Below are 144179 nucleotides of genomic sequence, written 5' to 3'. Positions count from 1 at the left end.
AGTGAGCGGGGCTAACAGGAATCTAATCCTATGATTGCTTTGATCTTATGTCTGGAACTTCTGAAGAGTTTGAAAAAATGGCGGCTAAGGAGAATATACTTGCACTTTTTCGAGAATTAGTGGTAGATATTTTAGATCTTGCGCAGTCTGCGTAAGCAAGACCTGCTGGCACACAGCATGTAGCAGCTGAACTAACGGAATTTATTGAAGTTGTCAGAGTTATTTCCGCACTTTTAGACCAAGATATCCACCAGTTCTCTTGATAGAAGAGTTCCCAAGACTATTGTAAATCCCGCATAACCAATCAGATGCTAAGATCCGCCCACTGACTTTGACTGTTAAGTTTGACGGATAAAGTAAATTAATTAAGTGCTGACAGTAAATGAATAATTAAACAATTAAAACATGAAATTATTAAACCACAAACTTATTCATTGCATCCATCTATTTTTCTACCGCTTGTACGTATCAGGGTCACAGGGGGTGCTCGAGCCTATCTCAGCTGCATTCTGGCAGAAGGCAGTGTACACCCTGGACAAGTCGCCACCTCATCGCAGGGCCAACACAGATAGACAGCCAAGATTCACACTCACATTCACACAATGTGGCCAATTTTTAGTGTTGCCAATCAACCTATCCCCAGGTGCATGTCTTTGGAGGTTGGAGGAGGCGGGAAAACCCGGAGCGAAACCACGCAGTCACGGGGATAACATGCAAATGGGGCTCTAACCCAGGACCTTTGTATTGCGAGGCACACGCACTAATCCGTGTAGCACCGTGCTGCCAAAGTAATTAATTAAAACATAAAATAACCAAATAAATGATGAATAATTACATTGACAAATAACTGAATTTCTAAATAATTAAATTGTGAGATAATTCAATAGTTAAATATACCTAATGAATTTCACAATAATTAAATTATGGGATCATTCAATAGTTAAATATATCTCATTTTACATAAATTAATTGATGACAAGCGCTAAAAAGTGGATGGATTGCATTTGTTTCAAGTAAAGAACAACAGCCTAACGGTTATTTCATTTAAGAGGAGAAAACTATAATTTATGGGGATATTGATTTTTGAAATAGGTAAAGCGAGAACGGATATAAAATATAAATGTATTTCAGTTTTAGGAGTTAAGGTTTAAGAAAACCTTGAAAGGTGAAATAATTGAAAATTATAAACTATAGTAACAATTACTTTCATCCCATTGATTTTTCTTTTAACGTTGTTGTTCCAGGCAATCTACTTTTCAGTGAAGGTATAGGATAGGAAAATATAAGCTTTGGCTTCAGCCTATTCCTTTTTCGGTCATTCTTTTTCTTTTCTTTTGTGTGTGTATGTGTATGATTGTTTATGTATAACCTGTACTGTAAAACTGATCACACAAAATGGTTGATTGATTATATGACCGAAATAAACTTATTTCATTCATTTATTGAAACATGTATATAATAAATTCCAATTTTCATTAATTAATGAAACATTAAAGATTGGCAATAAAAGTTAGACTTTGTGAGACTTCCTCTGGAGGCTACAATACTTAACATTACTTAAATTTGTTTTCACATAAAACCCTCATTTTTAAAGAGTGGCGGTAATCAGTAACATTAAGGGGAAACCCGACTTAGTGCAATACCATGCATGGGAGAGATATAGTTAAATTTTGGGGTTTAATTTTGCTTTCTTGTGTCATACATATACAGTATAACACAATAGTTTAAAATATGATGTGAAATATAATGCAAAGAAGAGTGTCATCATGATATGTAGAACAAGAGAAGACAAGGATCTCTCTTTTCCTTCATTCTTTTTGTCAGGACAGGTGCTGAGTATGTGTGATAAAACTAAGTATCTGGGGCACGTCATTACTGATCTATTGGGTGATGATGATGACCTATACAGACAGCGGTGTATGCTGTATGCCCAAGCCCACATGCTGAGAAAGAAATGTTATTATTGTACAAATGATGTAAAGATCAACTTATTCAGAGCCTATTGCACTCCTTTGTATACTGCCCCCCTGTGGGTAAATTATAAGCAGAAAAGCTTTCAGAAGCTGTAGGTTACTTATAATGATTGTATGAGGCTTCTCTTGGGAATTCCAAGAAGCGCCAGTGCAAGCCAGATGTTTGTTAAGTGTTGGGGTGCCCACTTTCTCAGCATTGCTACGCAACCTTATGTATAAGTTTATGTGTCGGGCATCTGAGCCTGAAAATGACAATCATTGTGTTAACAGACCCTGGCTGCAGTTCTGTTAGGTACTCATCTGGACTGTGGAACCATTGGCACACATGTTTGTATGTTAGAAACTGACATTTGGGCTTTATATTTTTTTTTATTTTTTAGTGTTTTGTTTTTTAATGTTTTGTATTGTGTTCTTATATGTTTAATGGATCTTAAGGTCTGCAATAAAGATTGATGATGATGACAGTACTTTTACATTTAATTCAAAGTAGTTATTGATGTGGGCTTAGTTATATGTTAGAGATTTAAAGGCCTACTGAAACCTACTACAACCGACCACGCAGTCTGATAGTTTCTATACCAATGATGAAATATTAACATTGCAACACATGCCAATACGGCGTTTTTAATTTACCAAATTGCAATTTAAAATTTTTCGCGAAATGTCGTGTTGAAAACGCCGCGGTATGATGGCGCGTGCGTTTGACGTCTCGGGTTGCAGCGGACATTATTTTCCAGCCCGATCCAAGCTATAAGTAGTCTGCTTTAATCGCATAATTACACAGTATTTTGGACATCTGTGTTGCTCAATCTTTTGCAATTTGTTCAATTAATAATGGAGACGTCAAAGTAGAAAGATGGAGGTGGGAAGCTTTTATCCTTTAGCCACACAAACACAGCCGGTGTTTCCTTGTTTAAAATTCCCGAAGGTGAAGCTTTACTATGGATCAGAGCGGTCAAGCGAACATGGATCCCGACCACATGTCAACCGGCAGTTTTTGATGAGAAAATTGTGGCAATAAGTCGGCTCTTACCGCAAAGATTCCGTCCTGCTGCAGCTGAGTGACTTCCCTCAGAGACACTGGGTCAACACACCCGTGGCCACACCCCTCCGACTTTCAGGTACTATTTAATCTCACTAAAACACTAGCAACACAATAAGCAGATAAGGGATTTTCCAGAATTATCCTAGTAAATGTGTCTAATAACATCTGAATCGCTGCCACTGCAATCGCCTTTTTTTTTTCATTTTTTTTTTTCTCTATTCCTTTACTCTAAATTTCCTCATCCACAAATCTTTCATCCTCGCTCAAAAATAATGGGGAAATTGTCGCTGTCTCGGTCCGAATAGCTCTAGCTGCTGCTGGCTATGGTTGTAAACAATGTGAGGATGTGAGGAGCTCCACAACCCGTGACGTCCCGCGCACATCGTCTGCTACTTCCGATACAGGTAAGGCTTTTTTATTAGCAACCAAAAGTTGCAAACTTTATCATCGATGTTCTCTATTAAATCCTTTCAGCAAAAATATGGCAATATCGCGGAATGATCAAGTATGACACATAGAATGGACCTACTATCCCCGTTTAAATAAGAAAATCTCATTTCAGTAGGCCTTTAAAGGCCTAGTAGAGAACATCCACGATAAAGTTCGCAACTTTCGGTACTAAGAGAAAAGCCCTGCCTCTACTGGAAGTCGCAGACGATGACGTCACATGTTGATGGCTCCTCACGTATTCACATTGATTTTAATGGGAGCCTCCAACAAAAACAGCTATTCGGACCGAGAAAACGACAATTTCCCCATTAATTTGAGCAAGGATGAAAGATTAGTGTTTGAGGATATTGATAGCGACGGACTAGAAAAAAAAAAAAACGAGTTAAAAAAAAACACGATTGCATTGAGACGGATTCATATGTTTTTAGAGACATTTACTAGGATAATTCTGGGAAATCCCCTATCTTTCAATTGTGTTGCTAGTGTTTTAGTGACTTTAACAGTACCTGATAGTCGGAGGTGTATGTCCACGGGTGTGTTGACGCGCAGCGTCTCAGGGAAGTCGACGGCAGCTGTATGGGCGGCACAAGCTCAGCTGATATCCGGTAAGAAGCAACTTTTTACCACAATTTTCTCACCGAAACCTGCTGGTTGACATTCCGTTGGGATCCATGTCCGCTCTGATCCATAGTAAAGTTTCACCTCCGTGAATTTTAAACAAGGAATCACCGTGTGTCTGTGTGGCTAAAGCTTCCCAACTCCATCTTTCTACTTTGACTTCTCCAATATTGATTGAACAAATTGAAAAAGATTCAGCAACACACATCTCCAAAATACTGTGTAATTATGCGATTAAAGCAGACGACTTTTGGCTGGGCTTCACGGTGGCAGAGGGGTTAGTGCGTCTGCCTCACAATACGAAGCTCCTGCAGTCCTGGGTTCAAATCCAGGCTCGGGATCTTTCTGTGTGGAGTTTGCATGTTCTCCCCGTGAATGCGTGGGTTCCCTCCGGGTACTCCGGCTTCCTCCCACTTCCAAAGACATGCACCTGGGGATAGGTTGATTGGCAACACTAAATTGGCCCTAGTGTGTGAATGTGAGCGTGAATGTTGTCTGTCTATCTGTGTTGGCCCTGCGATGAGGTGGCGACTTGTCCAGGGTGTACCCTGCCTTCCGCCTGATTGTAGCTGAGATAGGCGCCAGCGCCCCCCGCGACCCCCAAAGGGAATAAGCGGTAGAAAATGGATGGATGGATGGATGGATATATAAACTATCAGACTGCGTGGTGGGTAGTACTGGGTTTCAGTAGGCCTTTAAGGTCTGCAATAAAGATTGATGATGATGATGACAGTACATTTACATTTAATTCAAAGTAGTTATCGATGTAGGCTTAGTCATATGTTAGAGATTTAATCATGTTTGTGTTTCCTTCTTCTGTAAAGTACATTTCACTGAGCAGCTTCAGCAGTTCCTCATAAAACCCTGACACGTGTTTGTCATGTGATCACTAGCCCGGATGACGTCATGAAACATTCTAAGTTACACCATTTTCTGCTTTTTAAAAAACATGTGCTTGTTGTCGCTCATTTAACATTGACCTACTGTAGCTAGCTCAATCAGCCAGTATGAGGTTAGCCACCTCCGACAAAATAGAAGCAACTACGTCTTTTTTTTTTTTTTTTTTTTTGAAAATATGTTAATAAAAGAAAACATTCCTTAAAACGAGTAACCAACCGGAAAAGGGTTTATATTTGAAGGTGAACATGCTTCATTACCTGCTTCTGAACGTCGGCATCGCTGAGCGCCATGGTTGCTAGCTGGGCCTGTCATGAAAGAAAACATCGACAAAAACGAAAATACAATTGAATTAAAAAAACACAACTATATTAATATACATTAAAGTGGCTTTTGACGGTCGCATTTACCCTTAAATGTGCAGTAAATGATGAATGAGTTAATCCCCGCAGTCGTGAGTCGTAAAGACGTCTACCCGGAGAGGTCAGCTGATGCGGAATGTCACGTGATATTTACTTCCTGCTCTGCTTCCTATCAGATGCGACAATAAAGCGGAAGTCGAGAGTTTTTTTTAAATCCTTTTTTATTTTACCAGCAATGAAATCCAACACATTTTTTCAGTGATGTACCCCCTGTGAACATTTTTTTAATTTAAGTACCTCCTAATCAGAGCAAAGCTTTTTCGGTTGGTAAAAAAGAGATAAAGAAGTAAAATACAGCACTGTGTCGTCAGTTTCTGATTTATTAAATTGTATAACAGTGCAAAATATTGCTAATTTGTAGTGGTCTTTCTTGAACTATTTGGAAAAACAGATAAAATAATAACAAAAAACTTGTTGGAAAATCAATCAATCAATCAATCAATCAATGTTTATTTATATACAGTGGGGCAAAAAAAGTATTTAGTCAGCCACCGATTGTGCAAGTTCTCCCACTTAAAATGATGACAGAGGTCTGTAATTTTCATCATAGGTACACTTCAACTGTGAGAGACAGAATGTGAAAAAAAATCCAGGAATTCACATTGTAGGAATTTTAAATAATTTATTTGTAAATTATGGTGGAAAATAAGTATTCGGGCAACCATTCAAAGCTCTCACTGATGGAAGGAGGTTTTGGCTCAAAATCTCACGATACATGGCCCCATTCATTCTTTCCTTAAAACGAATCAATCGTCCTGTCCCCTTAGCAGAAAAACAGCCCCAAAGCATGATGTTTCCACCCCCTTCTTCACAGTAGGTATGGTGTTCTTGGGATGCAACTTAGTATTCTTCTTCCTCCAAACACGACAAGTTGAGTTTATACCAAAAAGTTCTATTTTGGTTTCATCTGACCACATGACATTCTCCCAATCCTCTGCTGTATCATCCATGTATCCATTTTGGTATAAACTCAACTCGTCGTGTTTGGAGGAAGAAGAATACTGAGTTGCATCCCAAGAACACCATACCTACTGTGAAGCATAGGGGTGGAAACATCATGCTTTGGTGCTGTTTTTCTGCTAAGGGGACAGGACGATTGATCCGTGTTAAGGAAAGAATGAATGGGGCCATGTATCGTGAGATTTTGAGCCAAAACCTCCTTCCATCAGTGAGAGCTTTGAATGGTTGACCAAATACTTATTTTCCACCATAATTTACAAATACATTCTTTAAAATTCCTACAATGTGAATTCCTGGATTTTTTTCTTCACATTCTGTCTCTCACAGTTGAAGTGTACCTATGATGAAAATTACAGACCTTTGTCATCATTTTAAATGGGAGAACTTGCACAATCGCTGGCTGACTAAATACTTTTTTGCCCCACTGTAGCCCTAAATCACAAGTGCCTCAAAGGGCTGCACAAACAACAACAACATCCTCGGTAGGGACCACATAAGGGCAAGGAAAAACTCACCCCAGTGGGACGTCGACAATGATGCCATTGAGCAACCTTGCAGAGGACCACATATGTGGGCAACCCCCGTACCCCCCTAGTGGACCGAAAGCAATGGATGTCGAGCGGATCCAACATGATATTGTGAAAGTCCAATCCATAGTGGATCAAAATTAACCGTGAGAATCAAGTCCAAAGTGGATCCAATGTATTAGCGAGAGTCCCATCCAAAGTGGAGCCAGCAGGAAACCATCCCAAGCGGAGGCGGATCAGCAGCGCAGAGATGTCCCCAACAGATACACAGGCGAGCGGTCCATCCTGGGTCCCAACTCTGGACAGCCAGTACTTCATCCATGGCCACTGGATCGGAACCCCTCCACAAGGGAGGAGGGAACATAGGAGAAAAAGAAAGAAACGGCAGATCAACTGGTCTAAAAAGGGAGTCTATTTAAAGGCTAGAGTATACAAATAAGTTTTAAGATGAGACTTAAATGCTTCTACTGAGGTAGCATCTCGAACTGAAAAATAAACAAGTGATTCAATTATAAAAAAAAGATTTCTACACATAGAAGTAATCATCAACTTAATGTGCCCTCTTTAGGGATTGTAATAGAGATCCATTTGGATTCATGAACTTAATTCTAAACATTTCTTCACAAAAAAAGAAATCTTTAACATCAATATTTATGGAACATGTCCACAAAAAATGTAACTGTCAACACTGAATATTGCATTGTTATATTTTTTTCACAGTTTATGAACTTACATTCATAATTTGTTGAAGTATTATTCAATAAATATATTTATAAAGGATTTTTGAATTGTTGCTATTTTTAGAATATTTTAAAAATAAAAATCTCATGTACCGATTGGCATACCTTCAAGTACCCCCAGGGGTATGCGTACCCCCGTTTGAGAACCACTGCATTAGAGGACACAAAACATAATAACGTTTCAAGCAATCTTACACAACAAATTGCTATTCGGTAAGGAATTATAATATAAAACGAAAAATGTTTCTGATGCATATATTTTAATTTTTTAGTTATGTAAATGTGTATAGTAATTTTCTCAAAATGCTCAATTCAGAGTCAAACAGGAATACATTTGGCATACATGATTTGGGAATATATTTACATTCATATAATGTATATACTGTGTTTTTTTATGTTGATTTAATAATAAAAAAAAAATGTATATATTTTTTTGTTTTTGTTTTGTTTTTTTAAATTTGTTGTGCGGCCCGATACCAATCGGTCCGGTGGCTGCATTAGAGGACACCAAACATAAGAACGTTTCAAGCAATCTTACACAACAAATTGCTCTTCGGTAAGGAATTATAATATAAAACGAAAAATAAAAGTCGTTGAAAAATGTTTCTGAGGCATATATTTAAATTTTTTAGTTATGTAAATGTGTATAGTAATTTACTCCAATTGCTCAATTCAGAGTCAAAAAGGAATACATTTGGCATACATGATTTGGGAATATATATTTTCATACTGTCTACTTACCTTCATTCTTTATGATGGTTGCGATGTACATACAGTAATATTATAATACAGTTTTAATGTTTTGTTTTTTTACATGTTATGCAATTATAGGGTGATATTCAATGATGTTACTAAATTAAATAAACATATAATAACACTAAATTGGCCCTAGTGTGTGAACGTGAGTGTGAATGTTGTCTGTCTATCTGTGTTGGCCCTGCGATGAGGTGGCGACTTGTCCAGGGTGTACACCGCCTTCCGCCCGAATGCAGCTGAGGTATGCTCCAGCACCCCCCGCGACCCCAAAATGGACAAGCGGTAGAAAATGGATGGATGGATGGAGTTATCTAAATGTATATAGTAACTTACTCAAAATGCTCAATTCAGAGTCAAACAGGAATACATTTGGCATACATGATTTGGGAATATATTTACATTCAAGACCATTTTCATACTGTCTACTTGCTGTTTAATTCTTTATGATGGTTGTGATGTATAAACAGTAATATTATAATACAGTTTAATGGTTTTAGCAACACTAAATTGGCCCTGGTGTGTGAATGTGAGTGTGAATGTTGTCTGTCTATCTGTGTTGGCCCTGCGATGAGGTGGCGACTTGTCCAGGGTATACACCGCCTTCCGCCTGAATGCAGCTGAGATAGGCTCCAGCGACCCCCCGCGACCCAAAAAAGGACAAGGGGTAGAAATGGATGGATGGATGTTTTTGTTTGTTTTTACATGTTATGCAATAATAGGGTGACATTCAATGTTGTCACTAAATTAAATACAAATATAATAACACTATATTTGTCCTAATGTGTGAACGTGAGTGTGAATGTTATCTGTCTATCTGTGTTGGCCCCGCGATGAGGCGGGGACTTGTCCAGGGTGTACCCCGCCACCGCCCGAAAGCAGCTGAGATAGGCTCCAGCACCCAGGGTTCTTTTTTTTTTTCCCATAAAGAAATACAATCATGTGTACTTATGGACTGTATCCCTGCAGACTGTATTGATCTATATTGATACACCTGCGATGAGGTGGCGACTTGTCCAGGGTGTACCCCGCCTTCCGCCCGATTGTAGCTGAGATAGGCGCCAGCGCCCCCCGCGACCCCAAAAAGGGAATAAGCGGTAGAAAATGGATGGATGGATGGATGTATACACTGTGTTTTTTATGTTGATTTAATAATAATTAAAAAAAAAGTAGTTTTTTTTGTTTTGTTTTTTTAAATTTGTTGTGCGGCCCGATACCAATCGGTCCGGTGGTTGGGGACCACTGCATTAGAGGACACAAAACATGAGAAAGTTTCAAGCAATCTTACACAACACATTGCTATTCGGTAAGGAATTATAATATAAAACGAAAAATAAAAGTCGTAGAAAAATGTTTCTGATGCAGATATTTTAATTTTTTAGTTATGTAAATGTGTATAGTAATTTTGCTCAAAATGCTCAATTCAGAGTCAAACAGGAATACATTTGGCATACATGATTTGGGAATATATTTACATTCAAGACAATTTTCATACTGTCTACTTGCTGTTTAATTCTTTATGATGGTTGCGATGTATAAACAGTAATATTATAATACAGTTTTAATGTTTGGTTTTTTTACATGTTATGCAATTATAGGGTGATATTCAATGATGTTACTAAATTAAATAAACATATAATAACACTAAATTGGCCCTAGTGTGTGAACGTGAGTGTGAATGTTGTCTGACTATCTGTGTTGGCCCTGCGATGAGGTGGCGACTTGTCCAGGGTATACACCGCCTTCCACCTGAATGCAGCTGAGATAGGCTCCAGCGACCCCCCGCGACCCAAAATGGACAAGCGGTAGGAAATGGATGGATGGATGGAGTTATCTAAATGTATATAGTAACTTACTCAAAATGCTCAATTCAGAGTCAAACAGGAATACATTTGTCATACATGATTTGGGAATATATTTACATTCAAGACCATTTTCATACTGTCTACTCGCTGTTTAATTCTTTATGATGGTTGTGATGTATAAACAGTAATATTATAATACAGTTTTAATGGTGTTAGCAACACTAAACTGGCCCTGGTGTGTGAATGTGAGTGTGAATGTTGTCTGTCTATCTGTGTTGGCCCTGCGATTAGGTGGCGACTTGTCCAGGGTATACACCACCTTCCGCCTGAATGCAGCTGAGATAGGCTCCAGCGACCCCCAGCTACCCAAAAAAGGACAAGGGGTAGAAAATGGATGGATGGATGTTTTTGTTTGTTTTTACAAGTTATGCAATAATAGGGTGACATTCAATGTTGTCACTAAATTAAATACAAATATAATAACACTATATTTGTCAGAATGTGTGAACGTGAGTGTGAATGTTATCTGTCTATCTGTGTTGGCCCCGCGATGAGGCGTGGACTTGTCCAGGGTGTACCCCGCCACCGCCCGAATGCAGCTGAGATAGGCTCCGGCACCCCCCCGCAATCCTAAAAGGGACAAGCGGTAGAAAATAGATGGATGGATGGATATAATAACATACGTTTGAATTAACTAGTGTTTTATTCAATAAACACATGAAGTACCTTCACAGAGTGCAAAATATGATTTTTTTACACAATCATTAACAACAGATTAATGAGTGTAAGGCGAGTAAACCTTAACTGTTTGCGCTGATGAAATCTGACACACTGACTCAGCCTACAGGCACAAAGGTTAAAGTCTGGTTCAGGACTTAACACATTTTTGTGGCTCTTTTTTGAGTCACCACTGACAACTGCCGACTGTTATGTCATGGATTTGGGAGGTGGAGCGACACAGAGAGAGGCGAGAGAAAGCAGGCTTGTACATTGTGTTATTTATTCCCGCACCAGATCCAGCATGCATGTCTGCCTGCCGCTTGCTTGAAGGGACTCAGTGTCTTAAAAAGCTTTTGGTCAAGCAGCTCAGTCTAGTCCGGCGCCGATAGGACCCCAGGTATGAAAAATGTTCTCTTTTCGATTCACTTTTTCTCTAAAGTTTCAGCAAAACCTTTAAAACATATAGAAGTATGCAATATGTTGGGCCTTTTATGAAGAGTGTTATTCAATTGGTAGGCAAAAAGTGCTGTCTGTAAACATGCCAGTGGGAAAAAAAAAGGTCACTATGGGTCATTTCAGTGTAGTGAAGGACAGAAGCTAACCTTGTCCAAAAACAAGCACAAGAAAAAAGTCCTAAATTTGAGGGTAAGAGAAAAGTAGTTTTTTACATGGACTCAATGATTATGTAGTTTATCAACGGTAGGGGTGGGATCAATGGGAATCCAATTTCCCCAAGTAGGCCAGTAAGTTAAGGAGGATCACAAAGATGGAGTGCGTGTTGAGGGATTAGGACGTTTGTGCTCGGGGGGGGGGAGGAGTAACGATGCCTGGACGAAGAGCACGCTCCCCAATAATATGACGGCGGCAAATAATCCGAAATAACTGTGTCCCAAAATTCCAAAACAGGGCTAAAAAAAAGATTAAAATGTTTCAAATGTCTAATTTGTTTGAGACATGTTTAGCCATCCATCCATCCATTTTCTACCGCTTATTCCCTTTTGGGGTCGAGTGCCATCTCCGGGTTGGGGAGGAGACCCTGCCCCAAGTGGAGGAGTTCAAGTACCTAGGAGTCTTGTTCACGAGTGGGGGAAGAGTGGATCGTGAGATCGACAGGCGGATCGGTGCGGCGTCTTCAGTAATGCGGACGTTGTACCGATCCGTTGTGGTGAAGAAGGAGCTGAGCCGGAAGGCAAAGCTCTCAATTTACCGGTCGATCTACGTTCCCATCCTCACCTATGGTCATGAGCTTTGGGTCATGACCAAAAGGATAAGATCACGGGTACAAGCGGCCGAAATGAGTTTCCTCCGCCGTGTGGCGGGGCTCTCCCTTAGAGATAGGGTGAGAAGCTCTGCCATCCGGGAGGAGCTCAAAGTAAAGTCGCTGCTCCTTCACATCGAGGGGAGCAAGATGAGGTGGTTCGGGCATCTGGTCAGGATGCCACCCGAACGCCTCCCTAGGGAGGTGTTTAGGGCACGTCCAGCTGGTAGGAGGCCACGGGGAAGACCCAGGACACGTTGGGAAGACTATGTCTCCCGGCTGGCTTGGGAACGCCTCGGGATCCCCCGGGAAGAGCTAGACGAAGTGGCTGGAGATAGGGAAGTCTGGGCTTCCCTGCTTAGGCTGCTGCCCCCGCGACCCGACCTCGGATAAGCGGAAGATGATGGATGGATGGATGGATGGACATGTTTAGCCATCCATCCATCCATTTTCTACCGCTTATTCCCTTTTGGGGTCGCGGGAAGCGCTGGCGCCTGTCTCAGCTACAATCGGGCGGAAGGCGGGGTACACCCTGGACAAGTCGCCACCTCATCGCAGGGCCAACACAGATAGACGGACAACATTCACACTCACATTCACACACTAGGGCCAATTTAGTGTTGCCAATCAACCTATCCCCAGCCAAGTTCTATTTAATAGCGTCACGTTTACACTCTTCAACACGTCCAAAAATAGGAGTAAATTACTCCTTTTATGTCTCAGTCTGCTCACTTCCTGTTTAACACAATCCATAGTACCGTATTTCTTTGAATTGCCGCCTGGGCGCTAATTCATTTAAAACTTCTTCTCACTCCTGCGCTTACCAAAGGCATGCAGTAAAAGTAAGCATGCGCTAATTATTTCAAAACCTCTTCTCACTCCGACACTTACCAAAGGTATGCAGTAAAAATTTGAGTGTGATGTAAGCTTGGACCTTAAATCCCACTGAATAGCTCTCAATCTTCTTCCCTTTATGCGATTTCAAATGACCTGTATTGAAATCGGCCTCCTCCATTTTGAAAATGATGACAGGGGAAGTGTCACTCGTGACGTCACGAGTTTGACCAGGCGGTAATACCAAGCATGCGCTAATTATTTTGGGAAGCGAGTTTGACCCGGCAGTAATTCAAGGCAGGCGCATACTATATGCCCGGCGACAATTCAAGGAAATACGGTAATTCATTTCTGATTATGTTGGCCCTGCGATGAGGTGGCGACTTGTCCAGGGTGTACCCCGCCTTCCGCCCGATTGTAGCTGAGATAGGCACCAGCGCCCCCCGCCACCCCAAAGGGAATAAGCGGTAGGAAATGGATGGATGGAAAATTAGCTAAATATATATTGTATGGCCGCGACAACTGATCAGAAATATATTTGTCATGATCCACATTTTGGATCATGGCATATTCTGGTTTTGGTTCTGTTTGTTATCACATTCTGTCTAGTATTTGTCTTCCTCAGTTCTTTGTGGCACTTCCTGGTTTTGTTCCGTTGTCATAGTTACCCATTTAGTGTCACCTGTCTCTCCTTTGATCACGCGCACCTGCCCTTGATTAGTTATCTCCCTATTTAATACCGCCTTTGTTTGACATTCTTTCTCGGACTCTTGTTTGCTTCACGCAACAGTTGACGTCGCTCTTTCCAGCATTGTGGTAACTACCTTCATGTACATTAGCTTCCATGCTATTTCAGTTGTTTGTCCCAAGCTCATGCTAGCGCTTTCTTTTTTGTTTGTTAGTGCCTTCGAGCAAGTGTTTTTGGTTCTTAGTCTGTTTTAGTTAGTGTAAATAAATTATTGTTCCTACTTCACGCTGTGTCCATCTTCGCTGCACCCACGAGAGAACAACTCGTCACCACAATGCCACCAAGACGTCACAATTTTGGTCCCAACTTTCCACAAGTGGGAGAGAAAAGAACAGAGAATGTGTATTGATTAGTACTGTCCAACGATTAATTTTCAAACTAAAACAATCTCACTTTTGAGCCATGATTAATCACAGAAAAATACGAAGCTAGACGCCGAAAATATAGCTGCGACAAATGATCAGAAATGTTTGTGTGGCAATATTTCAAAACGGGGCTAAAACACTAAAATATATTAGTTTTAGACACGCTTAGCAAGGCTAAACTTAACAATGTTATGTTTATATTGATCGACAAGTTCGAAAAGGAGCAGAAATAACCAAATGTTAGCTACTCCTTCCCTATGTTCACTTCCTGTTTAAAACATTTGATAGTATATAACAACAGGGAGAGAAAATATCCGAGAATATGTAATGAATTTAGTGCAGTCACACCATTACATTTTCAAATCAGATTAATCACACTTTTGAATTGCGATTAATCACAGCTAGACACCAAAAATATGGCCACGACAAATGATCAGAAATATTTGTGTCCCAACATTCCAAAACATGGCTAAAAATACTGAAACCACATGCAAAACAAAGTTACATTTAATAACTTCACATTTAAATTATTCAACATGTCCAAATAGAGCGGTAGAAGGAACTTGATCTTATTTGCTCCTTCTCTACGCCCCAACCGGTTCACACCCTGTTTAACAAGTTCCATATTACATAAGAACATGGAGAGAGAAGAACAGAATACGTTTAATGACTAATACTGTCGAATGATGACTTTTTTTAAATAGAATTAATACAAATTTTGAATAGCGATTAATCGTGATAAACACATTGAATAATGTGACCGTGAGGGATGATAAGAATAAATATCTTTGTCCCAACTTTACATATTATATATCAAAGAGAGAGAGAAAAGAACAAATAATGTGTAATGATTAGTGCTGTCGAACGCTTAATTTCTAAACTGGATGAAGCACACTTTAAATTGCGATCAATCGTGATTAATCACGGTAAAAACATCACACTTCAACATATCTAACATGTAAATGACGCCCCTTTCCTAGCTCAGCAGTGCAAATGAGAAAATGTTCTCAGATCTCTTTACCCTGGCTGAATTCGGATTAAATAAATATTCAAATGCTTGAAAACGACAAAGTAAATGTTTAAATACCACATTTCCCAGAAGGCTCAGCGCTGTAGACAGGAAAAGGAAGTAGGTCTGAGCTCCGCAGAAAGAGTGCAATTGTACCATTTGATGAATAAATAGTTATTATTTTGTTACACGTTATTGTTCCTGCTTTCTCTGCACAAGAAACACACGTAATGTACAAGTGAACGTAGACTACAGACTAAGTAGGGAACCTATGGCTCGCGAGCCAGATGTGGCTCTTTTGATGACTGCATCTGGCTCTCGGGTAAATCTGAGCTGACATTGCTTAACACGATAAGTAATGAATAATAACATTCTCAGGCATTTTTATGTTCGAGAAATTGCGTTAATGGTAAGAAGTAGTTTATTTTGTTATTGGTTAGTGTGGGTCTTGCCCTCCAGGGGGTTCTTAAGACCACCAAGCACCAACATTAGAGCCTGTTTCAGGGTTACAATATTGTTTTATTATTCAATAAGTCTCTCAGTTGCTTTCCAACAATTGTCTTTTTCTCTTTCGTTCTCGCTCGCGCTCTGGCTCCAGCCCCAACCCCGTCTCTCCTCTTGGCTGCTGCTTATAACATTGCAACAGATGATTAGATAAAAAGGCCCAGGTGGGCCTTTTAAGCACCTGTCGCTGATTTCGAGGCCGGTCCCGGCAACACCCTGCTTCGCTGCAGGCCCACAGGACACGCCCCCTCCACAGTTAGCTTCAGAATAACAATGTTATTAAAAAGAATAAGAGACCTATTATACTCTACAAATGTTGTTCTTACTTAAAAATGCACGCGTTTATTTGTGTTTAGTGTTTAAAAAAATATTACATGGCTCTTACGGAAATACATTTGAAAATATTTGGCTTCTTGGCTCTCTCAGCCAAAAAGGTTCCCGACCCCTGGACTAAGAAATAATGATTCAGATAGATAATAAGAAACAGTGATTTTCAAACTAGTGGTATACGGGCTCCACTTAGTGGTACGGCAAAAAAAAGACAGTACAGCGTTTTATTTTCCTATATTCAAACACAGTGTTACTGTTCAAACTACGTGTAATGTTGCAGTGGCCCAAAAAATAAAATAAACTTGTCAAATAAAACCTTCGCCTCATCTTTAATGAATACTCAGGCCTACTATGCAACTCTGGTTTAATATTGGTCATTTTGGTGGTACTTGGTGCGAGATGGTAAAAAAAAGTTTGAGAGCCACTGCAGTAGAATATTTAACAGTGATGAAATAGGCATGTTTCAAATATTTCCTATGATTAAAAAGGACAAGCTCGGGCCAACACAAAATGTTGTCAACGTGAGGCAAGTGGAGCACGTGTTGAGGTCTATTCTGGGTCGGGCCGGGCGGTGAATAGTTTCCGCGGTCCACGGCAGACGAGGGTCACCTTCGCACGACACGTTTGAGCGCAAATTATGCACAGACAGTGGAAAATGTTTGTTTTGTCTAGCAGGAAATTTGAGGATGTCTTAAAATAAGCCCAAGCAGGGACACATTTGAAACGGAAATTAAAAATAAATCCTCCCTCTGGTTTCTTTTATGTTGGACTCTCAAGCCATGTGAAAAGGCCTTGGTGACAGATTGATTTATGAGGTCTTAACATAGTTGGATATGCATTTGAAGACTTTATTGGTAGCTAATGTTCCTACCAGGGTCTCTTTTTGCGGTGCACGTTGATATTTAAATAGTAGAATTTTATTGAGATGAATAAGATTGGTCTTTTTGGAAGGTCTGGTGAAACCTGCCTGATGAACAAGCATTTACCCCTAAAATTGTTTGAAATTAAATCCAACAGAGGGCAGCAAAGTTCAAATGTACACATTCCACACACAATTATTGTGTCTTGGCATGATGATGTCCAATGGCATTAATTGTGGGCAACTTTTATAACTTTCAGTGTCCTCTGCAGCATTGACATATTTAGTCATTAGGGGACCTGAGAAAAACCTTGTCATTGACAAAAACAACATGCTAAATTATCCTATTTTTAGAATAAAATCATGCACACTAACATTAAAGCTTGGCACACCATGCTATAAGGGCTTCACGGTGGGAGAGGGGTTAGTGCGTCTGCCTCACAATACCAAGTTCCTGCAGTCCTGGGTTCAAATCCAGGCTCGGGATCTTTCTGTGTGGAGTTTGCATGTTCTCCCCGTGAATGCGTGGGTTCCCTCCGGGTACTCCGGCTTCCTCCCACCTCCAAAGACATGCACCTGGGGATAGGTTGATTGGCAACACTAAATTGGCCCTAGTGTGTGAATGTTGTCTGTCTATCTGTGTTGGCCCTGCGATGAGGTGGCGACTTGTCCAGGGTGTACCCTGCCTTCCGCCCGATTGTAGCTGAGATAGGCGCCAGCGCCCCCCGCGACCCCGAAAGGGAATAAGCGGTAGAAAATGGATGGATGGATGGACACCATGCTATATGATTGTCTCTGATCTCAATGTTTTTACTGTAAAAGACAAGAACACTAATCAATATTCATTAAAGTGAAAGACATATCACAAGACTATTTGGACAGTTACAGCGTATCTGGAAAGCATTCACAGTGCTTCACTTTTCCACAGATTATTCCAAAATGGAATAATTTCCTTTTTGTCCTCAAACTTCGACACATAATATTCCCAAAATAAAGGTTTTGATACTTTTTTTTGCAATGTATTAAAAAAAAAAAACCCCACTAAAAAGTACATAAATATTCACAGCCTCTTCTCAATACTTTGTTGATACACTTTTCACAGCAATAACACCCTCAAGTATTTTTTAACAAAGATTCACCCATTCCTCTTTGCATCACTTCTTAAGCTCAATCAGGTTGGATGGAAAGCATCAAGGATGTCTCTATACATTGCTGCATTCATCTTAGTCTAGTCAAGGAGATGACCAAGAACTTGATGGCCACTCTGACAGAGCTACAGCATTCTTCTTGGAGAGAGGAGAACCTTCCAGAAGAACAACCACTTCTGCAGTAATCAACCAATCAGGCCTGTATGGTAGTGTCCATTTTTTTTGTAAAAAGTTTGCCAAAATGCACCTAAAAGACTCTCGGACCATGAAAAAGTAAATTATCTGGTCTGATGAGACAAAGATTGATATCTTTGGCAGAAATGCCAGGCATCATGTTCAGAGGAAAGTAGGCAAATAGCCTCCCTACAGTGCAAGCATGGTGGTGACAGCATCATGCTGTTTGATTGATTGATTGAAACTTTTATCAATAGATTTCAATCAATCAATCAATCAATGTTTATTTATATAGCCCCAAATCACAAATGTCTCAAAGGACTGCACAAATCATTACGACTACAACATCCTCGGAAGAACCCACAAAAGGGCAAGGAAAACTCACACCCAGTGGGCAGGGAGAATTCACATTCAGTGGGACGCCAGTGACAATGCTGACTATGAGAAACCTTGGAGAGGACCTCAGATGTGGGCAACCCCCCCCCTCTAGGGGACCGAAAGCAATGGATGTCGAGCGGGTCTAACATGATACTGTGAAAGTTCAATCCATAGTGGCTCCAAGACAGCAGTGAGAGTCCCGTCCACAGGAAACCATCTCAAGCGGATCAGCAGCGTAGAGATGTCCCCAACCGATACAGGCGAGCGGTCCATCCTGGGTCCCGACGAGCGGTCCATCCTGGGTCTCGACTCTGGACAGTCAGTACTTCCTCCATGGTCATCGGACCGGACCCCCTCCACAAGGGAGGGGGGGACATAGGAGAAAGAAAAGAAGCGGCAGATCAACTGGTCTAATAAGGAGGTCTATTTAAAGGCTAGAGTATACAGATGAGTTTTAAGATGAGACTTAAATGCTTCTACTTAAATGCTTCTACTGAGGTAGCATCTCGAACTGTTACCGGGAGGGCATTCCAGAGTACTGGAGCCCGAACGGAAAACGCTCTATAGCCCGCAGACTTTTTTTGAGCTCTAGGAATCACTAATAAGCCGGAGTCCTTTGAACGCAGATTTCTTGCCGGGACATATGGTACAATACAATCGGCAAGATAGGATGGAGCTAGACCGTGTAGTATTTTATACGTAAGTAGTAAAACCTTAAAGTCACATCTTAAGTCCACAGGAAGCCAGTGCAGGTGAGCCAGTACAGGTATATATGTATGTATATATGTATATAAAGGTATATACAGTACAGGCGTAATATGATCAAACTTTCTTGTTCTTGTCAAAAGTCTAGCAGCCGCATTTTGTACCAACTGTAATCTTTTAATGCTAGACATGGGGAGACCCGAAAATAATACGTTACAGTTATCGAGACGAGACGTAACAAACGCATGGATAATGATCTCAGCGTCTTTAGTGGACAAAATGGACAAATTGTACAGTACATATTCCGTACAATTGACCACTAAATGGTAACACCCGAATAAGTTTTTCAACTTGTTTAAGTCGGGGTCCACGTAAATCAATTCATGGTATGCTGTGGGGATGGTTATCAGGAACTGGCTAGTTAGGATAAAGAGAAAGATGAATGCAGCAATGTACAGAGACATCCTGGATGAAAACACTTCCCTTTCAGCCTGGAGGTGCAGCAAAGAGGAATGGGTGAAAGTGCTCAAAGATAGGTGTGCCAAGCTTGTGGCATTGTATTCAAAAAAGACTTGGAGCTGGAATTGCTGCCAAAGGTGTATCAACAAAGTATTGAGCAAAGGCTGTGAATACTTATGTACGTGTGATTTATTTATGTTTTGATAAATATGCAAATAAGAAAAAATTAAAATTTCTCACATTGTCAGTTTTAATAAATACTGTTTTCTTCTTGTCTTCTCCTCTTCTTCGCTCCATTTGTCTAACTCTGCTTAATTTTTACACAAACTTTTCAAAACCGCACCAACCAGTTGGCCTCGGAACGTCTGCACGTGTGCAGCAACATGAACTAGGCCACTGAATAGGAAGGGAGGTGGAGCTGTCGAAATGATCTAGTTGATTAAACACTTTGATGCAGTTTTAAATGGGGGTGTCGTGATCCATTATTGATATATGTTCAATGTCAGCAAAAAAACCCCAAAACAGTAATGGATATCGGCTTGAATCTAAACGCTGCGCTATAATCTCTGATACAAGCAGTCCTGCAGCTTGTTTATTTGTGCAAAGCTGGACAGCCAGTTAACATTTAAATGGCCTCCAAGCACACACTTCTAGTTTAGTCAAAATGTAAACACGGTAGGCTATAGGTTACTAGGAGCGAGCAGCTACACAACAGCTAAGTACACAATAGCACACAAGCTACATTTCCTTTTGCAGTCTAAAACAACACACTTGTCAATATAAACAAGTATCAGGTAATCATAGTTGCATATTACTTACGCATACTAAGTCTCCAAGGCAGGACCGTATTAGAAAGTATCCAGTAACAAACGTGTCCGCATCATCTTATATCATGGTGTTAAACTGCAAATTAACACACCACTTTGAAAGCATACATGGTTAGCGTTTTTCATATCAACCTATTTTTTCCTGAGTAATGTCACATGACCAAACGTTATGTAACATTCTGTACTACAAAATAATAAAAGCATTTATATAACACACGATGATATCGAATCGGATTTATTTCATGTAGTCATGTTTCGAATGTGAAAAACTTGTATCGGGACATTAAGTGTACAACTTAACACAAAAATAAACAATTACTTGACTTGAATTAAAAACAATCTTGATTATAGTTTTTTAATGAGACTACTAGGGAGGTGGCGACTTGTCCAGGGTGTACCCTGCCTTCCGCCCGATTGTAGCTGAGATAGGCGCCAGCGCCCCCCGCGACCCCGAAAGGGAATAAGCGGTAAAAAATGGATGGATGGATGGATACTAGGGCAAGTGTTTTTATTTACTTAAATACACGCTGTTGTTTGTATTATGTAAATACGGTTTTTGTCCTGCAAGACGACCACTTGCAACAAAATGTTGTTCTTGTTCAAATTTGAAAGACAATTAAGAAAGTTTCTAAGGCTCCTTCTGCACAAAGGTTGTCCAGGGTAAATCCCACCTAACATTATCACTGTCCACACACACAATGGTCGTTTGAGACCCCCACACCCCCTTCGTCCGCCGACGCAACGCAACCTAGTACGCATGCGCGGAAAATCAATCAATCAATCAATGTTTACTTATATAGCTCTAAATCACTAGTGTCTCAAAGGGCTGCACAAACCACCACGACATCCTCGGTAGGCCCACATAAGGGCAAGGAAAACTCACACCCAGTGGGACGTCGGTGACAATGATGACTATGAGAACATGATACTGTGATACTGATGATACTGATGACTATGAGAACATATGAGAACATGATACTGTGAAAGATCAATCCATAATGGATCCAACACAGTCGCGAGAGTCCAGTCCAAAGCGGATCCAACACAGCAGCGAGAGTCCCGTTCACAGCGGAGCCAGCAGGAAACCATCCCAAGCGCACGTCATATTCACCACAGGTGTTGCTTTGTGTGCACGTTCATAAAATACATTTAACTTATCTGAACAATATCCAGTGTTGTGGTATTTCAATTAACTGGAATCCAGTGTGCTGTGGGGCCCTATTGTAGTGGATCACACCTGAGCCATCATCAATGAATCCAATCTTTATTGGAAACGTGAAAGTAAACAATATGATAAAGAACATTTTGCATCAATCAGACTAGGAATCTAGATATCTGATAAGGACACTCCTGTTTTTCCTTCACCTTCATTGTCCAGTCGTTTTTGGTGACCTTATATACTCTGGACCTAGACGTTGAGTCCACGACAAACATGGCGGACAATAACTGGTACAGTCTGCTTTGCCGGTCCAAATGCTTCCGATGTTTTCCGCAGTCTTACCTCGTCGGCGAGGTTATACTAAGCACGCGCTACATTTTTTATTCTCGCTGCGTCTCCTTCGATAAATGGACAAAGTTTTTCGCTAAGTAGAATCACAGCTGATCTGGACATACGAAAGTTCTCTTGCTGTCTGAGACGTGTTGTATCCGGAATAGCTGCAATCGCGCGTTTCTTCTCTTTAGGTATTCCTGTGTGATTTCCACAAGTGTCTTTACATGTAGAAGGAGAAACACGGCACGTCTGTATGACTCGCCTCCATCTTTCCAGCGGTTTGCTTCGGTTGTTATGAAGCTGGCCGTGGCGCGTTTTTTCGTCCGTCACTTTCTGACTTCTCTTCCTCTCCGAACTCCGTTTGTAAACGATCAATGAGTCCATACAAAGCAAAGAGCCGGAGATTAAGGAACTAAGGCACTTACCTGTGAAAAAAATTATCCAAGGAGGGGAATCTTAAACAATGGTTTGGTGTGGCTTACACGGGGCTTAGGCTAAATAATTACTCGTTTAAGGGGTTATCTGGCTTAGTGTAGACATAGCCTAAGTCTAACTGAATTGAGGCCCTTAGCAGAAAATCATTTACCGTATTTCCTTGAATTGTCGCCGGGCATATAGTATGCGCCTGCCTTGAATTACTGCCGGGTCAAACTCGTTTCGCAAAATAATTAGCGCATGCTTAGTATTACCGCCGGGTCAAACTCGTGACGTCACCAGTGACACTTCCCCTGTCATCATTTTCAAAATGGAGGAGGCTGATCTCAATACCGGTAATTTGAAATCGCATAAAGGGAAGAACAATAAGAGCTATTCAGTAGGATTTAAGGTCCAAATTATTAAATACCGGTATGCTAAAAAGAACATCCATCCATCCATTTTCTACCGCTTATTCCCTTTCGGGGTCGCGGGGGGCGCTGGCGCCTATCTCAGCTACAATCGGGCGGAAGGCGGGGTACACCCTGGACAAGTCGCCAGCTCATCACAGGGCCAACACAGATAGACAGACAACATTCACACACTAGGGACCATTTAGTGTTGCCAATCAACCTATCCCCAGGTGCATGTCTTTGGAAGTGGGAGGAAGCCGGAGTACCCGGAGGGAACCCACGCATTCACGGGGAGAACATGCAAACTCCACACAGAAAGATCCCGAGCCTGGATTTGAACCCAGGACTGCAGGAACTTCGTATTGTGAGGCAGACGCACTAACCCCTCTGCCACCGTGAAGCCCGCTAAAAAGAACAGTAAGCAGCTATGTTTTATTAATATACCGTAGCTGCGTGTGCCAAATGAATCATTAAATGACTCCCGCCTCCTGTTGGTAGAGGGCGCTAGAGATCCTACTTGCGACTACTCGGCTACAGAATAAGTGACAATGAGTGACGTGATATGTGCTGGGACGGATATGACACCTTTTGGGTTGTAACACTCCTATGTAAACAACTGGGCTGAAATAAAGCATGTTCCAGTCCTAAATACCCAGTGTATTATTTATATAATAACACTTCATGGTGGCAGCGATGGGATGAAGAGATCACCCACGGAGCAGAACGGGAGGGGGAGTTGTCCAAAGAAATTCTGTCGTCGCCCGCAATACACGTGAGGAGCCGAGCTAACTGATAGCAGCGGTCTGATAGCAGTTTTCTAAACTGGACTTTTAATCGAACCAGGAGGTAATAAAGGAAGACTTTTAAAACTGAAGAAAGATAAGGAAGACTTCTATAAATAAGTTATCAATGTTTTTTGATCAGCAGGAGCTGGCATGGACTTTATTTATAAGTAAAGGTAAGACCATAATAACGTTTTTTTTTATTAAATGTGCTTTTCATGATGGTATCTTTATATCACACTCAATTTTTTACTGTATGCCTTTGGTAAGTGCCGGAGTGAGAAGAGGTTTTAAAATAATTAGCGCATGCTTACCTTTACCGCATGCCTTTGGTAAGCGCAGGAGTGAGAAGAGGTTTTAAATTAATTAGCGGAAATACGGTATATAATTTTAAAATCTAAATTAAATTTTATTTTGTTTTATACTAAAAGAAAAACATTTTTTGAGTGTAAAACAACCAAATATAATATATATTAAATATTTTCCTAAGACCTGTCCTGCCAGTATGTGAACCTTGTACTTGTGCTTGAGAGCGCGTGCACTTCCCCACCAAACCACAGGGAACTTTGTGCACTTCTGTCATTATAATCATATCAATGCTAGAGCATGAAGGGGCTAGGAATCTGTTTGCAGCGCATTTTTATATAAAGTGCCCTGTCTTTTATGTATTGACATGCGCTTATTCACGCAAAATGAGCCCACGATCTCGGGGCCCCGGGAAATTTTGGGGCACTAGGTATTCGCCTTTGATTGCCTGAGGGTAAGTCCACCCCTACTCTGCAGTGGACATTTTTTTGCCAGAGTTACACATTGTTCCACTTTTGCACAAATGTCCACTGCAGAGGACGCTGGCTCTCATGAGAATATAAATAAATAAATGATAAATGGGTTGTACTTGTATAGCGCTTTTCTACCTTCAAGGTACTCAAAGCGCTTTGACACTACTTCCACATTTACCTATTCACACACACATTCACACACTGATGGAGGGAGCTGCCATGCAAGGCGCCAACCAGCACCCATCAGGAGCAAGGGTGAAGTGTCTTGCTCAGGACATAACGGACGTGACGAGGTTGGTACTAGGTGGGGATTGAACCAGGGACCCTCGGGTTGCGCACGGCCACTCTCCCAACGCGCCACGCCGTCCCTATCAACAACACCTAGATACACCGCCGGCTTCACTGGGCCCGAGTTCACCAAAGATGGACTGATGCAAAGTGGAAAAGTGTTCTGTGGTCTGACGAGTCCACATTTCAAATTATATTTGTAAACTGTGGACATGGTGTCCTCCGGAACAAAGAGGAAAAGAACCATACGGATTGTTATAGGCGCAAAGTTCAAAAGCCAGCATATGTGATGGTATGGGGGTGTATTAATGCCCAAGGCATGGGTAACTTACACATCTGTGAAGGCACCATTAATGTTGAATGGTCCATACAGGTTTTGGAGCAACATATGTTGTCATCCAAGCAACGTTATCATGGACGCCCCTGTTTATTTCATCAAGACCACGCCACATTTAATATGTTTACATCCTTCCCAAAAAAGTATGATTATTTCTGAGAAACTCTTGTTTTGTCCCCCGCACAGCAGCCGGCCTTCATTCTGGAGGGCAAGGCCCCAGCCGAGTCCAGTGGGGGGGCCACAGGGGATGGCGAGCCGACCTCCCTCAGCTCTAACCCCGCCGCACATCCTCCACTGATCCACACGGAGAGTCCGGGATCCTGGCAGAGCGAGAGCCTGCTGGCTGAGTCCTGGTCCACCATGGGGGACGTGGACCCAGAGGACATCAAAAGCCTGGACAGCAGCGACGGGGCGGCCCTGGCCGGGGACGAGAATCACTCCTTCAACTCCGACATGGTGCACCTGGAGCGGGAGGAGGCGGAGATGCTGGAGGAGGTCGCCGGAGAAGAGAAGGGAGGGGGGTCAGAGGACGAGGGCGAGGAGCTTCAGACGAGCGTGTTGAGCGTTCTGGGTGGGGCGTCGGACCTCCTGGTGTCAGCTGAAGAACCTCTCATGGAGAAGGGAGCAGCAGCAGAGGTCTTGCATGTGGTCCCTCCCATGGCGCTGCCCCCCCTGCCCGTCTTCCGGCTTGAACCCCCCTCCACCACCTCCACTCCCACCCCGTCGGCAGCAGCTGAGGAGCTTCCTTACCCCGCACCCGGGCTACTTCCTCCTTCTTCCATTCTCCCGCCAGCTGCCGAGGGGCTGGAACTGGCCCAGAAGCACCTCTCGGAGGCAGGGGAAAATTCATGGAATGGGTCCGCCGGTCCAACGAGTGAGCTTTCAGTGCTGCTGTGTGGCGGCGCCGCTCTCGTGGCCGTAGTCGGAGTCGTGGCTTACGGCGCTGTGGCCTACTGCAGGAAGTAGAGGCCTTTCTGTTATAAATATTCCACTTTCTTGTCAGCAATCATGAAATAATGTGACTTTTCCTGGTCATGTAGTCAACAATAATGACCTGGTTGGTCTGATTGTGTTTGCGCTACCTCAGCTCACAGCAGAGCTCCTGGCCTTTTCCACAGATCTGTATGCATAAAATCTTACTGAAGAATTCACATTTTCTCTTCTTTTTTCGTGATGATTATGTGCTGTCATCATTTAAACAGATTGTGAACGTCTTTTTCTCGTGGGTCTCCCTGATGGCGACAGATCCTCACAGTAGCCCGGGAGTCTGGTGTTATCAATGTTTTTACTGTGCGCAGACGCACGCCAGGACCGTACTTCACTCTACAACTTTTCAGTCTCTTGGCTTAGAAGCACCTCACGACAGTCTTTGCTCCGTGACTTTTCAGTCTTCTTTGGTTCACTCTTCCTCTTACTGTGGTCTCGTGCGTGTCCGTGCCTCCGCTCACCAGCAATTCCAACTCCAACAACGTGTCTCGGACCGGCTGCTGCTAATAAAGCCGATAGGTGATTAGATACCCAGTCTCAGCTGGGCAATCTACTCACCTGCCGCTGGCTTCGAGGCCGGTCCTTACACACCCCGCTCCGCGACAGGCCCGCTGACCACACCCCCCTCCACACAGATCTATCAAAATCAGAAATCAATTATAAAAAAGGGCATCAACTTGTGGACGTCTTCATCTGTTGCGGTTCATTTTTTCAAACACAGGGAGGCACTAGTTGGCAGGCAAGGTTTGTGTCGTCTGCAGAGGACATTTGTTTTTGGTCATTTTATTTGAACACATTTTGGGAAAAAAAAACATGTGCTGTTACGCAAAAACACAAATGTCCACTGCAGAGGACGCTGCTCTCAAAATGAGGGAATAAATATGTAGATTTTGCAGTAAAAAACTGGCAGATCAGTCACCGAAATGTTACCATGAAAGATAATAATAATAATTTAATTGGTATCAATAATACATTGGTATATATTGTGGTATTTGCACCAAATAAACGGAAATACAGTAACACTGTTTTTTAACGGTGAAATTCCGGTGACTGAGCTGCCATTTTTATTTTCACGGTAAAATCAATCACAAATGGTACGAATGCTATTTTTGTGGTAACATTTTGACGACTCAGCCGCCAGTTTTTTACAGTAACATTTACAGTCGTTTTACAATGCATTACTGCAAATTGAAAAACCGTTACCACTGTTATTTTTACGGTAAAATTTAGCAGACGGTGCTGTCAGTTTTTGACCGTAAAATCTACTGACTTTTTCCACATTGCAGGAAGATGTTTTTATTCCATCTAACCATCCATCCATTTTTCTACAGTTCGTCCCTTTCGGGGTCACGGGGGATCGGGCGAGGGGGATTGGGTGATGGAGCTTATCTCAGCTGCATTCGAAATCAACCTCATATCGTGCCTTTTCTCCATTTTTGGGTCCTACCGCACAATTGATGGGCGCGGTTTTCGCTCCCTTAGGAACCAGAAAAGAGCCGTGGAAGCGACCTGAAAAATAGAAGATTTTCAGAAAGGTTCATGAAACAGAACTTTTCCTACAGTAGGTGTTGATTTTCGAAAATAGGGGGCACTTTGATGCAAAATCTGTTTGTTTTTCTAACTTCACTTTCACCGCACATCTCTACCATACAAACATTCCTGCTACTCCTGACGTCACAGCAGGACCACAAAAAGACCAGAATACTGCACTTATCTGAGGTGTAATATTTGACAAAATTCCACAAAGACCAGTCACGAAACATCATTTTTTCTTCAGGTAAGTTTGATCACACTTTTCTGGTCCAGTAGGTGGGGTAGTACTCCCACACCCAAAAATGGCATAAAAGCCCACTTCATATAAGGTTAAAGTCCCATCAATAGTCATACACACACACTATACTGGCTAAATTATCCTCTGCATTTGACCCATCACCATGTTCACTCCCTGGGAGGTGAGGGGAGCAGTAATCAATCAATCAATCAATCAATGTTTACTTATATAGCCCTAAATCACTAGTGTCTCAAAGGGCTGCACAGACCACCACGACATCCTCGGTAGGCCCACATAAGGGCAAGGAAAACTCACACCCAGTGGGACGTCGGTGACAATAATGACTATGAGAACCTTAGAGAGGAGGAAAGCAATGGATGTCGAGCGGGTCTAACATGATACTGTGAAAGTTCAATCCACAATGGATCCAACACAGTCGCGAGAGTCCAGTCCAAAGAGGATCCAACACAGCAGCGAGAGTCCCGTTCACAGCGGAGCCAGCAGAAAACCATCCCAAGCGGAGGCGGACCAGCAGCGCAGAGATGTCCCCAGCCGATACACAGGCGAGCAGTACATGGCCACCGGATCGGACAGGACCCCCTCCACAAGGGAGAGTGGGACATAGAAGAAAAAGAAAAGAAACGGCAGATCAACTGGTCTAAAAAGGGAGTCTATTTAAAGGCTAGAGTATACAAATGAGTTTTAAGGTGAGACTTAAATGCTTCTACTGAGGTGGCATCGCGAACTGTTACCGGGAGGGCATTCCAGAGTACTGGAGCAGCGGTGGCCACGCTCAGAAACCATTTGGTGATTTAACCCCCAATTCCAACCCTTGATGCTGAGTGCCAAGCAGGGAGGTAATAGGTCCCATATTTATAGTCTTTGGTATGACTTGGCCAGGGTTTGAACTCACGACCTTCCAGTCTCAGGGCGGACACTCTAACTACTTTTGTTACGCGGCCTCTACAAAATAGAAAACATTTCATTACCATTAATAACTTTCCAGTAAATTTTTTTTTTTTTTTTTTTACAGTGCATGTTCTTCACGGTGGCAGAGAGGCTAGTGCATCTGCCTCACAATACGAAGTTCCTGCAGTCCTGGGTTCAAATTAGGCTTGGGATCTTTCTGTGTGGAGTTTGCATGTTCTCCCCGTGACTGCGTGGGTTCCCTGCGGGTACTCCGGCTTCCTCCCACTTCCAAAGACATGCACCTGGGGATAGGTTGATTGGCAACACTAAATTGGCCCTAGTGTGTGAATGTGAGTGTGAATGTTGTCTGTCTATTTGTGTTGGCCCTGCGATGAGGTGGCGACTTGTCCAGGGTGTACCCTGCCTTCCGCCCGATTGTAGTTGAGATAGGCGCCAGCGCCCCCCGCGACCCCGAAAGGGAATAAGCGGTAGAAAATGGATGGATGGATGTTCTAAGTTCCCCAACTCGCCTGAGAAACTCATCTTTCCTTACCTCCCGCAGCACAAGTGCCGCTAAATCCAAATCCCTCAACACTTGAAAAACATGAGCTCAGGCACACAATAAATCACAATCATACAATAAAGACTGACAATGCAGCTTTTTCAGTGCCAGGCTGTGAGTCACACAGATTGATTTTAGCGGCGCGACACTTCTTGATTTTCACGGTGTGCCAGTAAAATAGAGAAGAACAAAGGGGACAGAAGAGGAAGGAAAGTTCTTCTTTGTTTGGACTATTAAAAAAAAAGAGATGGTATCACGTTAACCACAGTGGAAAACACACACATCTTTCTCCCTCACTCACCAAATCTCCTGACAAAAGAGAGACCTCATGATAATAATGTATGAATGAAAGAAAAAGCAAAATACAAAGTAAAACAATATGAATACTGACACTCATTCAGTTTGTTTTTGAGAGATAAAGTGATAATAGAGTAGTTTGATGCCTCTTGTTTTAGGACACAAGTGATTGAACGGGAACTACAACAACGTCTTCACTCCTATTATGGAAAGTTCCGTATGACTTATATCCAAATTGACGGACCAGCGGAAGTCTTGAAAGGATTTGGTGCGTTTACGCGGTGTTTTGCAATCTTTTTTGAGCCAAGGCACATTTTTTTCTTTGAAAAAATCCTGAAGCACACCACAAGCAGAAATCATTGAAAAACAAAACTCAGTAGTTGGATATGAATTCAAACCATAACCAAAAGGGGCTGCGAATCATTGGGTGTCCCACGATTCGATTCAATATCGATTCTTAGGCTCGCAATTCATTGGTTGATTGGCAACACAAAAATTGGCCCTAGTGTGTGAATGTGAGTGTGAATGTTGTCTGTCTATCTGTGTTGGCCCTGCGATGAGGTGGCGACTTGTCCAGGGTGTACACGGCATTCCGCCCGATTGTAGCTGAGATAGGCAACACCCCCACCCCCCCACCCCCCACGACCCCAAAGGGAATAAGTGGTAGAAAATGGATGGATGGATGGTCGGGATTCGATTATAAATCGATTTTTTCGATTCAACGCGATTCTCGATTCAAAAATGATATTTTTCCGATTGAAAACGATTCTGTATTCATTCCACCCCACCCCAGTCTGCTGACATGCTAGCAGAGTAGTAGATATAAAAAAAAAAAAAAGCTTAAGCATTTAAGTCTCACCTTAAAACTCATTTGTATACTCTAGCCTTTAAATAGACTCCCTTTTTAGACCAGTTGATCTGCCGTTTCTTTTCTTTTTCTTCTATGTCCCACTCTCCCTTGTGGAGGGGGTCCGGTCCGATCCGGTGGCCATGTACTGCTTGCCTGTGTATCGGCTGGGGACATCTCTGCGCTGCTGATCCGCCTCCGCTTGGGATGGTTTCCTGCTGGCTCCGCTGTGAACGGGACTCTCGCTGCTGTGTTGGATCCGCTTTGGACTGGACTCTCGCGACTGTGTTGGATCCATTGTGGATTGAACTTTCACAGTATCATGTTAGACCCGCTCGACATCCATTGCTTTCCTCCTCTCTAAGGTTCTCATAGTCATTATTGTCACCGACGTCCCACTGGGTCATTATTGTCACCGATGTCCCACTGGGTGTGAGTTTTCCTTGCCCTTATGTGGGCCTACCGAGGATGTCGTGGTGGTTTGTGCAGCCCTTTGAGACACTAGTGATTTAGGGCTATATAAGTAAACATTGATTGATTGATTGATTATTGTAAAGGACAATGTTTTATCAACTGATTGCAATATTGTAAATTTGTTTAACTATTAAACGAACCAAAAATATGACTTATTTTATCTTTGAGAAAGCCACTGTGACACTATTGTACTTTTTATTTTTATTTTTACAAAAGTCTAATGATAATTTTTAATCACTGCTATGCTGAAATTATAACTAATATTGATACTGTTTATGATAATATTCATTTTTGTTTCACTACTTTTGGTTTGTTCTGTGTCGTGTATGTGTCTCCTCTCAATTGCTCTGTTTATTGCAGTTCTGAGTGTTGCTGGGTCAGGTTTGGTTTTGGGATTGGATTGCATTGTTATGGTATTGCTGTGTATTGTTTTGTTGGATTGATAAACATTTTTTTTTTTTTTAATCGATTTAAAAAAAAAAGAGAATCGATTCTGAATCGCACAACGTGAGAATCGCGATTCAAATTCCAATCGATTTTTTCCCACACCCCTAATAACCAAGCATGCATCACTGTAGCTCATGTCTCAAAGTAGGTGTACTGTCACAACCTGTCACATCACGCTGTGACTTATTTGGAGTTTTTTGGTGTTTTCCTGTGTGCAGTGTTTTAGTCCTTGTCATCTGCTCCAATTTTGGTGTTGCAGTTTCATCTCTTCCTTGAGCGCTATTCTCCACACCTGATTTGTTTTCGCTATCCAGACTATTTAAGTTGTGCGAACACTTTCCTTCTTTGTGTGAACATTGTTGATTGTCATGTCATGTACGGATGTACTTAGTGGACGCTGTATGTGCTCCACACACTGTAAGTCTTTGCTGTCGTCCAGCATTTTGTGTTTTGTTTACTTTGCAGCCAGTTCAGTTTTAGTTTTGTTTTGCATAGCCATGCCAAAGCTTCAATGCCTTTTCTTAGTGGCACTCGCCTTTTGTTTATTTTTGGTTTTAAGCATAAGATACCTTAGTACCTTCACGCTGCTTCCCGCTGTCGTCTGCATATTGTGATCACGACAAGACGTGTTTCCAACATCTACAAAGCAATTAGCTACCTGCTGCCACCTACTGATATGGAAGATATGTACTGATATGTACTGGCTCACCTGCACTGGCTTCCTGTGCACTTAAGATGTGACTTTAAGGTTTTACTACTTACGTATAAAATACTACACGGTCTAGCTCCATCCTATCTTGCCGATTGTATTGTACCATATGTCCCGGCAAGAAATCTGCGTTCAAAGGACTCCGGCTTATTAGTGATCCCCAAAGCCCAAAAAAAGTCTGCGGGCTGTAGAGCTTTTTCATTTCGGGCTCCAGTACTCTGGAATGCCCTCCCGGTAACAGTTCGAGATGCCACCTCAGTAGAAGCATTTAAGTCTCACTTTAAAACTCATTTGTATACTCTAGCCTTTAAATAGACTCCCTTTTTAGACCAGTTGATCTGCCGTTTCTCTTCTTTTTCTTCTATGTCCCACTCTCCTTTGTGGAGGGAGTCCGGTCCGATCCGGTGGCCATGTACTGCTCGCCTTTGTATCGGCTGGGGACATCTCTGCGCTGCTGATCAGCCTCCGCTTGGGATGGTTTCCTACTGGCTCCGCTGTGAACGTGACTCTCGCTGCTGTGTTGGATCCGCTTTGGACTGGACTCTCGCGACTGTGTTGGATCCATTATGGATTGATCTTTCACAGTATCATGTTCTCATAGTCATCAGTATCATCAGTATCACAGTATCATGTTCTCATAGTCATCATTGTCACCGACATCCCACTGGGTCATTATTGTCACCGACGTCCCACTGGGTCATTATTGTCACCGATGTCCCACTGGGTGTGAGTTTTCCTTGCCCTTATGTGGGCCTACCGAGGATGTCGTAGTGGTTTGTGCAGCCCTTTGAGACACTAGTGATTTAGGGCTATATAAGTAAACATTGATTGAAGAGTATAACATGGTTACTCTGCTGAGCTCTCGACAGTAGACACTCAACAACGGCACATTATTTACGGTTTATAATTACTTGTGGGCAAAAAATACTTTTAACCATATTAGGTGAAATTACAAAATCTCCCACGGCACACCAGACTGTATTTCACAACTAGTGTGCCGCGGCACAGTGGTTGAAAAAACGTACCTTGAGGCGGCCAAAGCCTATTTTAAGTTGATGCTATCAAAATTTGGGTTATATTTTGCTGGCTTGTCTCCACATCATCTTTATTGGAGAGTTTATTTCGGATGCTCTCAAGCATATTCATGGAGTTTGTCTCTTCACGCACGCACGAACCGGACTAAAGTACCGTGTTTTCCGGATCATAGGGCGCACCGGACAATAAGGCTCACTGCCGATGAATGCTCTATTTTGTATCTTTTTTCCTATATAAGGCGCACTGGATTATAGGTCGCATTAGGGGCGGTATAGCTCGGTTGGTAGAGTGGCCGTGCCAGCAACTTGAGGGTTCCAGGTTTGAACCCTGCTTCCGCCATCCTAATCACTGCCTTTGTGTCCTTGGGCAAGACACTTTACCCACCTGCTTCCAGTGCCACCCACACTGGTTTAAATGTAACTTAGATATTGGGTTTCACTATGTAAAAAGAGCTTTGAGTCACTAGAGAAAAGCACTATAAAAATACAATTCACATTAAAGGAGTCATGTAAATATTTTTTTCTAAATTGAAAACACTTCCTTGTGGTCTACATAACTTGGTCAAAATGTTGCATGAACTATGTTTTACAGATCATCTTCAAGCCGCTTCCTGACAGTCGCTTTGTTTTACATGGCTCACCTTCGGCAGCGTCTTCTCCCCCGTCCTCTTTGTTGTAGCTGTGTAGCGTGCAAGGACGGGAGGGGAAGAAGTGTCAAAAAGATGGAGTTAACGGTTTAAATGACATTCGGACTTTATTTAAATCAATAACGGAGCAGCATCTCCTCATCCGCCGGAAATGTGTTCGGTGAAAAACCGTCCGACCGGAACTCTCTAATAACTAAAGTTCCTTGGGTGAATAATGTAAACTCACTACAACGGTATGTTTTTGCCATTTCATGGCAGATATAAGTAAGAACTTTACACTACTTTTTGTTAGAAATGACAACAGCGGAGGATGAATGTCCCATAACAAGAAGATAGAGAAAAAGAAGAAGCTTATCGACTATGGCATGGACAACAAAGGCGTGCAATTTTTCAGAATTTATGCAGATCCCAAATACAGATCAGCAGGAACTACAAGGTAAGAAAAGTTGCTTTTGCATAATAAACGCCAGATAATATGTCTTACCTTATACACACACCATAATAGTACTCTTATGTTGAAGCAAAGTACAATCCATCAAGCGGTGCGGCTTCATAGTTTACCAAAATCATACTAAAACATTTTGATGGACTTTTGAGCGCCCTGTGTAATGTTCTATATTATCAATGGAAAAAAATTTAATGTTGATGTTGTATACTTGTGTCATATTGCAGTCTACACGTATCTATTGTGTGGGACTGTCCTTATATAGCAGTTTAGATGTATCTTTTATGTTTGACTGCCATCTACTGGTCACACTTATCATTGCACCATGTACCAAATAAAATAGCTTCAAGGTCGGTAGGCAAAACCAGAATTATTTCGTATATTAGGCGCACCAACTTACAAGGCGCACTGTCGAGTTTTGAGGGGAAAAAAGGATTTTAAGTGCGCCTTACAGTCCGGTAAATACGGTATCAATATTTCCATACCAAGTCGATACCAACACGAACAAAAATACTTGCTTTTTTCAGTATCGTCAGTACTGAATACTAGTGGTATCAAAGAAAATCCATTTTCAAATGAAACGCAATTCTAATTTGTAACGATTCTTAATTGTTAAAAAACAAAAATCAGACAGACGCGCCCGGCAGAGGACAGGGCACGAGAGAAGCAGCGGACAGCCAGACCCCAAGCCAGCGAGAGACCACCCCCCACACGGGCAGAAAGGCGCGCCCCCCCCTCCCGGAGTGGCCCAGAGACTCCCCGCAATTGGACGGGATGACTGCCCGCGCCCCACCAGCAACCGGGCCCCCACGAGCCCACCCCCCACCCCCGAAGAGCACGGCACGGCCCACACCAGGCCACCCCACCCAAGTGGGCCGCCACGGGAACCACCCACCCCAACCATAGGGAACCCAACGATGGGGATGGAACAACCGCCCTGTCGATTTTTCGGACTATAAGTCGCAGTTTTTTTCATTTTCATAGTTTGGCCAGGGGTGCGACTTATACTCAGGAGCGACTTTTGTCTGAAATCATTAACAGATTACCGTAAAATATCAAATAATATTATTTAGCTCATTCATGTAAGACACTAGACCAGGGTGGCCAACTAGTCAGAGACTAAGAGCCACTTTTTTTTCTGTGTTACTGCTAAGAGCCACATCATACACATGGGTACACATGAAAATCATCTTTTAATCATGTATGCAAGCATACACAGACCTCTGCTCAGCCAGATCTAATGAAAATAACCACACCAACATGATATCAGTAATTTTCAACAGTTAACATTGTGTGCACGGTCTCACACACACAAACTCTCAGTTCAAGCAAGTCCACAAACAATAATAGAATCATTTTCAATAACATCTTTCTCTTACTATGCTGCTTAGTGAGACTTCTGGCATTCCTTATCTTGAACAATCCTCTTCAAATCTGGCTTGTATTCTGTTGTTGCCACTCTAAGTAATTCTTTCAAATGAGTGTCAGTCAGAACAGATCGATGCTTTGATTTCACATGTTTCAGGGTAGAAAACACAGACTCGCAGACGTACGCTGACCCAAACATGGACAGTATCTTAAGCGCAGCTCGTTTGATGTTGGGGTATTTTTCAATTAGCACACTTTTCCAGAACTCAACGGTCCCTTCCCTTAAAACAGCTTTCAGTTGCTCCTCCTCACAAAGGTCGATCATCTCCAACTCAGCCGCAGCCTCATCTGTGACGAGCAGGGCTTTCAAACAGTCTGTCTCCGCATTAAATGGGTCGACGAGGAATGTAATCTGTGGTCTTTTCAGTTGTAGATCACAGAACCGGGTCACAAACCTTTTGTGCATGTTTGCAACCAGTGTTGTATATCTGTCTCTTTTCTCGTTTGACGTCACTCAAACAGGCTTAATGGTCAGTGTGCCATCTAGCTGTAGGGGGAGTGAATGACAGCGCCAGCCAAGCATTTTTGACGCATGTCATGTGACAGCTCCTGAAGAGCCGCATGAAACTAGTTAAAGAGCCGCATGAGGCTCGCGAGCCGCGGGTTGGCCAGCATATAAGATTTTATGGGATTTAGCGATTGGGAGTGACAGATTGTTTGGTAAACGTATAGCATGTTCTATATGTTATAGTTATTTGAATGACTCTTACCATAGTAAGTTTACGTTAACATACCAGGCACGTTCTCAGTTGGTTATTTATGCCTCATATAACGTACACTTATTCAGCCTGTTGTTCACTATTCTTTATTTATTTTAAATTGCCTTTCAAATGTCTATTCTTGGTGTTGGGTTTTATCAAATAAATTTCCCCCAAAAATGCGACAGTGTGACTTATATATGTTTTTTTCCTTCTTTATTATGCATTTTCGGCAAGTGCGACTTATTCTCCAGAGCGACTTATACTGCGAAAAATACACTAATTAATAATAATAATCATCAGCTTGAATCGTCCTTCTGTCTCCAACTCCCTTGTTGTCATGTGACACCATACGAACACCAACCAATCATCATGGATTTTTTTCTGTATGTACTGTATGAATGTTCTCATTTATCCAGGTCAGTGTATTTTCTCCATATTCTTAACAGTCCATTTCCTTTTTTTGTAGCTTGTAGTTTTGATGTAAGCTACCTCGCTACATGGGTTTACAAGTAGCTAAGCTACAGGAAAAGTTACTAGATAAAAAATTAGCTATGCTATCACTAGGCTACTGGAAAAAGTAGTTAAGCTGCGTAGCTTAGCTACATGTAGCTTGTTACTGCCCATCACTGCATATCTTTACATTAATTTTTTAGTTATTTGCATTCAACATGCCCTACATCGCGCTTTAAACATTTTTTTAAAGCATCTTCTATAAAAAATGTTCCCTAAATTAAGCATTGTCAAGCATAAAATGGCGAAATAAACTAAAAATATCAAATAGTACACGAGTCTTGAGCACTAGAGAACACTCAACCAATCAGAGTGTACTTTTTAGTATCGTGGCCACTGATTGGCTTAGGCTCACGAAAGAGCCGCATTGGCCCACAAATACAAAAAAATAATCTGTCTGGAGCCGCAAACATTTAAAAGACTTATATCAGTGTTATAATGATGGCAACAAATGATGTAAGTAGCTAATTAGCTATTCTAGCCTACTATCAAAACGACTATGTGTCGCAGGCTGACGCAAATCTTCGTTGACAGAACTGTTGAAATATAATATTTATTCTACACGTTTTTACTACATTGGAAAACATTAGTAAAACTTCTGGGGTTGAGATAACTCCTGGAAATGACTGTCTTAGAATGACCAAAGGTATAGATGTGTGTCCAAGTTAAAGGAAAGAGCTGGCTTTCTTCTTCTACTGGATTTATTACAATCTTTGCAAGCTGGGTACCGTTTGCTGTGGTCTGGAACAAGATGGCGAGGCATAATGATGCAGTATGTACATACAGCTAGCCTAAATAGCATTGATTGATCGCCTGTGTATCGGCTGGGGACATCTCTGCGCTGCTGATCAGCCTCCTCTTGGGATGGTTTCCTGCTGGCTCCGCTGTGAACGGGACTCGCTGCTGTGTTGGATCCGCTTTGGACTGGACTCTCGCGACTGTGTTGGATCCATTATGGATTGATCTTTCACAGTATCATGTTCTCATAGTCATCATTGTCACCGACGTCCCACTGGGTCATTATTGTCACCGATGTCCCACTGGGTGTGAGTTTTCCTTGCCCTTATGTGGGCCTACCGAGGATGTCGTAGTGGTTTGTGCAGCCCTTTGAGACACTAGTGATTTAGGGCTATATAAGTAAACATTGATTGATTGATTGATTGATTAGCTTGCAGTCATGCAGTGACCAAATATGCTTGATTAGCACTCCAACAAGTCAATACCATCAACAAAGCTCACTTTTGTGCATTCACACACAGTATAAAATGTTTGGTGGACAAAATGAGACAAAAAAGGAGTGGCATAAAACACGTCTTTCTGTGGCAGCGTCTGAGAAAGATATGCATCTAAACAAACTGTTGAGTCTCAGTCCACACAACCGTGAGTTCAAGGGACACTAAAATTAGTAGGGCAAAATGGCACTCTCATCAGTGAAGCATCAACACAAACATATTAAACAGTGGGCTTTCTATCAACATGTGGTTCTAGAGCCGCGGGGGGCTGACCCCCGGTATATTGGATTAAACGAGTGTTAAAGGGCTCTCATGATGTTGAACATTTTATTAAAGGCCTACTGAAACCCACTACTACCGACCACGCAGTCTGATAGTTTATATATCAATGATGAAATATTAACACTGCAACACATGCCAATATGGCCTTTTTTAGTTTACTAAATTGCAATTTAAAATGACGCGTGCGCGTGACGTCACGGACTGTCAGGAAATAGCGCAGAACTATTTGCGGCTAAAAGTCGTCTCTTTTCATCGTGCAATTAAACAGTATTCTGGACATCTGTGTTGCTGAATCTTTTGCAATTTGTTCAATTAATAATGGAGAAGTCAAAGTAGAAAGATGGAGTTTGGAAGCTTTAGCCTTTAGCCACACAAACACACGGTGATTCCTTGTTTAAAATTCCCGGAGGTGAAGCTTTACTATGGATCAGAGCGGTCAAGCGAACCTGGATCACGACTACATGTCAACCAGCAGGTTTCGGTGAGAAAATCGTGTTAAAAAGTCGCCTCTTGCCGGAGATCTGTGGAGTTTGCGCCGTCCTTGTATCTGCCCTCGACTTCCCTCAGACACTGGCCTGAAGACACCCGTGGACACACCCCTCCGACTATCAGGTACTATTTAATCTCACTATAAAACTAGCAACACAATAGAAAGATAAGGTATTTCCCAGAATTATCCTGGTAAATGTCACTCAATCAATCAATCAATGTTTACTTATATAGCCCTAAATCACTAGTGTCTCAAAGGGCTGCACAAACCACTACGACATCCTCGGGCAAGGAAAACTCACACCCAGTGGGACATCGGTGACAATAATGACCCAGTGGGACGTCGGTGACAATGATGACTATGAGAACATGATACTGTGATACTGATGATACTGATGACTATGAGAACATATGAGAACATGATACTGTGAAAGATCAATCCATAATGGATCCAACACAGTCACGAGAGTCCCGTTCACAGCGGAGCCAGCAGGAAACCATCCCAAGCGGAGGCTGATCAGCAGCGCAGAGATGTCCCCAGCCGATACACAGGCGAGCAGTACATGGCCACCGGATCGGACCGGACTCCCTCCACAAAGGAGAGTGGGACATAGAAGAAAAAGAAAAGAAACGGCAGATCAACTGGTCTAAAAAGGGAGTCTATTTAAAGGCTAGAGTATACAAATGAGTTTTAAGGTGAGACTTAAATGCTTCTACTGAGGTAGCATCTCGAACTGTTACCGTGAGGGCATTCCAGACTACTGGAGCCCGAAATGAAAAAGCTCTATAGCCCGCAGACTTTTTTTGGGCTTTGGGAATCACTAATAAGCCAAAGTCCTTTGAACGCAGATTTCTTGCCGGGACATATGGTACAATACAATCGGCAAGATAGGATGGAGCTAGACCGTGTAGTATTTTATACGTAAGTAGTAAAACCTTAAAGTCACATCTTAAGTGCACAGGAAGCCAGTGCAGGTGAGCCAGTACAGGCGTAATGTGATCAAACTTTCTTGTTCTTGTCAAAAGTCTAGCAGCCGCATTTTGTACCAACTGTAATCTTTTAATGCTAGACATGGGGAGACCCGAAAATAATACGTTACAGTAGTCGAGGCGAGACGTAACAAACGCATGGATAATGATCTCAGCGTCTTTAGTGGACAGAATGGAGCGAATTTTAGCGATATTGCGGAGATGAAAGAAGGCCGTTTTAGTAACGCTTTTAATGTGTGACTCAAAGGAGAGAGTTGGGTCGAAGATAATACCCAGATTCTTTACCGTGTCGCCTTGTTTAATTGTTTGGTTGTCAAATGTTAGAGTTGTATTATTAAATAGAGTTCGGTGTCTAGCAGGACCGATAATCAGCATTTCCGTTTTTTTGGCGTTGAGTTGCAAAAAGTTAGCGGACATCCATTGTTTAATTTCATTAAGACACGCCTCCAGCTGACTACAATCCGGCATGTTGGTCAGCTTTAGGGGCATGTAGAGTTGGGTGTCATCAGCATAACAGTGAAAGCTAACACCGTATTTGCGTATGATGTCACCTAGCGGCAGCATGTAGATGCTGAAGAGTGCAGGGCCAAGGACCGAACCCTGGGGAACTCCACACGTTACCTTAACGTAGTCCGAGGTCACATTGTTATGGGAGACACACTGCATCCTATCAGTAAGATAAGAGTTAAACCAAGACAGGGCTAAGTCTGACAAAATGTGTTAAAAACATCTGAATCCGTCCCAATGCAATCGCCTTTTTTTTTTTTAAACTTTATTTTTTTATTTTTCTAGTCCTTCGCTATCAATATCATCATCCACAAATCTTTCATCCTCGCTCAAATTAATGGGGAAATTGTCGTTTTCTCGGTCCGAATAGCTCTTGCTGCGGGAGCCTCCCATTATAAACAATGTGAGGACGTGACGTCATCGTCTGCGGCTTGCGGTAAAGGCGAGGCTTTTTTATCAGCACCAAAAGTTGCGAACTTTATCGTCGATGTTTTCTACTAAATCATTTCAGCAAAAATATGGCGATATCGCGATATGATCAAGTATGACACATAGAATGGACCTGCTATCCCCGTTTGAAAAAGAAAATCTAATTTCAGTAGGCCTTTAAAAAGGTAGTAAACATGTTTTCTCATGTTCTCGTTATAAAATGTGTGGATTTATAATGACTAATTCCCACTTTGTGGGAATTCATCGATCGTAATCATGGATGAAAACAATTATCAGCGATAAACGTGGGATTACTGTATACACAAAACAACTAAGAAAACAGCGTATTTGTTTTTCTATGAAGTTTGAAAGTTTTTTGAGGTGGTTGGTGACACCGACCCCTGGGCTTTAGCAGAAAAGATAACAACGCACACAAACAACGGCAGCACCTGCACAAAACTGTCACGCTTCACTGGCGGCCTGACACCCTGCGGTCTCTTATTTATGGAGTGGCAAACACCTCATGGAAAGCAGGACAGACCAAGTGGGAGAGAAAGGTTTTGTGGCTCAGCGTGTTATCAGAGTGCGCAGCAGCAGCAGGAAACACACACGCAACAACACACACTGGCCTGCAAACACAACCACAGTTCCACAAAACAAAAGCTGGTTATTTAGTGTGACAAGGTGTTTTTCTTAACAGAGCAAGGAAATAAAAAAAAAAAAACATGATATCAGATGTCACCCTATGGATTTCTATTCTGGTCTTCCCTCCTTCCATCAATGTCACACTTTCTTTTCTTTTTTTTTGGCCAGGTTTGGCCGCCAGCACGCTTAACACGGCTGAAAGGGGAACTTCAGCACCAAGTCGGTTGATATTTAAAACGATGGGCCTGAGATAAATGAACTTCTCGTAAAAGGACAAAAAAAAAAAAAGTGTTTATTTTTGCGGGGTGTTTACACGCTGTGCTTGACACGGATTATTAACCATTAACCTTTTATAAGCACGCTTTATCTTGCCTGTCGCTCAATTGGACATTAAGTAGTTGACATAATGCATCAAAATACAAGACAGGTCATTTTCAACATGGTAGATAATGAATGATTTTTCATTTTTGTGGTAATTGTAGATCATATATATTTGTTTTATGTAGTTCAAGTAATTTTCTTTCCTGCTTATATTGTATTTCTGTGCTAGTTTTAAATGAGATATTTTTATTTGAGATATGTCTGTAGTTTTCTTTTTAAACCCAGTTTAATAATGATAATTATTCTTGCTTGTATAGTATTTTTTTTCTCCAAATTTTACAATATTATATTAAATTCAGATGTATCTTTTTTTCTATGTAAATATTTACTCGATAATCATTCTTGCTTTTACTGTATTATTGTGCGATTTTTAAATAAAATATATCTAATCTAGATATGCATTTTCCCCTTTTAAAATGTAGTTTAATTATTTATCATTCATGTGTGTACTGGATTGTTGGATTATTTTTAGATAATATTTGTTTTAGACATTTAAAAACATATGCTATATTATATATATTATATTATAGCCTTTTTAAAAGTTTAATTGATAATGATTCTTGTTTTCACTGCATTTTTGTGCTATTTTTAAAAAGTATATATGTATTTTGGATGAAGTACTGGCTGTCCAGAGTCGAGACCCAGGATGGACCGCTCGTCGGGACCCAGGATGGACCGCTCGCCTGTATCGGTTGGGGACATCTCTACGCTGCTGATCCGCTTGAGATGGTTTCCTGTGGACGGGACTCTCGCTGCTGTCTTGGAGCCACTATGGATTGAACTTTCACAGTATCATGTTAGACCCGCTCGACATCCATTGCTTTCGGTCCCCTGGGGGGGGGGGGGGGGGGGGGGGGTTGCCCACATCTGAGGTCCTCTCCAAGGTTTCTCATAGTCAGCATTGTCACTGGCGTCCCACTGGATGTGAATTCTCCCTGCCCACTGGGTGTGAGTTTTCCTTGGCCTTTTGTGGGTTCTTCCGAGGATGTTGTAGTCGTAATGATTTGTGCAGTCCTTTGAGACATTTGTGATTTGGGGCCATATAAATAAACATTGATTGATTGATTTTATAGATGTATGTATTTTTTTTTTTAATGCATTAATCACCAGTTTGCTTATACCGTTTTGTTTGGCTATCTTTAAATAATATATATTTATTTTGAATCTATCTGCATTTAAAAAAAATACTGTACATAGTTTAATAATCATCATTTGTTACTTACAATATTTATTGTGCTATTTTTAAACAATATTTATTCATTCTAAAAATGTACATATTTCTTCTTTTTAAATTTAGTTTAATTCATAAATCATTTTTGCTCATTTATCTTTAATGCTATTTTTAAGCAACGTATCTTAAATTCAAATCTATTTGTATTTTTTCCTTTTTGAATTTACAAACCCCGTTTCCACGTGAGTTGGGAAATTGTGTTGGATGTAAATACAAACGGAATACAATGATTAGCAAAACATTTTCAGTTCATATTCAGTTGAATATGCTACAAAGACATTATATTTGATGTTCAAACTGATAAACATTTGTTTTTTGCAAATAATCATTAACTTTACAATTTGATGCCAGCAACACGTGACAAAGAAGTTAGGAAAGGTGGCAATAGATACTGATAAGGTTGAGGAATGTTCATCAAACACTTATATGGAACATCCCACAGGTGTGCAGGCTAATTGGGAACAGTTGGGTGCCATGATTGGGTATAAAAACAGCTTCCACAAAAGTAATTCACAAACAAAGATGGGGTGAGGGTCACTACTTTGAAAGCAAATTGTCAAACAGTTTTAGAACAACATTTCTCAACGAGCTATTGCAAGGAATTTAGGGATTTTACCATCTGCGGTCCGTAAAGTCATCAAGAAGTTCAGAGAATCTGGAGAAATCACTGCCAGTAAGCGATGATATTACGGACCTTTGAACCCTCTGGAGGTACTGCCAGAGGGATCAAAAGGCGGGAGGGTGATATCCTTTACACATCAGTGTGTAAAGGATATCACCACATGGGCTCAGGAACACTTCATAAAACCACTGACAGTAACTACAGTTGGTCGCTACATCTGTAAGTGCAGGTTAAAACTCTACTATGCAAAGCCAAACCCATTTATCAACAATATCCTGAAACGACGCCAGCTTGGCTGGGCCCGAGCACATCTAAGCTGGACTGATGCAAAGTGAAAAGGTGTTCTGTGGTCTGACAAGTCCACATTTTAAATTATATTTGGAAACAGAGGACGTGGTAACCTCCAGAACAAAGAGGAAAATAACTATTCGGATTGTTATAGACGCAAAGTTCAAAAGCCAGGATCTGTGATTGCATGGGGGTGTATTAGTGCCCAAGGCATGGGGAACTTACACATCTGTGAATGCACCATTAATGCTGAAAGGTCCACACAGGTTTTGGAGCAACATATGTTGTCATCCAAGCAACGTTATCATGGACACCCCTGCTTATTTCAGCATGACAATGCCAAGCCACGTGTTACAACAGCGTGGCTTCGTAGAAAAAGAGTGCAGGTACTTTCCTGGCCCGCCTGCAGTCCAGACCTGTCTCTCATTGAAAATGTGTGGCGCATTATGAAGCGTAAAATACAATAGCGGAGACCCCGGACTATTGAACGACTGAAGCTCTACATAAAACAAGAATTAGAAACAATTCCACTTTCTAAGCTTCAACAATTAATTTCCTCAGTTCCCAAACATTTATTGAGTGTTGGTAAAAGAAAAGGTGATGTAACACAGTGGTGAACATGCCCTTTCCCAACTACTTTGGCATGTGTTGCAGCCATGAAATTCTAAATTAATAATTATTTGCAAAAGAAAATAAAGTCTATGAGTTTGAACATCAAATATCTTGTCTTTGTAGTGCATTCAATTGAATATGGGTTGAAAAGAATTTGCATATCATTGTATTCCGTTTATATCTAACACAATTTCCCAACTCATATGGTAACGGGGTTTGTAGTTTATTAATAATCATTGTTGCTTAAGCTCTATTTTTGTGCTATTTTAAAATAGCATATATTTACTTTAGATGTGTCTGTATTTCTTATTCTCTATTGTAATTTGTATATAATTGTACTTGCTTCTGCTAATTTTGAAATAGTTTAAAATAATATATATTTATTTTAGATTTAATTTTTTTTTTTAAGATAGTATTATAATAACAATAGTTATTGCTTGTACTGTATTGTTGAGCTATTTTAAATGTATATATATATTTTTTAGCTATGTCTGTATTTTTTCCTTTTTATACATAGTAAATAATCATTCTTGCTTGAATTGTATTGTGTTTTTTTAAATTCATACTGTATATATGTATTAAAAATATGTAGATGTATTTTCCTTCCTAAATGCAGTTTATTGAACAGTCATTCTCGCTTATACTGTTTTTTTGGTTTATTTTTAATAGTATACATTAATTTTGGATACGGTATGTTAGTATTTTTTCCTTTTTAAATGTAGTTTAATTTATGAATAATTATTTGTCATGCTATTTTTAAATAATAAGTATTTATACAGTATGTGTGTATTTTTTCCTTTTTAAATGTATTTGAATGAATAATACCTTTGTTCTCCACCTGTTCTGTTGTGGTTTTTATCATGCAAATTTCCAACAGTTTACTTTTCCACCAGAAAACTGCAGCCAAAGACCTACAAAAAAATCTGCAGGCTCAGATTCCACATACAGTACAGTTTTTTCCTGCCTGTGTGTGTGTGTGTGTGTGTGTGTGTTTATGTGTTTGTTTGTGTATATGTGTGTGTGTGCGTGTGTGTGGTTCTTTTCTAGTTGGTAGATCTACACCATGCAAGCAATGATTTGATATCTATTAGATCTGTGCCACTACCATAAAAAAGAGAAGTGTACGGCAGAATTACCTTATGACGTTAACACATTTAAATTGACCGGCCTCTGCCTATTTATTTGCGGGAGAATGGACAGGTAGTGGAATATTTTGTGCGGTACATACCTGTAGAAAGATCGATCGCCCACAAGCTGCGGTAACGTCCACCGATGAGGGCAGAAACCTCCTCACTTGAGGGCCACGCTCTGTCCTACAAGATGGTGAGTTGTTGCCATTAGTAACTTTGTGAGAGACAAAATTATCCGGTTTGTGAATCAGGACACTGATTGTTTCAATTGCAGAACTGCTTGGAAAACGACATCAATCAACACTTCCAGGACGCCATCGACGTCCTTCAGCAGCATTCCAATATGCCCTACTATGACTCAGGTACACTGCAAAAAAAGATCTAGTTTTACAGTAAAATACAGGCACAGGCCTTGGATTTTAACTTTTTAAGGTCAAGGCATGTGTTGCTTTAAAGGAGGGCTCATATTTTAGGACCCCAAGGCAAGTTACGTGGACCCTGACTTAAACAAGTTGAAAAAATTATTCTGGTGTTACCATTTAGTGGTCAATTGTACGGAATATGTACTGTACTGTGCAATCTACTAATAAAAGTTTCAATCAATCAATCAATCAGAACGGCACCAAGGCAAACATTATTTTCTTTCGAGGCAGTAAAAACAACAACAGTAGATTTTACAGCAAAAAACTGGGAGCTCAGTCGCCAGAGTTTTACCGTATAAAATAAAAGCAGCACCGTTTTTAATTAGATGCAAGATGGCGCTGCTCTGTTCGGCTGCCTCTCCACGCTCTCGTCATAAGATTTGCGTATTTTGGTTAATGCTTTGTATACTGTATATACTGTTATACTATTTGATCTTGCACTGGTACTGTATTTGACTACTATACTTCTACTTGTACGGATACCTCTACCCTAACTACTGTAACTTATTGTGCAACTTATTGTCCTAATGTACATCACAATTATTATTAAAAATACAATTAGTATTTTTGGTATTTAGTGTAGTAGATTCTGCAACTAGTGTTTGGATCCCACTGTACGCAATATCTGAAGAGCATGGAAAAAAGCATTTCACCGTGGTGTACTCTGTATGTGACGAATGAAACTTGAAACCTAATTTACAGTTTTACACTGTAAAAACAACAGCAAGATACTTTACGGTAAAAAAAAACAACTGGGAACTCAGTGGCCAGAATTTGACCATGAATATCAAAGTGGTACAATTTCTTTCCGTTTAGAGTTATGCACTGTAAAAAAAAAAAAAAAAAAAGAATATTTTACAGTAAAAAAATTGTAGCTCAGTCGCCAGAATTTTACAGTATGAAATAAAAGTAGTACTGTTTTTAATTTACAGTGATTCACTGTAAAACAAAATATTTAGATTTTGCTGTAAAAAAAAAAAAAAGGCAGCTCAGTCCCCAGAATTTTAACAGTATTGCACAGTAAAACAGTGACCGTATCCTTTACAAAAGAAGAGAATGGAGCTCATTTGCCAGATATTTACCATAAAGTACCAACCACAATAAATCTAATGGGAGTATGTTGGTGACAGGGATGCCGCTTATTTTTTTATTATTATTTTTACCGTACAATCTACGATCGTTGATTTTACAGAGCAATACTGCAAATGGAAAAACAGTACCACTGTTATTTTCATGGGCTTCACGGTGGAAGATGGGTTAGTGCGTCTGCCTCACAATACGAAGGTCCTGCAGTCCTGGGTTCAAATCCAGGCTCGGGATCTTTCTGTGTGGAGTTTGCATGTTCTCCCCGTGACTGCGTGGGTTCCCTCCGGGTACTCCGGCTTCCTCCCACTTCCAAAGACATGCACCTGGGGATAGGTTGATTGGCAACACTAAATTGGCCCTAGTGTGTGAATGTTGTCTGTCTATCTGTGTTGGCCCTGCAATGAGGTGGCGACTTGTCCAGAGTGTACCCCGCCTTCCGCCCGATTGTAGCTGAGATAGGCGCCAGCGCCCCCCGCGACCCCAAAATGGAATAAGCGGTAGAAAATGGATGGATGGAATGTTATTTTCATGTTCAAAATCTGGGGACTGAGCTGCCTGTTTTTTACAATGATGTCAACAGATTTTTGGGGGGAAACATTTAAGTCAGGCAACCCAAAGTGTTGAAAGAGCCATATTGGACCAAAAGTACAAATATGCCTGGAGCCGCAAAACAAAGGGCGGAAAGGGAAATAAAGCGGTTTGTCTCCTTCGATACCCACTGGCACCCGACTAATACTAATTATGTTCATCTTTACTCCTTCTGTAAATATCATATCCATCCATCCATCCATCATCTTCCGCTCATCCGAGGTCGGGTCGCGGGGGCAGCAGCCTAAGCAGGGAAGCCCAGACTTCCCTATCTCCAGCCACTTCGTCTAGCTCTTCCCGGGGGATCCCGAGGCGTTCCCAGGCCAGCCGGGAGACATAGTCTTCCCAACGTGTCCTGGGTCTTCCCCGTGGCCTCCTACCAGCTGGACGTGCCCTAAACACATCCCTAGGGAGGCGTTCGGGTGGCATCCTGACCAGATGCCCGAACCACCTCATCTGGCTCCTCTCGATGTGAAGGAGCAGCGGCTTTACTTTGAGTTCCTCCCGGATGGCAGAGCTTCTCACCCTATCTCTAAGGGAGAGCCCCGCCACCCGGCGGAGGAAACTCATTTCGGCCGCTTGTACCCGTGATCTTATCCTTTCGGTCATGACCCAAAGCTCATGACCATAGGTGGGGATGGGAACGTAGATCGACCGGTAAATTGAGAGCTTTGCCTTCCGGCTCAGCTCCTTCTTCACCACAACGGATCGATACAACGTCCGCATTACTGAAGACGCCGCACCGATCCGCCTGTCGATCTCACGATCCACTCTTCCCCCACTCGTGAACAAGACTCCTAGGTACTTGAACTTAAATATCATATTTGCCATTAAAATGGTGGTTTCAAATCTGTTTTCCAAGAGTGACCTGGCCAAGAGGGGGCAAAATAAAAGTGGCACCAGCGCCCCCCGCGACCCCAAAGGGAATAAGCGGTGGAAAATGGGGCGGCATAGCTCGGTTGGTAGAGCGGCCGTGCCAGCAACTTGAGGGTTGCAGGTTCGATTCCCGCTTCCGCCATCCTAGTCACTGCCGTTGTGTCCTTGGGCAAGACACTTTACCCACCTGCTCCCAGTGCCACCCACACTTGTTTAAATGTAACTTGGATATTGGGTTTCACTATGTAAAGCGCTTTGAGTCACTAGAGAAAAGCGCTATATAAATATAGTTCACTTCACTTCATTTAAAGCCATATTAGATACAGATAGTGTGTCATAAGATATAAATTGAATCATGAGGACTTTAAGGAAACTAAATGAGCTCAAATATAGCTACAAATGAGCAATATTTACATATAGCTAGCCTAAATAGCATGTTAGCCTCGGTTAGCTTGCAGTCATGCAGTGAACAAATATGTCTGATTAGCACGCTCCACACAAGTCAATAACATCAACAAAACTCACCTTTGTGCATTCATGCGCAACGTTATACGTTTGGTGGACAAAATGAGACAGAAAAAGAAGTGGCATAAATCACGTCTTAGAAAGTTGGAGAAAGCTATGCATGTAAACAAACTAGGGTGAGTTCAGGGACCGCCAAAATCAGTAGGACAAAACGGCGCTCGCCAAATACTCGAATCAATGAAGCATGTTTAATATAAACAGTGTGCATCATAGCAATTAGGGAGATTTGTGTCATGTTCCTCCTCCTACAGAAACATAATTAATACAAAAACTTTTTTTTTTTCCCCCATCATTTCCATTTTTCGTATATTTTTGAAAAAGCTCCAGAAGGCCACTAGGGCGGCGCTAAAGAGCCGCATGCGGCTCCAGAGCCGTGGGTTGCCGACCCCTGATTTAAGTGAAACACTTGTGTGAATGAGTATGTGAGTATGGTTTCTTCTCAGAGTATGCATACTACGAGACTTTGGCTCCCCAGCAGCCGTCCCTGCAGTGCCAGATCTCCTACTGCCTGGTCACCCCCCACCCTGAGGTCCCAGCACCCATATATGACTGGAGTGACACCGGCCTGCAAGCGGTGAGTCAATGACGATAATATATACAGTCATGGTTAAAAGTTTACATACACTTGTAAAGAACATCATTTCATGGCTGTCTTGAGTTTCCAATTCTTTCTACATCTGTTATTTTTTTGTGATAGAGAGACTGAGGTCAACACAGCAATATACCGATCAGGATTGTTATTGATGATAAACCAATAGAATATGTTCAACAAAATTCATTCTTAGGAGTGGTAATAGATGAAAATATCTCATGGAAGCCTCATGTAAGTTACTAGAGGACAAAAGTTGCGAAATGTGTTGGAAGGATCAATCAATCAATGTTTACTTATATAGCCCTAAATCACTAGTGTCTCAAAGGGCTGCACAAACCACTACGACATCCTCGGTAGGCCCACATAAGGGCAAGGAAAACTCACACCCAGTGGGACGTCGGTGACAATGATGACTATGAGAACATGATACTGTGAAAGATCAATCCATAATGGATCCAACACAGTCGCGAGAGTCCAGTCCAAAGCGGATCCAACACAGCAGCGAGAGTCCCGTTCACAGCGGAGCCAGCAGGAAACCATCCCAAGAGGAGGCTGATCAGCAGCGCAGAGATGTCCCCAGCCGATACACAGGCGAGCAGTACATGGCCACCGGATCGGACCGGACTCCCTCCACAAAGGAGATTGGGACATAGAAGAAAAAGAAAAGAAACGGCAGATCAACTGGTCTAAAAAGGGAGTCTATTTAAAGGCTAGAGTATACAAATGAGTTTTAAGGTGAGACTTAAATGCTTCTACTGAGGTGGCATCTCGAACTGTTACCGGGAGGGCATTCCAGAGTACTGGAGCCCGAAATGAAAAAGCTCTACAGCCCGCAGACTTTTTTTGGGCTTTGGGGATCACTAATAAGCCGGAGTCCTTTGAACGCAGATTTCTTGCCGGGATGAGGAGATCATGTCATTTATTGAACACCAATGCTCTGCTGTTTTTGTATCATTCATTTATCATGTCGTATTTGAACTATATTGTTGAAGTCTGGGGAAATTGTTATAAATCACATTACAGCTTTTAGTCCATGGGTGTCAAACTCTGGCCCGTGGGCCAAATTTGGCCCGCCATGTAATTTCATTTGGCCCTTGATGTAATATCAAATTAAGATAAGAGCTGGCCTCTGTAACACCGCATTCACAGCTGATACTCGTACTTGCTAACCCTCACGATTTTCCCGGGAGACTCCCGAAGTTCAGTGCTCGCTCCCAATCAAAAGGAACTGGGTTCAAATCCCAGTCAGATCAATCGGTAACTAGGAAAGCTTTTATATCATAGTTTACTGAGACAGGTTTTCAATTAAAAATTTCATTGGGGCCCGAAATTTCCCTTTAAGAAGACCAAGGATGGCTGAGTGGTCAAAACAGGTATCTCCTAATCAAAGAGGACTGGGTTTAAATCCTAGTCAGGTTGATCGGTAACGAGGAAAGATCCAGTGGGAGGAGTTAAAGTTCACCCGGTCAACAATATTGGAGGTGTGTCTTGAAGGCAGTGCCTTTAGCGTCCTCTACAGCCTACCGTCACGTCCGCTTTTCCGCCATACAAACAACGTGCCAGCACGGTTACATAATACATGCGGCTTTAACACACACAAGTGACTACAAGGCATACTTGGTCAACAGCCATACAGGTCACACTGAGGGTGGCCGTATAAACAACTTTAACACTGTTACAAATATGCGCCACATTGTGAACCCACACCAAACAAGAATGACTTACACATTTTGGGAGAACATCCGCACCGTAACAGAACAAAAACACAACAGAAGAAATACCCAGAAGCCCTTGCAGCACTAACTCTTCGAGGATGCTACAATATACACCCCCCCCCCCCAATTGTTATTTACATTTTATTTGATATGCCATTGATATTTTTTAATTATTATTATTATAATTTGAAACTCTATTTTGGTTGTCACAATAAAGTTATACAAGCCTTGCTTGTTCAATATTCAATGCAAAACTTGTTTGGGTCCCTATTAAAAGGTTAATTTGCTCAACCTTTGCCCGCGGCTTTGTTCAGTTTTAAATTTTGGCCTACTCTGTATTTGAGTTTGACACCCCTGCTTTAGTCACTCTGCAGAAAAAGGCCATTAGGATCATTCAAATCCACATTACACGGAGTTAAAGCAACTTAAACGGCACAAAGTAATCCACTTTAAAACGGCTCAAATTATGTTTAGAGCATCCCAAAACTCTCTACCATCCAATTTACAGAACCCAATCCAGGAGACAGATGCTCACCATAGTTAGTCCAAGAGGAAACAACGCATTATATTTGCCTGAATTTAGAACAACTTTAAAATCAATGTGCATTTCAGTGCGTGGAGTCACTCTGTGAACATTTTTTTTTATTCAAGTACCCTCTAATCAGAGCAAAGCATTTTTGGTTGAAAAAAAGAGTAAATGAAGTAAAATACAGCACTATGTCATCAGTTTCTGATTTATTAAATTGTATAACAGTGCAAAATATTGTTCATTTGTAGTGGTCTTTCTTGAAGTATTTGGAAAAAATATATAAAAATAACTAAAAACCTGTTGAAAAATAAACAAGTGATTCAATTATAAATAAAGATTTCTACACATAGAAGTAATCATCAACTTAATGTGCCCTCTTTGGGGATTGTAATAAAGATCCATCTGGATTCATGAACTTAATTCTAAATATTTTTTCACAAAAATATGAAATCTTTAACATCAATATTTATGGCACATGACCACAAAAAATCTAGCTGTCAACACTGAATATTGCATTGTTGCATTTCTTTTCACAGTTTATGAAATTACATTCATATTTTGTTGAAGTATTATTAATAAATATATTTATTAAGGATTTTTGAATTGTTGCTATTTTTAAAATATTTTTGAAAAATCTCACGTACCCCTTGGCATACCTTCAAGTACCCCCAGGGTTATGCGTACCCTGGGGGTACCAATGGTCTAGAGCAGGGGTCGGGAATCTATTTGGCTGAGAGAGCCAAGAAGCCAAATATTTTCAAATGTATTTCCGTAAGAGCCATGTAATATTTTTTTTAACACTAAACACAACTAAACACGTGCATTTTTAAGTAAGACCAACATTTGTAGAGTATAATAGGTCTCTTATTCTTTTTAATAACATTGTTATTCTGAAGCTAACTGTGGAGGGGGCGTGTCCTGTGGGCCTGCAGCGAAGCAGGGTGTTGCCAGGACCGGCCTCGAAATCAGCGACAGGTGCGTAGATGGCCCACCTGGGCCTTGTTATCTAATCATATGTCGCAATGTTATAAGCAGCAGCCAGGAGGAGAGACGGGGTTGGGGCTGGAGCCAGAGCACGAGCGAGAACGAAAGAGAAAAAGACAATTGTTGGAAAGCAACTGAGAGACTTATTGAATAATAAAACAATATTGTAACCCTGGAACAGGCTCTCATGTTGGTGCTTGGTGGTCTTAAGAACCCCCTGGAGGGCAAGACCCACACTAACCAATAATAAATAAATTACTTCTTACCATTAACGCAATTTCTTGAACATAAAAATGCATGAGAATGTTATTATTCATTACTTATCATGTTAAGCAATGTCAGCTCAGATTTATCAGAGAGCCAGATGCAGTCATCAAAAGAGCCACATCTGGCTCGCGAGCTATAGGTTCCCTACCCCTGGCCTAGAGGAAACAACAAATTATATTTTCCTAAATTTAGAACAACTTTAAAATCAATGTGCGTTTCAGTGTGTGGAGTCACTTAGTCAAACTTAGGGGGCGAGTTAAAAACGTGTTCTAACATGATTCAATTTAAAACACTGTTTAAGAAAGAAGTACTGATGAAGTACGAGGAGGAAAGAGAGTGATGGGAGAGAGGTGTATGGTCAGAGTGTGTGTGTGTGGGTGTGTGTGTGTGTGTGTGTGGTACTATTGTATTGTTAGTGTACAGGAGTTTTTCTTGTTTTTTTTTGTATGGTATTGTTCTTGCATTGTTTATGTTAAATGTGGAATGAGTGAGAGTTGTTGGGATATTATAAGCATCTGCTTCATCCAACCCCTTTTCCAGCCTCGCATTAATTTGTCTGCCAAAATGTAAAAAAAAAAAAAAAAAAGTCTGTTTTTGTACTGTGCAGCTTTGAAATAAATCCATCCATCCATCCATCATCTTCCGCTTATCCGAGGTCGGGTCGCGGGGGCAACAGCCTAAGCAGGGAAGCCCAGACTTCCCTCTCCCCAGCCACTTCGTCTAGCTCTTCCTGGGGGATCCCGAGGCGTTCCCAGGCCAGCCGGGAGACATAGTCTTCCCAACGTGTCCTGGGTCTTCCCCGTGGCCTCCTACCGGTTGGACGTGCCCTAAACACCTCCCTAGGGAGGCGTTCGGGTGGCATCCTGACCAGATGCCGGAACCACCTCATCTGGCTCCTCTCGATGTGGAGGAGCAGCGGCTTTACTTTGAGTTCCTCCTGGATGGCAGAGCTTCTCACCCTATCTCTAAGGGAGAGACCCAAACTCATTTGGGCCGCTTGTACCAGTGATCTTATCCTTTCGGTCATGACCCAAAGCTCATGACCATAGGTGAGGATGGGAACGTAGATCGACCGGTAAATTGAGAGCTTTGCCTTCCGGCTCAGCTCCTTCTTCACCACAACGGATCGGTACAACGTCCGCATTACTGAAGACGCCGCACCGATCCGCCTGTCGATCTCACGATCCACTCTTCTCTCACTCGTGAACAAGACTCCTAGGTACTTGAACTCCTCCACTTGGGGCAGGGTCTCCTCCCCAACCCGGAGATGGCACTCCACCCTTTTCCGGGCGAGAACCATGGACTCGGACTTGGAGGTGCTGATTCTCATTCCGGTCGCTTCACACTCGGCTGCGAACCGATCCAGCGAGAGCTGAAGATCCCGATCAGATAAAGCCATCAGGACTACATCATCTGCAAAAAGCAGAGACCTAATCCTGCGGTCACCAAACCGGAACCCCTCAACGCCTTGACTGCGCCTAGAAATTCTGTCCATAAAAGTTATGAACAGAATCGGTGACAAAGGGCAGCCTTGGCGGAGTCCAACCCTCACTGGAAATGTGTTCGACTTACTGCCGGCAATGCGGACCAAGCTCTGGTTTGAAATAAATACTTTAATTTAATTCAATTGGAGCACATATTTGTTTGTCACCAAAAAACATTCATGAAGTTTCGTTCTTTTATGAATTTATTTTGGGTCTACTGAAAATGAGACCAAATCTGCGGGGTCAAAAGTATACATACAGCAATTAATTAATATTTGCTTACATGTCCCTTGGCAAGTTTCATTGCAATAAGGCGCTTTTGGTAGCCATCCACAAGTTTCTGGCAAGAATTTTCGACCACTCCTCTTGATAAAATTGGTGCAGTTCAGCTCAATTTGTTTGTTTTCTGACATGGACTTGTTTCTTCAGCATTGTCCACACGTTTAAGTCAGGAGTCATACCAAAGACTATAAAAACGGGACCCAGTACCTCCCTGCTTGGCACTCAGCATTAAGGGTTGGAATTGGGAGTTAAAAAACCATAAAAATGATTCCCGGGCGCGGCACTGCTGCTGCCCACTGCTCCCCTCACCTCCCAGGAGGTGATCAAGGGTGATGGGTCAAATGCAGAGAATAATTTCGCCACACCTCGTGTGTGTGTGAGACAATCATTGGTACTTTAACTTTAACTTTTGGAAAGCCATTCCAAAATGTTTATTCTAACCTGATTTAGCCATTCCTTTACCACTTTTTACATGTGTTTGGTGTCATTGTCCTGTCGGAACACCCAACTGCGCCCAACAGCCAGTCCCCGGACTGATGATTTTAGGTTGTCCTGAAGAATTTGGAGGTAAACCTCATTTTCATTGTCCCATTTAAAGCACCAGTTCCATTGGCAGCAAAACAGGCCCAACGTATATTACTACCACCACCATGCTTGACGGTAGGAATAGTGTTCCTGGGATTAAAGGCCTCACCTTTTCTCCTCCAAACATATTGCTCGGTATTGTGGCCAAACAGCTCAATTTTTGATTCATCCAACCACAGAACTTTCCTCTAGAAGGTCTTATTTTTGTCCATGTGATGTCAATATGGTGAAATATGGTGCTGACTAGAATGATTTACTTTTGCAGCAGCAGCAGCAGCAGCAGCAGACGTGGTCTCAGATGATCCCTGAAGCCTCCTTAGGGGACTCGGTGCAAACTGAACCTGCTCACGTCTACTCCCAACTTCCGTCGCAAAGGAATAACAAAGGTACTGGGCTGAAAGGCATGAAACATCTTAGGAAACCAACTCTAGCTAAACTATAGTTATTTTGGAGCTATGCTTCTGAATCAAGATCAGAGGTATTCCAGAAACAGGTTGGGGGGAACGTCTGAGTACGTAAACTCTGAAATAGGAGAAATTCAGGGTTTTGGTTCCACTAAAGACAGTTACAGTACGCCGGAAAGGATTCACAGTATTGCGCTTTTTACACATTTTGTTATGTTCCTCAAAATTCCACACAATACCCCATCATTGCAATGTGAAAATATATTTTGGGAGCTTTTTGCACATTTAGAAATTGTAGAATGTGTAGAATTTTGAGCACAAAAATTAATATAAGGCTATAACATAACAAAATGTGGAAAAAGTGAAGCACTGTGAATACTTTCCAGATACATTGTAAGTCAAATTCGGAGTCAGTTACCATGGTAACTTAATCTGTGAATCTAACTTGCTTGCTGGCACGTTTTCTTGAAGAAACTGTTTTTTCTTCATGATATGTGTGCTCATTTGCTGACCCGGCGGCAGAAAAACATAAAAAAAATTTCAGGGGTGCACCTGCCAAAAATTGATTACCACCTCGTGTTGAAGCTGCCCTGTTGGTACTCTTGGTTGCCAAAAAGGGATTCCAAGTAATATTTTGATATTGACACATCTTATCTGTAAATAAATTACTGGAATAACCTTAGGAGATGAACAGATGAGGTGTGTCAATATCAAAAAATGATTTTGAATCATTAAGATGTCGTTTGGGGTCGATTTCAGCTTAACAAAGGGTACTTTAACATGTAAACAGTACAGCATGTACTTTATTGTCATATATGTAACTCCATCCATAAATCCATTTTCTACCGCTTGTTCCTTTCGGGGTTGGGGGGTGCTGGAACCTATCTCAGCTGCATTCAGGTGAAAGGCGGGGTACACCCTGGACAAGTTGCCACCTCATCACAGGGCTAACACAGATAGACAGACAACATTCACACACTAGGGACAATTTAGTGTTGCCAATCAACCTATCCCCAGGTGCATGTTTTTGGAGGTGGGAGGAAGCCGGAGTACCCAGAGGGAACCCACGCATTCACGGGGAGAACATCCAAACTCCACACAGAAAGATCCCGAGCCCGGGATTGAACTCAGGACCTTCGTATTGTGAGGCACATGCACTAACCCCTCTGTAACTATCTTGGGGTAATCTAATATTGTATGCACTGATGCCAATATCAAAGTATTACATTGAATCACTTTGAAACGAAACGTAACCAATCATTTTCTGTCAGTTCGGTCCAATATTATTTGACTGTATTGCTTTCTAAAAAAGTTTTCCATCCATCCATCCATCCATCATCTTCCGCTTATCCGAGGTCGGGTCGCGGGGGCAGAAGCCTAAGCAGGGAAGCCCAGACTTCCCTATCTCCAGCCACTTCGTCTAGCTCTTCCCGGGGGATCCCGAGGCGTTCCCAGGCCAGCCGGGAGACATAGTCTTCCCAACGTGTCCTGGGTCTTCCCCGTGGCCTCCTACCAGCTGGACGTGCCCTAAACACCTCCCTAGGGAGGCGTTCGGGTGGCATCCTGACCAGATGCCCGAACCACCTCATCTGGCTCCTCTCGATGTGAAGGAGCAGCGGCTTTACTTTGAGTTCCTCCCGGATGGCAGAGCTTCTCACCCTATCTCTAAGGGAGAGCCCCGCCACCCGGCGGAGGAAACTCATTTTGGCCGCTTGTACCCGTGATCTTATCCTTTCGGTCATGACCCAAAGCTCATGACCATAGGTGAGGATGGGAACGTAGATCGACCGGTAAATTGAGAGCTTTGCCTTCCGGCTCAGCTCCTTCTTCACCACAACGGATCGATACAACGTCCGCATTACTGAAGACGCCGCACCGATCCGCCTGTCAATCTCACGATCCACTCTTCCCCCACTCGTGAACAAGACTCCTAGGTACTTGAACTCCTCCACTTGGGGCAGGGTCTCCTCCCCAACCCGGAGATGGCACTCCACCCTTTCCCGGGCGGAAAAAGTTTTCATACTTCATAAAGACGTGTTCATAAACACGCATCAAGACCTTTAGTTCCAACTGGGTTAAGAAAGACGGCCTTTTCTGTCCCCAGTTAACTCAGAGTCAACAAACTCGGGATTGATTGAACTAAGTCAGATTAGCTGTTTTGCAACCCAACATTAAGAGTTTCCCATCTTCGGGTAAAGAAGCCCAAAGTTCAGGTTTAGACTCGGAGTTTGTGGAAGCCCGTACCTGGAATACGTCCCCATGTCTTTAGTCTATGTGACTGTTCCGCCTCTAACGCAGGATTATGCTCAGGTCGCAAGAAGCTCCGACTGTACGAGTACCTCCACGAGGCCCTCAACGATCCCGACATGGGCGACTCCATCCAGTGGAGCGACAGCACCAGCGGAACCTTCCACTTCATCTCCAAGAACAAAGAAAGGCTGGCCGTGTCCTGGGGCCAACGCAAGGGCAACCGCAAGGCCATGACCTATCAGAAGATGGCGCGGGCCCTGCGCAATTACAGGCACACGGGTGAGATCATCAAGGTCCGCCGCAAGCTCACCTACCAGTTCAACCCGGACATCCTGCACCGGCTGGGCTCTGGACAGGCGCACAGGACCCGGCAGCCGAGCCCGGCCAGACGAAGCTACTGTGGCTCTGCGGCGCCGGACTGGCAGAACTGGTACGCGCCATACCAGGTGCAGGACTACGAGCAGGCCACAAGCTTCAACTCGCATTGCTGAAAGACTTTTCAGTCGATACATTTCACCAACAAGATTAGTGAAAAATAAATGTGAAATATATATATTTTTTGAAGCAAAGTGTCATGCAAATGGATCAGACTGCACTTTAAGTAGAAATAACTGCAAATAACAACAAAAATGACATTAAACACTAGAAACAGGCTTTTGCCTGTTTGCTCAAATTGGATTTGAAATTATTTAAATCCTTCAAAAATTGTAAAATTTTGTGGACGTATTCATCCAACTTTTGCGCTCTTAATACGCCGATGATATTGGAGCCTTGAGAATTGGCTGATTCCAATATTTAACCAATACAAAATACCCTATTATTTTGCAGTGTTGAATGTTAGAAAAGGTTTGATTAAGTGAAATTAGTAATTTAGAGAACAAGAGTTGGTAAGAAAAATGCTAATCTATCGTACTTTCCGGACCATAGGGCGCACTGCTGATGAATGGTCTATTTTCGATCTTTTTTCATATATAAGGCGCACCGGATTATAAGCCTTTGTAAGCCTTTGTAGTCCTTTGTCGCCACAGACTACAAAGGCGGACTCGCGCAATATTTCAAGATTTATGCAGATCCCAAATACAGATCAGCATTTACCAGAAGGTAAGAAAATGGTTTGTGCAGCCCTTTGAGACACTAGTGATTTAGGGCTGTATAAGTAAACATTGATTGATTGATTGAAGAAAATAACTTTTGCAGAATTTTGCGGAAAAAAAACACCAGATAATATGTCTTACCTTATACACACACCATAATAATACTCGTGTGTTTAATGGGCCAACAATCCATCAAGAGGTGCGGCTTCATAGCTTACCAAAGTCTTACTAAAATATTTTGATAGATTTTTGAGCACCGTGCGTAATGTTCTATATTTTCAATGGAACGTATAAAATGTTGGTGTTGTTTACTTGAGTCATACTGCCATCATAGTGAAGTCTACATGTATATATTATGTTTGACTGCCATCTACTGGTCACACTTATCATTACACCATAAAATTGCTTCAAGGTCGGTAAGCACAACCAGAATTATTCAATACATTAGGTGCACTGTCGAGTTTTTAGGAAAAAAAGGATTTTAAGTGTGCCTTATCGTCAGGAAAATACAATATTTATCATTAACCGTCTGGAATGGACTTATGTTGTCTTTAAGTTAAAGTGGAGTCGTAATTTGTTTTGGCGACACCTAGTGGCCACAATAATTCATGACGTTAACCTCATGAAAACGCAGTAAATTGAATGATGCAAACACAATTGTTACTGAATACTTTCTAATGTCTATTAAGAATAAGTATCTTACTCATGATTTGAGTCAGAATCAACTTTCTCAATATGTTATTTAGTATGTCAATAATTAGGTGTCCTGATACAACATTTTCACTTCCGATATAATACCGATATTAACTTGAGTATTGTATATTAATCTAATATGATATTAGCACAAACCATAGAACGGAACATGCGAAACAATTGTAGTTATGAAAAACACTAACATTATGACAGATTTATGTTTCGGAAACGGAGCGTTTTTTGTTTTGTTTTTTGGCGACGTCTAGTAAAGTTAGTTAAGTTAAACAGTGAGTTGAATGATGCAGACACGTTTGTTACTGAATACTTTCTGATATACTGCCTTGGAGACTTTGTATGTGTAAGTAATTTGCAACTATGATAATTTGATACTTGTTTATATTGACAAATGTGCTGTTTTAGACTGCAATATTGATCAATGAAGGACACTTATTACATATTACATATTATATATATATATTACAAAAAAAGTCTGCGGGCTGTAGAGCTTTTTCCGTTCGGGCTCCAGTACTCTGGAATGCCCTCCCGGTAACAGTTCGAGATGCCACCTCAGTAGAAGCATTTAAGTCTCACTTTAAAACTCATTTGTATGCTCTAGCCTTTAAATAGACTCCCTTTTTAGACCAGTTGATCTGCCGTTTCTTTTCTTTTTCTTCTATGACCCACTCTCCTTTGTGGAGGGAGTCCGGTCCGATCCGGTGGCCATGTACTGCTCGCCTGTGTATCGGCTGGGGACATCTCTGCGCTGCTGGTCCGCCTACGCTTGGGATGGTTTCCTGCTGGCTCCGCTGTGAACGGGACTCTCGCTGCTGTGTTGGATCCGCTTTGGACTGGACTCTCGCGACTGTGTTGGATCCATTATGGATTGATCTTTCACAGTATCATGTTCTCATAGTCATCATTGTCACCGATGTCCCACTGGGTGTGAGTTTTCCTTGCCCTTATGTGGGCCTACCGAGGATGTCGTAGTGGTTTGTGCAGCCCTTTGAGACACTAGTGATTTAGGGCTATATAAGTAAACATTGATTGATTGATTGATTGATATGTCTAGCTTGTGTGCTATTATGTGCTCAGCTCTTGTGTAGCCGCTGGCTTCTAGTAACTTATAGTCTGCCATATTTACATTTTGTAAATGACTTCACTAAAATAGAAGAAGAAAACAACAACAACAACCTTGTGTGCTTATTGGAAGATATTTAGATGTTAACTGACTGTCCAGCTTTCCACAAGTAAACATTCTGCAGGACTGCTTGTATCAGAGCTGATATTAGTCATCTTACATAAAAGCTGATATCATCCGATCCTTTTTTTTTTTTTTTTTATGATATCAGAACAATATCAATATCGGATCTGAACACCCCTACATATTTATGTTACTTTTTTCAGAACTGTACTTTAAGTTTATTTAAAAAAAAAAAAAAAAAAAAAAAGAATATATAAGAAGCAGCTGATATTCACACTTTAGTCATGTCCCTGGGTTGTTACTCAGCCCTGTTACCATAACACATTTAATCAACACTTCACATGGTCCACAGGAAGTTGTATCATTCAGAATCCGAAGGTAAGTTCACTGCTTATTTTTTTTTTTGCATATTTCAATGACTGAAGGTTAACATCTCAACACAGTGTTGTTACCTGATATGTTTTTCTAATGTTATCTGTTTATGTTTCGTGCCAACAATCCTTTAGCATAATGAGTATATATCATGGATCGTCTAAAAACTCATTCCTGTCACTTTCAGTTCTGTTACTCAAATGAATCATCTTCGTCATAAGGATTCTTGTACAAAAATGAAATAAAAATGCCTGAGATGGGCTAATATGCATTTTGAGTGGTTCAATATGGGTTTTATCAGATTTTTAGAAAAGACAGAAATATGAGTTTATTTCGAGAGATTGATGACAAGAAAATGTATGGACTAAATAAATATATTAAATATATATAATATAAATAATTATTTAAATCTCTCATTAATTAAATATATGGGACAACATTAAATAAATAGATGTATCTTGAAATATTTTTTTAATTCATTAAATAAATACATTGTTAAATAATTACTTAAATGTTTCATCAATTATTTATATTGAGGGTCATGTAACAATTTTGGGGGGGGGGGGGGGGCGTGGACAGCGTGACGCGCATGGGAGAGTATTAGTGCCAGCAACTTGAGGGTTCCTGGTTAGATCCCCGCCTACTACCGACCTCGTCATGTCCTTTGTGTCCTTGAGCAAGACACTTCACCCTTGCTCCTGATGGGTCGTGGTTAGGGCCTCGCATGGCAGCTCCCTCCATCAGTGTGTGAATGTGTGTGTGAATGGGTGAATGTGGAAATAATGTCAAAGCGCTTTGAGTACCTTGAAGCTAGAAAAGCGCTATACAAGTGTATTACCATTTACCATTTGTCATGTATGTGAAATGATTGTTATACTTTTTTAATTAAACGTAAGTAATTTGATGCAGGTTTACGAGTGGAGGAGTTCAAGTACCTTGGAGTCTTGTTCACGAGTGAGGGACGAGTGGATCGTGAGATCGACAGGCGGATCGGTGCAGCGTCTTCAGTAATGCGGACGTTGTACCGATCCGTTGTGGTGAAGAAGGAGCTGAGCCGGAAGGCAAAGTTCTCAATTTACCGGTCGATCTACGTTCCCATCCTCACCTATGGTCATGAGCTTTGGGTCATGACCGAAAGGATAAGATCACGGGTACAAGCGGCCGAAATGAGTTTCCTCCACCGGATGGCGGGGCTCTCCCTTAGAGATAGGGTGAGAAGCTCTGCCATCCGAGAGGAGCTCAAAGTAAAGCCGCTGCTCCTCCACATTGAGAGGAGCCAGATGAGGTGGCTCGGGCATCTGGTCAGGATGCCACCCGAACACCTCCCTAGGGAGGTGTTTAGGGCACGTCCAACCGGTAGGAGGCCACAGGGAAGACCCAGGACACGTTGGGAAGACTATGTCTCTCGGCTGGCCTGGGAACGCCTCGGGATCCCCCGGGAAGAGCTAGACGAAGTGGCTGGAGAGAGGGAAGTCTGGGCTTCCCTGCTTAGGCTGCTGCCCCCCGCGACCCGACCTCGGATAAGCGGAAGATGATGGATGGATGGATGGATGAAGTAATTTGATGCATGTTTTGCACTAAAACAAATTCATGGCAAATACATTTTTCAATAACTTATGGTTTCATTGCAAAATAACACATCAAAAAAAATTATTGTAAATAAAAATGTAAACATTTAATACAGTGAGGAGACAACTTTGACCTGGAGCCTAAGCCTTCATGACTGTCTAACGAGACCTGCACTGACGCAACGTGCCATGGGGGAAAGTGAAAACAAATGATAAATAAATGATAAATGGGTTGTACTTGTATAGCGCTTTTCTACCTTCAAGGTACTCAAAGCGCTTTGACACTACTTCCACATTTACCCATTCACACACACATTCACACACTGATGGAGGGAGCTGCCATGCAAGGCGCCAACCAGCACCCATCAGGAGCAAGGGTGAAGTGTCTTGCTCAGGACACAACTGACGTGACGAGGCTGGTACTAGGTGGGGATTGAACCAGGGACCCTCGGGTTGCGCACGGCCACTCTTCCACTGCGCCACGCTGTGGGTAGAGATGGAGAGAAATGTGCCACTGCAGTATATTCTTATCAGTGACGGAATAGGAAGGGGCTAGGAATACGTTTGTGATGAGATTTCATATAAAGCTCGCTGTCATTCATTCATTGACATTTTGCGTACGCTTCTTCACGCGGATCGTTGAGTCTGACGCACAGCATGTCCATTGATACAACATTGATTATACTGTACATACAAGTCCTTTAAAACTGACTTTGAAACAAGGTTGCAAAATAGTTGTCTTTGTAGATGGAGACAACATTGATGTCCCAACAATGAATCCATGGTGTTGGTTCGGGAGATGACCACATTTTAAAGGTCGAATCAACATCACAACCTGACATTGAATAAACAGATTTGTGTTAGAGAATATTGGTTGAAAAAAAAGACTAAAATTCAATGGTTGAATAAACGTTACAACCTGACATTGAATAGATGTTGTCAAAAAGCATGTTGTTTCAATGTTGTAATAGAGCATCCATCCATCCATCCATCATCTTCCGCTTATCCGAGGTCGGGTCGCGGGGGCAACAGCCTAAGCAGGGAAACCCAGACTTCCCTCTCCCCAGCCACTTCGTCTAGCTCTTCCCGGGGGATCCCGAGGCGTTCCCAGGCCAGCCGGGAGACATAGTCTTCCCAACGTGTCCTGGGTCTTCCCCGTGGCCTCCTACCGGTTGGACGTGCCCTAAACACCTCCCTAGGGAGGCGTTCGGGTGGCATCCTGACCAGATGCCCGAACCACCTCATCTGGCTCCTCTCGATGTGGAGGAGCAGCGGCTTTACTTTGAGTTCCTCCCGGATGGCAGAGCTTCTCACCCTATCTCTAAGGGAGAGACCCGCCACCCGGCGGAGGAAACTCATTTCGGCCGCTTGTACCCGTGATCTTATCCTTTCGGTCATGACCCAAAGCTCATGACCATAGGTGAGGATGGGAACGTAGATCGACCGGTAAATTGAGAGCTTTGCCTTCCGGCTCAGCTCCTTCTTCACCACAACGGATCGGTACAACGTCCGCATTACTGAAGACGCCGCACCGATCCGCCTGTCGATCTCACGATCCACTCTTCCCTCACTCGTGAACAAGACTCCTAGGTACTTGAACTCCTCCACTTGGGGCAGGGTCTCCTCCCCAACCCGGAGATGGCACTCCACCCTTTTCCGGGCGAGAACCATGGACTCGGACTTGGAGGTGCTGATTCTCATTCCGGTCGCTTCACATTCGGCTGCGAACCGATCCAGTGAGAGCTGAAGATCCCGGTCAGATGAAGCCAACAGGACCACATCATCTGCAAAAAGCAGAGACCTAATCCTGCGGTTACCAAATCGGAACCCCTCAACGCCTTGACTGCGCCTAGAAATTCGGTCCATAAAAGTTATGAACAGAATCGGTGACAAAGGACAGCCTTGGCGGAGTCCAACCCTCACTGGAAACGTGTCCGACTTACTGCCGGCAATGCGGACCAAGCTCTGGCACTGATCATACAGGGAGAGGACCGCCACAATAAGACAGTCCGGTACCCCATACTCTCTGAGCACTCCCCACAGGACTTCCCGAGGGACACGGTCGAATGCCTTCTCCAAGTCCACAAAATTAGAGCAGTATTAGAGCAGTGGTTCTCAACCTTTTTTCAGTGATGTACCCCCTGTGAACATTTTTTTAATTCAAGTACCCCCTAATCAGAGCAAAGCATTTTTGGTTGAAAAAAAGAGAAAAATAAGTAAAACAGCACTATGTCATCAGTTTCTGATTTATTGAATTGTATAACATTGCAAAATATTGCTCATTTGTAGTGGTCTTTCTTGAACTATTTGAAAAAAAGATATAAAAATAACTATAAACTTGATGAAAAATAAACAAGGGATTCAATTATAAATAAAGATTTCTACACATAGAAGTAATCATCAACTTAAAGTGCCCTCTTTGGGGATTGTAATAGAGATCCATCTGGATTCATGAACTTAATTTGAAACATGTTGATGAGGTTCATTTAGCCTACCTTTTTGGCTACCTTGCTTCTGCAGCCTTCATCACCTACTTAGTGGTAAGAGTGTCCGTCCTGAGATCGGTAGGTTGTGAGTTCAAACCCCGGCCGAGTCATACCAAAGACTACAAAAAAATGGGACCCATTGCCTCCCTGCTTGGCACTCAGCATCAAGGGTTGGAATTGGGGGTTAAATCACCATAAATGTTTCCTGGGCGCGGCACCGCTGCTGCCCACTGCTCCCCTCACCTCCCAGGGGGTGAACAAGAGGATGGGTCAAATGCAGAGGACAAATTTCACCACACTTAGTGTGTGTGTGACAATCATTGGTACTTTAACTTCAACTTTAATCATAAAGGCTGCAGAAGCAATGTAGCCGAAACTCGTCAGGTGCAACACTTTACCTTACTAGCCTGTAGAAATCAACCATCTATAAATTAATTTGAAACATTTCTTCACCAAAAAAGAAACCTTTAACATCAATATTTATGGAACATGTCCACACAAAATTTAGCTGTCAACACTGAATATTGCATTGTTGCATTTCTTTTCACAGTTTATGAACTTACTTTCATATTTTGTTATAAATACATTTATAAAGGATTTTTGAATTGTTGCTATTTTTTATAATATTTAAAAAAAAATCTCACGTACCCCTTGGCATACCTTCAAGTACCCTCAGGGGTACGCGTACCCCCATTTGAGAACCACTGTATTAGAGTGTCCGCCCTGAGATCGGTAGGTCGTGAGTTCAAACCAAGCCAAGTCACACCAAAGACTAGAAAAATGGGACTCATTACCTCCCCTCTTGGCACTCAGCATCAAGGGTTGGAATTGGTGGTCAAATCGCTAAATGATTCCCGGGCGCGGCCACCGCTGCTGCTCACTGCTCCCCTGTGGGGATGGGTCAAATGCAGAGGATAGTTTCACTTCACCTAGTGTTGGCATTTTAACTGTATTTCTGTTGTAGAACAGTGGTTCTCAACCTTTTTTCAGCGATGTACCCTCTTTGAACATTTTTTTAATTCAAGTACCCCCTAATCAGAGCAAACCATTTTTGGTTGAAAAAAAGAGATAAAGAAGTAAAATACAGCACTGTGTCATCAGTTTCTGATAATTTAAATTGTATAACAGTGCAAAATATTGCTCATTTGTAGTGGTCTTTCTTGAACTATTTGGAAAAAAAGATTAAAAAAATAACTAAAAATGTTTTGAAAAATAAACAAGTGATTCAATTATAAAATAAAGATTTCTACACATACTCCGGCTTCCTCCCACCTCCAAAGACATGCACCTGGGGATAGGTTGATTGGCAACACTAAATTGCCCTTATGTGGGCCTACCGAGGATGTCGTGGTGGTTTGTGCAGCCCTTTGAGACACTAGTGATTTAGGGCTATATAAGTAAACATTGATTGATTGATTGATAAATTGGCTCTAGTGTGTGAATGTGAGTGTGAATGTTGTCTGTCTATCTGTGTTGGCCCTGCGATGAGGTGGCGACTTGTCCAGGGTGTACCCTGCCTTCCGCCCGATTGTAGCTGAGATAGGCGCCAGCGCCCCCCCGCGACCCCGAAAGGGAATAAACGGTAGGAAATGGATGGATGGATGGATGGATTTCTACACATAGAAGTAATCATCAACTTAAAGTGCCCTCTTTGGGGATTGTAATAGAGATCCATCATGAACTTATTTCGAAACATTTCTTCACAAAAAAAGAAAATCTTTAACATCAATATTTATGGAACATGTCCACGAAAAATGTAGCTGTCAACACTGAATATTTCATTGTTGCATTTCTTTTCACAGTTTATGAACTTAAATTCATATTTTGTTGAAGTATTATTCAATAAATATATTTATAAAGGATTTTTGGATTGTTGCTATTTTTAGCATATTTTTTTAAAAAGTCTCACGTACCCCTTGGCATACCTTCAAGTACCCCCGGGGGTGCGCGTACCCCCATTTGAGAACCACTGTTGTAGAATATCACTTGATAAATGACTAAAATTCAATGGATAATCAACGTTTGAACCCAACATTGATTAACAGCTTGTTGTTTCAACGTTAGGTTTGAGTTGCTCCACATCAGAACCTAATCCAACATTGTTTCAACGTCTTGAGCCTGCTAGGTGTGATCCGCGGCCCTGCTGTCAACAATGCGCTTCCCCGCTGTCGTGTTAACCGACTTCATGAAAACCAGTATGCTAAAAGCACAACCCTCTGCCGTGTCTCGTATCATCAAATTCGACCTTGCTAGCAACACGACCAACGGTTATGAAACAGTTGCTACAGAACTTCAAATGACGCCACTTCCTGTGAGGAAAAATATGGCAGCAAGTGTGTTTTTCCTGCGAGAGAGGCGGCGGCCTGCAGGCCCGACCTTATCTCGCCCAGAGGGGAGGATGTGGTCAGCGCCCGGGGGGCTTTGTCAATGGTTGCACTGCACTGGTGCTGCTGTTGCGGCATGGAGCCCATTGTTACCGCCGGGCTCAGAAACTGTCTGCGAAACCTCACTCTCCGGGGGAGGTATAATAACAGCCCCTCAACGTCTGCTCGGCATATTTGTCGGCCGATTCATACCCAGCCATGGTAATGAACAAGCTCGCTGACAATATTTCACAATGACGCCTCGAAACGGACCAAATTTTGAAATCTTCTTTCCAGGACACGCAGTCTGATTTGGACGTGATCTTAGAGTTCCTGGAGGAGTACCATAGGCACAACACCGTAAGCGGCGGTAAGAGGAAGCCGTTCATGTCAATACGGGACTCGTGGGATTTTGGGAAATGTTTGCTTTTTCTGCAGAGGAGGCGTCGTACTGGGGTGCGGGTGTGCAGGAGGAGGCAAAGAGTGCTGAGGACACCACTTGGACACAATTCTGTTGGCCTTGTCAACCTCATGTGAGCATCTCCATTATCAACATTGTTCTATAGCAGGGGTTGGGAACCTTTTTGGTTGAGAGAGCCACACAAGCTAAATAGTTTAAAAAGTATTTCCGTGAGAGCCATGTAATATTTTTTTTAAGACAATCAAAGGCATCCGTCAGTCGTAACGACTATGGATACTACGCCAGTCCAGAGGTCAAGTTTAAACTCAGCGACAACGCCTGCTGTGGCTGATGAGTCCGATGTGGGAGAGGCAAACACGGCCGCATTTACTGCAGATGTAGCTGGAAGGCGCAACTGCAGGAGTGCTTGTCTTCCGCTTGGTTCTTTTTTCATTGGCTGTGGCATGGATCTTTTCCTCGCCAGTCTTCAGCTGTTTGTGAAGGACACTGCGCCATTTGCTGCGGTCAGCCGCTACATCTTCCCAATGTTCAGTGTTTACGTCCAGGGCTTTCATGTCCCGCTTGCAGATATCTTTGAAGCGCAGTTTCGGCCGGCCAACAGATCTCTTGCCGGAGGCAAGTTCGCCATACATTCAAGTTTCAAGTTTCAAGTTTATTGTTCTTCGGTCAATGGTCAACAAAGCAAAAAAAAACAGTTGTACATTCATAGATTGAAAATAAAAAGTTGTACATTCATAGATTGAAAATGAAAAATGTTACAGACCGAAAGGGTTTAGGCTGAAGTTAAACACTTATTGCGCCTAACCCTATAAACAAATTCAAGTACAAAATAAACTTCCGAAAGTTATAAAAAGTCCTTTGCACAACATATTATAAATACACATTTTAAACAACATCATAAACAACATGAACGTAGTTCAATTTTATACACAGTTCAGGCATGTGAAATATCCCTGTGTACATATAGACCTTTGCACTAATTATATATACAATATACACAAACAATTGTACTTCTATTATTATTTATATCTCATGTTTAATTTTTAATTAACATTAATCATAGTATTAACTACAATGTTAATTCAAGAGTGATATATTTTTTCAAGACATTGGTCTTAAAGTGTTTTTTAAATGTGTGAATGGAACTGGAACATTTGAAGGAATCATCCAAGCTGTTCCACAGTTGAACTCCTCTAACAGAAACACATCTACTTTTTAAGCTTGTTCTTATTTTTGCTTTCTGAAAGAAAGCTGAACCTCTGAGGTCATAGGGATTCTCTCTGGGTTTAAATCTCACTTGTAAACATCCAGGCAGCATGTGGTTATGAGCTTTAAAAGCCACAATAGTAGTATTGATGTTTTTAATTGAATGAACAGAGCATTGGTATGGTCATGATAATTCGCATAAGTTACAATTCTAATCGCTTTCTTTTGAAGTAAAAATATAGAGTTGATGTTTGATTTGTAATTGTTTCCCCAGATTTCAACACAATAGTTAAGATATGGGAGTATGAAAGAATTATATAACATGATAAGAGCCTTTTGATTCACAGAGTTTTTAATTTTATGTAACATAGCAATATTTTTTGCCATCTTTGTCTTAAGTATATTTATGTACAGTTTCCAATTTAATTTATCATCTATATATATTCCCAAAAATTTTATTGAATACACCCTTTCTATCTCCATATCATCAATTCTTATATGGCGCTGTATGTTATTTTTCCTATTTCCAAAAATTATATATTTAGTTTTATTTAGGTTGATTGATAATTTATTGGCATCAAACCATTGCTTTAGTATGTGGAGTTCAATCTCTACAGTCTCTAGGAGTTGGTCAAGGTCTTGCCCAGAACAGTACAGACTTGTATCATCAGCAAAAAGAATACAGTTGAGTTTTTTAAGTATTTTGGAAATATCATTAATATACAGTAAAAACAATTTTACAGGATGTCCTTTGGGATACGTCCATCCTCCATACGGCACACGTGGCCGAGCCAACCCAGCCTGCGTTGTCTGAGCGGCGTGAACATGGTAGGAAGACCAGCGCGTTGGAGGACTTGGGCATTCGTCACCTTGTCACTCCAATGGATTCCGAGGATGCGGCGAAGGCAGCGCATGTGGAAGGTGTTCAGTTTGCGCTCCTGTTTGGAGTATGTTGTCCATGTTTCGCTGCCATAGAGAAGAGTGCTGACAATGCAGGCGTTGTACACTGCCGTCTTGGTAGGAGTTGTCAGCTTCCGGTTCTCCCAGACGTGGGTTGTGAGGCGCCCTAGGGTTGTGGCAGCTTTGCCGATACGTTTGTTGATCTCACCATCAAGGGACAGATTGTCACTGATGGTGGATCCCAGGTAAGTAAATTGTTGTACTATTTTGAGTTGGTGCTTATCAATTGTGATGGCTGGTGGAGTGTCCACTTCCTGACTCAGCACATTGGTCTTGTTTAGGCTGATGGAAAGCCCAAAGTCTTTGCAGGCCTGGGAGAATCTGTCCATAAGGCACTGGAGTTCTGGTTCAGTGTGCGAAATGACGGCGGAATCATCAGCAAAGAGCATGTCCCGGATGGTTGTCTCACGGACTTTGGTTCTTGCTTTAAGACGGGCTAGGTTGAAAAGTCGGCCGTCAGATCTATAGCAGGGGTTGGGAACCTTTTTGGTTGAGAGAGCCACACAAGCTAAATATTTTAAAAAGTATTTCCGTGAGAGCCATGTAATATTTTTTTTAAGACAATCAAAGGTCTCCGTCAGTCGTAACGACTATGGATACTGCGCCAGTCCAGAGGTCAAGTTTAAACTTGGGAACCTTTTTGGTTGAGAGAGCCTCACAAGCTAAATATTTTAAAAAGTATTTCCGTGAGAGCCATGTAATATTTTTTTTAAGACAATCAAAGGTCTCCGTCAGTCGTAACGACTATGGATACTGCGCCAGTCCAGAGGTCAAGTTTAAACTTGGGAACCTTTTTGGTTGAGAGAGCCACACAAGCTAAATATTTTAAAAAGTATTTCCGTGAGAGCCATGTGATATTTTTTTTAAGACAGAATACAACTAAATGTGTGCATTTTTAAGTAAGACCAACATTTTTAGTGTATAATAAGTCTCTTATTCTTTTTAATAACATTGTTATTCCGAAGCTAACCAATGATAAATACAATACTTCTTACCATTAATGCGACTTCTTGAACAGGTGCGCTATAAACCGGATGCATGAGAATGTTTTATATTTTGAACGTTATTTTTGACACTGTGATTACCAACGGAATTATTCATTACTTACCGTGTTAAGCAATGTCAGCTAAGATTTATCTGAAAGCCAGGTGCAGTCATCAAAAGAGCCACATCTGGCTCTAGAGCCATGGGTTCTCTACAGGAAACAGATTTTGGACAGAACAGTTGCACCTTGTTTTTTTTTCCCGACGCTCCACTTTTGGGAAGATTCAGTTTTGGCAAAAAATGTTCGGCAACATTTTAGCCCAATATCCATATTCCGTCTAAAGTCTGGGCCCTAAGCATAACTTTATTTGGCGCCAACACGTTACAAACGTTTTCACAATCTCTTATTTACGTGAAATTACTTCTTATACTTTTAGAATCAAAGTTAGAATTTATTCTGTTGCATGCTTTCTACTAAAACAAAATTACGGGACATGAATAATGTTTTAGTGCAAAATAATAATCAAAATGTTAATTTACACATTTTCGTGAAGCAACTCCAACAATCAGCATTAAAGGCCTACTGAAATGAGATTTTCTTATTTAAACGGGGATAGCAGCTCCATTCTATGTGTCATACTTGATCATTTCGCGATATTGCCATATTTTTGCCGAAAGGATTTAGTAGAGGACATCGACGATAAAGTTCGCAACTTTTTGTCGCTAACAGAAAAGCCCTGCCTTTACCGGAAGTCGCAGACGATGACGTCACATGTTTGATGGCTCCTCACATCCTCACATTGTTTTTAATGGGAGCCTCCAACAAAAAGAGCTATTCGGACCGAGAAAACGACAATTTCCCCATTATTTGAGCGAGGATGAAAGATTTGTGTTTGAGGATATTGATAGTGACGGACTCAAAAAAAAAAAAAATAAATCAAGTAAAAAAAAAAAAAAAACGCGATTGCATTGGGATGGATTCAGATGTTTTTAGACACATTTACTAGGATAATTCTGGGAAATCCCTTATCTTTCTATTGTGTTGCTAGTGTTTTAGTGAGTTTGATAGTACCTGATAGTCGGAGGTGTCTCCACGGGTGTCTTGAGGCAAGTGTCTGATGGAAGTCGACGGCAGCATTATGGACAGCACAAGCTCAGTTGATCGCCGGTAAGAAGCGACTTTTTACCACAATTTTCTCACCGAAAACTGCTGGTTGACATTTGGTCGGGATCCATGTTCGCTTGACCGCTCTGATCCATAGGAAAGCTTCACCTCCGGGAATTTTAAACAAGGAATCACCGTGTGTTTGTGTGGCTAAAGGCTGAAGCTTCCCAACTCCATCTTTCTACTGTGACTTCTCCAATATTAATTGAACAAATTGCAAAAGATTGAGCAACACAGATCTCCAAAATACTGTGTAATTATGCCGTTAAAGCAGACGACTTTATGTCCCACTCTCCTTTGTGGAGGGAGTCCGGTCCGATCCGGTGGCCATGTACTGCTCGCCTGTGTATCGGCTGGGGACATCTCTGCGCTGCTGATCAGCCTCCGCTTGGGATGGTTTCCTGCTGGCTCCGCTGTGAACGGGACTCTCGCTGCTGTGTTGGATCCGCTTTGGACTGGACTCTCGCGACTGTGTTGGATCCATTGTGGATTGATCTTTCACAGTATCATGTTCTCATATGTTCTCATAGTCATCAGTATCATCAGTATCACAGTATCATGTTCTCATAGTCATCATTGTCACCGACGTCCCACTGGGTGTGAGTTTTCCTTGCCCTTATGTGGGCCTACCGAGGATGTCGTAGTGGTTTGTGCAGCCCTTTGAGACACTAGTGATTTAGGGCTATATAAGTAAACATTGATTGATTGATTGATTGACTTCGACATGCCGTATTCGCCCAACTATTTGATTCGAACACTGAAATAGTAGAATTTGAGGGATTCGTGGATGAGGAATAACTTAATAAAGTGAGCTTTACATGTTTATTTTGTGTGTTGTGTTGTGTGACATTGTCGTTTGAGCAACGTTGAGTTATTGATATATTATTGCTTTGCACTATTTAGAGTGTTACTCAATTTTGATTGGACTAATGTTTGATTTACCGTAACAGTATCAGACTTTTTTTTACGTGATTATTGAATCGGGGAAAATAATAAAACTGCTGTTTATTCATTTTGGGAGTGAACGGAGTTGTCAGAATGCTGGTTTGTAATCTATTGATAAAGTTTGACTGACCTATCTGACTGTTTTGTTGACATTCCCTTTAGTGCAGCTCCATTTAAAGCAGGGGTCACCAACGCGGTGCCCGCGGGCACCAGGTAGCCCGTAAGGACCAGATGAGTCGCCCGCTGGCCTGTTCTAAAAATAGCTCAAATAGCAGCACTTACCAGTGAGCTGCCTCTATTTTTTTAATTGTATTTATTTACTAGCAAGCTGGTCTCGCTTTGCTTGACATTTTTAATTCTAAGAGAGACAAAACTCAAATAGAATTTGAAAATCCAAGAAAATATTTTATAGACTTGGTCTTCACTTGTTTAAATACATTCACTTATTTTTTTACTTTGCTTCTCATAACTTTCAGAAAGACAATTTGAGAGAAAAATACAACCTTAAAAATTATTTTAGGATTTTTAAACACATATACCTTTTTACCTTTTAAATTCCTTCCTCTTCTTTCCTGAAAATTTAAATCAAATTTGAAGTATTTTTTTTTTATTGTAAAGAATAATAAATACATTTTAATTTAATTCTTCATTTTAGCTTCTGTTTTTTTCGACGAAGAATAATTGTGAAATATTTCTTCAAACTTATTATGATTAAAATTCAAAAAAAATTATTCTGGCAAATCTAGAAAATCTTTGGAATCAAATTTAAATCTTATTTCAAAGCCTTTTGAATTTCTTTTAAAAATTTTAAAACATGTCATCAAAATTCTAAAATTAATCTTAATCAGGAAAAATTACTAATGATGCTCCATAAATACTTTTTTAAATATTTTTCAAAAAGATTCGAATTAGCTAGTTTTTTCTCTTCATTTTTTTCGGTTGAATTTTGAATTTTAAAGAGTCGAAATTGAAGATAAACTATATTTCAAAATGTAATTTTCATTTTTTTCGTGTTTTCTCCTCTTTTAAATCGTTCAATTAAGTGTTTTTTTCATCATTTATTCTCTACAAAAAACCTTCCGTAAAAGGAGAAAAAAATGTACGACGGAATGACAGACAGAAATACTAATTTTTTAATATATATAGATTAATTTATTAAAGGTTAATTGAGCAAATTGGCTATTTCTGGCAATTTATTTGAGTGTGTATCAAACTGGTAGCCCTTTGCATTAATCAGTACCCAAGAAGTAGCTCTTGGTTTCAAAAAGGTTGGTGACCCCTGATCTAAAGGATGCATAACGTAACCCCAGCCTCTACTGTAGCATCTATTCTATGCGCCTTATAATGCGGTGCGCCTTATATATGAACAAAGTTTTAAAATAGGCCATTCATTGAAAGTGCGCCTTGTAATCCGGTGCGCCTTATAGTGCGGAAAATACGGTAATTTTTGTTCAGGTGAGCAAATAAAAAAAAATCCAAATAAATACTTTTTAACATTTTGCTCGTTCTGTTTTTGCAAGAGCATCCAAGCTTCCGCTCATCCGCCGACCTGCGAGCCCTCAGCAGCACCCTTCAGCCAAATAACGGCCACGGGACCAACGCACGGCCCGCAGCCAGACTTTGTGTCATCGAGACAACTAGCCAAACATCAGGCAGCGGAGGCTGGCAGCGGTGAGTTCTCCTTTTGAATGTTTTTATTGCCGAGGTGTTTGCAGCAGAGAGCAAACACACCCTGACAGTAACACACAATGAAAGTGTGCCGGGGCTGCACTCTTTTTTACATATCTGGCAGATAACAGCAAGCGTTTGCCCGCTCTCTCGCCAAACCAAACAGTGATTTTCTGGGAATGCCGGCTTTTGAGGAAATGATTGACAGCGAGCGGCCGGTGCAGCTGTGCTGGCGGGTCAGGAACACAAAAGGAGGTGAAACCTGATGCCAATGATTTGGGGAGCTGGCTTTGGGCTGCTCATCTCCTGTCACCTGCCCGGCACATTTGCATTGGCAAGTGTTACATGTTGCACAGTTTAAATGGCAGCTAAACGTTCTTCCTAAAGGTGCAACAAAAACAAAACAAAACGGAAGCCATTTTCCCCATTAAAATACATGTTAATCCAACTGATAAAACTTGCTCACAATTACTTTTCTTCAACCTATAAATATATAGCTTATGTAATAGGGCTGCGAATCTTTGGGTCAATCAATCAATCAATGTTTACTTATATAGCCCTAAATCACTAGTGTCTCAAAGGGCTGCACAAACCACTACGACATCCTCGGGCAAGGAAAAACTCACACCCAGTGGGACGTCGGTGACAATAATGACCCAGTGGGACGTCGGTGACAATGATGACTATGAGAACATGATACTGTGATACTGATGATACTGATGACTATGAGAACATATGAGAACATGATACTGTGAAAGATCAATCCATAATGGATCCAACACAGTCGCGAGAGTCCAGTCCAAAGCGGATCCAACACAGCAGCGAGAGTCCCGTTCACAGCGGAGCCAGCAGGAAACCATCCCAAGTGGAGGCTGATCAGCAGCGCAGAGATGTCCCCAGCCGATACACAGGCGAGCAGTACATGGCCACCGGATCGGACCGGACCCCCTCCACAAAGGAGAGTGGGACATAGAAGAAAAAGAAAAGAAACGGCAGATCAACTGGTCTAAAAAGGGTGTCCCACAATTCGGTTCGATATCGATTCTTGGGGTCGCGATTTGATTATATATCGATTTTTTTCGATTCAACGCGATTCTCTATTCAAAAACGATATTTTTCCGATTCAAAAGGATTCTGTGTTCATTCAATACATAGGATTTCAGCAGGATCTACCCCAGTCTGCTGACATGCTAGCAGAGTAGTAGATTTTTTTAAAAAGCTTTTATAATTGTAAAGGACAATGTCTTATCAACTGATTGCAATAATGTAAATTTGTTTTAACTATTAAACGGACCAAAAATACGACTTACTTTATCTTTGTGAAAATATTGGACACAGTGTGTTGTCAAACTTATGAGATGTGATGCAAGTGTAAGCCGCTGTGAAACTATTGTTCTTTTTATTTTATTTTTATAAATGTCTAATGATAATGTAAATGAGGGATTTTTAATCACTGCTATGCTGAAATTATAACTATTATTGATACTGTTGTTGATAATATTCATTTTTGTTTCACTACTTTTGGTTTGTTCTGTGTCGTGTTTGTGTCTCCTCTCAATTGCTGTTTATTGCAGTTCTGAGTGTTGCTGGGTCAGGTTTGGTTTTGGAATTGGATTGCATTGTTTTGGTATTGCTGTGTAGTGGTTTGTTGGATTGATTAAAAAAAAAAAAAAGAATCGATTCTGAATCGCACAACGTGAGAATCGCGATTCGTATTTGAATTGATTTTTTCCCACACCCCTAATATGTAATCATTGGGGGTTTAACAGAACATACCCATTGTTTGAATGTTTATAATTTTCACAATGACTAATTATATTACTTTGATTGTTCATTTGGTTATTAGGTACTCCATAAAAAAAGGTATAGGTTCTCACAAGCTTTTTTTGTACAAAAATATACATTATATCTTTCTTAAGTTTCGTATTATTTTAACTAAGATATATATTCTTATCAAGTCTATGTAAATTTGTTCCCTAAAAAAAATTATGTAAAACAAATCGTAGCTGAGATAGGCGCCAGCGCCCCCCACGACCCCGAAAGGGAATAAGCGGTAGAAAATGGATGGATGGAAATAGAAATTAGCTGCTGCAATCATAGTAGCTATTCTTCAAAATTTCAAAATTTTTAAAAAAGGCTTTTATACACGGACGACATTAAGGCAGCATTTATTTATATCGTCATTATTTTCATTTATGACCAATTAGTGTTGGCCCTGTGATGAGGTGGCGACTTGTCCAGGGTGTACCCCGCCTACAGCCCGAATGCATCTGAGATAGGCTCCAGCCACCCCACGTTACCCCAAAAAAGGGACAAGCGGTAGAAAAATGGATGGATGGATGGTCAATGCTTGTAAAGACGCACTGTCACCAATCCAACGTAAGCACGAGTGACGTTCGACCATACTTGCCAACCTTGAGACCTCCGATTCCGGGAGGTGGGGGGCATGGTTAAGAGTCAAATATTTTATACATATACATATACATATATATATATATATATATATATATATATATATATATATATATATATATATATATATATATATATATATATATATATATATATATATATATATATATATATATATATACATATATGTCTTGATTGGATTATCCAGAGAATAGTGCTCGATACCGTGGTAGAGCGCAATATGTAGGTGTGGGAAAAATCACAAGACTACTTCGTCTCTACAGAACTGTTTCATGAGGGGTTCCCTCAATCATCTCCTGTTGATTGAGGGAACCCCTCATGAAACAGTTCTGTAGAGATGAAGTAGTCTTGTGATTTTTCCCACACACACATATTGCGCTCTACCACGGTATCGAGCACTATTCTCTGGATAATCCAATCAAGACATATATGTATATATATATATATATATATATATATATATATATATATGTTGATTGAGGGAACCCCTCATGAAACAGTTCTGTAGAGACGAAGTAGTCTTGTGATTTTTCCCACACCTACATACATACATACATACATACATACATACATACATACATACATATATATATATATATATATATATATATATATATATATATATATATATACATTAAATAAATACTTAAATTTCAGTGTTCATTTATTTACACATATACACACACATAAATGCTGTAAATGTTCTTTTTAGTACCGTATTTTTCGGACTATAAGTCGCAGTTTTTTTTCATAGTTTGGCCGGGGGTGCAACTTATACTCAGGAGCGACTTATGTGTGAAATTATTAACACATTACCGTAAAATATCAAATAATATTATTTAGCTCATTCACGTAAGAGACTAGAAGTATAATATTTCATGGGATTTAGCAATTAGGAGTGACAGATTGTTTGGTAAACGTATAGCATGTTCTATATGTTATAGTTATTTGAATGACTCTTACTATAATATGTTATGTTAACATACCAGGCACCTTCTCAGTTGGTTATTTATGCCTCATATAACGTACACTTATTCAGCCTGTTGTTCACTATTCTTTATTTATTTTAAATTGCCTTTCAAATGTCTATTCTTGGTGTTGGGTTTTATCACATAAATTTCCCCAAAAAATGCGACTTAAACTCCAGTGCGACTTATATATGTTTTTTTCCTTCTCTATTATGCATTTTCGGCAGGTGCGACTTATACTCCGGAGCGACTTATACTCCGAAAAATACGATAGTTGTAAAGTAAACTAATGTGTCGTGCGATCTTGTCCGACGTCATGTCACCTTTTACAGCATACACTGTTAGTGAGGTCATGTGACTGCCAGGCAGCGTTTAATTGGGGAAGTAGAGTCAAAGGTCACTAGTGCTTCCGTTGGATTGGTAAAACAGAGTCATGTGACAGTACCTGCTGGAAGAAGTCTCTATAACAGACCTGGGCAAAATACGGCCGCATTCGGCCCGTTATGATTTTCAATCCGGCCCGCCGGACGTTCTTAATCATTATTTTAGACCTTTAACATCAAAACTGTTGCCACCATTATGATGTGCAGTGCTGTTTTTAAATGACCTTGAACTATAGAAAGTATTTCAATGTTTGAAATCTGCGCTTTTAGGTGTTATACGAGTTATTATGGTAATCTAGGTCACAGCAGCTAAGACCAGGAACAAAGTAGAGTGGGCAGGGTTTGTTTCCAGCGCAGCCAGCCCTAACCGCGTGTGTCAGAAAAAGATGCAGAAGCAGATTTTTATGTGATAATATATCATATTGTAGGTGTTTATTGATTGATTGATTGCAATTGGCCTTAATATTTTGCTGTTTTTTACATTTTTGTTGTGTTTTGCTTGATTGTAAAAGATACACAAATATCGAGGATTTGGTCTGAGAAGTAAAAGAGGAGCGACATTTATATATTGTTAATATTTAGTGTTTTATTGTTCATAGTTAATAATGTAAATCCCACTTTCCTTATCTTCACGTATATTTTGAGTGTTCCATTCAGTAAAAAACTGAAAAATTCCATTCCGTTTTTCTTGAGGTGGTCTAATATAGCTGATATAGACACTTATATCATGTGTTGACTTCATTATATCACTTACAGAAGGCTTTTATTTGTTTTATATTGTAGGTGTTTATCACACTCAGCCTTCATATTTTTGCTTTTTTTTTAAATTTTTGTTGTGTTTTGCTTGATTGTAAAAGATACAGAACTATCGAGGATTTGGTCTGAGAAGTAAAAGAGGAACGACGTTTATATATCGTTAATATTTAGTGTTTTATTGTTCATAGTTAATAATGTAAATCCCACTTTCCTTAGCTTCACGTATATTTTGAGTGTCCCATTCAGTAAAAAACTGAAAAATTCCATTCCGTTTTTTTTGAGGTGGTCTAATATAGCTGATATAGACACTTATATCATGTGTTGACTTCATTATATAACTTACAGAAGGCTTTTATTTGTTTTATTTTGTAGGTGTTTATCACACTTGGCCTTCATATTTTTGCTGTTTTTTTACATTTTTGTTGTGTTTTGCTTGATTGTAAAAGATACAGAACTATCGAGGATTTGGTCTGAGAAGTAAAAGAGGAGTGACGTTTGTATATTGTTAATAGTCAGTGTTTTATTGTTCATAGTTAATAGTGTAAATCCCACTTTCCTTATCCTCACATACATTTTGGGTGTCCCATTCAGTAAAAAAATGTAAAATTCCATTCCGTTTTTTTTGAGGTGGTCTAATATAGCTGATATAGACACTTATATCATGTGTTGACTTCATTATATCATTACAGAAGGCTTTTATTTGTTTTATATTGTAGGTGTTTATCACACTTGGCCTTCATATTTTTGCTGTTTTTTTACATTTTTGTTGTGTTTTGCTTGATTGTAAAAGATACAGAACTATCGAGGAGTTGGTCTGAGAAGTAAAAGAGGAGTGACGTTTAAATATTGTTAATATTCAGTGTTTTATTGTTCATAATTAATATTGTAAATCCCACTTTCTTTATCTTAATGTACATTTTGGGTGTCAAATGTACATTTGAGGTGGTCTGTCATACATAACGTTTTTAGAACTCTGTCGGACATTGTGACTTTTGGTATTTATGTTCCTGAAAAAAGGGACCCAAACACACATACTGTAAAGCAGATTTTCACAGACATATAATTAATACACACATAAACCTTGGCCCCCCCAGGCATATTTTTTTTTCTCAATGTGGCCCCCGAGTCAAAATATTTGCCCAGCTCTGCTCTATAAGGAGTCAATAAATAATGAGTAAATATAGAGTTGATATAAATAACTGTATAGATTGGAATGAAAATCATTGTAAAAGTAGTTTATTCTTCACAAAAATACTCAAGTAAAAGTCAAACTAACGTTGCATCGAAATGACTCCTACAGAACCAAATGATCCAAAACATTACTTGAGTAAATGTAACGGAGTAAATACAGTGCAGAAAACAATGGGAAATACACAGAAATAAAGCATGTTGGCAAAGACGGCAAGGAGTGGAGAGTGAGGAGTGTTTCTCACCTTCTTTATCAAAGTGCTGGCATAAACATTGACTTGTGGTGTCACCAGCTGGCTAAATTGGGGCCCTAAGCATAATTTCATTTGGGGTCAAGTTGAATTAAACTTGGATTTATTTTTATGCCTGTTTTGTACAATTTCATGAGCATGATGCTGCCACCACCATGCTCATGAAATCATTTTCACGGTGCAAAATAAACACATTTACATATTTAAAACATACATTCCGGACAAAACCAGGAAGGACTGCCTTACCTTACAAGACCACCAAAAGAGACAGTGACAGTGTCAGGGAAATTTGCCATTATATTCTTATCAGTGACCTAGCAGGAAGGGGCTAGGTATACATTTGAGGTAAATCGTCATTTAAAGTGCCCCGTTTAACATTTTTGACATTTTACATGCGCTTATTCACACAAAACAGTGATCATTTCACAAAGTGTTGTGGGAATAAATCAAGACACTTACGGCTTCTTCCGGCTCGCAGGTAGGAAAGTCCGTCTGTTCCACTTCCTGTTCGAGATGCTGGAGAACCCGGCCATGGCCCACTGCGTGTCCTGGGTGCCGGCGGCCGAGGGCGTTTTCCGCTTCTCCGCCCGCAACAAGGACCAGCTGGCGGCACTGTGGGGGCAGAGGAAGGGCAACAAGAGGCCGATGACGTACCAGAAGATGTCCCGTGCCCTGAGGAACTACGCGCGGTCCGGCGAGATTTTCAAGGTGAAAAAGAAGCTGACGTACCAGTTCAGCGAAAAGACCCTGAAGCTGCTTCACAGGCGTCACCATGGAGACGTGACATGCAAGCCACATGTGTAAACTTTTTCTTGTTCCATTTGTGTTTCTGTTACACTTGTGCTGTCCAAAAACAGTTATTATGCTTTCAATGTTAATAATGTTTTATTATTCACATGCTGTAAAAAATAAAAGTCTGTTGCTTTTACACTAAAAAACTGGCAGCTCAGTCGCCAGAATTTAACCATGAAAATAAAAGTAAATTTTTATTTCAATCATTCCAGTACTCTGGAATGCCCTCCCGGTAACAGTTCGGGATGCTACCTCAGTAGAAGCATTTAAGTCTCACCTTAAAACTCATCTGTATACTCTAGCCTTTAAATAGACCTCCTTTTTAGACCAGTTGATCTGCCGCTTCTTTTCTTTCTCCTATGTCCCCCCCTCCCTTGTGGAGGGGGTCCGGTCCGATGACCATGGATGAAGTACTGGCTGTCCAGAGTCGAGACCCAGGATGGACCGCTCGTCGGGACCCAGGATGGACCGCTCGCCTGTATCGGTTGGGGACATCTCTACGCTGCTGATCCGCTTGAGATGGTTTCCTGTGGACGGGACTCTCGCTGCTGTCTTGGAGCCACTATGGATTGAACTTTCACAGTATCATGTTAGACCCGCTCGACATCCATTGCTTTCGGTCCCCTAGAGGGGGGGGGTTGCCCACATCTGAGGTCCTCTCCAAGGTTTCTCATAGTCAGCATTGTCACTGGCGTCCCACTGGATGTGAATTCTCCCTGCCCACTGGGTGTGAGTTTTCCTTGCCCATTTGTGGGTTGTTCCGAGGATGTTGTAGTCGTAATGATTTGTGCAGTCCTTTGAGACATTTGTGATTTGGGGCTATATAAATAAACATTGATTGATTGATTGAATCAATCAATGTTTACTTATATAGCCCTAAATCACTAGTGTCTCAAAGGGCTGCACAAACCACTACGACATCCTCGGTAGGCCCACATAAGGGCAAGGAAAACTCACACCCAGTGGGACATCGGTGACAATAATAACCCAGTGGGACGTCGGTGACAATGATGACTATGAGAACCTTGGAGAGGAGGAAAGCAATGGATGTCGAGCGGGTCTAACATGATACTGTGAGAGTTCAATCCACAATGGATCCAACACAGTCGCGAGAGTCCAGTCCAAAGCGGATCCAACACAGCAGCGAGAGTCCTGTTCACAGCGGAGCCAGCAGGAAACCATCCCAAGCGGAGGCGGATCAGCAGCGCAGAGATGTCCCCAGCCGATACACAGGCGAGCAGTATTTACAGTAATGCATGTAAAAAAATTGATTGTATATTTTATAGTAAAAACAAAAACCGGCAGCAAAGTCGACAGAATGTTACAGTAAATTGGTGTAAAATCCATTGTCAATTTTATGCTAAAATGCTGCCGTAAAATCTACAGATTTTTTTTTTTTTTTTACAATGCCCTTGGCCAAATCCCTTTAAACTTGTTCCAAACATTAGTGCTACATTTGTGCTGTCAAAACAATACAACATTGGTGGTGTTGCTATTTCAGCATCAATACACCCATCACTACTGATGTGAATATTAATAAAACATTACAAAAATTAAAACCATAATAGCACCATTTTCCTCAAATTTAAAGAGATTTGGACAAGGTGGGGGAGGTGTTAGGGGGGTCTGTTTGTCAATAAAAAAAAGATTAAGGCTCAGAAAAGGTATTTTGAAAATATTTAAAACCTTAACTTGGGCTGGGGTAATAACTCAATCACGCTGTAAGTTTATTTTGCAGTCGATATTGAGAATTATTGATATTTTTATGACCTATCAAAATGAATCCCCCTCAGCTACCAAGGCAGAAAGGAAACTGATGTCAACACAACCATTGGAAATGACTTGTGCATGATGGTGTAAAAATAAGGAATATATAAGAAATGTAACAAAATGTGTAACAAAATATTGCAACGTGTGAAATTGTAAACATAGAAAAACCTGAAAAAAATCAATTTTCTGCAGGTACGCATACCCCAGGGGGTACTTGGAGGTATGCTAAGGGGTACGTGAGATTTTAAAAAAATATTCTAAAAATAGCATCCATCCATCCATTCATCCATTTTCTACCGCTTTTTCCCTTTTGGGGTCGCTGGCGCCTATCTCAGCTACAATCGGGCGGAAGGCGGGGTACACCCTGGACAAGTCGCCACCTCATCGCAGGGCCAACACAGATAGACAGACAACATTCACACTCACATTCACACACTAGGGCCAATTTAGTGTTGCCAATCAACCTATCCCCAGGTGCATGTCTTTGGAAGTGGGAGGAAGCCGGAGTACCCGGAGGGAACCCACGCAGTCACGGGGAGAACATGCAAACTCCACACGGAAAGATCCCGAGCCTGGATTTGAACCCAGGACTGCAGGACCTTCGTATTGTGAGGCAGACGCACTAACCCCTCTGCCACCGTGAAGCCCTCTAAAAATAGCAACAATTCAAAAATCCTTTATAAATATATTTATTGAATAATACTTCAACAAAATATGAATGTAAGTTCATAAACTGTGAAAAAGAAATGCAACAATGCGATATTCAGTGTTGACAGCTGGATTTTTTTGTGGACATGTTCCATAAATATTGATGTTAAAGATTTCTTTTTTTGTGAAGAAATGTTTAGAACTTAAGTTGATGAATCCAGATGGATCTCTACTACAATCCCCAAAGAGGGCACTTTAAGTTGATGTGTAGAAATCTTTTTTTTTATAATTGAATCACTTGTTTATTTTTCAACAAGTTCTTAGTTATTTTTACATCTTTTTTTCCAAATAGTTAAAGAAAGAGTACTACAAATGAGCAATATTTTTGCACTGTTGTACAATTTCATGAATCAGAAAACTGATGACATCAATCAATCAATCAATCAATGATTACTTATAAATAAATAAATGGGTTGTACTTGTATAGCGCTTTTCTACCTTCAAGGTACTCAAAGCGCTTTGACACTACTTCCACATTTACCCATTCACACACACATTCACACACTGACGGAGGGAGCTGCCATGCAAGGCGCCAACCAGCACACATCAGGAGCAAGGGTGAAGTGTCTTGCTCAGGACACAACGGACGTGACGAGGTTGGTACTAGGTGGGATTTGAACCAGGGACCCTCGGGTTGCGCACGGCCACTCTCCCACTGCGCCACGCCGTCCTTATATATAGCCCTAAATCACTAGTGTCTCAAAGGGCTGCACAAACCACAACGACATCCTCGGTAGAGCCCACATAAGGGAAAGGAAAACTCTAGTGCTGTATTTGACTTCTTTATCTCTTTTTTTCAACCAAAGATGCTTTGCTCTGATTAGGGGGTACTTGAAATAAAAAAATAAAAAAAGGTTGAGAACCACTGCTCTAAAGGGTGAGGTGGTGTGGTATTAGCCGGTATTGGCGGTAGCTGCCTCATCCTCCAGTGATAATGTTGCATACTGTAAGATACAAAGAAATGCAGTAATGTCACACTGTATGGAGGAGACACATAACTTGCTGCTACTTAGCAGTGGGACTAAAAATAAATGAAGTGTCAGGCAAAGAGGGATCGGCATTAAAATGTATTAATCGGCAATATCGATCACGTGTTGTCACATAAGTAGTTCGATACTGTCAAGACTTGGACTTGGGCGTGGATTGTTTTTCCGAGGTGCAAAGCGATTGGAGTGGACTTTTGGGTTTGTTTTTCCAGAAGGCAAAGGAAAGTTGGCGCGGGCAAGGCGTGAATGTAAGTACATGTTTTTATTTTAACACTATAACTAAAAAAAACAGGAACAAACAAAAGGCGCTCACAAGGAGGTACAAAAACTTGGCTATGAAACAAAACTATGAACATAAAACAAAACACTTGCACAATGGCATGAATAATAAAAAACTTACTGGGAAAAAGACAAGGGGCATGGATCATTGGCATGGATGTGGAGAGAGTGATCGAGAGTGATAGATGGTGGTGGAAGGTGATGTTGCCAGGACAAAGAACAGAAACAGACAGGCTTAAATAGCTGTGACATGATCAGTGAAAACAGGTGTGCGAGTGCAAAACGTGAGACAGGTGGGTGACATGAGGACAAGGTGAAAACTAATGAGTTGCTATGGTGACAAAGACAAACAAATTTGCACAAAGAGTCCAAAAACAAAACTGAACATGACGAAAACAAAACATGATCACACAGACATGACAGATACTGATTGATGGCTGATTGATCAGCACAATCCCAGGTATTATCCATTTAATTAATGCTAAAAGGCTGGAGTAATATGTTAAAGATTAGGCCTGGATATATATAAGATTAATAATACAACTAATGTTGATGCATTGTTATATTTTTTTGTTTAGACTCCAAATCTAACAGCTGTTTTTATTATCATGGGAAAAAAGGTCCTCCTTGACCACCATTATAAATAAATAAATGATAAATGGGTTGTACTTGTATAGCGCTTTTCTAGCTTCAAGGTACTCAAAGCGCTTTGACACGACTTCCACATTTACCCGTTCACACACACATTGATGGAGGGAGCTGCCATGCAAGGCACTAACCAGCACCCACCAGGAGCAAGGGTGAAGTGTCTTGCTCAGGACACAACGGACGTGACGAGGTCGGTACTAAGTGGGGATTGAACCAGGGACCCTCGGGTTGCACACGGCCACTCTCCCACTGCGCCACGCCGCCCCTGATTATAATTGTACTATTTCCACATTCACCTATTCACACACACATTCACACACTGATTGCGGGAGCTGCCATGCAAGGCGCTAACCACCACCGTCTGAAGCAAGTATGAAGTAAGTGTCTTCATACATTTGCAGAATAAGAATTTTTTTCAAATTATTATTATGTCTGTAGACTTTTGAGGACAAAAATGAATTAATTTTATTTTTGAATAAGGCTGTAAACATAAAACGAGGAAAAAGTGAAGCGCCGTGAATACTTTCCGAATGCACTGTAAATCTTCCATCCATCCATCCATTTTCTACCGCTTTCTCCCTTACGGGGTCGCGGGGGGCGCTGGCGCCTATCTCAGCTACAATCGGGCGGAAGGCGGGGTACACCCTGGACAAGTCGCCACCTCATCGCAGGGCCAACACAGATAGACAGACAACATTCACACACTAGGGACCATTTAGTGTTGCCAATCAACCTATCCCCAGGTGCATGTCTTTGGAAGTGGGAGGAAGCCGGAGTACCCGGAGGGAACCCACGCATTCACGGGGAGAACATGCAAACTCCACACAGAAAGATCCCGAGCCCGGATTTGAACCCAGGACTGCAGGACCTTCGTATTGTGAGGCAGACGCACTAACCCCTCTGCCACCGTGAAGCCCCACTGTAAATCTTATAAATTTTTATTGCGTCAATCTGATTTTATGTTGATGGAAATGAGCATTTTTGTCATAAGTCTGCATTATTACATACGATCCCGTGTGTTATTGTTTTATTATTTTTATTAATGTGAATTGTCCTTTTAAATAAGTAAACAACTCCCCAATGAACAAGATTTTTTAAAAAAAGGGTAGCTGATGTGTTGCTGGAACCACAGGGTGTCACTATAGTCTGTCTCTGTTCCCTTCAGGCTGTTTTGACCTCGTGGCCACATTGCCCCAACTCTCAGTCCATCCCCGACAATACCAAATGGTTTTGAGCTCTTTGCAGCCCTGCGCCCACATGATACTGCCCTAAGCCCAGTATTTACTGCTGGAGCCCACTGCCGGTTATAAATGGGCCAACGGGGAGCGTGAGGTGTCTGTTACCAAGAAAGGCCACTAGCTTTAAACTTTATAAGTATGAAGTCTTGCACGACCAGCACCTATTCAAAATAGCGGTCCTGCCTCTTTAGTTATAAAGCAATTTTTTATGCACAGACAAGTTGCAACACAAAGGGCTTTACATCAGTTAAAAAAAAAATATTTAAGAAAAATTTAATAAAAAAAAAAATATATATATATATATATATATACATATATATACACACATTATATATAATATATATGTGTGTGTGTGTGTGTTTGTGTGTGTGTGTGTGCATGTGTCTAGTAAATAAATAAAAACATCAAATGTTGAGAACAATAGTAGCAAGAGTACCAATAAATAAAATTGATAATATCAGAATAAAGATTTAGAACATGGGTGTCAAACTCTGGCCCGCGGGCCAAATTTGGCCCACCGTGTAATTTAATTTGGCCCTTGAGGCAATATCAAATTAACATTAGAGCTGGCCCACCGGTATTATAACACCGCATTCACCGCTAATACTCATACTTACCAACCCTCCCGATTTTCCCGGGAGACTCCCGAATTTCAGTGCCCTTGCCGAAAATCACCCGGGGCAACCATTCTCCCGAATTTCTCTCGATTTCCACCCAAACAACATCATTGGGTACGTGCATTTAAGGCACTGCATTCAACGTCCTCGACAACCTGTCGTCCCGTCCGCTTTTTCGCCATACAAACATTGTGCCGGCCCAGTCACATACTATATGCGGACTTTACACACAAACAAGTGAATGCAAGGCATACTTGGTCAACAGCCATACAGGTCACACTGAGGGTGGCCGTATAAACAACTTTAACACTGTTACAAATATGCGCCACACTGTGAACCCACACCAAACAAGAATGACAACCACATTTAGGGAGAACATCCGCACCGTAACACAACAGAACAAATACCCAGAACCCCTTGCAGCACTAACTCTTCCGGGATGCTACAATATACACCCCCCCACTACCACCAAACCAGGCTAAGTTAATGTTGATATTTACATCAGAAAGCTGCGAAAAAGGAAAAAGGCATTCAATTTTTTTTATTTAAATTTTATTCAATATACCATTGATATTTTTTAATTAGTATTATTATTATTATTTGAAAATCGATTTTGCATGTCACTATAAAGTTATACAAGCCTTGCTCGTTCAATATTCGATGCAAAACTTGTTTGGGTCCCTATTAAAAGGTTAATTTGTTCAACCTAGGCCCGCGGGTTTGTTCAGTTTTAAATGTTGGCCCACTCTGTATTTGAGTTTGACACCCCTGATTTAGAACCTAAGAAGAGTGTAAAATGATCAGTACAAAGTCAAATTAAAAAGTTGTGCTTTTAATCCTTGTTAATTTTTCTTCCTCTGCAGTTGTGAGGCTCTTAGACATGCCGCCTCCCCGTTAGTCTTTGCTCCACTGTCTGGTAAAGATAAAAGTTTGTTGCCAGAGAATAATATGATAAGACTTATTAAATAAGAAGGCACTAGGCCAGGGGTAGGGAACCTATGGCTCTAGAGCCAGATGTGGCTCTTTTGACGACTGCATCTGGCTCTCAGATAAATCTTAGCTGGCATTGCTTAACATGATAAGTAATGAATAATTCCACTTGTAATCACAGTGTTAAAAATAACGTTCAAAAGCATGCATTTTAATCCAACCATCCATTTTCTATCACACCGGTTCAAGAAGTCGCATTCATGGTAAGAAGTATTATATTTATTATTGGTTATCTTTAGATTAAGTGAACTATTGTCATGTGGGGGTCGCATTTTAATGCGGGATCGTTCCTCCAACGCAAACATAGACACTCCGGACAACAACTAAAAGGTAAGAATGATTTAATAACAAAACACTGGTACAAAAACAGACGAAAAGAAACGCGTGGCGAAAGCACAGAAGCTAATGCTAACACTAGCACAGGATCAGGTACCAAGAAATCTAGAATTACCAACGAAACAGTTGCATACCGCAAACAAGGGACCAAGACCGACTGACGGGACAAGGCAGGCTTAAATAAGGAAGTAATTAACAAAAACAGGTGTGCGTCTGGAACCCTCAGCAGGTGAAATTAATATGTTGCCATGGTGACCAAACTGACTCACAAAAAGGTACACAAACAACAGAGGGAGTCCAAACTAACAGAAAATAACTAAACTAAACATGATCCAGACTACGGATCATGACAATTATATTGTGAAGTGAATCATATTTATATGGCGCTTTTTCTCTAGTGACTCAAAGCGCTTTACATAGTGAAACCCAATATCTAAGTTACATTTAAAGCAGTGTGGGTGGCACTGGGAGCAGGTGGGTAAAGTGTCTTGCCCAAGGACACAACGGCAGAAGCGGGGATTGAACCTGGAACCCTCAAGTTGCTGGCACGGCCACTCTACCATCCGAGATGAACCCCCCCCAATAACTACGTTATTAAAAAGAATACGAGACTTATTATTCTCTAAAAATGTTGGTCTTACTTAAAAATGCACGCATTTAATTGTATTCAGTGTTAAAACATATCAATCAATCAATCAATGTTTACTTATATAGCCCTAAATCACTAGTGTCTCAAAGGGCTGCACAAACCACCACGACATCCTCGGTAGGCCCACATAAGGGCAAGGAAAACTCACACCCAGCGGGACATCGGTGACAATAATGATCCAGTAGGACGTCTGTGACAATAATGATTATGAAAACCTTAGAGAGGAGGAAAGCAATGGATGTCGAGCGGGTCTAACATGATACTGTGAAAGTTCAATCCACAATGGATCCAACACAGTCGCGAGAGTCCAGTCCAAAGCGGGTCCAACTCAGCAGCGAGAGTCCCGTTCACAGCGGAGCCAGCAGGAAACCATCCCAAGCGGAGGCGGATCAGCAGCGCAGAGATGTCCCCAGCCGATACACAGGCAAGCAGTACATGGCCACCGGATCGGACCGGACCCCCTCCACAGGGGAGAGTGGGACATAGAAGAAAAAGAAAAGAAACAGCAGATCAACTGGTCTAGAAAGGGAGTCTATTTAAAGGCTACAGTATACAAATGAGTTTTAAGGTGAGACTTAAATGCTTCTACTGAGGTGGCATCTCGAACTGTTACCGGGAGGGCATTCCAGAGTACTGGAGCCCGAACGGAAAACGCTCTATAGCCCGCAGACTTTTTTTGGGCTTTGGGAATCACTAACAAGCCGGAGTCCTTTGAACGCAGATTTCTTGCCGGGACATATGGTACAATACAATCGGCAAGGTAGGATGGAGCTAGACCGTGTAGTATTTTATACGTAAGTAGTAAAACCTTAAAGTCACATCTTAAGTGCACAGGAAGCCAGTGCAGGTGAGCCAGTACAGGCGTAATGTGATCAAACTTTCTTGTTCTTGTCAAAAGTCTAGCAGCCGCATTTTGTACCAACTGTAATCTTTTAATGCTAGACATGGGGAGACCCGAAAATAATACGTTACAGTAGTCGAGGCGAGACGTAACAAACGCATGGATAATGATCTCAGCGTCTTTAGTGGACAGAATGGAGCGAATTTTAGCGATATTACGGAGATGAAAGAAGGCCGTTTTAGTAACGCTTTTAATGTGTGCCTCAAAGGAGAGAGTTGGGTCGAAGATAATACCCAGATTCTTTACCGTGTCGCCTTGTTTAATTGTTTGGTTGTCAAATGTTAGAGTTGTATTATCAAATAGAGTTCGGTGTCTAGCAGGACCGATAATCAGCATTTCCGTTTTTTTGGCGTTGATATGATATGGCTCTCACTGAAATACGTTTTAAAATATTTGGCTTTCATGGCTCTCTCGGCCAAAAAGGTTCCCGACCCCTGCACTAGGCCATTAAGGTATTTTTGGACTAATAGTAGAACTTTAAATTCGACCCTGAAGCGGACGGGGAGCCGATGCCGCGACTTTAAAACTGATGTAATGTGTGGTCCCGCCCTCTGTTCTTCGTCAGCACACATGCAGCAGAGTTTTGTAATAATTGTACATTTTTAATATTCTTTATGGGAAGACCAGAGTGCATCGCAGTTCTGGACCCAAAATAGAGGTTGCAGCACATTGTTTCTCATCAGCGCTGACGAAATAATGAAATAGCAGTCAAATCTGTGACAACACTCGCCATCGAACCTTTCTTTTTCATGTGACATACACATGTCAAGGTTTACAGCAGCTTTCTAAGTATAGGACTCATGGCCAGAGCCATGGCATCTCCCCAGTTCGTGATGTTGGAGGACTGCATTCCCATGGGATTCAACTGATACCTGGTATGTGGCACCGAGCCAGGAGTGTCATCTCAAATGTTCCCTTTGTCATAAATCCACTGTTTCTCCGACTGAGTTCATGTGGGCTTGTCAGGAAGACAATAGCGGCGCCTTCCTCCAGCCTTTTTTTTTTTCTCCGTGCGGTGACTCCTCAGTGGCCCGCATAAACATTTAAGTAAATAATCTGCAGAATTAATTAGAATGGCTGCAAATAGGATCTTGTCTTGCTGTGGGGAGGGTCAGCCTGGGCACTGTAGTTTATTTTCATCCCACATACGCCATCCTTATTCAGCTATAAATAATCTCCAAATTCCCCGCTGTAAGCCATCCCTGACAATACACTCTTTAGCGAATTAAAGTTGATCGTGTTTATGTTGATTCTGGTGGACGTGAACCTAAAGAAGAATTTAAATGCACACTGATGATCAGCTGTCATCACTCCGAAACCTGACATGGCAGTCGGTGGGCTGGGGACAGTGATGCTCCAATGCGGGACAGCCAGAGCTTGACTTTCCACTAAAGAGGAGAGGAGGAGCGTGTCACCTCTCTATATAAGGTCGGAAAGCCTGTCCTTCCTGGATCTGTCACTGTTCCTCCTCTCTTCTCCCCCCCCCCCAACCCGGTGATACCTCCAAAACGTATCCCCGTGCCCTCTCCGTCTCCCATCACTCTCGTCTGAGTGCCGCCGTCGCCGTTGCTCGACCCCCCTCGCGCCCGCCAGGCACCTCCCGTTGAGCCCCACAGCTCGGACGCTGCACCTTTTGACTGCCCGACACTCTTTCTGGGACACGGCTCAAGATGCCAGAGCCCACAAAGAAAGGTAGGGGGGGTGCAGCTGGAATGAGCTTGGAGTGGCAGCCGTTGTAGGGTCGAAGAGAATAACGATTCATCATTTTGACTGTGGTGTTGTGTGACTGACGCATGCATGCACGAAAACTCCGAAAATGCAAATCCAGGCAAAGGTTGATACAGTAGGTCGTTCTGTGATAGTCACAGAAAAATGGTGGCCAAAATTGTTGAAATAAATCATCAAGTTGAGGGCCATATCGAACAAGACACCACGTCTTAACCCGTCCCATCGTCCCGCCCTAACTTTAGAACTGTAATATCTGTCATCTGTAACATCATGTCCATCAACATTCCTCTTTAATCCACCCCTGTCAGTCATTATGATATGCCATTACTCCTGCCTTCTCTTCTAGTTCAGCTCTGTAGGCGTTCAAGGTCCACCCAGACATACCCAAGAAGAGAAAATAAACTTTTAGAGGCATCTTGGATACCTACTAAATAGCAACGGGTTCAGTTTCTTTCATAGAACATCCATCCTCCAGAGCAATGCCACAGTTGTCTGAGGTCAACGCATATATTCTTTATATAGGTCAATAAATCTAAAATGTCTTTCATGTTTGATAAAGCACCCAGATCTTTATGCTCAAGTTTAGTTTTACTTCAAAGCAGAGTGCCAAGATATGAGGGATGATAAGGGTGGTGATAGTTACCAGCTGACCTACGATCCCTAGCAACCAAATATCAGTACAGATTCCTGTTAGGTCATGTAAGGCCTCCTAAAACAGGAGTACAGAAGTATCTTATGCTGAGTTAGGCCTAAATCTGATCCGGGTTTGCAGTAAGATACAGTTGTTGCAGCTTTTGATTGCCATAAGAGTGTCAAAAACCAGACTACGGAACGTAGGACACTGGATTCAGTCATTATATGTCATTACAAGATTATCTACTATTGTTTTGGATTCTTTAGTTGTGGTGGTCCAGTTTTTCCTCCCTGTGTTCATCCACTCGGATCCCCTCAGGGATAGATTCCAGCCGGCGACAACCATTGTCTCAAAATAGCTGGACAGCCCAGAGGAGATGCAGTAAATGAGTGTAGGAAAGTATTGTTCATTCAATGAGTTTGAACAGCTGCACAAGGCTGTTGTTTGAGACGCCCCTTAGCCTACCCACCACCTCCACCCGCAGACGCTTGAAAAAGTCAGAACGAGAGATGCTGGGCTTGCTGAGTTGCCACAGAATCTCTTGGGGCCAGGATTCTTGTCCCTGGAATAGTTCAGAATGAATACACTTTTAATCCCCATCCCTTGTTCCCTGCCATCTCGCTCCAGCCTCCGCCCTCTGCTGGGCCAGGGACCAGAGCTGACAAGTCACGGCTACTTAATACATCACTCAAAGGCCAGCAAGCTTTTTGACCCGCTGCCCAGGCACCTCCCTTTCTGTCCACACTCCATCCTTTGTCTTGGGTTGCGCTCCAGCAAAAGCCCACGTCTTCACCTCCTGATATCGTCACCGAGTTCCATCACTCTACGGGCTTTCTCTCGCGACTCGTGTTACACAACAGCCCCTCATGAATCTAAACGTGTCGCCTGTTGATTGTCATCATCAGACAAAGAGATAGAAAGCCATCCAGTCATCCAATCTGACTGGATTAAAAGGGAGATGACAAGATTTTTGGTGTCTTTAATTCACGCAATAAAAGGTATTCTCGGAAAATGGACGCTGGCAGCAGTTTGGCTGGCGCTGGAGCCTCGGTGAGCCCCTTTCTGTCTGCACGCCAGCAGAAGCGACAGCTGAAAATACCTGCAGCCAGCCTTGTCAGCTGCACTGGGAGACCTCAGCGGTAAAACAAAACCTTCCTGCACCCTCATTATCTAACTGGCCGTGCGACAGACAACGGAGCCTTTTTCTGGGGTGCATGATGTGACCCGGCAGGATTGCACTCCGCTGGCCAGCAGCGCATTGTTTGGAAGCGAGACAAGCGAGGTTGCGGCTAATTTTGGCACACGGAATGCTGAGAGGGAATCGGTGCAGAATGCAGTGATATCTGAAATTGGGAGAAAGTGGCTGTCAACAGACAGCGCATTGTCAGCAGACCTGTTGGAGATGACGTTGAGGTCTGAGCGCTGGCCTGGCTGCACACGGCTGATAGTCTCCGCATTCCTCAAATTAGAAGAAGCGCCATTTTTGCTCCCTGTTTACGATAAAGAAGTGACTGCTGAGGGTGTTCATTCCATCAGTCTGTCTTTGAAGACATTTCGCCTTTCGTTAGAGGAGGCTTCTTCCGTTCTGGTCACAGACTTCGATTTTTCAAATGGACTCTGAATGATCTCTTCTAGTCTCAGAATAGATCTGACCAATCTAGGTCTATGAGCATGATCGGAAGCCTGCTCGGATGCGGGAGGAAACGTCTTCTAAAAGAAAGGGAACAGTCCCGTTGCAAACAACTAAATGCCCTGAGAATACAATGACCTGATGCATTAAAACATTCATGGATAAACCAGTGGATCCAAACTAGACAAGGGTAATCAATCCCCGATGGTTCTTACCACCTTGCTGGTGGAGAGTCGGCGTCCAATGCAATGGACATTTGTGTCCTGCATAGCGCAGCAAATTGTTTCCCCCTGAAATTTGCAACCCTGACAAATAAACCAAAAATAAACGTCCACCGCAGGGGACATTGGTAGTCAGGAGGATATCGTCTATGATCAACTTTGCCTGAATTGGTGGAGTCCCCCAAAAAAATAATCAAGATAACCAACTGAGAGCCGGTGTGTTCTGCAGTGGACATTTCTATTTTACACAACCTGATTATTTTTTCCGAAATGTATACCTCTGACAAAAGCCAAAAACAAACATCTAATGCAGAAGGCACTGTTTTTTTCAGAATGTTATGTAACAGTGTTTTATGATAGATCTAAACGCGTTTTTTGCCAACTCCATCCATCCATCCATCATCTTCCGCTTATCCGAGGTCGGGTCGCGGGGGCAACAGCCTAAGCAGGGAAACCCAGACTTCCCTCTCCCCAGCCACTTCGTCTAGCTCTTCCCGGGGGATCCCGAGGCGTTCCCAGGCCAGCCGGGAGACATAGTCTTCCCAACGTGTCCTGGGTCTTCCCCGTGGCCTCCTACCGGTTGGACGTGCCCTAAACACCTCCCTAGGGAGGCGTTCGGGTGGCATCCTGACCAGATGCCCGAACCACCTCATCTGGCTCCTCTCGATGTGAAGGAGCAGCGGCTTTACTTTGAGTTCCTCCCGGATGGCAGAGCTTCTCACCCTATCTCTAAGGGAGAGCCCCGCCACACGGTGGAGGAAACTCATTTCGGCCGCTTGTACCCGTGATCTTATCCTTTCGGTCATGACCCAAAGCTCATGACCATAGGTGAGGATGGGAACGTAGATCGACCGGTAAATTGAGAGCTTTGCCTTCCGGCTCAGCTCCTTCTTCACCACAACGGACCGGTACAACGTCCGCATTACTGAAGACGCCGCACCGATCCGCCTGTCCTCCTTTTATACACCTTAAACCAGCCTCAGGTGGTTTTTTGCCAACTAATTAAGAAATGCCACTGTTATAAATAGGAGTGTCTCGCTACTACTTTTTCACTTCCGATTCGATACCAATATTGGAGCATTGAGTATTGGCTCTAACCCATTTAAACAGTAAGCATACATGACATAATTCCCAGCAGGCACAAGACATTAAATCAACGTTGGGAACTTGTTGATGTATGTCCTGACTTTGAGCAACTCAAACATAATGTTGCATAACATAACAACATGCTTTTGACGACATTGAATCAATGTTGGGTTCTGTCGTTGAATTGACCATTGAATTTTGGTCATTTCCCAACCAACTACGTGGATCCAACATTGGACATCAACGTTGTGTCAATTTACAAATACAACTAATAATAATAATAATAATGGATTCGATTTATATGGCGCTTTTCTATTGCCGTGTATTTAGATGTTAACTGGCTGGCCAGCTTTGCACAAGTAAACATGCTGCAGAACTGTCTGTATCGGAGCTGAGATCTCTGATTTTAGGTGCAAGTCCATATAATCTGATGCTTTTTTATTTGTTAATATTGGATCAAAATCCAATATCAATGGTTCGGGACACCCCTCGTTACAATAGGACCCTATGGCTAAATGATACGACAATCATCTGAGCAACAAAAAGCTGAACCCAGTCCACATGCTGCACGGCTCTCATTGCATGCAAGACCATCTCCCATGATCCTGTGCTCCACTAACCCAGTAGCTAACACTGCTTTGAGTTTTGAATGTTGTATCTCGATACCTTTGTGTCACGACCCTGGCAGTTGTGCTTTCATTAGTGTGGTTAGACGAGGCAGATGGCAAACAAGCGGGCCTTCGCAGTAACTAAGTGAAGGCCCAAAAAACGGAAATGCTGATTATCGGTCCTGCTAGACACCGAACTCTATTTAATAATACAACTCTAACATTTGACAACCAAACAATTAAACAAGGCGACACGGTAAAGAATCTGGGTATTATCTTCGACCCAACTCTCTCCTTTGAGGCACACATTAAAAGCGTTACTAAAACGGCCTTCTTTCATCTCCGTAATATCGCTAAAATTCACTCCATTCTGTCCACTAAAGACGCTGAGATCATTATCCATGCGTAACAGATTACAGTTGGTACAAAATGCGGCTGCTAGACTTTTGACAAGAACAAGAAAGTTTGATCACATTACGCCTGTACTGTATATACCTTTATATACATATATACATACATATATACCCGTACTGGCTCACCTGCACTGGCTTCCTGTGCACTTAAGATGTGACTTTAAGGTTTTACTACTTACGTATAAAATACTACACGGTCTAGCTCCATCCTATCTTGCCGATTGTATTGTACCATATGTCCCGGCAAGAAATCTGCGTTCAAAGGACTCTGGCTTGTTAGTGATTCCCAAAGCCCAAAAAAAGTCTGCGGGCTATAGAGCGTTTTCCGTTCGGGCTCCAGTACTCTGGAATGCCCTCCCGGTAACAGTTCGAGATGCCACCTCAGTAGAAGCATTTGAGTCTCACCTTAAAATTCATTTGTATACTCTAACCTTTAAATAGACTCCCTTTTATGTCCCACTGGGTGTGAGTTTTCCTTGCCCTTATGTGGGCCTACCGAGGATGTCGTGGTGGTTTGTGCAGCCCTTTGAGACACTAGTGATTTAGGGCTATATAAGTAAACATTGATTGATTGAAGGCCGCAGGGCTCGGAAATAAGTCAGTGTATTGCATCAGGAAGAGTTGCGTAACACATTTCTTGCTTTTCTTCCTTTAGATGAGACGCCAAACGGCCAGCCAGAAGGTGAGTAGCCAATGACAGCTCTTGTCTTCTTACACCCTCCTACACTGAGCAGACTTTAGGGGTACAATGGCTCGGGTGGTGCCCTCCATGGTCCTCCTTTTATACACCTTAAACCAGCCTCAGGTGGTACTTTAGTTTTTAGATTGTAGCCGAGGATCAGAAATGGACCCAATTTCAGATTTTCCCCCAACAGGTAATCTTAGAACATTTCCCCAAGCAGAGATCTCCAGACTTGAAGCAGGCTGCTCCTTGTAGACAATATGGACGCACTGCACTTTGCAGGGACAACCACCGATCCGTCAGTGTCACTGACATTCCTCCTGCCCGCCGGCTGATCCCTCGCTGTTGTTTCAGCTGACATGCCGGGGGCCGCCCCCTGCGAGCAAAAATGGGGGTGGGTGGGGGGAGGCTGGGATCTGACCTTGGAGCCGCTCCGTCTTGAAGCTCAGGGAAAGAAGTTCCCCGAAAGCCACCCTAAAAATACTTCTGGGAATTCTGATGCATATTTTCATCAGTGGTTCAAATGGGGACGATTACAGATGAATTCAATCAGTCCCTGCAGGAATTTGCGATTTTTTTTTATCGTACCAGTCCACGCAAATTTGAACAATCCCTGCAAATTATGTGCGGCCTTGCAATTTTGTCCAATCCCCGCAACTTCCTCACACGTTTTGGTCAACCACGGTCGTTTGTCGAATCAAAACTATGTTTGTTTATTGTGTAGACTAAACCTGGGCCAATTAAGCTTTTCAATCTGGCCTGCCGGAAATGCCCAAATATTATTTTTAATCTTTAAAATAGAAACTGTAGCTGCCATTATGATGTGTAGTGATGTTTTCAAATGACCGTAAGTCTTGAACTATACAAAGTATTCCAGTGGTTAGAATCTGCGCTTTTGCATGATATACTAGTTACTATGGTAATCTACGTCACAGCAGCTCAGACGAGGCACCAAGCTGTGTGGGTGGGGAGCGTTTCCACAGAGTGAATCCAGAGTGGCCTGCCTGAAATGCGGGAGTCAGTGACAGACACGGAAGCAGATTTTTACAACAAAGTTCTAAAGTTTAGTGATGTATCAGATACGTCAGATTGTAGATGTTTTTTGTTTTTTTTACCCTTCGCGTTCATATTTTTGTTTAATTTTTTTTACTTTTCCCTTGTTCGTAAAATATGTCGATTGAGAGGGGGGTTGACGTTCGTATGTAGTCAATATTCAGTGTTTTATCCTTCATAGTTCATACTGTAAATCCCAAAGTCTTTATTTTTTCATGTACATTCTGGATGTCCCATTCAGTAAAAGAAACTTAATTCCATTCTGTTTTTAAGGAGGTTTGTGAGGTTTTGGATTAGTGTTCCTAAAAATACATATACCAGCCCCCAGACACATTTTTTTTCCTCTAAATTTGGCCCCCCGAGTCAAACTAATTGCCCAGGCCTGGTGTCGACAAAGCATCAACTCTTTATTGCTCAAACGGCACAACTGTCATCCTCCCGCGTATCTCAGACCTACTTCCCGTTCCTGTCTACCGCGCTAAGCCTTCTGGGTGATGTAGTACATAAACACTTACTTTCCTAGTTTACATGTATTCATTTCAGATGAATTTGAAAATCACATGTGTGCTACTGGTGTGAGAATGCTGTGTACAAAAACAAAGGTTGCAATTTGTGTGTTCACCTGTCAGCAAGTGTGCCCACTTGTGTGTTATTGTCTGTGTCGTTTGAGTGGGAGAGGCACCACACGTGCTTTGAAAGCTTTGCGCTCATCCAAATCCACCCGCCGCTCGCTGTATTTGTCACATTATGCTCAGACAGTAGCGGCGCCTCGCCCTTACCTGACATTTCCCTGGAAGTCTCTCCGCCCCCAGGTGGGTAACTGTGACGGTGTTCCCTTCCACTGTCACCTGCACTCACGTCACCTGTTGCTTCTGAGGGTGCCGTCACTTTCTTCTTCTTTTTTTTTCGAAAATAAATTCAATTTGAGAGGTGTGCCGCTTCTTCAGTGCGATTGCAAACAGTTCTTACCTCGCTGAAATTTGCTCCTTGTCACTCGCTCCGTCTTCTGTGTGCGGCACTGCGAAGACATCGAGACGTGTTACACAGGGGCGATGGAGTTCTAAAAAGTACACTTAAAGGCCTACTGAAACCTTACTACCAACCACAAAGTCTGATAGTTTATAGATAGATAGATAGTACTTTATTTATTCCGTCAGGAGAGTTCCTTCAGGAAAATTACAATTTTCAGCACAATCCCATTCAAGATCAGACAAACATTACAGGGAGACAGAACAGGATCGCTGACGGGTCTGCCGGCTTCCAGCGCCCCTTACAAAAAAGATGACATACAGGTAAACAAGGGGGGTGGCGGTGCGGGGGGAAGAAAAAAATAGAAGATTAAAATAAAATTAAAAAATCGGTCTTAGCCTAGGCCCTGGAGTGGGGGTGCAGACTGAGGCCAAGGGGAAAAAAAAAAAAAACACAACAACTCATAGCCATAGTACACATCCCTCTTCCATGTGTGTAAGAGGGAAACATCAAACATATATATATATATATATATATATATATATATATATTGTGTTACCAGTATATATATATCAATGATGAAATATTAACATTGCAACACATGCCAATACGGCCTTTTTAGTTTACTAAATTGCAATTCAAAATTTCGCGCCAAGTATCCTGTTGAAAACGTCGGTATGAAGACGCGTGTGCGTGACGTCTCGCATTGTAGCGGACATTTTTTTCCAGCCCGATCCCAGCTATAAGTTGTCTGCTTTAATCGCATAATTACACAGTATTCTGGACATCTGTGTTGCTGAATATTTTGCAATTTGTTCAATTAATAATGGAGACTTCAAAGAAGAAAGATGTAGGTGGGAAGCGGTGTATTGCAGCTGCCTTTAGCAACACAAACACAGCCAGTGTTTCCTTGTTCACATTCCCGAAGGTAAAGCTTTACTATGGAACAGAGCGGTCAAGCGAACATGGTTTCCGACCACATGTCAACCGGCAGGTTTCGTTGAGAAAATTGTGGTAATAAGTCGGCTCTTAATAAGAGGCAGCTTCCCTCAGAGACACTGGCGGTCACCCCACCCGTGGCCACACCCCTCCGACTTTCAGGTACGACAGTATAATCCCACTACAACACTAGTAACACAATAAGCAGATAAGGGATTTTGCTGAATCATCCTAGTAAATGTGTCTAATAACATCAGAATCGCTCCCACTGTCCTGTCTTTTTTTTTTTTCTTCCTAGTCCTTCACTATCACTATCTTCATCCACAAATCTTTCATCCTCGCTCAAATTAATGGGGAAATCGTCGCTCTGCTGGTGGCCATGATTATAAACAATGTGAGGATGTGAGGAGCTCCACAACCCGTGACGTCACGCGCACATCGTCTGCTACTTCCGGTACAGGCAAGGCTTTTTTATTAGCGACCAAAAGTTGCGAACTTTATCGTCCATGTTCTCTACTAAATCCTTTCAGCAAAAATATGGCAATATCGAGAAATTATCAAGTATGACACATAGAATGGACCTGCTATCCCCGTTTAGATAAGAAAATCTCATTTCAGTAGGCTTTTAAACCAAGATTGGTATATCTTTGCCTATGCGTGTTGCTCTTGGCGGGAGCTAATATCAAGACTAACGAGATACTGGGATGGAACGGTTTATGAAAAACAAAACGGCTGGGAACACGTGCATGGATTATGGAATGGCGAAAGGAATCTACTATTAAATGCGGAAAGACACGAACAATTATTGCTCTTTTGTCCAAAAGTGGATTGAAAGCACACTGTGCTAATGCTAATGCTAATGCTAATGCTAATGCTAGCTGTTGTTGTTGACACGACCACCAATGCCAACGATTTTAGCATCTTGAACATCTTCATTGCAAAGCCAACGATAGCTTGACAGTAGGGATTAATCGATTAAATAGATTAGAAAAAATCTTCAATTCATATTTCGTCGCTTTGATTAATCGATCAATGAGTGCAACAAATAAACACTGATAAAATCCGAACTGCATAAAAGAAGGTAAAAACAAATTGGATGGAGGTATAAGAAACTAAAGGGTAAATTGAAAGTAAAAGAAGGTACATAGAAAGTAAAGGTGAAAAGTTAAAAGGTCAAAAGAAGGCGAAGGAAGATTTAAAAAAGAGGCAAATAAAAGGTGAACAAGGAAAAACAAGTGTAATAGATGTTAAAATAAGGTAAAGGGTAAATAGAAAGTAAGAAAGGTAAATAAAAGATAAAATGTAAATTAAAGGTAAAATACAGTAAAAAGGTTACATAGAAGGTAAACAGAAGGTAACTTAATCTAATTAGAAGGTAAGTAAAAGGTTAAACAAGTTAAATAGAAGCTAAAAAATGTAAAAGAAGATGAAGGGTAAATCAAAGGTAAATGGAAGGTTAAATAAGGTAAATAAAAGGTAAAAGAAGGTAAATAGACGCTAACATAAGGTAACTAGAAGCTAAAAGAAGATAAACAAAAGGTAAATGAAGGTAAAGAGGACGTAAAATAAGATAAATGTAAGGTAATGAAGGTTATGGCAAGCAGAAAATAAATTATTAATTTGAAAATGGTTCCCTAAAATACACATTGAGGCTTGTTTTAAGTGTGTTTTATCTGATTACTCAAACCAACAAATCGATAAGAAAGTAAGAAAGGTAAATAAAAGGTAAAATGTAAATTAAAGGTAAAATACAGTAAAAAGGTTACATAGAAGGTAAACAGAAGGTAACTTAATCTAATTAGAAGGTAAGTAAAAGGTTAAACAAGTTAAATAGAAGCTAAAAAATGTAAAAGAAGATGAAGGGTAAATCCAAGGTAAATGGAAGGTTAAATAAGGTAAATAAAAGGTAAAAGAAGGTAAAAAGAAGGTAAATAGACGCTAACATAAGGTAACTAGAAGCTAAAAGAAGATAAACAAAAGGTAAATGAAGGTAAAGAGGACGTAAAATAAGATAAATGTAAAGTAATGAAGGTTATGGCAAGCAGAAAATAAATTATTAATTTGAAAATTGTTCCCTAAAATACACATTGAGGCTTGTTTTAAGTGTGTTTTATCTGATTACTCAAACCAACAAATCGATAAGAAAGTAAGAAAGGTAAATGAAAGGTAAAATGTAAATTAAAGGTAAAATACAGTAAAAAGGTTACATAGAAGGTAAACAGAAGGTAACTTAATCTAATTAGAAGGTAAGTAAAAGGTTAAACAAGTTAAATAGAAGCTAAAAAATGTAAAAGAAGATGAAGGGTAAATCCAAGGTAAATGGAAGGTTAAATAAGGTAAATAAAAGGTAAAAGAAGGTAAAAAGAAGGTAAATAGACGCTAACATAAGGTAACTAGAAGCTAAAAGAAGATAAACAAAAGGTAAATGAAGGTAAAGAGGACGTAAAATAAGATAAATGTAAGGTAATGAAGGTTATGGCAAGCAGAAAATAAATTATTAATTTGAAAATTGTTCCCTAAAATACACATTGAGGCTTGTTTTAAATGTGTTTTATCTGATTACTCAAACCAACAAATCGATAAGGAAGTAAGAAAGGTAAATAAAAGGTAAAATGTAAATTAAAGGTAAAATACAGTAAAAAGGTTACATAGAAGGTAAACAGAAGGTAACTTAATCTAATTAGAAGGTAAGTAAAAGGTTAAACAAGTTAAATAGAAGCTAAAAAATGTAAAAGAAGATGAAGGGTAAATCCAAGGTAAATGGAAGGTTAAATAAGGTAAATAAAAGGTAAAAGAAGGTAAAAAGAAGGTAAATAGACGCTAACATAAGGTAACTAGAAGCTAAAAGAAGATAAACAAAAGGTAAATGAAGGTAAAGAGGACGTAAAATAAGATAAATGTAAGGTAATGAAGGTTATGGCAAGCAGAAAATAAATTATTAATTTGAAAATTGTTCCCTAAAATACACATTGAGGCTTGTTTTAAGTGTGTTTTATCTGATTACTCAAACCAACAAATCGATAAGACTATTCGATTACTAAAATAATCGATAGCTGCAGCCATACTTGACAGCTTCTTATATTATAGTTCTTTGGAACAGTAACTAATGCATCCGTCTGTGTGCTTTCTTTTACTTTTAAAGCATGTAAACCATTGCAAAGCATTTATTGGTGCATTATTATGTTGCATTATTATGCTTTGATTCAAAATATAGTTGTCTTCATGTATTGCATCAGGAAAAAAGCCCAGGGGTCCTGTTACACATCCCCATTCACCTCTCCACTTTGACACTCCAGCTTTAGAAGCTATTGTTAAGTCTAAGCTTACAATGTATTATTTTAAGAACTACAACTGATTAGGGTTAGGATGAGGATGGGTACCATTCACATACAGTACCAAGTCTTGGTACCGGAGAATCATGCAACAATACCAATTTTCAATAGTTTTGTGAATAAATATATATATTTTTTTATATTAAATAAAAAATGTTATTGCCACATTTAAAAACTAAGTTCCATCATCCATCCATCATCTTCCGCTTATCCGAGGTCGGGTCGCGGGGGCAGCAGCCTAAGCAGGGAAGCCCAGACTTCCCTATCTCCAGCCACTTCGTCTAGCTCTTCCCGGGGGATCCCGAGGCGTTCCAAGGCCAGCCGGGAGACATAGTCTTCCCAACGTGTCCTGGGTCTTCCCCGTGGCCTCCTACCGGTTGGACGTGCCCTAAACACCTCCCTAGGGAGGCGTTCGGGTGGCATCCTGACCAGATGCCCGAACCACCTCATCTGGCTCCTCTCGATGTGAAGGAGCAGCGGCTTTACTTTGAGTTCCTCCCGGATGGCAGAGCTTCTCACCCTATCTCTAAGGGAGAGCCCCGCCACACGGCGGAGGAAACTCATTTCGGCCGCTTGTACCCGTGATCTTATCCTTTCGGTCATGACCCAAAGCTCATGACCATAGGTGAGGATGGGAACGTAAATCGACCGGTAAATTGAGAGCTTTGCCTTCCGGCTCAGCTCCTTCTTCACCACAACGGACCGGTACAACGTCCGCATTACTGAAGACGCCGCACCGATCCGCCTGTCGATCTCAAAATCCACTCTTCCCTCACTCGTGAACAAGACTCCTAGGTACTTGAACTCCTCCACTTGGGGCAGGGTCTCCTCCCCAAGTGGAGGAGACCCTAAGTTGATTGTGATAACTCCAGTCCAGTTATGTATTTAATATCACATTTCTGAGGATCATTTGCAAGCATGACTTTAAGTTGCAATTACAGTAGCAAGTACAGGACGTTAAATGGCAGTAACATATAGTTTATGGTGCGTGTTTTTGGTTTTTGGTGTGCCCTAAAAAGTGTTAATACTTCAAGTAATGTATTTATTATGCACCAGCTGTTTGATTGTACTGCGCATTGTAGCCGGAGGTGTTGAAATAGCCATGTAAAATCGCTAATGCTAATCATTAGCGTGTCAACAGCAAAGCCATTGTATAATAGCATCAAGCTAGCGCATTTTTGGAAAAGTGGAGAATTAATTTACTTACTTTACTTAATTTCTTTGTTGGCATTGAACATTCCAACATTTGAGGTAGTTTGGCTGAGTCCGCTCTCAGTGCTGCTAGAGTGAGCGTCATGCGCAACCCAGGTACCATAACATGGATCGTTGGATTTTATGTGAATCAGTGCCAAGTCGTACCAGCGGGGTTTAATCGGTGCCAAAAAAAAGTACACATCCTTACAGCTGATTAACGGTAGTGCTGGATTGGGGGATGTATGTACTGTGTTAAAATCCACAATGTACACTGAACCGGAACGAAAACCGTGTCACGAAACGGTAATAGGATCTGAACCGTGGATTTTGTGATCCGTTCCACCCCTATGAGACAGGAATGAGTGCTCTTTCCAAACCAGGTGAGTCACCGAGATCATTCGGTATTCCAGTTTCCTAGCGTCTATCCTCATGTGCACGTGTGTGTGTCAGAACAAGCTTTACTTGACCACACGCCATGGCGGCCTGGCTTGAGAATTGCTTGCAAGAATGAGCGCTAAAGTTCCGGTTGGGCTTTCACGCATTCACACATTGACCCCGAGGTTGTGGTTTGGTGCTCAAGAGGCGCACGGCCCTCAGACGTGACGCGTCTTGCAGCGTTTTAATAGGTGGGTCCATTTTGACAGCGAAGCCCTTGTTGCAGATGACGTTGTTGCAGCCACAAGTACATCCCCTGCAGGTTGGTACACAAGAATTCTCCTTGCCACATTAAGGAGAAACTCATTCGGCTCCGAGCTGCAACTATAGGAGTTGCTCAACGGAGAAGCGAGGTATATAAATCTTGGGCCTTTAAGTGCAATATAAAGCGAGCATGGCTTTTGTTTTTCTACTTGACAGTCCCAATGGATGTAGTGTATGTCAAAGATGGACATACATGGAGTAGTAACAGTGAGTGTGAGAGTGTGACACCCCACGCATCTGCTTCGATTTCACAAATAAAAGGCACTGACATCGATATTCCACGGTACATATCATGGATAATTCTTGGCTGATATTAAGTCATTTAACCAGATATCTGACAATACAACATTCCCTTACTTGGATTTGAATTGCAATATTAGATAGTGTTACAACCAAATAAAAAAACAAATCAAAGAAAATGACAATTACTAGGAATGTTGCTGATACCAACGATAATCATCCATGATACCCACCACATGTATCAACTCGGGGTGTGAATCTTCGGGCACCTAACGATTCAATCGGATTCCGATACCTGCAGTGACGATTCGATTCAGAATCAATTGTCGATTCAAATCAATTCCTGCAATGTATTATTTAGTATAACAAATTTCCGCAAAGCTCCTTCTGGTTGCATGGATACAGCCTAAAAAACACTTTTGTAAAAAAAAATGATTCTTACTGTATGTGTATATATATATATATATATATATGTAGGTGTGGGAAAAAATCACAAGACTACTTCATCTCTACAGAACTGTTTCATGAGGGGTTCCCTCAATCATCAGGAGATTTTAATGGAAGCATTCACATACAATGGTTTATATAGAGCACAGAGTGGGTGGGTACAAGCAGGCAATATAAACCATTATATAAACCATTGTATGTGAATGCTTCCATTAAAATCTCCTGATGATTGAGGGAACCCCTCATGAAACAGTTCTGTAGAGATGAAGTAGTCTTGTGATTTTTTCCCACACCTACATATTGCGCTCTACCACGGTATCGAGCACTATTCTCTGGATAATCCAATCAAGACATATATATATATATATATATATATATATATATATATATATATATATATATATATATATATTAGGGCTGTGAATCTTTGGGTGTCCCACGATTATATTCAATATCGATACTTGTGGTCGCGATTTGATTATATATCCATTTTTTCGATTCAACGCGATTCTCTATACAAAAACGATATTTTTCCAATTCAAAACGATTCTGTATTCATTCAATACATCGGATTTCAGCAGGATCTACCCCAGTCTGCTGACATGCAAGCAGAGTAATAGATTTAAAAAAAAAAAAAAAAAAAAGCTTTTATAATTGTAAAGGACAATGTTTTATCAACTGATTGCAATAACGTAAATTTGTTTTAACTATTAAACGGACCAAAAATATGACTTATTTTATCTTTGTGAAAACATTGGACACAGTGTGTTGTCAAGCTTATGAGATGCGATGCAAGTGTAAGCCACTGTGACACTATTGTTATTTTTTTTTATTTTTATAAATGTCTAATGATAATGTCAATGAGGGATTTTTAATCACTGCTATGCTGAAATTATAACTAATATTGATACTGTTGTCGATAATATTCATTTTTGTTTCACTACTTTTGGTTTGTTTTGTGTCGTGTTTGTGTCTCAATTGCTCTGTTTATTGCAGTTCTGAGTGTTGCTGGGTCAGGTTTGGTTTTGGAATTGGATTGCATTGTTTTGGTATTACTGTGTAGTGGTTTGTTGGAATGATAAAAAAATTAAAAATAAAATAAATAAATAAAAAATTTAAAAAAATATTTAAAAAAAATGAGAATCGATTCTGAATCACTAATATTTGAATCAATTTTTTCCCACACCCCTAATATATCATAAATATATATATATATATATATTTATATATATATATATATATATATATATATATATATATATATAGAGATCATTGGCCTTAAAAAAAGGTCAATTTTAAAAGGGAAAAATCGCAACTAGGTGTTTTCTCAAAATCGTGCAGCCCTAGTTCTTGTAATAGTACTGTATTTCTTGTGTTTTTTCAAGCTGTCTTAGTAGCTAATTGGTTAAATCACAAAAAATGATTCATGTGCGCGGCCACCACTGCTGCTCACTGATCCCCTCACCTCCCAGGGGGTGAGGGTGATGGGTCAAATGCAGAGGATAAACTCACTACACCTAGTGTGTGTGTGTGACAATCGTTGGTACTTTATCTTGAACTTTAGCTAATTTAGCGATTTTTATGCCTTCTTACTGCTTGTTGTTACTCTGTGTGTATCGTGTTTAGCCTAGTCCTCCAATGATTGTAATACTTGTAAGAAATGCAATTTATTAAACCGCAATGACGGACTATATATTTAAGGGAGCGTCTTCATACGTGTATGGAGATGGCTGCCTTTTTTCTTTTATATGCATCAATCCAATATAATAAAACACAACAAAACAATAACATAATTTCAATTCTAAAACTAAACAAGACATAGCAACATTCAACAGAGCAACTGAGAGGACAAACAAACATGACACAAAACAATCCAAAAGTAGTCAAACATCCATCCATCCATTTTCTACCGCTTATTCCCTTTTGGGGTGGCTGGCGCCTATCTCAGCTACAATCGGGCGGAAGGCGGGGTACACCCTGGACAAGTCGCCACCTCATGGCAGGGCCAACACAGATAGACAGACAACATTCACACACTAGGGCCAATTTAGTGTTGCCAATCAACCTATCCCCAGGTGCATGTCTTTGGAAGTGGGAGGAAGCCGGAGTACCCGGAGGGAACCCACGCATTCACGGGGAGAACATGCAAACTCCACACAGAAAGATCCCCAGCCTGGATTTGAACCCAGGACTGCAGGACCTTCGTATTGTGAGGCAGACGCACTAACCCCTCTGCCACCGTGAAGCCTTTATATGAATCAATCCAATATAATAAAACACAACAAAACAATAACATAATTTCAATTCTAAAACTAAACAAGACGTAGCAACATTCAACAGAGCAACTGAGAGGACAAACAAACATGACACAAAACAATCCAAAAGTATCCATCCATCCATCCATCATCTTCCGCTTATCCGAGGTCGGGTCGCGGGGGCAACAGCCTAAGCAGGGAAACCCAGACTTCCCTCTCCCCAGCCACTTCGTCTAGCTCTTCCCGGGGGATCCCGAGGCGTTCCCAGGCCAGCCGGGAGACATAGTCTTCCCAACGTGTCCTGGGTCTTCCCCGTGGCCTCCTACCGGTTGGACGTGCCCTAAACACCTCCCTAGGGAGGCGTTCGGGTGGCATCCTGACCAGATGCCCAAACCACCTCATCTGGCTCCTCTCGATGTGGAGGAGCAGCGGCTTTACTTTGAGTTCCTCTCGGATGGCAGAGCTTCTCACCCTATCTCTAAGGGAGAGCCCCGCCACACGGCGGGGGAAACTCATTTCGGCCGCTTGTACCCGTGATCTTATCCTTTCGGTCATGACCCAAAGCTCATGACCATAGGTGAGGATGGGAACGTAGATTGACCGGTAAATTGAGAGCTTTGCCTTCCGGCTCAGCTCCTTCTTCACCACAACGGATCGGTACAACGTCCGCATTACTGAAGACGCCGCACCGATCCGCCTGTCCATCTCACGATCCACTCTTCCCTTACTCGTGAACAAGACTCCTAGGTACTTGAACTCCTCCACTTGGGGCAGGGTCTCCTCCCCAACCCGGAGATGGCACTCCACCCTTTTCCGGGCGAGAACCATGGACTCGGACTTGGAGGTGCTGATTCTCATTCCGGTCGCTTCACACTCGGCTGCGAACCGATCCAGCGAGAGATCCAAAAGTAGTCAAACAAAAATGAATAAAATCAACAACAGTATCAATATTAATAAGAATTCCAATTTAGCAGTGATTAATTAATAAAAACATTTAAAAAATGAACATTAGTGTCACATCTCATAAGCTTAAAAACACATTGTGTCCAATATTTTCCACAAGGATAAAATAAGTCAGATTTTAGGTTCATTTACGAGTTAAAACAAATGTAAATAATGGATCGCATATTATATGACTAAATGCATTGTTTTTCTACCGATATAATTTCCATAGCTTGTGTATAACAGTCAGTATGGGCTGGCTAGCTGCCAAAAAGTAAACACATATCAGTCAGCGAGGATCCGCTTTTGTCATCACTTTAAAAAAGAATGAATCGATACTGGCCAGACATGTACGTTTTCTCCAAAACCTCCCGATACCGATCCCTAATAATTACATCGACTTTGTCGCTGGCGGGTCTCAGGAGTGAGTTGAAACCACTTTCTATCCCGAAGTTCCACCCTGATCATTTTCCATGATGACTGTGCTTTCTTCACAGAGGATGCCAGTTCACTCAAGAAACTGTCAGTTGAGCTGCCTAGTAAGACACCTGTGTCAAATCCTATACCAGCGTTTTTCTACCTCTGACCGAAGCGCTCGTCTTCCCTAAATCACTAAATCAAAAATTTTAGCATATAGGAGACATGTTGACAGATATGTTTTGATGTGTTTGGAAAACCTTTACTACTGAGCCTTACAACAGAGATAATTGTCCTTGCTAACAATTAATATACAATCCTTAACTTTCTACTTTCCCTTCTAGTATTTTCCTTCAAAGGGTAACCGCACTTGTTGGGGGAAATTTGCTCATCCATATGTGAGGTAATAATGAAAAAAAAAAAAAAAAGGGTTGTACTTGTATAGCGCTTTTCTACCTTCAAGGTACTCAAAGCGCTTTGACACTACTTCCACATTTACCCATTCACACACTGATGGAGGGAGCTGCCATGCAAGGCGCCAACCAGCACCCATCAGGAGCAAGGGTGAAGTGTCTTGCTCAGGACACAACGGACGTGACGAGGTTGGTACTAGGTGGGGATTTGAACCAGGGACCCTCGGGTTGCACACGGCCACTCTCCCACTGCGCCACGCCGTAATAACACATGCATTTTTCCCCTGGGGGGGGGGGTGCCCGCATCTGAGGTCCTCTCCAAGGTTTCTCATTGTCAGCATTGTCACTGGCGTCCCACTGGATGTGAATTCTCCCTGCCCACTGGGTGTGAGTTTTCCTTGCCCTTTTGTGGGTTCTTCCGAGGATGTTGTAGTCGTAATGATTTGTGCAGTCCTTTGAGACATTTGTGATTTAGATTAGATTAGATTAGATTAGATTAGATAGTACTTTATTCATTCCGTCAGGAGAGTTCCTTCAGGAAAATTACAATTTTCAGCACAATCCCATTCAAGATCAGACAAACATTACAGGGAGACAGAACAGGATCGCTGACGGGTCTGCCGGCTTCCAGGGGGGGGGGATAGAAGATTAAAATGAAATTTTAAAAAATCGGTCTTAGCCTGGGCCTTGGAGAGGGGGTGCAGACTGAGGCCAAAGGGGAAAAAAAAATTAATAAAAAAAATAAAATAAAATAAAAATAAAAAAACCAACAACTCATAGCCATAGTACACATCCCTCTTCCATGTGTGTAAGAGGGAAACATCAAACATCAAAGAACACAGAGGACATTAAAGACATTAAAGCAGCAGATACAATATAAATAAACATTGATTGATTGATTGATTGATGTGCATTCTAAATAGTAAAAACACTGCTAGCAAGAACAGCTAACAATGCAGGTAAAAATGCAGGTAACCGGGTGTTGATCTGGTCTTCCTATAAAACCCTCTAATAAAGTTTTATATAAGGTTTATCGAAGTACGCATGTAATGTAATGTAATAATCTGGTCATTTTGAACATTACTGAAAATTGTTTCCAGGGAATGTCCACAACCATACCATGAATTGATTAATGTGAACCCCAACTTAAACAAGTTGAAAAACGTATTGGGGTGTTACCATTTAGTGGTCAATTGTACGGAATATGTACTGTACTGTACAATCTACTAATAAAGTCTCAACAACATAGAGAGGACTTTCCGTTCACGAGAGCCACGGGGCGTTATCATGTAGCACTATGGCGAAATATTTCAAAAAGGAACATAAAACAGTGACTTACAACGTCACTGTGTTGCCGACGGATGGGATGGTTGTATGTTTCAGCACTTGCACTGTCTCTTTTAGCTGCTAAATTCAAAATAATCCTCAATTCCCGGATAAACAAATAAATATTCCTTGCGATGTTGCAATGGTCTTACGCTGCATGCCATTTGTTGAAAGCCAAAAACCTACACAGTGGCCTAGTGGTTAGAGAATCCACCCTGAGATCGGTAGGTTGTGAGTTCAAACCCCCGGCTGAGTCATACCAAAGATTATAAAAAATGGGACCCATTACCTCCCTGCTTTAGACTCAGCATTAAGGGTTGGAATGGGGGGTTAAATCACCAAAATGTATTCCCGGGCGTGGCCACTGCTGCTGCCCACAACTCCCCTCACTTCCCAGGGGGGGGAAACAAGGGTGATGGGTCAAATGCAGAGAATAATTTCGCCACACCTATTGTGTGTGTGTGTGTGACAATCATTGGTACTTTTAACTTATTAAGTATCAATTTTTTTTGGGGGGGGGCGGCGTGGCGCAGTGGGAGACTGGTCGTGCGCAACCCGAGGGTCCCTGGTTCAATCCCCACCGAGTACCAACCTCGTCACGTCCGTTGTGTCCTGAGCAAGACACTTCACCCTTGCTCCTGATGGGTGCTGGTTGGCGCCTTGCATGGCAGCTCCCTCCATCAGTGTGTGAATGTGTGTGTGAATGGGTAAATGTGGAAGTAGTGTCAAAGCGCTTTGAGTACCTTGAAGGTAGAAAAGCGCTATACAAGTACAACCCATTTATCATTTATTTATTTAATTTGGTAGCATGTGGATTTTCAAAGTTGACTAATTTCCCGACTTGGTGCCACGACCTACAGGTGAGATGCATGATTTAAAACCAAGCATTACATTTTCCTAACTCAAAGGCAATACAGCAGAAGCAGAAGCAGCTCAAACTTCTTCTTCTTTATTTTATGGTGGGTTGGAACCAGCGTTATTAGCAGCTCAAGCTGGCTCGGAGCTGGGTACTCGCTAGTATTGTTAGGCGAGCTACTTGGAAACTGTGGTAAGCTAAATTACAAGTTATTCTACAATAAGTTTATCTTCAAGTCTACTCACACACACGGTTTGTATTCTCCTGTCAAAGAAAACTGACTAGCGAATGCTAACGCTATGTTTGCTTTCTGAGTGACTTGTAACAGCGAGCGATTGTTGTGTAAACTTGGGAAAACACTTGAGCGTGTGTCCTCAAATTTGTGTTGGACGTCGACAGGAGAATCTTTTTGAAAGGGATATTTACTCCTCGTCATTATATCCAGCTGTGTCATGCCGTTTTCTGAAAGACGTGCACTGCAATTTATTTGCCACTTGCCAAGATCCAACATTTTATTTATGGACATTTCCCTAGTTTTGAAAATATTTACTTTAGGTAATCACAATCATAATTTTATCATGAATTATTGTCTATTAATATATATAATTATTATACTATAATATAATTATAATATAATATAATTTGTTTATTCTGGGTTGGTTTTTTTAAATATTACAATTGAGAAAATAACTATTCAAGTAAGATATTTTGGTTTTCCCCACATAAAAAAAAATGGGAAAAATTTTGCAACATCCCGAGGAAGCTTAATTTAGTTGAGTTTAGTTCCATCCATCCTCTTCCGCTTATCCGAGGTCGGGTCGCGGGGGCAACAACCTAAGCAGGGAAACCCAGACTTCCCTTTCCCCAGCCACTTCGTCTAGCTCTTCCCGAGGGATCCCGAGGCGTTCCCAGGCCAGCCGGGAGACATAGTCTTCCCAACGTGTCCTGGGTCTTCCCCGTGGCCTCCTACCGGTTGGACGTGCCCTAAACACCTTCCTAGGGAGGCGTTCGGGTGGCATCCTGACCAGATGCCCGAACCACCTCATCTGGCTCCTCTCGATGTGAAGGAGCAGCGGCTTTACTTTGAGTTCCTCCCGGATGGCAGAGCTTCTCACCCTATCTCTAAGGGAGAGCCCTTAGTTTAGTTTGGTTTCAGTTTATTTGGAACATGCATACGCCCTAGTGTGTGAATGTGAGTGTGAATGTTGTCTGTCTATCTGTGTTGGCCCTGCGATGAGGTGGCGACTTGTCCAGGGTGTACCCCGCCTTCCGCCCGATTGTAGCTGAGATAGGCGCCAGCGCCCCCCGCGACCCCAAAAGGGAATAAGCGGTAGAAAATGGATGCATGGATGCATACGAAACAATGTAATGCATCACACATTTCCAGTTGTATCATTATAGCATGTCCGAAAACCTACTCAGCGGCCTAGTGGTTAGAGTGTCTGCCCTGAGATCGGTAGGTTGTGAGTTCAAACCCCGGCCGAGTCATACCAAAGGCTATAAAAATGGGACTCATTACCTCCCTGCTTGGCACTCAGCATCAAGGGTTGGAATTGGGGGTTAAATCACCAAAAATGATTCCCGGGCGTGGCCGCTGCTGCTGCCCACTGCTCCCCTCGCCTCCCAGGGGGACATCAATGGGATGAGTCAAATTTCATCACACTTAGTGTGTGTGACAAACATTGGTACTTTAACTTAACGTAACTTAACTTAAAATGAGTAGGAAGAACTGATTAACCATTCATTACCATGAATTGATTAACGTGGACCCCGACTTAAACAAGTTGAAAAACTTATTCGGGTGTTACCATTTAGTGGTCAATTGTACGGAATATGTACTGTACTGTGCAATCTAATAATAAAAGTATCAATCAATCAAAAGCAGATCTTATTTAATCCTACCCCTTTTCATGCCATAGCAAATTTACCCATGCCCTGTTCTCTATAACAGAACAGTGAACGAACAGTAATATACCATAGTAAGCAAACAAATATTAAATACATAAATAATATGTCCCAATGAGAAAAAATTAATGAAAAAAAAAAAAGTGTTCAAGATGACATCATAATTGTTGTTCTTCTTGCTGTTTGAATAGTCTCTTAAACTGAATCATATTGGTGCTTTGTTTGATTTCTTTGGTTAATCCATTCCATAATTTAATTCCACATACTGATATACTAAAGGTTTTAAGTGTTGTACGACCATACAAATATTTTAAATTAGATTTTCCTTTAAGGTTACATTTCCCCTAATTTTGTTGAGAAGAATTCTTGTACATTCTTGGGTAGCAGGTTATAGTTTGCTTAGTACACAATTTTAGCTGTTTGCGAATGCACCAAATTGTTGCATTTCAATAATTGTGATTCAACGAATAAAGGGTTTGTATGTTCTCTATATCCAACATTATGTATTATTCTAATTATTCTTTTTAAGAACTGCAAGTTGGATAAAGCTTGGTTTCAAAATAAAATACTTATTACTAGCTTAAATGATAAATGGGTTGTACTTGTATAGCGCTTTTCTACCTTCAAGGTACTCAAAGCGCTTTGACACTACTTCCACATTTACCCATTCACACACACATTCACACACTGATGGAGGGAGCTGCCATGCAAGGCGCCAACCAGCACCCATCAGGAGCAAGGGTGAAGTGTCTTGCTCAGGACACAACGGACGTGACGAGGTTGGTACTAGGTGGGGATTGAACCAGGGACCCTCGGGTTGCGCACGGCCACTCTTCCACTGCGCCACGCCCCCCCCCAAAAAAAATTGATACTTAATAAGTTAAAAGTACCAATGATTGTCACACACACACACAATAGGTGTGGCGAAATTATTCTCTGCATTTGACCCATCACCCTTGTTTCCCCACCTGGGAAGTGAGGGGAGTTGTGGGCAGCAGCAGTGGCCACGCCCGGGAATACATTTTGGTGATTTAACCCCCCATTCCAACCCTTAATGCTGAGTCTAAAGCAGGGAGGTAATGGGTCCCATTTTTTATAATCTTTGGTATGACTCAGCCGGGGGTTTGAACTCACGACCTACCGATCTCAGGGTGGATTCTCTAACCACTAGGCCACTGTGTAGGTTTTTGGCTTTCAACAAATGGCATGCAGCGTAAGACCATTGCAACATCGCAAGGAATATTTATTTGTTTATCCGGGAAGTGAGGATTATTTTGAATTTAGCAGCTAAAAGAGACAGTGCAAGTGCTGAAACATACAACCATCCCATCCGTCTGCAACACAGTGACGTTGTAAGTCACTGTTTTATGTTCCTTTTTGAAATATTTCGCCATAGTGCTACATGATAACGCCCCGTGGCTCTCGTGAATGGAAAGTCCTCTCTATGTTGTTGAGACTTTATTAGTAGATCGCACAGTACAGTACATATTCCGTACAATTGACCACTAAATGGTAACACCCGAATACGTTTTTCAACTTGTTTAAGTTGGGGTTCACGTTAATCAATTCATGATATGGTTGTGGACATTCCTGGAAATAATTTTCAGTAATGTTCAAAATGACCAGATTATTACATTACATGATAAATGGGTTGTACTTGTATAGCGCTTTTCTACCTTCAAGGTACTCAAAGCGCTTTGACACTACTTCCACATTTACCCATTCACACACACATTCACACACTGATGGAGGGAGCTGCCATGCAAGGCGCCAACCAGCACCCATCAGGAGCAAGGGCGAAGTGTCTTGCTCAGGACACAACGGACGTGACGAAGTTGGTACTAGGTGGGATTTGAACCAGGGCCCCTCGGGTTGCGCACAGCCACTCTACCACTGCGCCACGCCGTCCCCAAAAAAAAAAAAAAAAAAGTCAATTTCTAGATATACACAACTTAATTTATAAAGTCTTATCAAGTAAAATTGACTAACTGCATGGACAGATAATATCACTCTTTTTTGCATTTTTTTCCCCCTAAAATGCAGTCTTTTTATCCTACCTCTATTTTGCAGTGTGTATAATAATCGTCTCACATAAGGATTGTGGGCAAAATTCCCAACACAGTGCAGTTCTCCCTCGAGGTGCAGATACTGTCCACTTTTCAAACTCTCTAAAAACTAATCGTTTGTCTTCGTTTGCGTTGGCGTGTGCTTGCTCCAGCGGACTTTACAGTACTATTCTCGCCAATATGCTGTAAATCTTTCTTTGTCTTTATTTAGATGATAGAGTCTCCATTACGGCCTTCGAGAGGAAAGACTCAGGTAATTGAGCGGGAGAAACAGCGCCTAGAGTATTTTGGGGGAATACGTAGGGTGTATATATCAGTCATGTAAAGAGGAACACATATCTTCCTTTATCCCTGTTGGAGGTCACGTAAAGTAAGTTTTTACCCCTTTTTGTTTCCTCGTGCTTTCAATGTTGCAAAGAGCTTCAACTGCTGCTGCTAAAAGTGAGCAAATGTGTCCAGGTGTGTGTCTTCATGTGGCCAGACTTAACAGTACAAAAGGCGGGTGTTCGTAATGTTGTTTTTTTCCCCCGCCCTTTAAAAAAAAAAAAAGTCTAGCATTGCACTGTTTCATTTATGTGTTTTTCCTCAACAACCAGTGTGGTCTTTGGGAGAGTCCCAGGCCCCCGAGGAACTGGACAAGCCCATTGACAACCCGCCGCAGTCCACCCTGCTCTTGGAGATGCCCAAAAGTGGCACGGTGGTCGTCGGTAAGCAAAGAGGCCTAAGTAGAACCATGCAGACCGGCCGAGGGGTTCTTCAAGAACAAGCACTGGCTAGTTGTCAACTCACACTCTAAACCAGGGGTCACCAACCTTTTTGAAAGCAAGAGCTACTTCTTGGGTACTGATTAATGCGAAGGGCTACCAGTTTGATACACACTTAAATAAATTGCCAGAAATAGTCAATTTGCTCAATTTACCTTTAATAAATAAATCTATATATATGAAAAAAAAATGGGTATTTCCGTCTGTCATTCCGTCGTACTTTTTTTTTCTTTTTACGGAAGGTTTTTGTAGAGAATAAATGATGAAAAAAACACTTAATTGAACGGTTTAAGAGGAAAAACAAGAAAAAAATGAAAATTACATTTTGAAACATAGTTTATCTTCAATTTCGACTATTTAAAATTAAAAATTGAACCGAAAAATAGGAAGAGAAAAACTGGCTGATTCGAATCTTTAGGAAAAAATAAAAAAAATAATTTATGTAACATCATTAGTAATTTTTCCTGATAAAGATTATTTTAAGAATTTTGATGACATGTTTTAAATAGGTTGTTAGAATATATAACAAATTGGACCAAGCTATATTTTTAACAAAGACGAATCATTATTTCTTCTAGATTTTCCAGAACAAAAATGTTAAAAGAGATTCAAAAGACTTTGAAATAAGATTTAAATTTGATTCTACAGATTCTTTAGATTTGCCAGAATAACTTTTTTGAATTTTAATCATAATAAGTTTGAAGAAATATTTCACAAATATTCTTTCTCGAGCAAAGCAAGACCAGCTTGCTAGTAAATAAATACAATTTAAAAAATAGAGGCAGTTCACTGGTAAGTGCTTCTATTTGAGCTATTTTTAGAACAGGCCAGTGGGCTACTCCTCTGGTCCTTACGGGCTACCTGGTGACCGCGGGCACCGTGTTGGTGACCCCTGCTTTAAACAATGTATTGCAAGGAATCATGGGAATACAAAGAGTGTCCTGATACAACCTTTTTACTTACGATATCAATATTGCAGCCTTGACTATTGGCCGATACGGGTATCGATCAGCACGTTAGAAAAAGATGATGTGTGCTCGATAGAAGTGCTTGAGAGGAGTCTCAGATAGATAGATAGATAGATAGATAGTACTTTATTGATTCCTTCAGGAGAGTTCCCTCAGGAAAATTAAAACTAAATTGGAGAGTGTACTACTTCGTTGTTAAGTCTGGTTTTCTTACACTTCTGAGTCTCATTCATTTCAGTCTGTCCAAGGTGTGTTGCTGTACTCGGGAAGTAGTCTTTGCCATTAAGTTGAATATGCCAGTAGAGTCCGACAAAGTGTTTATACTGTAAGTATGGTACTTATCACGCATCAGTTTAATTGTGACGTGCATCTTAGTTGTAGTTTTCATTAACAAATTTGAAGGTGTTGAAATTGCAATGTACAATTTTTAATGCTAATGTGTATAGCATTTGTTTTAAGGCATTTCTTCTATTTTTCAATGTCACAGTGAATATATTTTTTATATATGTAAGTTACATTGACTTGCTGTATATCTGTGTGTTCAGCTTAACAGTGTTTTGAAGTAAAGGCTCTCAAATGACAATCTGTTATCCGTCTGTTAAGCTAGCGAGAAGACACGTTAGCGGCAGCAGTGCACACCGCTTGTATCGGAGTTCTTATATCGGACGTTTTAGATGCAGGTCGATATTATCCGATCAGATCTGATACCAGATAATCAGGACACCGCCCCAATTATTACCAAACAATTTGCTAAGGCAGTCTGTATTAAGATACTTGTTTCTGCTCTGCGACAAAGGTGGGGACATCACTTTTGTGGCCAAGGTGGAGGCCAAAGATCTTCTCCGCAAACCCACCATCAAGTGGTTTAAGGGGAAATGGATGGACCTGGCCAGCAAGACGGGGAAGCACTTGCAGCTCAAAGAGACCTTTGACCGCGTCACCAAGGTACCAAGACTCATCCTCAAGAGCATAGGCGCCGATCCCGTAGGTGCTTCGGGGCCCGAGCCCCCACGGACAATGCCGAGCACCCATGTGGGATTGACGGCAAATTCTTTTTCACCACCAAGAAAAAAACGCGCATGCCCAGAAAAGTAGCGTCAGATTTATCGCCCGTTCGAGCACCCACTGGCAGAAATGTCTATCGGCGCCTATGCTCAAGAGTAAAAACCGTCAAATAAAAACAGTTCTATAAACACTATGGGCCTGCTCTACTAAAAGGTTTGCATTTCCTAAAACCCGTGCAAAATTGACAGTGCAAGCAAGCTACTAAGCTTCTGCACTGAGAATTGTGTGACTTAAAAATGATCAAAATAGAGAGCATGTCTTCATTTGTATGGAAAATATATACAAATGATCAGAATACCCACAATACTGGGAGGAGGAGACGCAAATATAATCATTTAGCAGTCACAGTATGATTTATCAAGACTAAAACCAAAATATGTAACACGTTATGAATGTACATGCAAATTGGCGCAGTTACGCGATACAATGGAGAGAATCTGCCGTCCGTGTGCATGTAAACTTATTAAAAAACAAAAATATTAGACATATTATCTATTCCTATTAAAACAAATTAAATTGGTTTGTTGTGGTGTCTGCCGCCATTTTTGTAAAAGCGTTTTTTTTATTTTTTATATGAGATACAGTGCATTAACAATATACCAGAGGAGAAACCATCCATCCATCCATCCATCATCTTCCGCTTATCCGAGGTCAGGTCGCGGGGGCAGCAGCCTAAGCAGGGAAGCCCAGACTTCCCTCTCTCCAGCCACTTCGTCTAGCTCTTCCCGGGGGATCCCGAGGCGTTCCCAGGCCAGCCGGGAGACATAGTCTTCCCAACGTGTCCTAGGTCTTCCCCGTGGCCTCCTACCAGCTGGACGTGCCCTAAACACCTCCCTAGGGAGGCGTTCGGGTGGCATCCTGACCAGATGCCCGAACCACCTCATCTGGCTCCTCTCGATGTGGAGGAGCAGCGGCTTTACTTTGAGTTCCTCCCGGATGGCAGAGCTTCTCACCCTATCTCTAAGGGAGAGCCCCGCCACACGGCGGAGGAAACTCATTTTGGCCGCTTGTACCCGTGATCTTATCCTTTCGGTCATGACCCAAAGCTCATGACCATAGGTGAGGATGGGAACGTAGATCGACCGGTAAATTGAGAGCTTTGCCTTCCGGCTCAGCTCCTTCTTCACCACAACGGATCGATACAACGTCCGCATTACTGAAGACGCCGCACCGATCCGCCTGTCGATCTCACGATCCACTCTTCCCTCACTCGTGAACAAGACTCCTAGGTACTTGAACTCCTCCACTTGGGGCAGGGTCTCCTCCCCAACCCGGAGATGGCACTCCACCCTTTTCCGGGCGAGAACCACGGACTCGGACTTGGAGGTGCTGATTCTCATTTACTTTAATTTTCCGCAAAAATGCTGGCAACTAGGCTGCCAGCTTTTTACTTTTTTTTTTTTTTTTTTTACAGTGTGTGCTGCATTTTCCTCTACACAAACACAACAAGTGTGCAAAATAGGAGTGTCTCCAAGGTGACGGCCCATCAATGAAATATTGCAATTGGCAGCACTTTTGAACTTGTTATCAATTGCTTACGCAGTCTTAGTAGATCACTTGCAACACACCCACTAATAGTATACGCAGTGTTAAAGTTTTTGCATGCTTTTTAGCGCATGGTATTTGGGATCTTAGTAGATCAGGCCCTACTGTGCAGTATATGCGGTTGTAGCAGCACATCAAATCACACAAAAGTGGCATTGAACACCAAAATGAGTCCAGAAACTACATGATGTTTAGGGCCACAAAAATCCTTGAGGACTGAAACTTAACACACTTCCTCACAGATGCACACTTTTGAGATGCACATCATCAAGGCCAAAGAAAATTATGCGGGCAATTACAGATGCGAGGTGACCTACAAGGACAAGTTTGACAGCTGCTCCTTCGACCTGGAAGTGAAAGGTTTGTCAAAACAGGACGTCTGTCTTGCACAACGGTCATCGCATGAATTGTTCGTTGAATTCTTTTCATGAATGGGAATTGAAAAAAAAACATGTGAGCTTCATTTTGAACTTGAAAACTCCACTGACCGGAGTACTCCAAGTTCTTGTTTGATACAGTCAAGAATGTTGACGATACAGTTACATCCCTACTATAAACCAATCGTTTTTTTTGTTGTGGTTGTTTTTCATTTCCCGTTCATGAAAACCAACATCAACGACCGAAAGATACACCAAAACGCGGACTGTGCAAATGAATGTTTGTTGCTCTCTTCCAGAGGCCGGACCGTCACAGAGTATTGATATCAGATCAGCTTTCAAAAGGAGGTAACCAAAGAATAACAAATCAAGTAGAGAGAGAGCATCAGAAAATATAGTATACAATATTCTGTATGTCTATGAATCTTCTCATTCATCCAGATCATTGTATTCTCAGGGCATTCAATCGCTTACACCTGGACTGTTCAGTTTGTCATAGAACACGTTTCGCCAGTCATCTGAGCAAGCTTCATTAAAGTTAAAGTACCAATGATTGTCGAAATTATTCTCTGTATTTGACCCATCACCCTCGACCCCCGCTGGGAGGTGAGGGGAGAAGTGAGCAGGGGAATCATTTTTGGGATTTAACCCCCAACTCCAAACCTTGATGCTGAGTGCTATTTTAATAGTCTTTGGTATGACTACCGATCTCAGGGCGGACAATCTAACCCGGGGGTGTCAAACTCAAATACAGAGTGGGCCAAAATTTTAAACGGAACAAAGCCGCGGGCCAAGGTTGAGCAAATTAACCTTTTAATAGGGACTCAAACAAGTTTAGCATTATATATTTAACAAGCAAGGCTTATATAACTTTAGTGACATGCAAAATCCAGTTTAAAATAATAATAATAATAATTAAAAAAATATCAATGGCATATCAAATAAAATTTAAATAAAAATGTTATGCCTTTTTTTCTATTTGCAATCTTCTAAAAGTAAATATAAATGTTTTTCCACAGGCTAATAATAAATTTGAAAATAAAATAATGATGAATGAACCAAACATTCAAGCCTTAAAGTAGCAAGAGAAAATGCATGAATGAAACGTTAAATATTGGTCAGTTTGCTGGAAGTTTCCCGGAAGAGTTAGTGCTGCAAGGAGTTCTGGGTATTTATTATTTTGTGTTACAGTGCGGATGTTCACCCGAAATGTGTTTGTCATTCTTGTTTGGTGTGGTTTCACAGTCTGGCGCATATTTGTAACAGTGCTAAAGTTGTTTATACGGCCACCCTCGGTGTGACCTGTACGGCTGTTGACCAAGTATGCCTTGCATTCACTTGTGCGTGTGTGTAAACGCCACAAATATTATGTGACACGCAGTTAGTATGGAGGAAAAGTGGACGTGACGACAGGTTGTAGAGAACGTTAAAGGCAGTGCCTTAAATGCACGCTCCCAATATAGTTGTCCAGGTGGAAATCGGTAAAAATTCGGGAGAATGGTTGCCCCGGGAGATTTTCGGGAGGGGCACTGAACTTCGGGAGTCTACCGGGAAAATTAGGAGGGTTGGCAAGTATGAGTATTAGCGGCGAGTATTAACACCGGCGAGCCAGCTCGAATGCTAAATTGATATTGCCTCAAGGGCCAGATTAAATTACACGGGGGGCCAGATTTGGCCCGCGGGCCAGAGTTTGACACCCATGATCTAACCACAAGGCCAGTGAGTCGGTAATTCATGTTTATAGGCCTTGTTCACACTGCAGGTCAATTCAGACTTCTTTTTTTTCACCCATATGTGACCTGTATCACATTTTTTCATGTTTTTTCGAACAGTGCAATTACGATTTTAGTTTTTGTATCCGACCCAGACCTCTATCATAGATAGATAGATAGATAGATAGATAGTACTTTATTTATTCCGTCAGGAAAATTACAATTTTCAGCACAATCCCATTCAAGATCAGACAAACATTACAGGGAGACAGAACAGGATCGCTGACGGGTCTGCCGGCTTCCAGCGCCCCTTACAAAAAAGATGACATACAGGTAAACAAGGCAATAAGCATCATCATTTTTCGCCATAATAAATAGTTGAAAAATGACCAGAAAACCGGGGGAAAAACTGTTGTAGGAACTCATGTCAGTGCTTCGCCAATCTTGTCTACGACTGCTCGCTAAGACGCTCTTTGGAGCAGACGTCAAAGCAAATGTCCAACAAACTGCGAGAAGCAAAATGATAGCACTTTTCAATCTTCTACGCGCAATAATTCGGTTCAGAAAATGTCGACCGTGACTCCACAAAATCATTTAAATTGCCAGACAGGCCTGAGACCTTCTGGAATTGCAGCCATGTTTATTTGCAGAAACACTTTAGCATTTGCTATGTCATGACATCATGTCTCCCGTCCAAAGGCAAAACCTAGTAACTCACTTCTAGCTGATTGTGAGAAAACAAAGGAAAACCAATCTATCTTGATGCTGTCTTACAAGGATCTACAAAGTCATCAAACGTATAGATGTTTTCTTGAGCTTTCATTTTCTTGCCGATTGAGCCATGGATTGAATCTGCTCTCATGAACGTGTGCCCTTTCTCCAGATATTTTATCACAATCTCGGGTGGGCCCCATTCTGCGTTTGCACAATGGGCAAGAGCCGTGTACAGCGTCCGGTTTTTATTTTGACCGCCACAGTTATCTGCCCAAAAGAGTATGCAAGGGGAAGAATCAAGAACAATACTTTTAATGAAGGTGCTTGCAACGTCCTGGGCCAATCTTCCAAATATCCCCTGGTGCCATAATATCACATAATCAGGTTGACCGTCGGCCCCCATTCGTGCAAATGTCTCATTAAAGACAATAAGGCGACTGACAAAGAAGCTCCGATTGGTCCCTTGAGATACTAGGTTTTTCTGTTGTATCTACGCCAGGGGTAGGGAACATATGGCTCTAAAGCCAGATGTGGCTCTTTTGATGACTGCATCTGGCTCTCGGATAAATCTGAGCTGACATTGTTTAACATGATAAGTAATTAATAATTCCACTTGTTAAAAATAATGTTCAAAACATAAAAAATTCTCATGCATTTTTAGTCCATCCATCCGTTTACTACCGCACCTGTTCAAGAAGTTGCGGTAAGACGTTATTTATTTATTATTGGTTAGTGTGGGGCGTGTCCTCCTGGGGGTTCTTCAGACCACCAAGCACCGACATAAGAGCCCGTTTCAGGGTTACACTATTGTTTTATTTTTCAATATGTCTCTCAGTTGCTTTCCAGCAATTGTATTTTTCTCTTTCGTTCTCGCTCGCGCTCTGGCTCCAGCCCCAACCCCATCTCTCCTCCTGGCACGACAGTGACATGAGGCAACGACAATACAAATGACAATACAATGATCCAGCAACTTACACAACACAAAGCAGGTACAAATAGGAGCGGGCTGATTGGCAACAGGTGTGGCCAGGTGCCAATCAGCCGCTGCTGAGGAGGAACACAGCACTCAGGGAACAAGACAGGAAGCTGACAAAATAAGCGCACTAGACAGGAACTAAGGACAGGAAATACTAAACACAGAGGAAACAGACAAATACAGAGGAAAAAACTAAAACATAGACAAACTGTCAGGGGAATGCCTGACAGAAAAAGGGAGGTTTTATGGGTTGGTGCACTAATTGTAAGTGTATCTTGTGTTTATTATGTTGATTTAATAAAAAATAAAAAATAAATATTTTTTATTTTTTTTTAATTAAAAAAAAAAAAAAAGTATAAAAAAATTATTCTGCGGCCCGGTACCAATCGAGTTTGGGGACCACTGATGTAGATAATTCATTCTATGGCCTTGACTATGACACATAGGTCCTACGCCAAGAAGTTTGGTTAAGAAAATTCCTTGAAACTTCCACAGATGCGCCACGACTAAGATCTACTACAATTAGAGCCCTGTTTACTTAAACGGGTCAGCTCACGGGCGCATTACATTCATATTAGTAGACATATATAGAAATCGGATATTTTTAGCAATGTGAACAACCACACAAAAAAATCGGACTCAACAAAAAAATCTGAATTGGCCGTCAGATCTAGTCCGACCAACCCAAAGTCTGTGAGCATGAACTGATGAAGCTTGCTCAGACAAGAGGCGAAAGGTCTTCTTAGACAAACTGAACAGTCCATTTGCGGTTGATCGAATGCCTCCAAAAGTATATTCTGTATGCAAAACAGAAAGCAACTGACCTATAATTGACACCAGATATATCATCAAACATATTAAAACACCCTCAAACAATGTGTTTGGAAAGCAATGCAAAGCATCCCGGTATCGTTGCGCCATCGCAGTGTTGACGCAATATGACCTGGGACGCGGCGGCGAATGTCTTACACAAAGACGCCTTGTTTTTGGACTTCTACCTGAAACTCACAGATTGTCTTTTTGTGTAAGCACCAATCACTTGTTAGCCCCGAGCTAATACACTGATTGACGTTTGCTTTGTGTTGCTCGTGTAAGCATTGTTGACCAGTGACTGTTGTATCTTTTCATGAAATCCTTATTAATCTCTCCTTGTTAACAACAGCAGTGAAGGCCAAGAAGATGCAGGGGAGCTTGACTTTAGTGCTCTACTTAAACATAGGTGAGACTCAGTGGATGTTGCCCCCTCCACTAATCATTCAGTGCTTTTTTTTTTTTTTTTGCGGATCTGCATCCTTTCGAATCATTTAAGAAGGCCATATGATGCCAGTGTACAAAATGCTTCCTGGCCAAAGTGGCTTATTGAGTTTAAGCTAAGCCAAAAGCTTGATAAATGATCCATTTATTTTGGGCTTGTCTCTTCTTCTCCCCTACATATTCAGAAATCAAAGGTTAGTAGAAAGAAAACCATAAGTAGTAAAACTATTAGACCTTACTGCGGGTGAGTACTGTAATCCTGTAGAGTCCCCAGCATGACTTGTAGCACCGAGTTATACAAACGAGAGTGTTGGCCTACTGTAGTTCGGTAACACTTCATTTGAAGGCAGCATTCCGATCGGCTCCCCCTGCATTCTGCCATGATGGAAACAGTCCTTGGCTGTTTTGGATCATTAATGACGCGTAAGGGAGCCACAGGGAATTGATGCGGGAAAATAGTGTTACCGCTACATTTTATTTCTAGTGAGAAATATAAGGCAAACATAGCCATGTTTATTTCAGCCTTCCATGTAATTGCCTGAAAATAAACGGATGGAAAAAAACAAAAACAAGAAGAGAATGAAATAATACTTGTTTGCGCTTGTTTGTACTTTCAGACATTTGCAAAAATGTCCTTGAAAGAACTGACTGAATGTTGTAATGAACACGCTAACCTGGATCTCACTACCATAACAATTTAACAGACAACTTCAAAGTCTAACACTGTCCAAGCATCTTATCAATGGAATGAGAATCAAACAAAGGGATGGGCCAAAAGGAATAATCTCACTAACCTAAAGCATAACCTCTAAGACAGTGATTCTCCAACTGTGTGATATGCAGGCTCCATCAAGTTGTGCGCCAAAGAATCACTTAAATAAATATTCGAACACAGTGTTACACTTTAAACTCCGCATAATGTTACAGTGGTTAAAAATATTAATTTAACTGGTTAAAAAAAAAACCTCTGCTTTGTTTGTAATGAATACTTAGGCCTATTGCGCTACTGTATTTTAATCCTGGTCATTTTGGTGGTACTTTGAGAGCCAAGTGTTTTCTGAAGTGATACATGGTGAAAAAAATTGAGAACCACTGCTCTAGGAGATTACGACTTGTCCAGGGTGTACATCGCCTTTCGCCCGAATGCAGCTGGGATAGGCTACAGCACCCCCCGCGGCCCCGAGAGGGACCAGCGGTAGAGAATAGATGGACAGATACTCTAGGACGGTGGTTCTTAAATGAAGGTACGCGAACCCCTGGGGGTACTTGGAAGTATGCCAAGGGGTACAAGAGATTGTCTCAGGTTTTATTCTATTCTTACTTACTGTAATTTTATGGACAATAAGACGCTACTTTTTTCACAAGCTTTGAACCCTGCGTCTTGTACAAAGGTGCGGCTAATCTATGGCTAAATTATGAAATGGTTTAAGCCAAACAATGAATGTAGTGAAATGATCCACGTTAAGAAAATGTTCAAACCCCAAATGTTTACAAAGCACACCTAAGAAGAAGCCTGATAAACTTTGTGATCCTTATTAAAAAAATAGAAAATCATATTAATTTGGGCTTCACGGTGGCAGAGGGGTTAGTGCGTCTGCCTCACAATACAATCCTGCAGTCCTGGGTTCAAATCCAGGCTCGGGATCTTTCTGTGTGGAGTTTGCATGTTCTCCCCGTGAATGCGTGGGTTCCCTCCGGGTACGCCGGCTTCCTCCCACTTCCAAAGACATGCACCTGGGGATAGGTTGATTGGCAACACTAAATTGGCCCTAGTGTGTGAATGTGAGTGTGAATGTTGTCTGTCTATCTGTGTTGGCCCTGCGATGAGGTGGCGACTTGTCCAGGGTGTACCCCGCCTTCCGCCCGATTGTAGCTGAGATAGGCGCCAGCGCCCACCGCGACCCCAAAAGGGAATAAGCGGTAGAAAATGGATGGATGGATGGATATTAATTTTGTAAAGGATGAATGAAGACGTCTGTTTTGTTTAATTTTACTGCCGTGTTACAGGAACTGTTTGGAAACAATTAATGTGTCAACATTTACAAAATCTTTCTATGTAGATATCTCATTTCAAATATTTTTTCCTTGTAAAACTTTGTGTGTGCAGCTTATGTACTGGTGCGACTTAAAGTCTGGAAAATACGGTATGTTTTATATGCACATAGACATTTAGGGTTCTGAATTATTTATTTATTTATGTCTAAATTGGGATTGTTATATAAAACGATTCTAAATTGATTCAAGCTTTTTGAAAATACAGTATTTTAGGTCATTTCAACAGCGTAAACAACCAAGCAGCTGGCAACCTGGTTTTAATATAATTTAAAAACCAAATCGTCCATCCATCCATTTTCTACCGCTTATTCCCTTTTGGGGTGGCGGGGGGCGCTGGCGCCTATCTCAGCTACAATCGGGCAGAAGGCGGGGTACACCCTGGACAAGTCGCCACCTCATCGCAGGGCCAACACAGATAGACAGACAACATTCACACTCACATTCACACACTAGGGCCAATTTTAGTGTTGCCAATCAACCTATCCCCAGGTGCATGTCTTTGGAAGTGGGAGGAAGCCGGAGTACCCGGAGGGAACCCACGCATTCATGGGGAGGACATGCAAACTCCACACAGAAAGATCCCGAGCCTGGATTTGAACCCAGGACTGCAGGACCTTCGTATTGTGGGGCAGACGCACTAACCCCTCTGCCACCGTGAAGCCCGTGTATTCAGGTTAATTGGTTGGAATTGGGAATCGCGTTAAATCAATAAGTGATTCGGAATCAAAATTGTCTCCGGAAGAATCAGAATCGCACTGTAAGAGTTTTTGTAATAAATCAATCAATGTTTATTTATATAGCCTTAAATCACAAATGTCTCAAAGGACTGCACAAACCACTACGACTACGACATCCTCGGAAGAACCCACATAAGGGCAAGGAAAACTCACACCCAGTGGGACGCCAGTGACAATGATGACTATGAGAAACCTTGGAGAGGACCTCAAATGTGGGCAACCCCCCAACCCCCCCCACCCCCCCAGGGGACTGAAAGTAATGGATGTCGAGCGGGTCTAACATGATACTGTGAAAGTTCGATCCATAGTGGCTCCAACACAGCCGCGAGAGTTCAGTTCGAAGCGGATCCAAGACAGCAGCGAGAGTCCCGTCCACAGGAAACCATCCCAAGCGGAGTCGGATCAGTGTAAGAGTCCCATCCGTAATAGGCATTATTTTTTACATGAAATCTTTAAAGTCTTTTTAAATTGTTGGATAAAAGTTGGTTGGAAAATACCCCTGATGTGGGATCTGAGCCCAGAATGTCGTTGTGACTTGTGCAGCCCTTTGAGACACTTGTGATTTAACGCTATATAAACTTTGATTGGTGAAAAATTTCACTGTGTACTTTTTGCACACATTCAACAAAACCGCAATAGCATTAATAACCGTAACAGCTGAAATACATTAAAAATAACAACAATGCACTAAAAACTTTAACCAAGCAGTGCACTCCTTCACTACACTGAATATTGGTCTCCAAGATCAAGGTCAACATAGGTGAAGCCCATCCCTTTGTGTGACATGTCCTGAGGAATGCGAGACAAAAAGAAACCCCTAAATGAAAATCATGACCTCCTAAAAAAAATGGCGATTGTACCACCTATCATTACCAGAACCTCCTACCATGTCAGGGTTCATGACGAGTTTCTCAGGACATGTTGCAAACACCCTCCGTTGACTTATATCCTCACATTCTGCCCAAATATCCGACACCACCAGAGAGCATAAGGCGCAGGACGACGCCCCCGAGGTGGACGTGTGGGAGATTCTAAAGAATGCCCGTCCTGATCAGTACGAGAAGATTGCATTCGAGTATGGCATCACAGATCTTAGAGGCCTGTTGCGCAGGATGAAGAAGATCCCCAAAGAGGAGAAGAAGAGTGAAGGTACATCTCCTCCGTCGTCCATTGCTGTCCCCCTGTTGCCCAATTTAACCTGAATGTGCATTTTTGACAGCGTTCGCCAAGAAGCTGGAGCCTGCTTATCAGGTGGATAAAGGCGGAAAGATCCGCCTTATGGTGGACCTGGCTGACCCCACAGTTGACCTCAAGTGGTACAAAAATGGACAGGAAATCCGTCCCAGCCCCAAGTAAGTTCCATCGTCGCCTGTGGCGTATCGGCTATGTTGTTTGCCCTTTAAACACTGCACAAATGAAGTGCATTTCAGACAATGCGTTTCATTTGCGGAAATGCCCTCGCCTGCTTCTTCTCCATGCTAATGTGGCTCTGGTCAGGTGCAATGGAACATGCCGCCAAGCAACATTCGTGAGATCATCACAAAGGAATTGTTGTGTTTAACTGCGCTTTGTACTGTTTGCCTCTGTACAGGGAAAAGGCGGTACCTCCTTCACAGGTCTTTAACTCATCAGTCCCTCCAGGATTTCGCAATGTCACGATCGATTCACGCAAATTCAAACGATCCCTCGCAACCTTATCCAGGGCCTGCAACTTCCCTGCACATTTTGGCCAGTCAGCTTCATTCTCGCCGATAGAATTTGTCCGTGAGCCGCGCTCAAACACGCACCTCAACTGTCTGATCCAAACTTACGTATGTTTCTTGTGTAGATGAGGCAGTAACAATAATGTGTAACCATACGTTAACTTTGTGTTGCTCAAACAACACAACTGTCATCCTACTTACTGTTCCTTTCTACAGCGCTAAGCCCTCTGGGTAATTTCACATACATCTACTTCCAAGTTTACATGTATTTAGGGCTGTCATATGTTTATTTTATTAATCAAATTAAAGGGGAACATTATCACAATTTCAAAAGGGTTAAAACATTTTTTTAAATCAGTTCCCAGTGGCTTGTTTTATTTTTCGAAGTTTTTTTCAAAATTTTACACCTCCCGGAATATCCCTAAAAAAAGCTTTAAAGTTCTTGATTTTCACTATTTGCGATGCGACTGTCCATTTCCCTGTGACGTCATACAGTGCTGCCAATACAAACAACATGGCGGTTACCACAGCAAGATATAGCGACATTAGCTCGGATTCAGACTCGGATTTCAGCGGCTTAAGCGAGTCAACAGATTACGCATGTGTTGAAACAGATGGTCGGAGTATGGAGGCAGATAGCGAAAACGAAATTGAAGAAGAAATTGAAGCTATTGACGCTATTCGGCCATAGCATGGGTGTACCTAATGAAGTGGCCCATAGCATGGCTGCCTTATTAGCATCGCCAGTAAAATGTGCAGACCAAACGATCAGGACTTTAGCATCTTGTGACACTGGAGCAACTTAAATCTGTCGATTGGTAAGTGTTTGTTTCGCATTATATGTGGGTATTTACTTTCAAATGTACATACAGCTAGCGTAATTAGCATGTTAGCATCGATTAGCGTAGCATGTTAGCATCGATTAGCTGGCAGTCATGCCGTGGCCAAATATGTCTGATTAGCACATAAGTCAACAACATCAACAAAACTCACCTTTCTGATTTCGTTGACTTAATCGTTGCAAATGCATCTGCAGGTTATCCATACATCTCTGTGCCATGTCTGTCTTAGCATCGCCGGTAAAATGTGAAGACACTCTGGCACATTCAATGGGGGTCTGCCAGTGGTGCAACTTGAATCCCTCCCTGTTAGTGTTGTTACACCCTCCGACAACACACCGACGAGGCATGATGTCTCCAAGGTTCCAAAAATTAGTCGAAAAAACGGAAAATAACAGAGCTGAGACCCGGTGTTTGTAATGTGAAAATTAAATTACCTCGGTGACGTCACGTTCTGACGTCATCCGTAAAAGACCTATAAACAGAAAGGCGTTTAATTTGCCAAAATTCACCCATTTAGAGTTCGGAAATCGGTTAACAAAATACATGGTCTTTTTTCTGCAACATCAAGGTATATATGTATATGCACCTTAGGAGGAGCTGCTCCAATTTCGTTGTTCTTTGAACCTGTTCATTGCAATAATGACAATAAAACTCTATTCTATTCTATATTGAGGCTTGCATAGGTTTGGTGATAATGTTCCCCTTTAATCACATTTCGGAAATTTGGAATAATCATAAATAATCCCAGGCTCGCTTGCATGATTCAAATTTACTTACAAAAAGACCCCAATATTTGTATACAAATGCAATGTTATTGTCAGGAACGTTTTTAAGCATTTTGCTGGAATGCACGTCATTTTTACAAAAAACTTGACAACAGTATATCTAAAGTTCTTTCAAGCTCTATTTTGGAGTGAAATTTGGAGTCACCTCTCTCGCTTTTGTGCATGCATTTATGCATTGATCTGATCACACACAGTTAAGGTAAAAGTGCTTGTATGGTCAAAATAAATTGCATGATTATTCTTAGTGTGTTCATTAATAATAGATAGATAGTACTTTATTGATTCCTTCAGGATTCCCTGCGACATTTCTTGTATTAACGCGTTCATTTTGACAGCCCTACATATATTGCTATACTTATTTTAACTTAACTGTATTTATCCAGGATAAGACAATTAGGAACATATTTTCCTTTGCAGTGATGTTGAAGTGTGATGATTACCTCTCATCACCTCTCATTCAGCAACAAAAATGAGCGCCGTAGATCATTCTCAACAGTTCAAAAAATGTTCTTAACGTGCGGCGGTAAACATTAACATAAATGAATTTTTGAGATGAACAAACACATTTCCAGTGTAAAGCACGGAGAGAGAATGTCTGCAACTTATGGATGCCAAAGCAAACAGCGGACATTAAAGAGGCCTTTAACTCCATCATCCATCCATCCATCATCTTCCGCTTATCCGAGGTCGGGTCGCGGGGGCAACAGCCTAAGCAGGGAAACCCAGACTTCCCTCTCCCCAGCCACTTCGTCTAGCTCTTCCCGGGGGATCCCGCGGCGTTCCCAGGCCAGCCGGGAGACATAGTCTTCCCAACGTGTCCTGGGTCTTCCCCGTGGCCTCCTACCGGTTGGACGTGCCCTAAACACCTCCCTAGGGAGGCGTTCGGGTGGCATCCTGACCAGATGCCCGAACCACCTCATCTGGCTCCTCTCCATGTGGAGGAGCAGCGGCTTTACTTTGAGTTCCTCCCGGATGGCAGAGCTTCTCACCCTATCTCTAAGGGAGAGCCCCGCCACACGGCGGAGGAAACTCATTTCGGCCGCTTGTACCCGTGATCTTGTCCTTTCGGTCATGACCCAAAGCTCATGACCATAGGTGAGGATGGGAACGTAGATCGACCGGTAAATTGAGAGCTTTACCTTCCGGCTCAGCTCCTTCTTCCAACTATCGTGGGATCACACTCCTCAGCCTTCCCGGTAAGGTTTATTCAGGTGTACTGGAGAGGATGCTACGTCGGATAGTCGAACCTCGGATTCAGGAGGAACAGTGTGGTTTTCGTCCTGGTCGTGGAACTGTGGACCAGCTCTATACTCTCGGCAGGGTTCTTGAGGGTGCATGGGAGTTTGCCCAACCAGTCTACATGTGCTTTGTGGACTTGGAGAAGGCATTCAACCGTGTCCCTCGGGAAGTCCTGTGGGGAGTGCTCAGAGAGTATGGGGTATCGGACTGTCTTATTGTGGCGGTCCTCTCCCTGTATGATCAGTGCCAGAGCTTGGTCCGCATTGTAAGTCGGACACATTTCCAGTGAGGGTTGGACTCCGCCAAGGCTGTCTTTTGTCACCGATTCTGTTCATAACTTTTATGGACAGAATTTCGAGGCGCAGTCAAGGCGTTGAGGGGTTCCGGTTTGGTGACCGCAGGATTAGGTCTCTGCTTTTTGCAGATGATGTGGTCCTGATGGCTTCATCTGACCGGGATCTTCAGCTCTCGCTGGATCGGTTTGCAGCCGAGTGTGAAGCGACCAGAATGAGAATCAGCACCTCCAAGTCCGAGTCCATGGTTCTCGCCCGGAAAAGGGTGGAGTGCCATCTCCGGGTTGGGGAGGAGACCCTGCCCCAAGTGGAGGAGTTTAAGTACCTAGGAGTCTTGTTCACGAGTGAGAGAGAAGAAGATAAAAAGGGCCTTTAACTCATCAAATGAATTTTACAATTAGTAGTTATAGTCAGGGCTTCACGGTAGCAGAGGGGTTAGTGCGTCTGCCTCACAATACGAAGGTCCTGCAGTCCTGGGTTCAAATCCAGGCTCGGGATCTTTCTGTGTGGGGTTTGCATGTTCTCCCCGTGAATGCGTGGGTTCCCTCCGGGTACTCCGGCTTCCTCCCACTTCCAAAGACATGCACCTGGGGATAGGTTGATTGGCAACACTAAATTGGCCCTAGTGTGTGAATGTTGTCTGTCTATCTGTGTTGGCCCTGTGATGAGGTGGCGACTTGTCCAGGGTGTACCCCGCCTTCCGCCCGATTGTAGCTGAGATAGGCGCCAGCGCCCCCCGCGACCCCAAAAAGGGAATAAGCGGTAGAAAATGGATGGATGGATGGATAGTTATAGTCAATTAAAACAGTATATAAGTTTGTGCCTTTACTGCCACCTAGTGTCTACTTTTAAGTCTGTGTGGCATAAAATGAGTAAAACATTAATAGAATATTTGTTTTACAATGTTGGTGCTTTTTGAGGTTAGGGTTGCATGGAACACTTAGAAAAATTGGTCACAAATTCATAAGAACAGTCAATGTTAGTGAAAAAAAAAAATAAGCCTCGAAAACATTTAACGAATTCAGGCATTTTAAACCGCAACAATCCCCCAAAAAAGCCTGCGAAATCCTGGGAGGACTGATCAATGGCTTTGAAAACACACTTGAGAACATTATATATATATATATATATATATATATATATATATATATATATATATATATATATATATATATATATATATATATATAGATAGATATATTATAGGAACATTGCTTCAAGGTTATAGCTAGACTAGAGCAAGTACACAAAAGCATCACATAGATTAGATTCTAGACTTGTGGACCAAGAGATAAACCTAAATCCAAATCACACACATGTCAAAGCCATGCCAAGCTAAAGCCATCTGGGAGGCTACTGCTGTTTTCTGGCTTCATCTGCAGGACTTTCTTCCCCCGAAAAGTCGCAATCGTTCTTTTGGTTGCAACATTGTTGACTACACACTCTACCCTCCCAGGCATGATGTCTCTCTGTCTATGTCTGTCTGTCATGTCGTGTCATGATGCGCCTTCCTGTTTGCCATAATCACTTCCTGTACACCCCCTGTGCTCTGGCCCCATTCTGGCTCCATCGGTGACCTTAAGTTCAAGGAAGTAAGTCCGTTCGTCCAGCTCTGTCTTTCACGTTCAGTGTTTCGGAGTGTCTGGGCCTACGTGCATGCGGACGTAGCTGAGAGTGAAAGTTTGTTCAAGCAAGTTGGGGATGGGGCTGCAGGTGAAGATTCCCTCAAGGTGTAACTAGGGGATCCTGTTTAGGTATATATTTGAGCACAAGGGCACGCAAAGGATCTTGGTCATCAACAACTGCGGCCCCAACGACGACGCTGCATATTCTGTGTCCGCAGGAGAGGAGAAGTGCTCCACGGAGCTCTTGGTCAAAGGTACGGCAGACAATCATTAATGGCTAAGACTTGTTGATTCGCTGTCCTTAAGCGCTGTGATCCTTTTTTCCGAACCGCAGAGTTGCCAGTTAAGATCGTTAAGGAACTGGAGGCCGTCAAGACCACCGTGAACGAGAGGATCGAGCTGGAGTGTGAGGTGACGGAGGAAGGTGCTGCGGTCAAATGGTAAAGAAAACATCAAGAACATAAAGATCTGTCAACACTGGGGTTGTCACAATACCAGAAAATTAGTAGTCCATACCGATACCTATGAATTTCCACGATTCTCAGTATTTATTCTATGCTATGATAAAACAAAAGTGAAGTGAGGTGAATTATATTTATATAGCGCTTTTCTCTAGTGACTCAAAGTGCTTTACATACTGAAACCCAACATCTAAGTCAGATTTAAACCAGTGTGGGTAGCACTGGGGGCAGGTGGGTAAAGTGTCTTGCCCAAGGACACAACGGCAGTGACTAGGATGGCGGAAGCGGGAATCGAACCTGCAACCTCAAGTTGCTGGCACGGCCACTCTACCAACCGAGCTATGCCGCCCCAAAACAAAAATCCACATACTTTTAAATTCATTACTTTACTGAAAACGGTTTTCAATTGTCATAACATCACTGCTTCAACAATAAATATCAGTATGAACTACCAAGATGTGACTATATATTCTAAAAGGAACAGCAGTGTTCTACAACCTCCCAGTATATCAAAACAAACAACACTGTGCTTATAAGTATGATTATAGTCGGCCACCGATTGTGCAAGTTTCCCACTTCAAATGATGACAGAGGTCTGTAATTTTCATCATAGGTACACTTCAACTGTGAGAGACAGAATGTGGAAGAAAAAATCCAGGATATATCACATTGTAGGAATTTAAAATAATTTATTTGTAAATTATGGTGGAAAATAAGCATTTGGTCAACCATTCAAAGCTCTCACTGATGGAAGGAGGTTTTGGCTCAAAATCTCTCGATACATGGCCCCATTCATTCTTTCCTTAACACGGATCAATCGTCCTGTCCCCTTAGCAGAGAAACTGCCCCAAAGCATGATGTTTCCACCCCCATGCTTCACAGTAGGTATGGTGTTCTTGGGATGCAACTCAGTATTCTTCTTCCTCCAAACACGACGAGTGGAGTTTATACCAAAATGGATACATGGATGATACAGCAGAGGATTGGGAGAATGTCATGTGGTCAGATGAAAGCAAAATAGAACTTGTTGGTTTCGTCGTGTTTGGAGGAAGAAGAATACTGAGTTGCATCCCAAGAACACCACACCTACTGTGAAGCATGGGGGGGGAAACATCATGCTTTGGGGCTGTTTTTCTGCTAAGGGGACAGGATGATTGATCTGTGTTAAGAAAGAATGATTTGGGCCATGTATCGTGAGATTTTGAGCCAAAACCTCCTTCCACCAGTGAGAGCTTTGAATGGTTGACTAAATACTTATTTTCCACCATAATTTACAAATAAATCCTTTTATTTGGATTTTTTTTTTCCCAGTTGAAGTGTACCTCCGATGAAAATTACAGACATCTGTCATCATTTGAAGTGGGAGAACTTGCCCAATCAGTGGCTGACTAAATACTTTTTTGCCCAACTGTAAATAACTAATAATAAACTATTTCACATTCTAAAAAGAACAGCAGTGGCGTAGAGACTTCAGGTAAACATAAAACAAACAATATTGTTATTAATATTATTTTAATATGCTGCCAGTGTCATCATGTCATTTGTAATGAAAGAGGCTAATTAAAAAGCTAAAACATATATTTCAATAAAAATCTTTGCATTTCTATTCGTTATAAGTACAGTATCAACATTGCATCATTTTCCCATTAAATTGAGCTTTTTTGCTACATTTTCACATTTTTGCTACTTTTTTATTTATTTTTTACAACAATGTTCCACGGGCCCATAAAAAAAATAATTAAAGCAGCGGTGTTCAAAATGTTGCCAAACAACAGAAGAGTGTCTTTCAGCTGTGTTTTCTTAGCACTTATGAAAGTGATAAAGGTTAAGTTGCACGCTTCTGGAGCTTTTCTGCATGTAGTGGTAATGCACAGTCCCTGGGCTTGTGGTGGCGGATATTCGCTCTCACTCGCACGGCGAATACTTTTATGACCGCTTGTATTTGATTAGCTGATAAATGCAAAATACACCTTGCGCTGCTGATCCGCCTCCGCTTGGGATGGTTTCCTGCTGGCTCCGCTGTGAACGGGACTCTCGCTGCTGTGTTGGATCCGCTTTGGACTGGACTCTCGCGACTGTGTTGGATCCATTGTGGATTGAATTTTCACAGTATCATGTTAGACCCGCTCGACATCCATTGCTTTCCTCCTCTCCAAGGTTCTCATAGTCATTATTGTCACCGATGTCCCACTGGGTGGGAGTTTTCCTTGCCCTTATGTGGGCCTACCGAGGATGTCGTGGTGGTTTGTGCAGCCCTTTGAGACACTAGTGATTTAGGGCTATATAAGTAAACATTGATTGATTGATTGATTGACCTCTCTTTTACCTGAAATAAGTACCTCTACTCGCTAAATATAACAACAAAGTAACTCAAATGCATCACTGTTCATTTCTGCGACATCTAATTCTCTGGCAAGGCAGGCGGGTTATAATGTGTGTTGTGAAGCCGAGTTACACCACACCTTCAGTTAAGCTTCACTCACACACTTTTATTATATATTTTTTGTGAGCAAGGGCAGAGCAGAATCAACAAATCCGCATTTGTCAGGCTTCCACAACTATTTAAACATCGGGCAACATTGGATATTGTTTTTAAAGACGGCTGAAATTGCCCACATACCGATAATTGACATGGCTCTCTGAGGTAAAAGTAGGTATCGATGTAATTTTTTGCCTGTTGGTATCGATTTGGTATCGAAGTATCAATACTTTGGACAACCCTGGTCAGCGCAAAGGTACGAACATCTTATTCCTGTGTGTCTTTAAGGATGAAGAACGGTGTTGAGATCTCAACAGGAGTTCGATCTAGATATCGAGTTAAGTGCGAGGGAACCAAACACTTCCTGGTGATTGATGACGCCTCCCTGGAAGACACCGGGACATACTCCATCATGGCTAGTGGTGGCACATCCGAGGCTCACATACAGGTTGACTGTATGTAACGCTGATGCTTCCCTCACTGTTAGCACGGACTGTCTCTGTTCAGCTCTGTGAGATGAACTTGCTTCATTTAAACAGTGAAACCACTGAAGATCCACCAGGACCTGCAGGACATGAAGGTGTTGCTGGGTCAGCCTCTCAAGCTGCACTGTGAGATCTTCCCGGGCAACGTCCCAGGCCGATGGTACAGGAATGGACAGCTAATCCAAGCCAATGACCGCATTAACATCCTACACAAAAATAGGTATGACCTCATTGTTAAACAAAAGCAACTGTCCATTACTGCTCTGTGGTACCAAACATAGATTTTATTTTCAGGGATCACGAACTTTCAGTTGAAACGAGCTCCCTCCATGACGCTGGAGATTACACCTTTGTACCTGATGGCTACTCGCAGAGCCTATCTGCCAAGATTCAAGTCATAGGTACGTTCCATTACGTGTCGCCTATTACTGTAACAAAAGCTTGCATTTAATGTTGCTTGTTCTTTTTCGTCAGACCCTCCAAAGCTGCACCTGGAAAGTCTGAACTTCCCAGACAACACTGTGACAATTATAGCAGGAAACAAACTTCGCTTAGAGATCCCCATGAGTGGCGAACCAGTTCCCAGGGTGGTTTGGATGAAGGGGGAAAGGGTCAGTATCTAACTTTGCTCTGTTTTTTACCCATAAGTGACCTGTTTCTGATGTTTTCATTACGATTTTTTCCAAATCTGACCAAGGCCTGTTTTGAATGTGAAAATAAATCAGACAAGTAGCCGATGAGACTGCAGTCTGAACGTTCAGGCCGCATTTATCCAACCTTCCGTATTTCATTGAATTGCCGCCGGGGCGCTAATTAATTTAAAACCTCTTCTCACTCCTGCGCTTACCAAAGGCATGCGGTAAAAGTAAGCATGCGCTAATTATTTTAAAACCTCTTCTCACTCCGGCACTTACCAAAGGCATGCAGTAAAAATTTGAGTGTGATGTAAGCTTGGACCTTAAATCCTACTGAATAGCTCTTAATCTTTTTCCCTTTATGCGATTTCAAATTACCGGTATTGAAATCACCCTCCTCCATTTTGATAATAATGACAGGGGAAGTGTCACTCGTGACGTCACGAGTTTGACCCGGCGGTAATACTAAACATGCGCTCATTATTTTGCGAAGCGAGTTTGACCCGGCAGTAATTCAAGGCAGGCGCATACTATATGCCCTGTGGAAATTCAAGGAAATACGGTATACGTCATCGAAAAGTGACAAACGTCACAATTCTTCGCCAAAACAGAAAAAGATAAATGCTGGACAAAGGAGCAGCATAGGCAAAAAGATGGTGTTTTAGAAAGGTTAAAATAGAGGAGGATTTACGTCGTTATTCTAAACCACCGGGCACAAGACATCAAAACAATAATGGGAACTTGTTGAATTAGGTCCTGACATTGATCAAATCAAATATAACGTTGGAACGACATGCTTTTCGACAACGTTTAATCAATGTTGGGTTCTGACGTTGATATGACCATTGAATTTTGGTCATTTTCCAACATATATTTTCCAACACATATACAGTACACATGCGATGAGGTGGCGACTTGTCCAGGGTGCACCCCGCCTTCCGCCCGATTGTAGCTGAGATAAGCACCAGTGACCCAAAAGGGAATAAACTGCAGAAAATGGATGGATGGATATACAGTACAATGTTGAAATAACATGCTTTTTGACAACGTTAATTGAAGGTTAGGTTGTGAAGTAGATTTAACCTTTTCAACAACGTGGATCCAACGTTGGACATCAACGTTATCTCAATTTCCAAATACAACTATTTTGCAACATTGTTTCAAAATCGGTTTTAAAGGACATGTATGTATAATCAATGTTGTATCAATGTGGGCGGTTTAGCTCGGTTGGTAGAGCGGCTGTGCCAGCAACATGAGGGTTGCAGGTTCGATTCCCGCTTCCGCCATCCTAATCACTGCCGTTGTGTCCTTGGGCAAGACACTTTACCCACTTGCTCCCAGTGCCACCCACACTGGTTTGAATGTAACTTAGATATTGGGTTTCAGTATGTAAAGCGCTTTGAGTCACTAGAGAAAAAAGCGCTATATAAATATAATTCACTTCACTTCACAATGTCTTGTGCCTGCTGGGAAGGATCAGCCTCCTCAACCAAAAACAACAAGTGTGCCACAAAATACCATAGCTAAAATTCTTAATGAATGTTGACTCTATTTGTACAAAGTCTTTGAAATTGCAATAAATGTGCCAGGACTAGGGCAGCAGTTATCAATTATTTTAGTAATAGGGTATAATCAATCTACTTTCATTATTATTGTTTAGAAGAGTGGTTCTCAAATGGGGGTACGCATACCCCTGGGGGTACTTGAAGGTATGCCAAGGGGTACGTAAGATTTTTTATAAAATATTCTAAAAACAGCAACAATTCAAAAATAATAATACTTCAACAAAATATGAATGTAAGTTCATAAACTGTGAAAAGAAATGCAACAATGCAATATCCAGTGTTGATAGCAAGACATTTTTTGTGGACATGTTCCATAAATGTTGATGTTAATGATTTCTTTTTTTGTGAAGAAATGTTTAGAATTAAGTTCATGAATCCAGATGGATCTCTATTACAATCCCCAAAGAGGGCACTTTAAGTTGATGATTACTTCTATGTGTAGAAATCTTTATTTATAATTGAATCACTTGTTTATTTTTCAACACGTTTTTAGTTATTTTTATATCTTTTTTTTCCCAAATAGTTCAAGAAAGACCACTACAAATGAGCAATATTTTGCAGTGTTATACAATTTAATAAATCAGAAACTGATGACATAGTGCTGTATCTTACTTCTTTATCTCTTTTTTTCAACCAAAAATGCTTTGCTCTGATTAGGGGGTATTTGAATTAAAAACATGTTCAAAGGGGGGTACATCACTGAAAAAAGGTTGAGAACCACTGGTTTAGAATAAATGCACATCATCAACATTTTTATTAGGCTTTTGACATGTGTGCATAAAAAAACCCCAAAAAACACCCCTATGCTGTTCACTGCCACAGAAATCACGTCCGCCACGCACCACCGCTCTCGTGAACTCTACTGCAGCGGCAGTGCGAAAACTATGTCAGCATATTTAAAGTTCCAGGCATTCCAAGCGGCTTAGATTTTGTGATTTTTTTTTAAATAAACAATTAATGAAAGCCACAGAATATAAGTCTAAGCTTTTTTTCGAACTGATTTAATTGATTGATCGTTTTAGTCCTAGCCATGACTGACACCTACAAGCCATGTTTACTTCTGTGAACACAGGGCGCCGCTTCTTATGTTTTGTGTGTATGCGTGGCAGTTGGCGGACGCACTAAGTTTACATTAAACATCCATAGAAGTCGTGCATTTTGCTCGTAATTGACAAAAAAAAAATCCCATGGGAGTTAAAACTGTATAAATAAATTCCCAAGATTGTCCCATCTAATTCCAAATAGGAAATATGGCACATTTTCTCCAAAATAAAACCCTGAAATTAGAAACAGCCAACAATGCTTCAAAATGTGTTTTGTTTTATATATTTAGTCCTGATATTTAACACAGTATTACAGTATTTTAACATTTACAGTATGGATGCAAACTCCATCCATCCATCCATCATCTTCCGCTTATCCGAGGTCGGGTCGCGGGGGCAACAGCCTAAGCAGGGAAACCCAGACTTCCCTCTCTCCAGCCACTTCATACAGCTCTTCCCGGGGGATCCCGAGGCGTTCCCAGGCCAGCCGGGAGACATAGTCTTCCCAACGTGTCCTGGGTCTTCCCCGTGGCCTCCTACCGGTTGGACGTGCCCTAAACACCTCCCTAGGGAGGCGTTCGGGTGACATCCTGACCAGATGCCCGAACCACCTCATCTGGCTCCTCTCGATGTGGAGGAGCAGCGGCTTTACTTTGAGTTCCTCCCGGATGGCAGAGCTTCTCACCCTATCTCTAAGGGAGAGCCCCGCCACACGGCGGAGGAAACTCATTTCGGCCGCTTGTACACGTGATTTTATCCTTTCGGTCATGACCCAAAGCTCATGACCATAGGTGAGGATGGGAACGTAGATCGACCGGTAAATTGAGAGCTTTGCCTTCCGGCTCAGCTCCTTCTTTACCACAACGGATCGGTACAACGTCCGCATTACTGAAGACGCCGCACCGATCCGCCTGTCGATCTCACGATCCACTCTTCCCTCACTCGTGAACAAGACTCGAGTGAGGGAGGAGACCCTGCCCCAAGTGGAGGAGTTCAAGTACCTAGGATGCAAACTCATTTTATGCAAACCTATTGAATTAAAAAACAGACATGAATAGATTAAATGGACATTCAATGGATAAAAATATGATGTGTTTGCTATTTGTATTTAGGACAGATGTTGATTAAGACATATGATTTTAAAAAATGATACACTCTTAACTCTCCGGTACCTAACTTGGCCAAAATTATTTCCTAGTGCAGTGGTTCTCAAATGGGGGTACGCGTACCCCTGGGGGTACTTGAAGGTATGCCAAGGGGTACGTGAGATTTTTAAAAAATATTCTAAAAATAGCAATAAATCGAAAATCCTTTATAAATGTTTTTATTGAATAATACCTCAACAAACTATGAATGTAAGTTCAAAAACGGAAAAGAAAAGCAACAATGCAATATTCAGTGTTGACACCTAGATTATTTGTGGACATGTTCCATAAATAATGTGAAGAAATGTTTAGAATTAAGTTCATGAATCCAAATGGATCTCTATTACAATCCCCAGCAGGGCATTTTAAGTTGATGATTAGTTCTATGTGTAGAAATCTTTATTTATAATTGAATCATTTGTTTATTTTT

At 41.7% G+C, this 144179-nt stretch overlaps 5 protein-coding genes and 1 long non-coding RNA gene across 10 annotated transcripts in view; 4 read left to right on the top strand and 2 right to left on the bottom strand.

The window, feature by feature from the left end:
- Nucleotides 1–5517, bottom strand: part of atp6v1e1b (ATPase H+ transporting V1 subunit E1b) — a 17486-nt gene extending 11969 nt beyond the window's left edge. The window contains exons 1-2 of the mRNA XM_061911949.1: nt 5394–5517; nt 5244–5291 (exon numbers count right to left, since the gene is read on the bottom strand). Of these exons, the coding sequence (XP_061767933.1) occupies nt 5244–5276 (33 nt within the window). The 5' untranslated portion in view covers nt 5277–5291; nt 5394–5517. The remainder of the gene's footprint in view (nt 1–5243; nt 5292–5393) is intronic.
- A 5617-nt stretch (nt 5518–11134) lies between these two features.
- On the top strand, nt 11135–26164 carry LOC133559958 (uncharacterized). The gene is made up of 2 exons (XM_061911944.1): nt 11135–11307; nt 25200–26164. The coding sequence occupies exon 2, from the start codon at nt 25374–25376 to the stop codon at nt 25977–25979; it is 606 nt and encodes a 201-aa protein (XP_061767928.1). The 5' UTR covers nt 11135–11307; nt 25200–25373; the 3' UTR covers nt 25980–26164.
- A 19492-nt stretch (nt 26165–45656) lies between these two features.
- spic (Spi-C transcription factor (Spi-1/PU.1 related)) lies at nt 45657–61837 on the top strand. Of its 2 annotated transcripts, none has more exons than XM_061911940.1 (5): nt 45657–45812; nt 45894–45981; nt 49560–49690; nt 55823–55940; nt 58269–61837. In XM_061911940.1, the coding sequence occupies exons 1-5, from the start codon at nt 45762–45764 to the stop codon at nt 58697–58699; spliced, it is 819 nt and encodes a 272-aa protein (XP_061767924.1). In that variant the 5' UTR covers nt 45657–45761; the 3' UTR covers nt 58700–61837. The 2 variants fall into 2 exon arrangements, with proteins under 2 accessions (XP_061767924.1, XP_061767923.1); XM_061911939.1 differs by having other exon boundaries at nt 55820–55940.
- A 6107-nt stretch (nt 61838–67944) lies between these two features.
- spi2 (Spi-2 proto-oncogene) lies at nt 67945–82251 on the top strand. Of its 2 annotated transcripts, none has more exons than XM_061911941.1 (5): nt 67945–68207; nt 68283–68355; nt 68424–68518; nt 75187–75337; nt 81792–82251. In XM_061911941.1, the coding sequence occupies exons 1-5, from the start codon at nt 68205–68207 to the stop codon at nt 82115–82117; spliced, it is 648 nt and encodes a 215-aa protein (XP_061767925.1). In that variant the 5' UTR covers nt 67945–68204; the 3' UTR covers nt 82118–82251. The 2 variants fall into 2 exon arrangements, with proteins under 2 accessions (XP_061767925.1, XP_061767926.1); XM_061911942.1 differs by lacking the exon at nt 67945–68207 and adding an exon at nt 70356–70440 and having other exon boundaries at nt 68340–68355.
- A 2756-nt stretch (nt 82252–85007) lies between these two features.
- Nucleotides 85008–100304, bottom strand: LOC133559955 (uncharacterized). Its single transcript, XR_009808358.1, has 3 exons — nt 100252–100304; nt 100062–100179; nt 85008–85527 (listed from the first exon to the last, which is right to left on the bottom strand). It is a non-coding gene; the product is annotated as an uncharacterized LOC133559955 (long non-coding RNA).
- LOC133559954 (myosin-binding protein C, slow-type-like) lies at nt 92685–139999 on the top strand. 3 transcript variants are annotated; one of them, XM_061911936.1, is made up of 17 exons: nt 92685–92919; nt 98203–98229; nt 110797–110838; nt 117494–117535; nt 117879–117989; nt 119811–119959; nt 121867–121984; nt 122301–122349; nt 126566–126622; nt 130432–130598; nt 130669–130801; nt 136066–136190; nt 136271–136376; nt 139165–139331; nt 139416–139581; nt 139656–139762; nt 139836–139999. In XM_061911936.1, exons 1-17 carry the CDS (start codon nt 92898–92900, stop codon nt 139982–139984), a joined length of 1737 nt encoding a protein of 578 aa, XP_061767920.1. In that variant the 5' UTR covers nt 92685–92897; the 3' UTR covers nt 139985–139999. The 3 variants fall into 3 exon arrangements, with proteins under 3 accessions (XP_061767920.1, XP_061767921.1, XP_061767922.1); XM_061911937.1 differs by lacking the exon at nt 110797–110838; XM_061911938.1 differs by lacking the exons at nt 110797–110838; nt 117494–117535 and having other exon boundaries at nt 92687–92919.
- Nucleotides 140000–144179: the final 4180 nt, after the last annotated feature.

Source organism: Nerophis ophidion, linkage group LG10, assembly GCF_033978795.1.
Source record: "Nerophis ophidion isolate RoL-2023_Sa linkage group LG10, RoL_Noph_v1.0, whole genome shotgun sequence".
NCBI classification, from domain to species: Eukaryota; Metazoa; Chordata; class Actinopteri; order Syngnathiformes; family Syngnathidae; genus Nerophis; species Nerophis ophidion.
Note: the sequence above shows the minus strand (reverse complement) of the source record. Positions and strands in the feature narration are given on the sequence as shown.

Excerpts from the sequence above, each read along its gene's own strand:
- spic (XM_061911939.1), top strand. The coding sequence starts at position 45,762 with ATGAGGGCAGAAACCTCCTCACTTGAGGGCCACGCTCTGTCCTACAAG. Across the intron at positions 49,691-55,819 it reads GTGACACCGGCCTGCAAGCG|CAGCAGCAGCAGCAGCAGCA; the intron begins GTGAGTCAATGA and ends TTACTTTTGCAG. Across the intron at positions 55,941-58,268 it reads GTCGCAAAGGAATAACAAAG|GTCGCAAGAAGCTCCGACTG; the intron begins GTACTGGGCTGA and ends GATTATGCTCAG.
- spi2 (XM_061911941.1), top strand. Across the intron at positions 68,519-75,186 it reads GTTGGCCTTGTCAACCTCAT|AGCATCCAAGCTTCCGCTCA; the intron begins GTGAGCATCTCC and ends TGTTTTTGCAAG. Across the intron at positions 75,338-81,791 it reads GGCAGCGGAGGCTGGCAGCG|GTAGGAAAGTCCGTCTGTTC; the intron begins GTGAGTTCTCCT and ends TCCGGCTCGCAG.
- LOC133559958 (XM_061911944.1), top strand. The coding sequence starts at position 25,374 with ATGGGGGACGTGGACCCAGAGGACATCAAAAGCCTGGACAGCAGCGAC.
- LOC133559954 (XM_061911936.1), top strand. The coding sequence starts at position 92,898 with ATGCCAGAGCCCACAAAGAAAG. Across the intron at positions 122,350-126,565 it reads AGATCAGCTTTCAAAAGGAG|CAGTGAAGGCCAAGAAGATG; the intron begins GTAACCAAAGAA and ends TGTTAACAACAG. Across the intron at positions 139,763-139,835 it reads TGCCAAGATTCAAGTCATAG|ACCCTCCAAAGCTGCACCTG; the intron begins GTACGTTCCATT and ends CTTTTTCGTCAG.